This window comes from Lepidochelys kempii, chromosome 2 (genome assembly GCF_965140265.1).
Source record: "Lepidochelys kempii isolate rLepKem1 chromosome 2, rLepKem1.hap2, whole genome shotgun sequence".
Classification (NCBI taxonomy): domain Eukaryota; kingdom Metazoa; phylum Chordata; order Testudines; family Cheloniidae; genus Lepidochelys; species Lepidochelys kempii.
The window spans coordinates 216,793,707-216,924,249 of NC_133257.1; the positions used below are offsets into that span (position 1 = coordinate 216,793,707).

Below are 130,543 nucleotides of genomic sequence, written 5' to 3' on the forward strand. Positions count from 1 at the left end.
CCCCTCCAAAAAAACCCCTCTGTTCCCAGTACACATACTCACAATAGGGACCTGGCCTGGCTTTCTACCAGGGAGACCATCATGGAACCCCAGTATCTGCAGGTCAATTTGTCCATGGCATCGAAAGGCAGCCATTCAACCAGGGACCCAAGCGAGGAGGCGATTTCCCTGAACAGCCAAGGTCTCTTCCATGTGCCCAGCATTGAGCCAGTGATCCTTTGCCAACTCATCCAAAGCCACTGGTCAGCATGATTGCCAATACATCTGGAGCACCCTGTTCATAGTAATAGACAGTACTGTGGCGCTCAGCAGTGCTTTCTCCAAACTGCCTGATGGCCATTTGAAAATGACACTTACCCACTAAACCCAGATGAGTTTTGAGATGTCAGGAAAGGAATCATTAGAGTTTGTCCCAAAATACCTACCAGAACCTACTGGACTCCTACAATGCCCTGCGAGAAAAATCCCCGATTGCACTGAGCCTAAAGGTGGAACATTGCAACATAGGATACCTGCCCAGAATGCTGTGTGATTACTTTGAAAAAGCACAATGGATGCAATGACTCAGAAGAGAAGCAGCTTAAGCCAATTTAAACAAAGTGATGTGAATGCACTGTTTCTTTATAATTATAAATTGGTATAATCATAGTGGAAAAATGTATATTGGAAAAACTTTCATGTCTACAAGCCCTTAGATTTTTCTGTGCCCTTCCAGCTGAGGGAAACCTGTAAGTTATTTGCATGCATATAGCATCTTTCATTCTGTGAGGATTTGTGCACTGTCCCTTTAAAGGCAACTTTTTCCAAAGCCCCAAAAGAAGTTTGGCACCAAGTTTCAGTCTTTCACAGTATTGCCAACCTCAAACATTCAAAAATTACGAGTCAGCCCCTCCCCCCTCAAAATCATGAGATCTTTAAAATAATGAGTTTGGGGCTCTTTATTTGCCTTCTGGTTTGAGCCTTTTAGAATGCACTGTGGTCACATTGTCATACTTTTTAGCTTTTCTCTGCAGCCATGAGAACTAGAATCTTTCTTTAAAAAAAAAAAGCTGAAATTCATGTGTATTCACGTGACTCGGGGAGCTGGAGATAAAATGAAAACAGATGGCAACAATGCTTTCAGTGAGAGGTAGGCACCTAACTGCCTTTTGTCCCTTTGAAAAACTCATCCTAAATCTGTAGCAGAAAGGGATGCAGCAGTGGGCCTGGGGAAAATTCTCAGCAGAAGCTCTACAATGAAACAGAGAGATAGAGCGCTAGTCTCCACCACAAAGGCTTTGCGGCTAAAGCTAGATGGGTATAACTACAGCAGCAAAGCACCCTAGTGCAAACAGCAGATACCAGCAAAAGGAGTATAAGCTGCATCTACATGGGGCATTTTGCTGGCATAGCTATGTTGGTCAGTGTTGTGCCTTTTTCACACCCCTAACAGACATAGCTATGCCAGAAAAACTGTGTAATGTACTCCTGACCAGAATCAGAGTAGCTATAATGATCATCCCTTTTTATTTACTTTAATTAAGTTCCTTTTTCTGTCTTATGCCTTGCCTACACTGGAGGTTTTGTTGGCACACCTATGTCACCAAAAATCACTCCCCCTAACTGACATAGCTATGTATGTAAAACTTTCCAGTATAGAGTAGGTGTTAGAAGAAAGCGACTTTTGGGGGTTCTTCATCATCACTTGACTCACCCATGGTTCTCAAAGCATTTCACAAACAAGAACACTTCCCTATGAAAGAACTTCTTAAACCTGATTGAGACGCTTAGGGCTTGGCTACCCTTGCAAGTTAGAGCGCATTAAAGCAGCCCCAGATGCCCTAACTCATGACCCGTCCACACTGGCAAGGCACTTAGGGCTTGTCTACACTTACATTTTGTAGTGTTCTAACTTGCTGGCTCAGGGGGGTGAAAAAATCACCAGTGCTCGGAGCTAATCTCCTCATGGAGGTGGACTACCAGGAGCGCGACCACACTTCAAACTTCAAAGGGAGAGCACTCCCGTGGCAGCGCTTTGAAGTTTTTAGTGTAGCCATGCCCTTAGAGCGCCTGGACTCTGCAGCTGGAGCACTCCTGGTAGTCCACCTCCACAAGAAGCATAACGCTTGCTGTGCCTCGGTTGAAACGCCCCAGTGTTGGGTGTTGTATTACTGCGCTGCAGTCGGCCTCTGGAAACATCCCATAATCCCCTTAAGTCAAGTGGCCACTCTTGTAATTGTTTTGAACTCACTGTAGGAATGCGGATATGCCATTTCAAAGCTCCATTTCTGACAGCTGGCTGCTTATCTGCTCCAGGACAAAGGAACCATTAGTGTGGAATGTTGCTGCTGTGAGTGTGTGTGAGAGAGAGAGAGGCAGAGGGGAAGAGGGTCTGCTGCTGTTTGAACTTACAAGACAGCATGCTGACATGCGCTCAGCCCCCCAAAAACCCACTCCCTCTCCCCCCACATACACACAACACACTCCCTGTCACACTCCCCCCCATTTGAAAAGCACATTACAGCCACTTGCATGCTGGGATAGCTACCACAATGCACTGCTCTCTGTGGCGTTGCAAGAGCTGCTAATGTGGCCACGCCAGTGGGCTCGAATCTGACAGTGTGGACACACTGCAGCGCTTTCCCTACTGCGCTTTCCGAGGGCTGGTTTAACTCACAGCGCTCTACATCTGCAAGTGTAGCCATACCCTAAGAAGAAGGGATTGTATAACTGCAAAGCATTATGAATGACTATAGTACAGGTGATTAAACTGAGGTGTAATGTCTTGTCCATGGTCACACGGTGGATCAACAGCTGAAGCTGGACAAGAAAGTAAGAGTCCTGATCCCAGTCTCTAAACTCTACATGGTACTCCCTAAATAAATTCCTTGTGTATCTGGGATGACAGATTAGCAGTGAGGGCATGATTACAGTACGTCTCCTACTATTCTGTCTATTCTACATATTATACCCAAAATTGCTCAGTTTAACATTTTCAAAAAAACACATAAAACCTAAATACAAAATAGGGGCACAAAGAGAATCTGTAGATTCCAAATACTTTCTAATAAATTGGAGACTACCTTAAACTTTGAGAAAAGCAACACCAAGAATTTGTTATTTGAAGAGATAGGCAGCCCTTTATTTTCATGTTTGACACAATCATTGTACTATTTAATAACAACCTTTCCGATTCCCATAGTTTTAATAATGATGTCACATCTATTATTTCAGCACTGAATTTGGTCTCTTGAAACATCATAGTGTTTCTAATAATGCATGTAAAAGTAAAGAAGATTTATATTCGGCCACAGAAATGTTATGCCTACAGGATGTTTATCACCAGATTAGCAAAGAGTAGTACAAATGCATTTTTCCTAGAGTGATGGAGACTTAACAGAACACACACACACACACACACACACACACACACACACACACACACAATTATATCCACCAGAGCTACATTTTAATAAGGAACTGATGTTGGCAATTCTTAGTCTTCAGCTGTTTTTGACGTCAGCATCTGTGAAACCAGAGCACAATGTAAATTGCTTACTGGGGGAAAAAAATAGAAATGCCTTTGATTTGCCCCTTTACTGATTGCATTACACAAGGAAATTGCTAATCAGTCCTTTCATTCTTGTCTTATAGCAAAATTTTAAAAAAGCATTTTAGTGTCTGAAAGATGACCTCCAACACTTAAACTGTGCAAGCAATTTCCTTCCATGATGAGGGAGACATCCCAATCTGTTTGTTCTGCATATTTTGGGTGCAAGTTGAAAAATTCTACAAATTGTGCTATCCTGCAATGAAGTAATTGGATTCTAATGGCTACCAGAATGAAATAGAAAGCTAGCTAATCCTCGTGAGGATGATTCTTAGGCCTGGTCTACACTACGAGTTTATGTTGGATTTAGCAGCATTAAATGGAATTAATCCTGCACCCGTCCACACAACAAAGCTATTTTTTTCAACATAAAGGCTCTTAAAACCGATTTCTGTACTCCTCCCCAACAAGGGGATTAGTGCTGAAATCGACGTTTCGGGTGAGGGTTAGTGTGGACGCAATTCGAAGGTATTGGCGTCCGGGAGCTATCCCACAGTGCACCATTGTGACCGCTCTGGACAGCACTCTGAACTTGGATACACTGGCCAGGTGTACAGGAAAAGCCCGGGGAACTTTTGAATCTCATTTCCCGTTTGGCCAGGCAAGCTCATCAGCACAGGTGACCATGCAGTCCCAGAATCGAAAAAGAGGTCCAGCATGGACCAAGCAGGAAGTACTGGATCTGATCGCTGTATGGGGAGAGGAATCTGTGCTATCAGAACTACGTTCCAAAAGAAGAAATGCCAAAACATTTCAAAAAATCTCCAAGGCCATGAGGGACAGAGGCTACCGCAGGGACGCAACACAGTGCTGCGTGAAACTTAAGGAGCTCAGACAAGTGTATCAGAAAACCAAAGAATCAAACAGATGCTCTGGAACAGAGCCCCAGACATGCCTCTTCTACGCTGAGCTGCATGCAATTCTAGGGGGAGCCGCCACCACTACCCCTCCCCTGTCCATGGATTCCGATGATGGGGTATTCTCCACAATGCCTTAGGATTTTGTGGATGGGGAAGATGAGGAGGAGGAGGACGAGCTTGAGGAGAGCACACAGCACACCATTCTCCCCGACAGCCAGGATCTTTTTATCACCCTGACTGAAATACCCTCTGTCAAGGTTCCTTCCCCACTCTGAACTCTAGGGTACAGATGTGGGGACCTGCATGAAAGACCCCCTAAGCTTATTCTTACCAGCTTAGGTTAAAAACCTCCCCAAGGTACAAACTTTGCCTTGTCCTTGAACAGCATGCTGTCACCACCAAGCGTTTTAAACAAAGAACACGGAAAGAGACCACTTGGAGATGTCTTCCCCCAAAATATCCCCGCCCCAAGCCCTACACCCCCTTTCCTGGGGAAGGCTTGATAATAATCCTCACCAATTGGTACAGGTGAACACAGACCCAAACCCTTGGATCTTAAGAACAATGAAAAATCAATCAGGTTCTTAAAAGAAGAATTTTAATTAAAGAAACGATAAAAGAATCACCTTTGTAAAATCAGGATGGTAAACATCTTACAAGGTAATCAGATTCAAAACACAGAGAATCCCTCTGGGCAAAACCTTAAGTTACAAAAAGACACAAAAACATGAATACACATTCCCTCCAGCACAGCTTATTTTACAAGTCATTAAACAAAAGAAAATCTAACGCATTTTCTAGCTAGATTACTTACTAACTTTACAGGAGTTGTAAGGCTTGCATTCCTGATCTGTTCCCGGCAAAAGCATCACACAGACAGACCAAACCCTTTGTTCCCCCCACTCCAGATTTGAAAGACTCTTGTCCCCTCATTGGCCATTTTGGGTCAGGTGCCAGCGGAGTTACCTTAAGCTTCTTAACCCTTTACAGGTGAAAGGATTTTGCCTCTGGCCAGGAGGGATTTTATAGCGCTGTATACAGAAAGGTGGTTACCCTTCCCTTTATATTTATGACACCCTCCCAACCCAACCAAGCTGGAGAAGGGACCTCTGGTGAGTGTACCTTTTTAAATATAATACATGTTATAAAAGCAAGTATTTTTTAATGATTAAGTAGCCCTGAGGACTTGGGATGCATTTGTGGCCAGTATAGCTACTGGCAAAGTCTGTTAACGTGTCTGGGGATGGAGCGGAAATCCTCCAGGGACATCTCCATGAAGCTCTCCTGGAGGTACTCGAAAAATCTTTGCAGAAGGTTTCTGGGGAGAGCAGCCTTATTCCGTCCTCCATGGTAGGACACTTTACCATGCCATGCTAGTAGCAAATAATTTGGTATCATTGCATGACAAAGCCTGGCAGCGTATGGTCCCGGTGTTTGCTGGCACTCAAGCAACATCCATCCTTTATCTCTCTGTGTTATCCTCAGGAGAGTGATATCGTTCATGGTAACCTGGTTGAAAAAGGGAAATTTAATTAAGGGGACATTCAGAGGTGCCCGTTCCTACTGGGTTGTTTGCCTGTGGCTGAAAAGAAATCCTCCCCGCAGTTAGCCACGCGGTGGGGGCGGGGGGGGGGCATTGGCGCTGAGCTGTTCGCATTTGGCAAGCAGGGATCTTCCCTGATACCAGCCACGCGGTGGGTAAAGCAATCATCCCAGAGAATTGGATGGGGGGGGGTTAGTTTGGTTTCTGCTGCTGCACGTTAACAGGAAAACTGCAGCACTAAATGGCCAACTCAACATGCTTTGCTTGGTATAGGAGAGGAGGGCGCTGCTGTTATCAAGGTTGCAGAAGCTGCAAGACTATCGCTTACCATGCTACCTGCAAGACAAATTCTGTTGCCCAGCACTGCATGTGTGATCTCTAACACCAAAGCTGCAGGCACTCAATATAAGATGCAAAATGCAACCATGTATCAAAATCACATGTGCTATGTAATGTGAATAGTGTTGTTCACCCTGAAAGAGTATAGCCAATGTTCTGTAAAATGTATCTTTTTAAATACTTCACTCCCCTTTTTTCCTCCAGCAGCTGCAAATGTTTCAAGCCTCCCTCCTCTGTCCCAAAGGCTATCTCAGATAAGGTGGCAAAAAAAATGCACACGTGATGAAATGTTCTCTGAGCTTATGCAGTCGTCCAGCACTGACAGAACTCAGCAGAATGTGTGGAGGGACACAATAGCAGAGTACAGGAAAGAGGCCAATGAACGTGAGGAGAGGTGACGGCAGAAGATCAGAGGAGGCATGATGCAACCCTGGGGCTACTGCGGGATCAAACGGACATGCTCTGGCGTCTGGTGGATGTTCATGAACAGCAGCAGGATCACAGACTGCTGCTGCAGCCCCTGTTTAACCGCCCTCCCTCCTCCCCAAGTTCCATAGCCTCCTCACCCAGACACCCAAGAACATGGGTTGGGGGGTGGGTGGGGAGGCTCCGGGCACCCAACCACTCCACCCCATTGGACAGCCCAAGCAACAGAAGGCTGTCATTCAACAAGTTTTGAAGTGGCCTTTTCCTTCCCTCCTACCCTCCTCCCACACCCCACCCGGACTACCTTGTGAGTTATCGCCCTATTTTTTATAATCAATTAATAAAGAATACATGTTTTTTAAATGATAGTGACTTTATTTCCTTTGCAAACAAGCTGTGATCGAAGGGGGGAGGGTGGGTGGCTTACAGGGAATTTAGAGGCAACTAAGGGAGCGGGTTTTCATCAAGGAGAAACAAACAGAAGTGTCACACAGTACCCTGGCCAGTCATGAAAGTGGTTTTCAAAGCTTCTCTGATGCACAGCGCTTCCTGCTGTGCTCTTCTAACCGCCCTGGTGTCTGGCTGCACAAATTCAGTGGCCAGGTGATTTGCCTCAACCTCCCACCCCACCATAAATGTCTCCCCCTTACTCTCACAGAGATTGTGGAGCACACAGCAAGCAGCAATAACAATGGGAATATTGGTTTTGCTGTGGTCTGAGCAAGTCAGTAAACTGCGCCAGCACGCCTTTAAACATCCAAATGCACACTCTACCGCCATTCTGTACTTGCTCAGCCTATAGTTGAACAGCTCCTGACTACTGTCCAGGGTGCCTATGTATAGCTTCATGAGCCAGGGCATAAAGGGGTAGGCTGGGTCCCCAAGGATAACTGTAGGCATTTCAACATCCCCAACAGTTATTTTCTGGTCTGGGAAGTAAATCCCTTCCTGCAGCCTTTTAAACAGACCAGAGTTCCTGAAGACACGAGTGTCATGAACCTTTCCCAGCCCTCCCACATTAATGTTGGTGAAACGTCCCTTGTGATCCACCAGTGCTTTCAGCACCACTGAAAAGTACCCCTGGCGGTTTATGTACTGGCTGCCCTGGTGGTCCGGTCCCAAGATAGGGATATGCATTCCGTCTATAGCCCCACCACAGTTAGGGAATCCCACTGCAGCAAAGCCATCTCATATGACCTGCATGTTTCCCAGAGTCACTACCTTTGATAGCAGCAGCTCAATGATTGCATTGGCTACTTGCATCACAGCAACCCCCACAGTAGATTTACCCACTCCAAATTGATTCCTGACTGACCGGTAGCTGTCCAGCATTGCAAACTTCCACAGGGCTATTGGCACTCGCTTGTGTACTGTGAGGGCTGCTCTCATCTTGGTATTCTTGCGCTTCAGGGCAGGGCAAGTCACAAAGTTCCATGAAAGCGCCCTTACGCATGCGAAAGTTTCGGAGCCACTGGGAATCATCCCAAACTTGCAACACTATGCGGTCCCACCGCTCTGTGCTTGTTTCCCGGGCCCAGAATCAGTGTTCCATGGCATGAGCCTGCCCCAGTAACACCAAGATCTCCAAATTGCCAGGGACCGTGGTTTTAGAGAAATCTGTGTTCATGCTGTGTTCACTGCACTGCCATCGCTTCCTCGCCTGGTTTTTCAGGTGCTGGTTCTGCACAAATTGCACGATAATGTGCGAGGTGTTTACAATGGTCATAACTGCTGTGGTGAGCTGAACGGGCTCCATGCTTGCTGTGCTATGGCATCTGCTCAGGCAATCCAGGGAAAAGGGCACGAAATGATTGCCTGCCGTTGCTTTCATGGAGGGAGGGTGGGTTGACTGATGACATTTACCCATAACCATCCGCAACAGATTTTTGGCCCCATCAGGCATTGGGAGCTCAGCCCAGAATTCCAATGGGCAGCGGGGACTGCAGGAACTGTGGGATAGCTACCCAGAGTGCACCACTCAGAATGTCGACGCTTGGCACGGTACTGTGGACGCACACCGCCGAATTAATGTACTTAGTGTGGACACATGCACTCCACTTTATACAATCTGTTCCCAAAAATTGACCTCTATAAAACCGGAGTACTTTCGTAATGTAGACATGGCCTTAGATTCTTCTACAGCAGAAGAAGAGAGGGTTTCTGGCTATTAAGGCCAGATCTGGAGTCTAAGGAAGAACAAGCTTGGCCTATGTTCAACTACCTGAAAGAGGATTCCAAAGAGGATGGCTCTAGACTGTTCTCAGTGGTAGCAGATGACAGAACAAGGAGTAATGGTCTCAAGTTGCAGTGGGGGAGGTTTAGGTTGGCTATTAGGAAAAACTTTTTCACTAGGAGGGTGGTGAAACACTAGAATGCATTACCTAGGGAGGTGGTGGAATCTCCTTCCTTAGAAGTTTTTAAGATGATTTAATTGGGGATCGGTCCTGCTTTGAGCAGGTGGTTGGACTAGATGACCTCCTGAGGTCCCTTCCAACCCTGATATTCTATGATTCGATGTCCTCCCAAGCTAGGATCCTTGTCCGCTCCAGCCTGTGCTTCCTATGTGACGCATCCTCCCAGCTGCTGGAATTAGTGAGTGAGAGGTAGATCACATTGAAAAATAGGATTGGTTCAATGAAGACCCAACAAGGAGCTTAGAGCAGCTCTGAACAGGAAGTGGGGCTGGTGATTAAGAAATGGGCAGGGAGGGTAAAGAAGTTGACCAATGTGGGTGGAGGTTCATGGTGTTCATGGAAGGGTGTCAGAACTTAACTTGGGCCAGGGGGAAGCAAGGCTGGTTGTGGTACTGACAAGAATGTTTCTAAGAAGAGTTGAGCCCTGAACCAGGAAGATCAGATTGAGGTCTGGATTTTAGCAAAGTTCAAAGAGGTTTAGATTACTCATTCTAAAACAAATCCATCTTTTAGGGAAAAAAGAACAAAGCTGAGACATCTGGATCTGCACTTCTCCAAAATTCAGAGAGTTCAATGGATTTTGCAGTTGATGTTCCAGTTCATGCTCATCTCTAATTCTAAACTGTGCTTTGAAATGTAATCTTTTTAAACAGGGATGGCTTTAACATTTTGCAATAGGTGAAGATTCAGGAGACAGTGGTTGAGAAAGGGTGACAAAAAGGTGATGGTCATGGTGGTGCTGGATGATGCAGTCTTAGATGGGGGTCTCAAATTCCCAACTCATAGAAGCAGTGGTTATTGTAGATAGAAACAGAAGAGAAGTCTCATTGCACCTGCCAAGGAAGGAGAACTGCGTGGGAGTCCTGCTTACCCTTGCTAGGGATAGGATGCAGGGAAGGGGCAAATTTGGAATTAAAAAAACAGGTCATAGTCCCAAGCGCCACTCAGCACCAAAGCTCTGCTTACTAGTAGTCTGAGATAATATGTTGATGAGCAGATGGCAGCATGATGGGCTCCGCATCAACACATAGGGTACGTTTACACTGTAGCTAGGAGTGTGCTTCCCAACTCGGGCAGAAAGACGTGCTAGCTCTGCTGGAGTGAGAGTGCTAAAAATAGAAGTGTAGCTGGGCCTAGCACGAGTGCCAGCTTGGCCTAGCTGTCCAAGCAGAAAACAACCTGGACCCACAGGTACTTATGTGGGCAGCTAGTCTGACACCTCTTGTGCTACCCCCAGCTACACTGCTAAATTGGGTGCACTAATTCAAGCAGAGCTAGCATATCTGCCTACCTGAGCTGGGAAGCACGCTCTTGGCTTAAGTGTAAACGTCCCCATAGACAGAATAGAATAGGTGTGAATTTCACCCATTAGAGATTGGATAGAAAACTAAAATTATCCCTCCCTTTGGGTGGTCTCAGATTCCCTGTGCTGAGGTTCCTGGGTTCAAATGCTGGGTACCCTAAGTCGTCCTCCTTAGGATGTGTAGTGGGGTCTCAGTTTCCCTGTGCTGGGGTGAACCCTTCTCTCCTTGACTGAAACGGAGCTGTGTTGATCCTGACCTGGAGTCTCTCCTTCCTGCATTACTGCTCCTCCTAAGTGGCTTTGTGTAAGTGGGGGAACAGTCCCGCTATTGTGGGGAACTTTCCTGGCTTCTGCACTTCCCTGGTGAAGTGGGCTAGCGAAAGGATCTGAGTCCTCGCTCCCACTTCCTTTACCCAGTAGCCTCCCTGCCCTTGAGGACTGCCCTTCCACTCTCCTGTCTGGCAGAGTCCTCGTAACCCCAACAAGGCTGGGCCCAGGATTCCTGGAGGGCTCGACCCCCAACCCTGCTGTGGTCACCTAGGACAGGGGCTAGGGTGTCCCCGCTCCGGGGTACTCTCTCTGCACTGGGCACTTCTCTGACCCACTGACCATTACATACAAGTTAAAGCAAATGCAAGTTATTTAATCAACAATTAATTTTAAAAAGAATAAGGAATAATGGGAAAGGTTAAAGGAAACACATCAACCCGCTGTATGGCAGGGAACATCACAAACAGTGTCTCTGGAATGTCAGGGCAGTTCACAGTCTGTTCCTTGTAAGTCCCAGGCCTTCTTCTCAGGCCTGGCTTTGCTGCAGGGATGCTGTGGGTTGGACACTCTCTCTGGTGGTGGCCACACGCTCTCAGGCTCTAAGTGGTAGGCCCCTTCTTCCCAGTGTCGCCCCCCGTCCTGTCAGGGTTACGATCCAAACCTGGCCTGCAGAGCCTCTTGGCTGAGGTGTCTCCCTCCCTGAGGTGTCTCCCGCTGCCCAGGGTCCCCCTCGCTCTCCTGAGCTGCTCACCACACCCAGCTCCAGCCCCAGCTGCACCACTCGGTCTCTGCACTGCTGCTGCTGCTCTGCCTCCAGCTCCCTGGGCTGCTTCTTTGGCCCCTCTGCCTCTGGTTGCTGCAGCTCTGCTCCCAGGACAGTCTGCTCTGCAGGCTGCTTCTATGACTCTGCTCCCAGCACTGACCTGCTTCCTGGGCTGCTTTTCTGGCCCCTCTAGCTCTGGTTGCTGCAGCTCTGCTCCCAGGGCAAGTCTGCTCTCTCTGGGCTGTGCCTCTCGCTTTGGGGCTGCGGCTCTTCTCCCAGGACAGGGTCTGCTCTCTCTGGGCTGCTTTTCTGGTCCCTCTGGATCTGGCACAGCTCTGCTCCCCAGCTTAGCTTGGACCCCTGCTTTCTCCTCAGCTCAGCCCCACTCTGTCTGACCCAGGCAAATCCAGCTCACATGGAGGACGGGACCTCTCTGGCCTCCTGACTCTCTGATTAGCCTGCCCGCCCTGTCATTCAGGCTGACCTGGAGCATTGGCCACTCCACATTGTTCCTGGGGGCTGTCAGTCTCAGGGTCCTGATTCCCCATCGACCCTTCCCCCTTTTTAGTACTGGGAGCTAGACAACCAAAACACCCCACTGAATGTTAGTAAGGGGGCAACAGTCCCCTTACATTTGTCTCCTCTCCAACTGCAAAGTCAGGGCACAGCTGCTGTGTAGCCTGCAGGCCAATGCTTCTCTTCTGGAATAGCAGTACCTTGGACCAGCTTCTGGTGACTTGGGGGCAGATCCTGTCCTGTTGCCCCAGGCTTGCATGGAGAGAAAGGACTCTAGTGGCTGTACTGCCTGCTTTCCTGCCTCAGTAGAGGTTGGGGGTCTGTGGAAGGAGGGTGTTCCTGCTGCTGGCAAATCGGATGCCTGATCTGAGGCTTTCATACTCCAGCCTTATGCAACAACACTTTTTAATTTTGGCATTTCTGGCTCTGATGGGCTAGTGGCAGAATTGACGGCAGAAAGGAAGCAGGGTAAGATGGTGGGCAGTTCAGAAAGGTGCTGGTACAGCGGATGGACACATACAGGCCCAATCCGAGCCCCAAGGAGGAGCAACAGTGCTTTTTATGGAGAAGGGACAGTTGTCACCAGTGATTCCCCCCTACATTAAGGCTATGTCTACACTACACAGCTTTTAGCAACACAGCTGTGCCACCAAAAGGTACACAGAGTAGCCACTGTTTGTCGGCAGGAGAGAGCTCTTCTGTCAACCAAAAACTTCCACCCCCAATAAGCAGTGTTAGTGTTGTTGGCAGGAGAGCACTCCTGCCGACAAAGTGCTTTTCACACTGGCGCTTGTCGACAAAACTTTTGTCTTTCTGGGTGTGTGTGGTTTTTTACACCTCTGAATGACAAAAGTTTTGTCTTTCAATTGCCAGTGTAGACAAAGCTTAACATCCAAAGGCCTCCATCTCTGGGCTTGCTGCTGAAAACCTAGATCTGTCGGCTAGAAATCTGGGTAAATCCTACATGCTGGGCTGTAGTTCAGAACCTAGCCTTCGCATTTACAGACCCAGCCCTACATCTGATCTTTCAGCTCAGTACTACTCCACAGTAAGGCTTTTAGGGGAGCAACCTTTGGACTCCCTTAACATTACTCATCTCTGATCTGCTGTTGTGAAGTGATTTGGGGTCCAGCAGTCTCGCACATGCCGTACACAACATTTCTTTGAGTGTTTCTTAATCCCTGATAGCTGAAGATTTAAACAAACAAAATTCCAGGCAATTCTAGATTCCCTAGTTCCAGTCTTTTGCTGTTACAAAACTATGTGAAACAAAAACAGCCACCAGAGCAATATTCAACAGGGAAAAGCCAGTACAAAGGCAAAAGCAAACAGCATCAAAATGAATAGGAATCTCATCAATTATATTGATCGTACTGCCTGTGGTCAGCATGAGCTCAGTGTTCCCTTCAGCTCGCACATTTTGCAAGATATAGTCCCCCCATGACACATTAGATCAATGTATTGAAACCACATAAATGTACGTTTGCCAACCCATGAAATGGAGGTGGTGAAAAAGAAGCAAAACTTATAAGGCCCTGTCAATATTAGAACCATGACAGCAGCAGTCACATTTAAACACAGTCCTTGTCTACACCAAAAAATTCAGCCCTCATTTTCCAGCAGTGGTGTGGACACTAGTGTATACAGGCAATGGAGGAAGGGGTGACATCCTGAAAGCAAGTATACTGGATCCTAAGTAGAAAAGAGTCTGAGGGTTTTCATGACCAGGTGGTCTTGTCTACTTTAGCGCTTGCTTTCACAAGTGCAGCTGCTCTTGTCAAAAAGGGGAACACCATTATCTAGTGCAGATGCACCTATGATCATTGTTAGCAAGGTTCTCTAGCAAAGTTACCCTGACTAGTCTTGCCAGGGTTTTTTTTCATTAGAACTGTATCATGTCACTAAACTGTGCTTTTGTCTACCCAGCTGACACTAGCTTCCCCCCCCACTTATAAAGTTTTCCACACTTGCTGTCACAGTGAAGCTGAACCAATGTTAGCACAGTGTAGAAAAGGCTCCATGCAGCTGCATGTGTTTTTAAATGCCAAGTTGTCTAACCCTGCTGAAAGCAGTTCTAACTTGACATGCTGCTAGCAACCCTTGCAGCAGTCTGGATAATCATTACTGTTTATATGACAGTAGAGCCTAGAGGACCTGATTGAAATCAAGGCCTCATTGTTCAACCACATTATAAAAGACAATCCCTAGCTCAGGGGTGGGCAAACTTTTTGGCCCGAGGGCCACATCAGGGTTACGAAACAGTATGGAGGGCCTGGTAGGGAAGGCTGTGCCTCCCCAAACAGCCTGGACCCTGCCCCTTAACAGCCCCCTCCCACTTTCCGCCCCCTGACTTCCCCCCGGGACCCCACCCCCTTTCCATCCCCCCCTGCTCCCTGTCCCCTGACTGCCCCTCGGGACCCCACCCTCTATCCAATCCCCCCTGCTCCCTGTCTCCTGACTGCCCCCCCCGAACCTCCGCCCCATCCAACCGCCCCCTGTTCCCTGACTGCCCCCTGGGATCTCCTGCCCCTTATCCACCCCCCCCCCCTCGCCCCCTTACCAGGCCACTCAGAGTGGTAGGACAGGCTTATTTGAAAGTCTGGAAGGTGGGTGGATGCAAGCCGCACTGCCCTCGTGGTGGCATACCTATGGGGGAGGAGGGGACAGCAGGGGAGGTGCCAGGGGTGAGCCTCCCTGGCTGGGAGCTCAGGGGCCAGGCAGGATGGTCCTGCAGGCCGGATGTGGCCCGCGGGCCGTAGTTTGCCCACCCCTGCCCTCGCTAGAGGAGCTTGCAGTCTAAACAGACAGGCAAAGGGTGGGAACAATGAATTATTATCCTCATTTTAGAGATGGGGAACTGGGGCACAGAGAGATTAAATGATCTACCTAAGGTCACACAGGGAGACTGGGGCAGATCTGCAGAGTCATCACCCAGTACTTTAACCACAAGACTTCGCACCCCTGAATGCCTTATTGCTTCCATCTTTGCTCCTACCAGTGGCGCTAAACCAGTGGCACCAATGATGGGAAATTTTATGGAAGGAAATAATTTGCATATAACCATAAACTTCATCTTACAGTGATGAAGTTACATGATACACTGGTTCCACAAAGGTGGTGGTAGGACATGGCACTGCACAAACCATGGCAGCCATGAGGCTGGGGCAGGGAAGGAAGGGGGTGGCTGGGAGGGAGGATGTTTAGGGTTAGGTTAGATGAGTGGGTGCTAGAGAGATTTTGTCAGTGAATGCTGGAGTGTCTGAGGGTGCTGGGATAGATCGGTGCTATGGTGGTGAGGTCCTGGGTGCTATCAAGCCTGAGAGAGTGCTGGGATATCCGGGAGAGGTGGGATACTTGTATGAGTGCTGAATGGTAGGGAAGCTGAGGTCTGTCTGACATCAGGCTGGGGCTGTCTGGGAAAGTGGGGTCAGTTTAAGTCCCTTCATCTGCTGTTCCCACTTGTTAGTCACTTACCACTACTGCTGACTTCTCTTGATGCTCCTCCTGCTCAGATGCGGGGGGGGGGGGGGGGGGGTGGGGACAGTGGAGAGCAGACAAGCCCGCTGGCTTCCCGAAGCCAGGCTCTGTAGTGACCTTTAGCATCAGCAGGAAAAACTACAGATGAACGCATGTGGACTCAGAGGTGCTTCAAGACAGGACTGCCAAATGTGAGTCACACAGAATGCATGAAACTTGGCAGCGCTGTAAAAATCCCTGCCCAGAGGGAAAGCCTGTTAGACACCAACTAGCAACGACCTTGTTTAAATGCAGTTGCTGCTACTATAGTTCTACTAGTAGCATGGAAATGGCCTAAAAGCACAGACCTGTTTTAGGCTTTGGGTTACATCAGCCCAGTCAGATGGCCAAATTCAGCCTCGGCATAAACAGGTGCAATTCCTGTGAAATCGCTAGGAATCATGTCTGTTGCATGATAATGTTAATGTTTCACAGACAGAGTAGCTTTCTTCCAATACCGAACAAGGAACTTCTTTAGAATAAAGAAAACAGTATTATCACTCAGGATAAGCTCAGTCATTCTGCTTCACTGTATAGCGTTTGCCTAGAGCCTCCCCCAACCTCTTGGCTTCCAGTGACACAAGTCCTCACAGAACCAGTTTGCACCAGAACTGATCTGGTTCAGAATATCATCCCAAGTGGTAGTAAATTATGAGAGGTCTGCCTATCTTTTGAATAATTGTTATGCTTGTAATTATAGCAAAGGAATAAATCTGAGGAAAAAAATTGGTTAATAGTTTCTTGCTGGAGGATCTGCCCTTTGGTGCGTTTTTTTATATGCCACGAATCCCAGATTTCATGGCACTCTGGTGAAATCTGGAATCTGTGGGGGAAAGAGGGCATCCACTTTTTTGAACTCACTGTCCCTAGTGTCTTTTTGTAGCAGGGATTGATTTATTTAATTGACAAGTAGCTTTGCATGGGATGCTTTTGTAATCCCAGCTACTTATCCTCTGAAGAATCACTGAGCTGCTAATTATTTCGGCGGAATAATAAAAGTAAATTGGAGAAGCCAGCACATTTTTAATTTAGGCTGTACAGGACAGGGTTGGAGTACTTTTCTAAAGCAGGCCTGCATGAGCATCGCATGAGAAGGATTGGGAAAGGTAGTGTAAGGGCAGCAGGGCCAAAATGGTCATCTGCTGATCCTGGGGCCTTCCAGCAACCCTACAATGGAAACATGGCTTCAAGTGAGTGTAGCATGTCACTGTCTAGTGTAAGATAAACATGTTGATAGTCACAGGAGGGCCCAGCCCAGCACCCAGAAAACTCCAGCTAGTACAGAATGCTGCAGTGCATTTGCTCAGTGACACAGGATTCTGTAAGCACTTCACATCTGTCCTCTGCTTGCTGCACTGGCTGCCCATTGAATTTCAAAGTCCTTATCTTCAAAGCACTCCATAGGCTTGGCTCAGGATAGCTAAAAACTTGTCTAATGCTCTGGGACAAAGACTGTGGTCAACAACTCGGTTCCTTTTGGCAATGAACCATCACAAACCTCACAACTTCCCACTCCGAGTCTGAGGCATAGTTCTATGACCTCGCCTTCTCTAGCAAACACACAGCAACCAGGTATATTTAAAAATAAAACAAAGCAAAAAAACGTTACCAAAAAAGAAACTTCACTGCACACACACTTCTCCCCCTGGAGAGAGGATGAAAGAACAGATGTGTAGTCACGTTTCTTAATGCACTACTAAAAGGCACTCAGAAACTATGGCGATGAGTGTGATTAACAAACCAATATAGCATAAAAAGGGGAATATGATGAGATGTTAGGTGATTGGGGAGGGCTAAGGCTCTGATCTTGCTCCCACTTAAATCGAACTCCCACTGATTTTAATGGTGTAGGGTTCACACCCCAAGAGGGGCCAACGATCACTGAGAAAAAAAAGAGAGCAAACATTTTGGAGGGGAAGACTGTGGGCCTCACATTGAGGCATGATGTGTCAAATGGAATCTGTTACAGAACAGGGGGTGTGTAAGGAAGTATGATTATTAAAATATTTTTCTAGGCTACTAGTAATTTCCATAACGTATTCTCACTTTAGGCTCAAGTCTGCCTTAAAGGCACAGCCCCACATTGGGCGTGGCAGGGAGCTGCACTGCTCCAGAGAGATCTGGGAAGTAATCAGCTTCAGGGACAGAGACTTTCTCTCAGGTATGTAGGGAGAGTACACCTCTCTGCTGCCAGCCAGAGTGCAACATACTCCCCCACTGTATGCAACCTCTCAATTCTGCTGACAGATGGCTAGAGGGCAGGGCCATGGTCACACCTCCTCTAGGCTCTCTTTGATTCTGCAGCTGGAACAAATTTTGTTGCTGTATGAGAAAGAAGAGAAGGTAGCCCCTCTCCCAGAGCTGTTTTGGCTCTTCAGGACTAAAGGAGTAACATGCTTTTTGTCACACATATAAGCACGCACAATTCTGAAACACTCCCCCATACACACACACACACTGAACAGACTGTTGAGTAAAAACCAACCCTTTTTATAGTCACCTTTCAGAGCAGAACTGCAGCTAGATATCAGAGAATGCTATAGGGAAAAGTGTATATTTAAAATATACTTATCTGATCCTGGAGGCAGGCTTCTCTGCCATGTGTAATGTTTACTGAGATTCTGATATTGGCCACATTATTATAGATCTAAATTACTAATACCATTTTGGTATTAGACCTTTTGGGCCTAATGATTTCAATTGTGATCTTTCAATTTCAATGTAGTATATGCTGATGAGTTATGATACTATATTTACCACCAGCAGCACATATGATCACTAGTGATTTAGACTGGTCTTCTAGTAAAGATAACACTACTGCAATAATTTGCTATTATAAATGGACAAAGAGTGCCCTCTCCTGTTTGGTAATAATGCAAGATGTGGCTCACCCTTGGGTGCAGTTCTGAGTGTTTCTATACCCACATTTTCCCTTTCTCACCTCTCTGCAACAAGACAGTTGTGTTTGCCGCTTGGGACCTTAAAACTAGGTACTGAAGCCCCTAAAGTAGCCTTATTTTCAGAGGTGCTGAGCACTCACAGCTCTCATTGAGAATATATACTTTGGTTACGGGACCTGCCACATTAGATGAGACTATTGGTCCATGCTATCTGGAGACCTGTCTTAGTCAGTGTCCAATATATCTGATGCTGTAGAGGAAACTGAAAATCCTATTTGTACAGCACCTAGCACATTGTGGGCATTGCCAGAGACAAATAGGCCCCAATTTCCAAATCTGGGTGCTTAGAGTTAGGCACCTAAATAGAACTGAGCACAGCTTCACCGACCAATGTGGTCAAAGATGTTTTTCTTTTTTAAGGAATTTATAACAAGATTTTTATTTCTTTATTTTGTTAAAGCCCTCACTGATCAGAGAAACGTTGTGGAGCCTTGCTAACAACCATTGTGCTTAAACACAGTTGATAGAATTGTTTCAGTCATAAGGCCCTAATGCCCATCTACCTAGCAGTAATCACTGTAAACACCATAATGCCCTGCCCAAGTTATAACACAGTTTATCTTGCATATGAGCCAAAACTTTGCTTTATCTGTGTTTTGGAATATTTTGACAGGCCCCTGTAAAGATCAGAGCTGTAACAGTGTTCTGGAACACAGTTAAAACATAGTTTGACTTTGATCCCATCTACATAAGTGAGACTAAATTCTGTTTATAATACAATTAAGGCATTATTATATTTTATAATACACTCTTCTGACATGGCAAAGATTGCTAAAATCGTGAGTGGGCAACAGGTTGCTGATTGTCCATAGGACCCTATTAACTGATCAACTGAGGTTGTAAGCTTTTCTTTTTAATATTCCTTCTGTTTAGCCTACTTGCAGTCTCTTAGAAAAGTGCAGAGGACATCCTTTTTAAAAAACATGCTGTTTCCTTTTCCATGAAATGATCTTTACACACATTACCCATCGTGTGTCCTGCCAAGAGGGCTGCAAAAAGGAAATTGATAATTGGCTGACTAATTTGATCACAATGTTATTAACTTTCCTTAAAGATGAAATAATATGCTGATAAGCATGCACTTCTTGGCTGCTAGTCAAAGCATGTTTTGTATAACTTCGTAATGTCGCTGGATGAGCTGATAATGATGGGTCAACTCTCTGTGGGTGTAAATTGACGCAGCTCTAATTTACACCAGCAGAGGATTAATTACTAGCTAATTAAATTGTCCCCCTAAGAAGGAAGTGAGTGTTTGCCATTCTTTTAAATATCAATGGGCACACAAAATAAACAAGAATGTTTCAGGAGAAAAAAAAATCAGCTTTCCACAAACTGTTATAGTGTTGTGTTTTGTCTTTTTTTTTTTACATGAAATGACACATCCAAATACAGCTAAATTGCATTAATATAGATTTAAACAAACACTTTAAGCTAACAAACTCCCAGAATTAACCCTCTTCACCCTCCCAACCCTTGAAAAATAGAATTAGATTCTTATATTTTAATATGGTGCAGTATTCCCTGGTTCTTACGCTATCAGTGACCCAGCCATGCAACTTTGTTCAATAATATTGACAAATGAAGTTGAGACTGCTTTCACTCCTTTGGCTTTACTGAGCTTCCAATTCACCATTAACCATGTAGAAAAAATATAAAAAGCCATTTTTAAAATTCCATTTTCAAACTCATTTAAAAGTACAATTAAAAAAACACAATTGGAATTCCTTATTTAAAAATTCACATTGACACGGAGTCCATTTGATTTACCGATGTACACATTGGCATTAAAATGAATGCAACGGGATAAATGTTCAAAGCATTGCTACAGGTTTGAAGCTGAATGGTCCCTGCTAACTTTACAGGGAGTTGTATGGTTAAACCACAAACACACACACTGTTTGAACATGTTTTTTTCTAAATTCACAAGAATAAAAATCATCTGCATTCTTCACACCAGAATGACTATGTGATTCTTTCAATTTTTGAGAGAGACCCCAGGCCAGATTCTACAGTGCTTACTCAGAGCTCCATCTTTCCAGGATACTCCGTGCTGCTGAAAGAAAAGTGGTTCCCCAAAGCATTGGCACAGCACATTCGAAGTCTGCTCAGCACCCGTGTGAAGAGTTTCAGTCTCCTGCACATTGAGGAAAAACACAATCTGTTTGGCCATATGAGCAAATCTCTACACTTGCACAGAACTGAGCACTGATGAGTAGGGGAAAAAACGAGACTGGTGCAGCCTGAGATAACTTGTGGCTGGGATATGCAGTGTGTGCTTACAGTCTGGTGAATGAAATGATGTGTGTTCATCCACTTTTAAAGGTGTCAGTGACTCCTGCTGCCTGTCAGGAGCAATAGCTCACTTAAGTGTGTTTAAGGGCAGCAGTTAGAGCAGGGGTCTCAAACTCAATTTACCTTAGGGCCGGTGCCAGTCCTCAGATCCTCCCAGAGGGCCAATAATGTCACTGCAGATGGTGTTCACGCCACCTCCCAGCCTGTTTCCCACCCTTTTCCCTCGCCTCCCTTGGCCTCATGCCGCCCCAGCTGACTCTGCCCGGTGACTAATGATGCTGCCTCCATGGCTGACTCTGCCCGGCCACTAGTGATGGTATCTCTGTCCCTCTCCCCCAGCCAATGGGAACTGCGGGGGGCAGTGCCTGCAGTGGACAGAGCTGGCAGCGTGGCTGCATGGGTCTGTCTTCCGTGGCTCCGCCGGGAACAGGAGGGATAGGGAACCGCTTGCAGGGAGCCAAACTGCCCGAGGCGAACGACATGTTGCCGAGTGCAACCCCTGGGAGGGTCCCAGCAGGATGGAGCAATGTTGCGGGGAGGGACATGTGAATCTCTCCTGCCCGCTCCCCTCCAGCCTCCCCCTTCAGCCAGCAGCCATGAGGGCCGGATGAAGTAACTTCTTTAAAAGTTTCCGCAGGCCACAGTGGGGAGGTTCTCGGGCCGCAGATGGCCCGTGGGCTGGGACTTTGAGACCCCCAAATTAGAGGAATCTGAGAACAGGGATAACATGCGACCATGTCTGAGGGCTCTATAGAAACAGTGTCTGTCACAGCCAACTGTGTTAGGCCTCATGATGATATATGTTCACATCACATTCATTCAAGCCTATAGTGTCTTCTCCATTCAGATTATATCCATTTCCTGGACCACGTGTAACAAAGTATCATTTTCACATTGGCTCTCTCAGAATCCTCATCCGCACCCTGCAGGACAGAGCTCCCATTCCTAATTCAGACTGCAATGGACGTTTCGTATTAGTAAGGACTGCAGGATTTTGACACTTTAGGTAAATTAGGGCTCAATCCTGCTGCTGGGATTCTTTCCCCTCAACTTCAATGGGTCCTGGGTGGGCCAAATTGTGCTCTCACTTATGCTGGGGTAAAAAGCAGAATTTGGCCCACTGATGAATGTTAGCTTGTAAATTGTATATTAATGTGCTACTGATGTACAGGTTGTGTTTGAAAAAAGGCATTTTAGAACCAAACCAATGGTATCACTCTACATAGATTTGTAAAAAACCCAACCCGCCACCAAGAAGTTATGTTACTACTTTATCATCTCATTTAACCTTTCCAAAGCTTAGACATGCTAGTTTACGCAGAGGAATATAAGAACGCTGGGGAATGGGTGACAACAGCTGCATCAATATTGTTTTACAAGCTAATGCTTAAGAATGCTAGATAATAGTTGTGCTCTGATTGCTGTTCTCTTTGTAGTGGAGGCCTTCACCGACAGATCAGTTTTTCCATTTGTTGGAATCCCAGCCCAGGAACCAGCCTGTGAATGTAGGGGGCTCGTATCCTTGCTTCACAATAACAAGTGGAGTCCCCTTATCTCTTCCAGAAGGATCTGTCTCAATGTAGCGTTTGGCTAAAGAGATAACAGTAAAACATGGAAAATATTAGTCCATTCACCAGGAGAAAAATAATTAAAATCCTCAGCAAAATAAATGAGGATATTATTACACTGATTCAGCTTAACTACATCAAATGATCAAATAGCTATTGCTTTCTCTTAGCTGCCAGTCAAATTTTCAGAATTGTCATCTCAGATGTCAGTTTAAAATAACAAGATACAGGCACAGTGGTCTTTGCCCTGGTCATTTGGGTCCTACCATATAATAGCTCTTTAGCTCTGGAACGGCTGAAGGCCTCAGGTACTGCTACTGGAATGTAGATGCTTCACTCATGGTTTTTCCAAGGAAGAGCCTTATGGTTGAATCCAATGGTTTGTCTAAGTGATGCTAGTAAATGTCTGAAAACAAGCTAGGTAACTATGTCTGAGGTGAGGGTGTGCCAGTATTTTCAATATAAATCTTGGTATGATAGCTCAGATGCGTTAATTCACATCACTGCTGGCACATGTTTTACAATAGAGGGACATTTAAAAAAAATTGGATTTCAGACTACTGTGCTCAAGTAGTTTAGGCACACAACAGATTTGCACCCATGTAAATTCTGAGAGCAGAATTTAGCCCATATGACAGAATTAGAGAAGGGCAACAATGAGCAGACTTGGAAGCTTTATCTATTTCTCTGGCTATAAATAGTTTAGGGTCAAATTCTATAGTCACTCCACATACAAAACTTCCAGGGCAGGTTCTGTACATGGAGCAGCTACAGACACGGGTCCTTTATACTTTTTAACGATATTTTGTGCCTATTAACACCATGTTGATGAATTTCATTCTTTATGGAAAGTTACATTTAAGAAGAATAGAGTTGAGTTTTTGGTGACTGTTGCATTGTTTAAAATGGTACATAAAGAGGGAATAACCTAATCATGGAATCTTCAGAGGTAATTGCTACTCAAGCTCACTAACTCTTTTAAACACCATGCTTAGTATAATTAGAGTGCTGACCATTTCACATCTCCTCTTTCATTCATTTTTAATCACCACTGAATCCATTTCATTCAGCATTTTGTCAAACACATTTCTTACCAGATTTCACAGATTCATTTCGCTCAATTTCATTAGCATCTTTACCAATCCAGACAAATACCTGTAAATAGAAGATTTAAAAGTTTAGTTGTCATATTGTTATGGGGATTGGCTCAGATTCTGATCTTATTTACACCATTGAAATCTAGAATAATTGCATTGTCTCCATTCGGAGAAAAAGCAGGCATCAATGCAGTGACTCCAGAGTTACACTAGTGTAAAGGAGATCAGAATCTTGCCCATCATACATAAAGACACAAGTTTTCTACAGACACGGTTCTATGCTTCAAAATACCTCCACATCCTGGACTTTTGCAAGTCCAATGCTAAATTCCAGGGACATTTGTTAGACCTTCTCTTTTCACAGCTTTGTCCTAGTGGTTGGCACCGCACACGTTTCCAGGTTAAGCTAAAAATGTTGGGCCTGATTTTCCTCGGCTTTGTGCCTTGTGCAGTCATGCAGGATGGGTGAAAACCACAATCAAACAGAATTCTGGGTAGCACTGTACCCTTACTTTGCACAGATGGAAGGAACAGGGGAATCAGGCTCATTATTTATAACCCATGCTGAAATCCGCTCCCCCCCCCCAGCTTGTATAGATCACAAACCAGGGCAGTGTGTTCTGCATGTGTTACTAGTAATAAGTGAGCTGTTGCTCACGAAAGCTTGTGCTCAAATAAATTTGTTAGTCTCTAAGGTGCCACAAGTACTCCTTTTCTTTTTGTGGATACAGACTAACATGGCTGCTACTCTGAAACCAGACTTTTTCAGCGTGTGATAAAAAAAATATGAGAAACATCTTTAGTGTTTATGTTTGTTGGGCCAAATCCAGCCCTGGTTCTGCAAAGCAGGCGATTCCTCACTCCCTATATACTGTGAAAAAGCCATAACAACCCTTTGTAGAGCAGTGTGGATGGGGGTTAGGGTGGAGGGGCATGATGGATCTAAAAGCCAAACCCATTTGCTTTGGATGGATGCTGCCCTTCAGCTGTAGTAATAGCTGCTGAGCAACTGTGCTGGTCTCCCACAAGCTGGGGGAAAGGAGCAAGCTTCTGTTTTCTCCAATCCCTGTGAAGTTCCCCTGAAGAAGACCAGTTTGCAAAGGTGCTCAGCAGAAGCCTATGATTTGGCCCATTCTCTACTCATGTGCTTTTTCTGCCACATACTGCTATGGTCTTCTGGAGGCTTCTGAAGTTTTGGAAAAGTTTTTGTACACAAATTGTGAAGACATTAAACAGAATTGTCCAAAACATTGTTGGGCTGACTTGCAGTGTACTGTGGTCGCTTATAATCAAGCGGCTTCCATTAGCATTAAGGGGAAATGCAACTATAATCTTGCATGATGGTTTGAAAATGTAGTGGATATTCATACTTGCATGTCAAATAGCTCTATTTTCTTCCTCAGTTATAATTTCAAGAAAGCGAAATTCCTTCTAGCCTCACAACATGGTACTTTTGGTATGTAATTATCTTCACCCCTCTCCTCTTTATGATAATTCTCTTACTGTCTTCTCGCTGGTTGTCCATCCATAAATTGTTGCTAGCAGTAAATCCTTTTTGTCACCACATAAAGCATTGTTAAGTACATAGCTTACCTGCTCCCAAGTATCTAACAACATGACATCATCTTCAGCTAAATCATCCTGAGTGAATTCTCCTGGGACCTCCTCAATCTAAAATGGATAATAAAATTGGTATTGTAGTTCCATTCAAGATTTTCCATCATGCTTGAGTTTGGACAAAGATGAGACTTTTAAAAGGGATTACTCTAAAAACAGTCATGCATTTGCTTTTTTTCTTTTCTTCTGCAGAAGCAGGTTCAAAACCTATTTTGATCTATGAGTGAAATGCAGTAGACTGGTGGGAGCAAATCAGACATCTGGCCACATCATAAACCCATCTTTCAATTTGGCACAATTGTCTGTGCTCAGGAGAGGCACAGATTTCAAATAGTAGCAGTGAGTTGTGTAAATTGGGACTGAGATGCACTGGCGGACGGGGGCAAGGAAATCCGCTTACTGCCTACCTACACTAAATGCCTGGACAGAGCCAAACTTTCAGCTCGTATGTTCATGGGCATTAACATTTACTACAACACCAATTAAGAGAAGGAAGGTGATAGTTCTGATGTGCAGTCCATGGACTCAGTCCTGAAATGGCAAAACTCCCACTGACTTAAAAAAAATGGGATCTTTGGTTTGACTAAGGAATTCAGGGTTGGGACTCAAGAGAATCAGAGGCTAACTTCTTCAGATGTGTTAAAAGCAAGTAGGAAAACAGTTCCATTCTGGTTTGTATCAAGTAGGATAGGTAATAGTTCAGCTAGTGGTCAGGCTGCCTTTGTTTGATGTGATTGCAAGGCTTGTCTGTGCTTGGCCCTGGGGCAATGCTGAGGTGAGGAGAGGGCAGAAGGTGCAAAGAACCTTCTCTCCCTCCCCTCTTTTGTGAGCATGTGCAGGAGCTGGGAATGATCAGCTCCTTGTGCTGTCCTGAGTGCAAAGACATGGGAAGGTGAGCACTAAAGTGAGGCCAGGTCCTATGGAATTTAATAGATGGTGATAACTTTGGATATAGGGGTTTTTTTAAAAACCATCTTGTAGATCTTTATAGCAAATTCTATTCCTCTGTGGATTTCCATGGGAGGGTTTGAAAAGGCTGCAGGAAAGATATACTTCTCCATTACATTTTATAAGATCTTAGTCCTTTTCTAAGAACCTTACTGGTTCCATCTCTTTTAAATTGGATGGGAGCTTTCCGCAATGGGCATGAGTAGGGAGAAGCTCCACTCCCTTCAGGCTCGTCAGCAGCGTTCGCCCAAGAGAGAGTGCCTCCTTTCCAAGTGTGGGGCAGTGCCCGTGCTCTCAGAGCTCCCTGCGTCCATGCGCCTCAGTCACATACACCAGCTCTGGAAGTGCCTGCTGGGGAAGCTTGCCTCCTCACCTCCCTCAATACTCAGCACCTTAAAGGCACAATTACAGAAAAACATCCGGCTGCTTCCGGCACTATGGGTTAATGAGGGTTCAAGGAACCTTCCCTTTCCCCACCACTACTAGCACACACTTGATGGACCCAGGGACGATATAGACCTAACATTTTCTTGAACAACTGGCTGTGGGCTCAGCTGGCATATCTGGCAATTCTCCAGGGCTCCATGAAAACATGGCTAGGAAGGTTTAGTCAAGGCCTTACCCATCAGTGCACCTTCTAGTTGCAGGTAGCAGACATTAGTAGGAGTATAGGCTACTTCCTTCAGAAGCAGGGCTCTCCCCAGAACTTCCTAAGGCATTCATGTCTGCATCTGCCCTATGTCTTCAGAGCACCGCTCATCCCCTCTAGCTTTCCAGATGCCACCACCATCAACACCTCTACAGAGAGCAGTAGTGTAGGCCATGATTTTGAATTCTTAAATAAACCTACTAATGTGCAAGTCTAATTTTGACACATTCATCTTTTCCATCAAACGTTTTTTTCTCCCACCGCATTGATCTGCATATAACAAAATGAAAATTAAATAGTCTTGAACTTTTATTTCCCTCCAGCAGTCACCGGTTTGTAACCCTACAGGACTAGCCCAGACACTCTACACCATTTTTATCTTGTGCTGCTTAATAAGTATTGGAATAGTAGACTAACAATTCACAAAGGTACCATGCTGGGTCAATGGAGGCCTCAGGTGGTGTTTCATTTAGTGTCTATTGCTGCCCAATATGTCAAAGTACAGAACTAACAGAGGGGAAAGTATCCATCATATACTTACAATAAACCTGCCAGTCTTATTGGAACAGCCATAGAGACGAGGAGGGTGGTCTTCAGACTCAGTTAGCAGCTGTGCTGAAGTCTGGTATTTCTTCTTACCTCCAAGGGCTGTCCAGAATTCCTCTGGAATATACATGATATAATCTACTTGGCATTGAGTTTTATGTTTTCTTCTTTAACTGGATGGATATTGTTTCAAAAATCCCCAAACAATATTCCCTTTGCCCAGCCCATAATGTGTATGTTTTTCTTTAATAGTTCTGTTCTTCCCAATGTTTATAAAAGCCAATGCAGATATTCATGTGATTACATGTAATCACACCTTGCTCTCTCTCTCTATTTGTTTTAGTCATTCAGTATGTGTAAAGGGCTAAATTCTGTTGCATCCACTGCAACTCAGTTGACTTCTATAGATAGCACCACTTGTAAATCAGCTCAGATCCTGGACAAATATCCTTATTGCAAAATACAGCCAGATTTTCAAAGAAAGGGGAGTGTATCCGGTTTGTCCACAAAAGTGTGTATTTTCAAAAAACCCATTTGTATGCACATTTGGGACCCAATTCTGTCTGGTATTGTGCACCCTCCATCCCACTGAGCAGCCAGATCGCCCAGAACTAACCTGGTTCCTGGCCTTCTGCAATCCTAGCGGTTTGACATTTCAGAATCCTGGCTACATATTGAGCTCCTTTTTCCTCTTCTCTGCTTGCTCCTTTTCCGACCCAGGTGTAGCTGGAGTTTGTTGGCAGTTTCAAAACAAAAACATCATTGGAGTTCAATGAAGTTGCATCAACATCAACCTAGAGCAAGAATGAGATTGTTTCATTCTTCTGATTTTTAAATAACTCACACATTCACCTGTCTGCACACTGATGTAAAGCTGTAATACTGGTGTAAATCCAAAGGAACTGCACTTTCTGCTGTGGTGTTTCTCTAGATTTACACTGCACTAGCTTGGGGCACATCTACACTGGAGCTGCAGGTGTAACTTCCATCCCAGGCAGACATAAGAACACTAGTTTTTATCCAGCTAATGCACTAAAAATAGCAGTGTAGCCACTGTGGCAAAGGCTAGCCACCCAAGTATGATCTTATCCAAGACCCTACTTTTGTACTTGGACAGCTAGCCTGACCTGCTGCAGCTGCTCTTTTTAGTGCACTTGTTTAATCAAAATTGGCACGCATATGCTACTCAAACTGAAAATTACACCTCCAGCTCCAGCGTAGACGTACTGGTAACATCTCACTTGAAACTGATAATTGGCCTGAGAGAAGAATTTTAACTAGCTGCCCAGGCTTAGGAAGACAAGGTGGATTTGGTAATATCTTTTATTGGACCAACTTCTACTGGTGAGAGAGATGAGTTTTCCAGTTTACATAGAGCTCTTCTTTAGGTCTGTGTCCTGGTTAGCAAGAAACTTTCCATATGCTCAGCTTATTCTTTAATTATCCACTATGGGGTTTCTTGCAACTTCCTCTGAAGAATCTAGTACTGGCCACTGTCAGAGACGTCATACTGGATTAGACCTGGAATGGCTTCTGATCCAATCCAGAATGTGAGCTCCTCTGTTCCTACTCATACTATAACCATCAAACAGAAGTGATTTTAACTCACGCTTGCCACTCTGGTGCTCATTCCAGCTGTACTATGTTACAGGGGGAATATTTTACTGAACAGGTGATTTTTACCTCCACAATCCTGGTGATGGAAGCCAGGTTCCTGCGAATTTGAAAGAGACGCGTGGAAGGAGGGGGTTTCTGACCTCCTTTCTTGGATGTTCCATCCTTGTAGACAATGAGTGGTTTGTCTTTGAACAAACTCAGCAAATGTGTAGGTTCTTTTCCTTGGGAGACCCGGATCTGTACAAATAAAGGAAAAGAAATTAAAGGATTTTACATTAGTTTTGGCATGACTGAAGACCAAGGTGATGATAGCTAACAGGGTAAGTAGGTTCGGAAGAATTACTAATGGCAAGCTGTCTCCGCTGAGCTGAGCGCCCATTATTTCAGAGGCACTGTAGTTGCAGCATTCATAAGCCGTTTTGTCACTCATACTAACACATACACACAGACTAATATTTCTTACAGAACATTGAGATTGGGACTTGTCCATTTAGTTTCTAAGGGATTAAAACTCTGATGGTTGCCATTTACTTTAATAAGAAAACTGTTCCTTTTTGAAAAAAACATTGCCTCTGTACAGAGGTTTTATGTAGGCATTTAATTCTCCTGGAAGACTCTAGTTCTGAAGGTTAGGGGATTTGTATTTAAACGAAGTAGCAAAAACGGGTTTTTCATCATAACCATTATTTCTAGGTCTGTATGAGGATGAAAAAGGGAGCATAAATCCACCAGGCGATAGATAACTAGGCTGACAATATAAACTGCTAGTGTATATGGGAAAAGATGGTATTTAAAACTGAACTGGCAAATGCCTCTAATTTTCAGGGCATCTTAATATAAAAATAACATACATTTATTATTGTACAGCAGAATTCTCTATTTCTTCACTCTGGAGGAAACAAAAAGATGACAACTAAAGGCTACATTCTGCCCAGAGACTTTTTTCTGTTTTCCTTCCCTCTTGCAGTATACAAGAGCAGCATACTTTAAGCATGATTTGAAGTATACCACATATATATCAAGTACTGTATGCATCAGAGGAATGAATGATGGAGGATAAATGAGAAGAAAGGTGAAAAGTAAAGGGATGGAACAGGGAATTGGCTAAAATCTTTCTTTAAAAAGGAGCACTACAGAAGAGAAGAGGGAGATGAGAGGAGAGAAAACAGCAAAGACCACCACTTGATACAGCTGGCATGGGAAAGAAAACTCATTACTTCAGATGCCAGAAACACCTACTTCTACGTGGTGTCCTGAATGTGCAAAGCAACCAGTTTAGCCAGCAGAGGGAGCTTATATGCCCATGAGCAAGTCTGACACATTTCCTCAGAGACTGCAACATACATAGAAACAGAGCTCGCTAACCTCTGTTTTTTGGCCCGAGCCTTCTGCTTTGAACCCTGGTACATCAGCCTACCAGCTGGGTCCTCTGCCTTTTGGGCCAGATGTCAGATTCCCTCTCTTCCCCCTGAAAATGGCTTTCCCTCATCCAAGAAAAGGAATAGAGGGCCAGAAAAGGGAATGTTCAACTGAGAGAGGGAAAGAGCCTCAATACCAGCCCAGCACAACCCTGATCACTGCCTCCGGCAGCAGCAAAGAAGCAAACTGCTCAGCACTGCCTGCTGGAGGAAAAGCAGATGAGGAAGAGCTGGCTGCCACCGAGGAGCCTGACACTTGCACTCTAGGAGGAGCAGAGCCTGTGAAGTGTTGGTGAGCAGCTTCTGTGAGATGGTTGCATGCTGATGCACTGTGTGGCTGAGAACTGTCTGCTGGATAGGGTGCGTGGCTGCAAGCCAGCGCAAAGGAGCAAGGGGACACCTTATTACCCTGTGTGGGCTACCCACAGCACCCGAGCTTGAGCAGGGGAGGAGCAGAGCCTCTGCCAGTGGGGAGAGGACAGGCAAGGATGGGGAATGGGAAGAGCCTTGGCATATCAGTGAGCGCATCAGAGCAGGTGCAGAGGTGGGAGTAATCAGTGCCAACAAAAGAGCTAGGAGCACGGGGAAGCAAGAAGCAGATTGTGACAGTATTCCTATCCTCCAACTGGGGCAGTGAACCCCTTACTCTGTCTGGATTGTAGGACTGCAGTCCAACCTAAGGTTGGCAGGCCAGGCATCTGGGTTTCAATTGGAATGCCCAGTCGAAAAGGGACCCTGGTAGCTCCGGTTGGCACTGCCGACTGGGCCGTTAAAAGTCCAGTCGGCCGCGTAGCAGGGGCCCAGGGCTAAGGCAGGCTCCCTGCCTGCTCTGGTTCCACATGGCTCCCGGAAGCGGCCTCCAGGTCCTTGTGGCCCCTATGTGGATGGGTGGCCAGGGAGGCTCCGCATGCTGCCCCCGCCCCGAGTGCCGGCTCCCTAGTCCAACCCAAAGCAATCATTTTAACAAACTGGAGAAACATTTTGATCACCCCAGAGATAAAGGGCTCCTTTTCAGGCCAGCCTCAGCCTGGCCTTCCATTTGCTCCCACAGTGTTGCAGGTGGCAGCAATGGTGGGCACTATCCCATTTCGATGTCTCACTGCCAGACGGGCAGGCGCAGTCAGAGAGTGAGACAACTGAATGAAATCAATTGCACGCGCCATTTGTGCAAAATCATGGCAATTATACGCAGGTGCCGAAAGAGAGGCCACACTTTAAAAATCTGCTCCAAAGATGATGAAGTGAGCTGTAGCTCACGAAAGCTCATGCTCAAATAAATTGGTTAGTCTCTAAGGTGCCACAAGTACTCCTTTTCTTTTTGCGAATACAGACTAACCTGGCTGCTACTCTGAAACCTGTTAGGAAATATGTGGCTGTAACGAAAGTTTCAGTCTCTCTCTTTGGTGTAATTTGGGTTGTAGTGCCATCTAGTGTCTAAAAAGATGGTTACACTGGAAAATGCTACAAATTATGCTAAATACCATTTTACATAATAAGATTTAGCATATATATGCTGAAAGTAATTAGCTTTTAAATATTACAGTCATTGCAATTAGATGGAACTCTTTTAGCTTAATGAAAGAAAGTTCAGTTAACTATAAAATAATTATTTAACATTTATTTAGGAAGGTTTCAACTAAGTAATTACACCAAGAGATTTTAACCTTCACTTAGTATGATGTCAATAATCAATTGCTATTGATTTAACATTTAAAACTATCCCCTGCAATCTAATTAGTTATAAACTTGATAAAAATGACAGACCTTCACACTTATACTTTAGGGATGGGAGTCAAACATTTTACTGTTCTCATCCCCTGCCTCGTAACCCCCCCTTCTTTCCCTAGCCCTCCTCCTTCTCCTCCTCCATCCCCTCTTTCAAAGGAGAGCCCTCCCACCTCCTGAGCTGCATATCACCCATATGGAAGTGAAGGCTTGTCCCAGTGGGCAGCAGGTCTAACGCTCCCATCTGCTACACCTTCCCTGTTAGCCACTTCTTCAGCACAGAACTGTTTCTGGGCTCTGTGGCAGGAAGTTGGCCCCCCAGCTACCTCTGCGGTAGGGAGTGGGACCAGTGGGTGATGGAAGGCAGGACGGAATGAGAGAAGGCCAGAGGAGCAGGAGGTATTTTTAGCAGGGGAACAGTGGGTCACATCAGAACTGGTCTTGCCCCAGCCACACCTCTTAGCAACCTTTGTCCTCTCCTGCACACCACATTCCTTCAGGTAAGGACTTGTATCTGAGATCTCATCCTGCATTTCTGCAGAAGGGAGCACTACCATAGGGCCAGATTGTGCACAAGGGAGGAAAGACATGAGTTACCTCCTGTGCAAGTGACAAGAACAAATCAGACCCTGAAGGAGAATGCTTCATGGTGCTCTGCCTGTGGTGGTAAATCTTTATCCCATCAATGCAAAACAGTACCTCAATGGCACAATTTGGCCCCTAGCATGTCATCAGGTCTGACAAAGAGCAGCTCCATAGGGTTAGCCATTCTCAGTAACTTCAAAAATGGCATGAAGGTGGCTGGGGGAAACACTCATATGCCCTTATTAAACAGCAAGGGTCAAAGTGGGCAAGGAAACCTCCAGTAGAATGGCAGGTGCCTGATGAAAAGGTTTAAAATGGCCGAAAGAGATGGACTGGCATGGGCAGGAAGGAGGAATTCTGTGACTTTATGCTGGAAAATTCTGTTGCAAAGTGATTTGTGCCATTGACAAAGCAGGTGTGAAAAACTAAAGGGCATAGAAAACAAGCCCTTTCATTAAGGACTGTGGAGAGTCTGAACTCTTTTTTACTTGTGATCTGATCACCAGTTTCCAGAGGGAAAAAATCCAATATATTAACGGAGTCCTAAAATGTGTTCCACAGCTTCCCTCTGCATGGTGAGAAAAACAATGGTGATGATTATGAGTATCATAGAATCATAGAATATTAGGATTGGAAGGGACCTCAGGAGGTCATCTAGTCCAACCCCCTACTCAAAGCAGGACCAATCCCCAACTAAATCATCCCAGCCATGGCTTTGTCAAGCCTGACCTTAAAAACTTCTAAGGAAGCAGATTCCACCACCTCCCTAGGTAACGCTTTCCAGTGTTTCACCACCCTCCTAGTGAAAAAGTTTTTCCTAATAGCCAGCCTAAACCTCCCCCACTGCAACTTGAGACCATTACTCCTTGTCCTGTCATCTTCTACCACTGAGAATAGTCTAGAACCATCCTCTTTGGAACCACCTCTCAGGTAGTTGAAAGCAGCTATCAAATCCCCCCTCATTCTTCTCTTCTGCAGACTAAACAATCCCAATTCCCTCAGCCTCTCCTCATAAGTCATGTGTTCCAGACCCCTAATCATTTTTGTTGCCCTTCGCTGGACTCTCTCCAATTTATCCACATCCTTCTTGTAGTGCGGGGCCCAAAAGTGGACACAGTACTCCAGATGAGGCCTCACCAATGTCGAATAGAGGGGAACGATCACGTCCCTCGATCTGCTGGCAATGCCCCTACTTACACAGCCCAAAATGCCATTGGCCTTCTTGGCAACAACGGCACACTGTTGACTCATATCCAGCTTCTCGTCCACTGTAACCCCTAGGACCTTTTCTGCAGAACTGCTGCCTAGCCGTTCGGTCCCTAGTCTGTAGGGGTGCCTGGGATTCTTCTGTCCTAAGTGCAGGACTCTACACTTGTCCTTGTTGAACCTCATCAGATTTCTTTTGGCCCAATCCTCTAATTTGTCTAGGTCCCTCTGTATCCTATCCCTGTCCTCTGGCGTATCTACCTCTCCTCCCAGTTTAGTGTCATCTGCAAACTTGCAGAGGGTGCAATCCACACCCATCCTCCAGATCATTTATGAAGATATTGAACAAAACAAGCCAGAGGACAGACCCTTGGGCACTCCACTTGATACCGGCTGCCAACTAGACATGGAGCCAGTGATCACTACCTGTTGAGCCTGACAATCTAGCCAACTTTCTATCCAATCTATAGTCCATTCATCCCAGCCCATCCTTCTTTAACTTCTTTAACAAGTAGCAACAACGAGAAAAAAAATACAAATCAGCCAGTTAGTGTTGTAAATGTCTATGGTGCTTTTCAAATGTAGAAGACGACAAATTCCCTGCTTCCAAAGCTTACAGGCTACGTCAAGCCATGTCACAACAAGAAAGGGAGAATATGTGGAATTACTGAGGAAGTAGGGGGGATGCCTGGAAGATGTCCGAATCAACCATTGTTATTTCTGGTGAACTCAAATGACAAGCAATTTCATTTAATCTCCAAAGTAAGCTGCAGGGGGAAGAAAATACGGTTCTGTGAGGACGTTTGTTTATGTTCACTTAGGTGCAATACAGATGTAGCCTCCATACACCAGACAAGTTGTCTGTGTGGTCCGGGGTGTTACTAAGATTGGCCACCTCTTTTAAAAGAAAACTAGGTCACATTTATTCCTTAGAGAGACACAAACCTGGACAGCCTGTCCATTTAGTGACCGATCAAGCTGAACGGTCAGGAATGCAGATGCAGTCAGCTCATCTTTTGTTGCATGTGCCCCTTGCCTGAGAGTGAAGAAGAAAGAAACAAAGCTGAAGCCCAGTTTCAAAATGATCCAGGACATATATTTCAAGCAAAGCACACAATAAGTAAGTCAGCTCCTACAGCCTTTATGCAGGTGTGGGACTGGATAGAGCCACTTTCCCCCTCCCTTCCTTTCTCCCCCCTTTCCCCCAACCAGTCCCTAGTACTCTGTGCAGACCTGTCAGGCTGGGGGCAGCACCATGCCAGACCATGGACACAAAATTAAACTGCAGACCACTGGGAGGGTTTGAGCCAAAGAGCAGATGGGGAGGGAATGGGATGGGAAACAAGCCTGGGAAGGTTAAGGGAGACAACAAAAGGAATGGCAGAGGAGAAGCAGTAGCAAGGAGCTGGGGCAGAGACTGAGACACCCCCAGAGCACAGGGCTGCAGAGTTTACACTAGTATCATCTTGCAGGGGAGCCAGCTGCTTCCAAAAGGGGACTCTTACAGGTACACAGCCTGGAGCCGACAGGACAGCTGAGACCACGCTACAAGACCCACCTGTCTGGGCTCTCAATGCAGGTGCCAGTATCAGAGTGCACGGACAGATTGGAATGACTGGGGAGGAGGAGAGAGATTTGCACTGGCTCAGGCCAGAGAGTCTGTGTGTGTCTAGCTAGGCATGGGGTGCTGTTTTACTGTATGCTGTGCCAGGGCAAGGGAGTCTCTCTAACCCCCCACTTGAGATCCTGACCTGCATCTACTCCTGGCTCTGCCTAGGTTTGATAAAAATTAAGTGTGGTGCTTACTCCACCCCTTCCCCAACCCTGGGACCCTTGTGACATGTTAGTCTTCCCACTGGTTTCAGTGGGACAACTCACATAAAGCCAGCAAATAATACAATATCCGTGGGCTGAATGCGGACCAAACATACCATGTGTAGATGATCTGTCCTTTAGGATAAGTATAAAGTATAATGTAGCAGTCACCGCCAAAAAATTCTCCATATGTCTCAGATGCCACAGGGATTCTGCCATTACTTTCAACACGCCAGACCTAGGAAACCAAAGCCATCACTGAAAAATATTGGAATTCATCAGCATTCGACTTGAAGCTGAATATCGGGGAAGTGGTCAAATGACTTACTATGTTACCTTCTTGAGCAACACCTGTTTTCTGTCTCCAAATACTATGTTAACCTAACTGCCATCAGAAAAGATCAGGTGATCCTAAATGACAGAGACTGAACCATCTTGCAGTGCACTCGGCCCAGCACTGCTAACTAAATGAATTGTAGCGGGAAGTCAATTAGAAAATATTGTGCTTTCCTCTTGACATTTTGATGTCACATCATGTAATGTCACTTACACTAATCCATTCACATTCCTTTCCTTCATGTCATAGGTAAATGGTACCACATTAATGAAATAGAATTCCACAAGGAAAAGGTATGCTGCACTCCAGACAAGTACCCACTGCTGCACACATTATCCTCCACTTGATCCTGTATATTTCAATTCTATGTCATATGATTAATGCTTGAGACCTGAGTTGCTAAAGGCTAAGACCGCTATTCAACCTGGGCTAAGCCCAGGGACCCACTGGCCACCTCAAACAGCAGGCAGTGCACAGAGTAATCCCATAAGGAACAAGAGGAATACTCCCCACAAGCTGCAGAGCTGCTCTGTTATGTCAGCCCAATGGCTAATATAATCCTGTGTTGCCCCAATGTATCCTCAACATGGGAGCAAGGACTCGAGGGTTTACAGTCATGTGTGGAACCCTGCACTGTGCGTATCATGCCATCTTGCCCTCTCTGAGTCCAGTCCCCACGGCTGGGCAATGAAACCCACTCATTCTGCTTCTGTGAAGGAGCTCTCTAGCCTTGAGTTGAAGACTGCGTTCAGAGAACAGACCTGGTGTATGAAGGACTTACAGATATAGAGTGAATGGGTAAAATTCCCATTGACTTTTGATTTCTGGGATTTCACCCATACTCTTTAACTGGAAGGCTTCTAAGTGGAGAGAAGGGAGAACTGTCACTTTAGAATAAGTGTCATATTTAAAGTATTTCTTTTAAATACATTATATAGAGGCTGGGAAGGATTTAAGGATTAGATTTGTATCGGTAAATGTCGATAACCATTGATTTCACCATATACGCACAAACTGTCAAAAAAAAAAGAAGCTGTTTTCATCAATAATACTTGACATTTACAGATAGGCAAAGTAGGGTACATGCTGCTTGAGAACTTATTACAGTTTAATTTAAAGCTATGTACGTTGTACATTTTGATATGTGGTGGTGACAATTTGTGTTTTAATAGTTTATCAAGCCATCTCAATTTCTACTGTCATTAAATGATTGTCTGACCCGCCCAATAATTTCCAGCAATTGTGACAATTTAAATAGACAAAAATTGAAAAAAAGTGCTCAAACCCCATAATTCTGTGCAACTTTAAAAATTTAAATAGATAAAAAAAATTAAAATGCTTAAAAAGAAACAGTGATATCCATTCAAATTATTAAAAAAAAAAAACAAAAACAGAAATCAAATTCTGCCAAGCCTAATTTTGTAAGAGAGGTGGCAATTCTACTTTTGTACAGAGTGACTGATATAGCATTTTTAATGGGCATCAAAGCACTTTACTGAAGAACAAACTGTACAGCACATAGATGACACGGGGATTCATTCCCTCTCCACCGAAAGGCTCTTGAGATGTAAAGCTGCAGATTTTGCAACCAAACTACTCAACAGTTTAAACCTGCAAAATAACAACTTATCCAGTAAAAGTAACACGAGAATGTACCATATATACTTGTTCATAAGCCGAATATTTTTGGTAAAAATGTGACGCATCAAAGAGCGGGGGTCGGCTTATAAACGGGTCTACACCAAAATTTGATGACTTTAAACTCTGTGAAATCATTGAATTGAATATCTAATACATTGTCATTTTGTTTACCTGGAGCATTCACAGGCATGGAGCCCCTCAGTTCTCTGTGGCCGCAGTTTTCCGTTCCCAGCCAATGGGAGCTGTGGGAAGTGGCACCACTTCCCGCAGCTCCCATTGGCTGGGAATGGCAAACTGCAGCCACTGGGAGCTGAGGGGCTCTGTGCCTGCGAACGCTCCAGGTAAACAAAAAGTCCTGACCCACCAGCTGCTTACCCTGATGGGCCAGGAGCCAAAGTTTGCCAACCCCTGAAATATAGGGTCGGCTTATGAAAGGGTCATACAGTTTTTACCATTTTTACTTATCCATCTTGGGGGGGTCAGCTTATAAATGAACCAGCTTATGATTGAGTATATATGGTAGGTAGTTGAAATTATATATGTTATATTTCAATTTTTTAAAATTACAAAATTACCTCCACTTTCCCTGAACCGTCATCAATCATATTGTGTTGGGCAGCCATTTGTGCAGATTCATGTAACTTGGTAGCATCAAATTCAATCGGCTCAATTCTAGCCACTCTCTCAGTGACATAGACTTTCCCAAAGCCTTCGCTTTGATATTTATCCTTCCAGTCTCTGAAGAACTGTTTGAAGATGGGAGTTTCCCCTCCTTCTGGAAGCACTTGAATCTGCAGGTAAAGAAGAAATGGGGGAGGGGAAAGCCGGTATGTTACTACTACTGTCCCTTTAGTGGAGCAAAGTAGAATATTTTGGGTGGCTGATGGTCCACTGGTTGCAAATTGTTCTAATTTTTGTGGCCACTTTTGAGACCCTCTCAAATGACATGTGGCCACGGTGATCCATGCCTTTCAGACCTCCAGTTTAGGATTACTGGTAATGTTCTCAATCTGCAGGTAGCCAAAGAGTCTATCCAGAAATTAAAGCTAGTACTGCATGGAGCAATCCACCTACTGATCAAGACAGAGCATTAAGAATGTATCACACCAGCTCTTAGCACTAAATATTGGCTGGCTATCCACTTCCAAACCCAATTCAAAGAGCTACTCCTAGTTTACAAAGTCCTATATGGAGTGGGCCTTGTTGCACAAATCAGGAAGATAGCTACAATAATCAACTGGGCACAGTGGCTGACAGAACCTAGGGTCCATCTTGCCAGATCCAGGGACAGAGCTCTCCGGGGAGAGATCTGGCAGCTGTGGAGCAAGCTCCTGGCGGAGATGAGGCTGACCTGAATCTGACTGCTTTTAAGGCATGCTGCATGATCTGTTTCTTCACAGAGGAGTTTTCCTAAAAGGAAGGATGAAGATGCCTGACTCCACTTCGAGTCTGATCCTTCAGGCAACAAGTTGTGATGGGGGAGAGAGTGAAGAGCAAGGATTCTATTATGAGACATTCCACATATGAGATAAATTTCTTATTGTTGTTCTTGGTAATCTAAAAAATGAGGTCTGGAACTGAAGCCAGGCATTGAATGAGTAAGGTTTGTACAAACTATCTTACTTCAAATGAATAAATCAGAAGCTTTCTACATTAGTGATCCCTTTCACTGACTCTCCAAACTTTTGGATACTTGTGTATACCAAACGTTTGGAGATTCACACATCACTATTTATAGGCAATGTTATGAGAATTATTTTGATCAATTAACCACCCCACCTTAAAAAATGATTGGCTAAACTGATTAATAGCACCACATGCACTTTAAACAATTGACCAATATTTTAAAAAAAAATCTCTTGTATTATTTATCTCACAAACGTACTGCACCTGGGTGTTGGCAGGGTAGTTCATTTGTTGTATGAATTCTTCGGCAGTCTTCATGGCTGCCTTTCTCTCATGTGGGTTAGCATCTTTGCCTGATTAAAACAAACAGGACAAGATTACGGCAGGGGAAAGGGAACATGTTCTCAGAAGGTGTAAAAGAAAAATTCCTGGGAGAAGTTGAAAATGAATGAGGTATCCTTTAACATAGTTCATTCTTACATTTTGTTTGCCTCCAGGCTGCACAGTGACAAAACTAAAGTCTGCTAACAGAGGTAGGCAAAGAGATTCGCACCAGGTCAAACTGCCAAAAATCTAAATTCTACTGATTTTGAAAATGAATAAAAATAATCTGTTCACTTTTTAAAAATGTGTCTGTTTGCATTGATAGCCTGGGTCAAAATAATTATCATGATGTGTGCTGTGTAGAAAGGCTCGACTTGCAAAAGCTCACTGGCTACCTGCATTGCTGGAAGGGGGAGGTGGGAAATTAGGTTGCTTTCCACAGCTGCCAAGCCCATTGCCTATCAACCCCTCTCTTCCATAACTTGGTTAAATGAAACTCCCTATTAGCCAGATTTTGGCATGTCACATGCCACCACTGTTCTTCACACATTGCTCCTTGTTGGGCTCCAGAGTTTTTTCGACATTCCTGAATCACTGTCTGGAACTGCACTGTGTCCTGGTTCTGTTCCCCACAGCACCATTAATAATTGCATTTTAAGGCCCAGATCTGAGCTGTTCTGCTGGAGCCTCAGTACATTTGATTTTGAATGAGACAGTTGCTGAAGCAGCCTGTGTAGCATTGCTTTAAAGCTGTCTCCTCTGAATACAGCTTTTGCAAGAGAGAAGGTGTGAAAGAGAGCATGGGGAAAGGGGTGCTATCGCTTTAAGGGCCAGGTTAGAGCCGACAGAAAGAGAGAGGAGTAGAAGCCAGGCAGGCTGCAGTGCTTGGCATTTACTCCCTGAGGCACCTGGAGACAAGCCTAACCTGATTCAGAGACTTGGGTGTGGACTGTAAGTTTGTGGGGGGCATTCTGATGAAATGATTGTGGTAATGATTCCTGGACCCAGGAACTGTTTGTTGTAAAGGCGCCTGACCTAATGAACTGTTTGCTCTAATGGTCCCTAAGTTGAAGCCTTAGTAAAAGGGACATGGTTAATGTGCATTGACATCCCCTTGCCCCTGGGCTGTTAAAATGGTAATTGCTGCCCCCAGTACAAGAGTGCGGACTGAGACAATAATAGACTCACTGGATAATAAGGAAAAAGAAAAGGAGGACTTGTGGCACCTTAGAGACTAACCAATTTATTTGAGCAAAGCTTTCGTGAGCTACAGCTGTAGCTCACGAAAGCTTTGCTCAAATAAATTGGTTAGTCCCTTTGGTGCCACAAGTCCTCCTTTTCTTTTTGCGAATACAGACTAACACAGTTGTTACTCTGAAACCTGGATAATAAGGGTTATAACCAATTGTGTTGCTAACATAAGTCACAAAAGAGAGAATGCCTGGAGCAGCACCAGTGCACCTAAGGGGACACATGGGTGCTTCCCAACTCTTCTCTATTTAAAAGATGCCTGAACATGTGCAGGTGAGATTTTACTCTGGCAAAATGTTTGCAGTACTTCCTGGATTGCTGCAGATGACTGGCAATGTATTATTTCTAATGAAGTTGCTACAAAGCAATTTTATTAAGAACTGTGCTCAGTCAGAGAACAGAACCCCCTTCATACTGGATCTAATGGGAGCTCTGAAATCTGCCCAGATGCAAGGAGTTCAGGTATTCTTGATTTTCCAGCACTGTTCTATTACAGGGAAATGTGCTTTCAACATAGCTCCAGACACTGTTGCAAGCACCTATGTTGGCACTGAGAAATGTTTAAAACAAACAAAGAAGCAATAAAGTAATGATAAACATAGGTTTTTAATGATGCATGACGTTTAGATTCTATCCAGTGCTGGCTTTACAACCTCTCATCCGTATCTAACAATATTGTGTATGTGAGAGCAAGGTACAGTTTACATTAATTATTAAGCAATCAGCCTCTGGGTTTCGTCCCTGATCATGATGATTTGCCATTCCACAAACAAGGCTCTACGTGATTTTTAATGCTTTCTTCATAACTGCTGTTCAGATCTTAGGCACCAAGCTGATAAATACCCAAGATACATAGACTGGACCCAATCCTTGCAAACCCATACTCATGTGAGCAGTCCTTATCCACAGAAAAAACTGAGAAAGGACTGCTCAGGCGAGATAGGGTTTGTAGGATGCCGTGCTCAGGCAGTATGTAGCCCTTCTATGTACCCACATGTACTGTGTGCACTCCCCAAGTTCTGGCAGCACTGGTTCCTGGGTGAACTCTCTTGTCACCGAGAAGCAGTGTGGGTCATCTCTTACCTTTCCACACAAAGATCTTTCTTGCAGCGCCATGGTCCAAAATGAAACACTCTGCAGACAACAGCATAGCCCTCGAGAAGGGGTTTTCCTCTGCAACCACTGACACCTTCATGGACCCACTTGCATCTGACACCTGAGGAAGCAGTAATTTCAGATTTAGATCAACCCAGGCTTTCACACTCAGATCACTTTCCCCTCCCCAAACTACATTAGCTTTGCTTTACTAATCCTGTATAAATGACTTCATATAATCCGTGCGTTACTGGAAAGCTGTGACAGTTAATGAGAACTTTTTAAAAAATTGTTTCATTTCACGTTACGTCCAACAGAGGGAGCTAAGCTATTAGCATTGTGATTTTTATCAGCTTCCTTTCTCACAATCTTATTAATAAATCACTTACTACTCCACCCCTGCTTAAATACATGTTCTATGAATACCTTATATAATTAAAAATATGCAGATCCTTCAAAATTGATAATTGCAGCTAAAACACCTACACTCATGAATTATTCTTATGCATTTAAAGCCTGCTCTATCTACTGATTCACACCCACAATGTGCACGCACAACTAACGGCAGGTACAATCACTTGCAGGTACAAAAAGGGAGGCTGGCTTAAAGCCCCTCCTTGGATCAGGGCCACAGTTTTGAACAGCATGGTTAAAAACATTTCCAAGACCAAATCCTTGGCTAGTATAAATTTATAGCTCTATTGAATTTAATTGAGCTTTACTGATTTACACCAGCGACTGCAAACTGATGGAAATAACAGGCATCTACAGCCCCAAAACAGAGTTTAGCATACAAGGGATATTGCATGTCTGAACGTCACTGTTTCAATATATCTAGCCACAATAGAAATAGAAAGATTTGGCGCTTACCATGTATAGTTTAGCAATTCTCCTGTTTGTGATATCAGCTGCCTCATCATCATTATCATCATCCTCATGAAGCAGTGGCTTAGTCCCTAAAACCTGTATACCAGAAGAAAAACAACTTCACTGCAAAGGCAACATGGGTTTCTTAGTAAATGTACTTACATATTTTTAATATCTGGTAACTCAGCAATTAGACTGGATCATCTCTGTATATTATTATGAAGAAATGTAAATCTCATCTGTTGGCCAGCTTGATTGCAAACATACAGGTGTGTTCAAGCAACTGTGCCAGATTTGCTGCAGTAGGGTACATTTGTATGTGCTGTCTTTCCCACACGCCAGCTCCTTGGTTGTGGGTACGTTGGGAAGGGGATTCACTGAGAGACCCAGGCCACAAGATAATTAAGAACCAACTTCATTTTTCACTTTCTTGGTGCTTTCTGTTTGTTTCCCTACATTCCAGTTTTGGTCATTCACGCATTGGCATTGCTAAACACTGAGAAGGCCATGGTGTTTGATTACTAAAGAAAAGACATCCACTTCTGGGGGGTCATGTCAGTACAGCTAGTTGAGATTTCCCCCCCCCCAAATTTTTTTTTTAATCAGAAAATGTAGATTTGTTGAAACAAAAATGTTTGTGAGAAAGGGTTGGTTTCAATGCATCTCAAAAAATTTTTGAAAAAAAAAAATTCAGAACTGTTAAAACATCCTGTTTCAACATTTTCAAAAAAAGCTTCATTTTTCAAGTTAAAATGACTTTTCAAAATTTTAGTTAATTTGTACTTTATAAAGGGTTAAAAATGTAAAAGGTCAAAACTGAAACAAAATAATTTGAAATTATCTAAACAAAATGTTCCAATTGATCCAATCCATTCCCCCACCCCAGATTATTAGTTTGTGAAAACTTTCAAGATTTCAGTTTTCTGTTCCATTTCAGGATGGGGAAAAATTTTCAAAATCTCAAATAGTCTTATGGGATGAGAAACCCATTTCCCACCCAGGTCTGTTACCTAGTTAACCACCGGCACTTTAAGTGGCCAGTTTTGTACCAGGGCTAGTTTTATACTAATTTATCATTAAAACAAACTCACAATGCTACATTAAGAGTATACATTAAGACTGAAATGTCCAGGTATTCATTGAGAGAGACAAGGCAGGTGAGGTAATTACTTTTATTTGACCAACTTCCGTCAGGGGAAGGTACGAGCTTTCAAGCTTCACAGAACTCTTCTTTGGGTCTGGGATTGTTGTAGCCATGCTGGTCCTAGGATATGAGAGAGACAAGGTGGGTGAGGTAATATCTTTTACTGGACCAACTTCTGTTGGTGGAAGGTACAAACTTTGGAAGGTCCCCAGACCTGATGAAGAGCTCTGTGAAGCTTGAAAGCTTATACCTTCCACCAACAGAAGTTGGTCCAATAAAAGATATTATCTCACCTACCTTGTCTCTCCCATATCCTGGGACCAACATGGCAACAACACTACAGGTATTAACTGGCTTTTTGACTGATTGTCAGACCTTCTTCCTAACAACCCTCATTTTAATAAGATGTTTCCTTTTTGATTCACATATGGCCAAATCCAGCAAATTTGTTCTCAGGCAAATAATTTCAGTGGGATTACTCCCATGAATCAGGGCACCAGGATATGGTTTAATATCTGATAATGAACTGTTAAAATCAAATATGTCAGTAAAAACTTTTCTGTTGACAGTAGAATTGCATAGAGCCATTCTAAAACACTGTAAATATTTGATCACAGGGATGCGGCACAAAGCACACAGTTGTAAAGAGTTCAGAGGAAAAATACCATAAATATTTAATAAAAATCATCAGCCATCTGTATGATTTTCGGTCTTGGCAATATCATGTAAGCTGGATGTGATTGTCCTAGGTTAACCTCAAGTAGTTCACTTCTAACTGGAAATAAAACAAAAACACAATGCTCTTAGCCTTTAAGAGAGATGTTCCCATTAGCTTTTCAACAGATAATAGTGTTCACTGTATGAATTTACAGTGGCTGCAAATTTAATGATATTTAAGGTAATTAGAAGTAAATTTTCACATCAGTGTACAGGCCATGTAGCTGAATGACACATTATAATCAATGGGATTATATGGCAATAACTGGAAGAATTGCTTTGAAAATACTCCCCATCATGAACTTTTACATTAAGTTATAGCTATCCAAGGTACGAAGCCTCAACAGGCTATGGCCATTCGCTTTTTTACAGAAAAGTTAGACCACAACCTGGCAGTAGGCATATTTCTTTATGTGAGCAGATATGGGATATATTTGAGGCTATGTAATATTGAAATGTCTGTGAAGATCTAGAGGATGAAGTGCTCATATTAATAAAATCTTCTTCCACCCACCTTAATACTTTCCTCCTGATTCACTGGGAGTTTGCAACAAACACAACAGATGGTCCCATTATCATACAAACTCAACTGTACAATGTGATTGCCTGTGGTATGATTAATGCAGAGTTTCATCTTGCCACGTAGATGGGAACTATTTGTAGCGCCAAAATAATGCTGCAACCGTTATTATTGTCAGTGACTCCAGGGCTAAAAAATGGTACGAAGCAGCTGCCCTTAGTTTACAGTGAGCCGCCTTCTTCTACACAGACTTTGGAAAGTATGTCAGCACCATTGCAAACACCCTATTCCAACAGGGGCTGTGCAAGAAAAGTGCAAAACAGGGGCTAATGGTGTGTAAGCAGAGTCTGAATGAGCTCTCCCCGGACATCAAATAATGAGCTGGGGGAACAGACTCCAGGAACAGACTGTTTGCATAAACATGCCGACTCTGCCTCGCTGTGCAGCATGATGGAGCTACTTTGCCAAAATGATCACTTTGGACTGGTTGGTACAAGCTCTTGAGCAAGCTTAACAAGGAAGGTTTAATTTAGGATGACCCCTTCAATCAGGGCAGGCTAAGTACAATTCTGCTGCCCATTACTCTGACAACAGGGATAACACCATTTCATTACCCCACACTCAATACAAACAGATTTAATTTTTTTTAATTAAAGCTAATGTTAAAATTAGCTAATACACAGGTTAAGGAAAGAGTGTCTATACATCTGGGTATAATGCTTAAGTTATCCAAAAGTACTATGTTTGGTTTGAAAGTCATAAAATACACATAGTACATAATCTGCAATATCCCAAATTAATGTTAATAAATTTAAGATACAGTTAAAATATTAGCATCCAAATATTTGGGTACATCACTCATAAAAAGTTATACCAAGAGTAGCTTATGGGAAGCAAGTATAGCAATGAGTGTAGATTGTCCCTCAGTAACTGAGAATTTAGGATAGGTTGTCCCTCAGTAATCACAGAATCATAGAATATCAGGGTTGGAAGGGACCTCAGGAGGTCATCTAGTCCAACCCCCTGCTCAAAGCAGGACCGATCCCCAACTAAATCATCCCAGCCAGGGCTCTGTCAAGCCTGACCTTAAAAACTTCTAAGGAAGGAGATTCCACCACCTCCCTAGGTAACGCATTCCAGTTTTCACCACCCTCCTAGTGAAAAAGTTTTTCCTAATAGCCAACCTAAATCTCCCCCACTGCAACTTGAGACTGTTTCTCCTTGTTCTGTCATCTGCTACCACTGAGAACAGTCTAGAGCCATCCTCTTTGGAACCCCCTTTCAGGTAGTTGAAAGCAGCAATCAAATCCCCCCTCATTCTTCTCTTCCGCAAACTAAACAATCCCAGTTCCCTCAGCCTCTCCTCATAAGTCATGTGTTCCAGTCCCCTAATCATTTTTGTTGCCCTCCGCTGGACGTAATAGAAATGGGATGAAATTTAATAGTGCAAAGTCATGCACTGAGGGACGAACAAGAATTTTTGCTATGAACTGGGGAGTTATCACTTGGAAGCGACAGAGGAGGAGAAAGACCTGGGTGTACTGGCTGATCACAGGATCGGTACGAGCCACCAGTGTGATGCAGCAGTGAATAAAGCTAATGCAGTCCTAAAATGCATCAGGCGAGGTATTTCCAGTAGAGATAGGGAAGTGTTATCACCATTATACAAGGCACTGGTGAGACCTCACCTGAAATACTGTGTGCAGTTCTGGTCTTCCATGTTTAAGAAGGATGAATTCAAACTGAACAGGTGCAGAGAAGGGCTACTAGGATAATCCAAGGAATGGATCCTACCTTATGAGAGGAGATTTAAGGAGCTTGACTTGTTTAACCTAACCAAATGAAGGCTGAGGGGAGATATGTTTATCCTCTATAGATAGATCCAAGGGCTAAACACCAGAGAGGCAGAGGAGTTATTTAACTTAAGGGTCTGTGTTGGCGCAAGAACAAATTGATATAAACTGGCCATCAACAAGTTTAGGCTCGAAATTAGATGAGAGGAGTGAAGTTCTGGAACAGTCTTCCAAGGGAAGCATGGGGCATGGCTGCTAAAATGAACTCAAGGAATGCAAACTTGTCACAAACTAGAATCGCAAAGGGGGATACTTGGGTGTGTGCCAGGATTTAAATAGGAAGGTAACATCTGGTCAAGATGACCAGGGGAACAGTGGAGGGCACACTGGGAAACACATAGGCTGGTCCAGGTGTGAAGTAGTGCAGTGTGGGATAGCAGAGGGAGGACTGGCTGAAGTAATATAGTCAATCATAAATAGGGATGCATCCTTGTCATAAATATAAAGGGAAGGCTAACCACCTTTAAATCCCTCCTGGCCATAGGAAAAAACCCTTTCACCTGTAAAGGGTTAAGAAACTAAAGATAACTTCGCTCGCACCTGACCAAAATGACCAATGAGGAGACAAGATACTTTCAAAGCTGGAGGGGGTGGGGGGGAAACAAAGGGTTCTCTCTGTCTGTGTGTTGCTTTTGCCGGGACCAGAGCAGGAATGCAGGCCAGAACTCCTGTAAAGGGCTAATAAGCAATCTAGTTAGATATGTGTTAGATTCTGTTTTGTTTAAATGGCTGATAAAATAAGTTGTGCTGAATGGAATGTATATTCCTGTTTTTGTGTCTTTTTGTAACTTAAGGTTTTGCCTAGAAGGATTCTCTATGTTTTGAATCTGATTACCCTGTAAGGTATTTACCATCCTGATTTTACAGAGGTGATTCTTTTACTTTTTCTTCAATTAAAATTCTTCTTTTAAGAACCTGATTGCTTTTTAATTGTTCTTAAGATCCAAGGGTTTGGGTCTGTGTTCACCTATGCAAATTGGTGAGGATTTTTATCAAGCCTTCCCCAGGAAAGGGGGTGTAGGGTTTGGGAGGATTTTGGGGGGGGGACATTTCCAAGCAGCCTCTTTCCCTGTTATATATTTGTTAGACACTTGGTGGTGGCAGCAATAAAGTCCAGGGGCAAAAGGTAAAATAGTTTGTACCTTGGGGAAATTTTAACCTAAGCTGGTAAAAATAAGCTTAGGGGGTTTTTCACGCAGGTCCCCACATCTGTACCCTAGAGTTCAGAGTGGGGAAGGAACCTTGACAATCCTCATGAACCTTCTAGTGGTATAATTTATTCCAAAATATATGTCACTTCCCACATGGATTAAAGTGGGACAAGACACCAGATAAATCAAAAGAACTTGTGTGTGTAGACACCAAGCAGTGTATGCTGAAAAAACTAGTTATACCAAAAAAACCCTCTCCCATGTAAGTAAGCCCTCATTTCATTATGGGAAGGGGAACATTGCTAAACTGGAGAGTGTTCAGAAAAGAGCCAGAAGAATGATTAAAAGATTGGATTAAAGGATTGGAAAACATGCCTAACCCTCAGTTAGTCTGACTTTGGCCAGGAGAGTTCAGATCCCTTCCAAACTTTACCTAATGTTTCCATTAGCTGTGCAAACGTGTAATCCCTTTTTGAATTCTGTTCAAGGAGCTCAATCTATTTAGTTTAACAAAGATTAAGAAGTGATTTGATCAGAGTCCATGGGTGGTGGGTGAACACCTCCTTCTGGGAGGCTAGTCTGCCGGCCCCACCCCTTCCACCTGAGGCTCTGCCCCCCCGGATGGAGAAGCCCTGAGCATTCCCCCCCCCACCAGCTGGAGGAGCCTGACTCACACATCCTGCAGCCCACCTGCCCCAGCAACCCCAACCCACCAGCCAGTCTGAGCCCGAGCCCCAGCCTCAGAGCCAGTCCACTAGCCAGCCCCAGCACCGGGCCTAGTGCCACCGGCCCAGCCCCCGAGCTGGTCAAAGCACTGCCCCAGGCCACCCTGGGCCCTGGCTGCTAGTGGGCCTGAGCTCCAGGCCGCCAGCTGTAGTTCAGCCCCCACTGGGTTAAGGAGATGGGGGAGGGAGGGCAGGGCCTCGGGGGTGGAACATGGGCAGGGCCACAGCCTGGGTTAGGGGAGGCTTAACCTGCCCTGGCCTTTGATACCTGTTGCCCATGTCAGCATCTGTAAATTCCTACCTGGGGAAGAGAAATTTGATAATAAAGGGCTCTTCAGTCCAGCAGACAAAGATCCAATGGCTGGAAGTTGATGCTAGACAAATTCAGACTAAAAATAACATGCCCATTTTAACAGTGAGATAATTAACCACTGGAACAATTTAGCAATGGTTGTGATGGATTCTCCATCATGGGCAACTTTTAAATCAAGATTGGATGTTTTTCTAAAATACATACTCTAGTTCAAACAGGAATTAATTCAGGGAAGTCATCTAGCATGTGTTATACAGGAGGTCACATTAGATGATCACAGTGGTCCCTTCTTGCTTTATAATCTATGAATAAGATATATCAGCATAAGGTCTTTATTTTAGTTATAACTATGTCCACACTATAGATTATACTACAAAATCAAAAACCACACACACACCCCTAACCAAAACAGTGATACTGATATAAAATCTATGTGGAGACCAGGCATAAATCAACTTTATAATGTTTTTCTTGATCTACAATGATTAGATGAACCATATTTATGTCAGATTCACAATACCCTGCTTCCTAACAGGGTTAGGTGCAGGCATTATATGACTCTGTCAACATCATCTCCTTTATGGCTTCTGGGAACCGAAAAGGGAAGAAAAAATCCTCTGCAAAGTCAGCTGAGCAGAAATCATTTAGTATGATGCTATAAATGTGACAATTTTATCAATAAGGTAACAAAGCCTGCACTGAATTTTGGTTTACCAGAGATAGTAGGTTTCAGAGTAGCAGCCATGTTAGTCTGTATTAGCAAAAAGAACAGGAGTACTTGTGGCACCTTAGAGACAAACAAATTTATTTGAGCATAAGTTTTCATGAGCTACAGCTCACTTCACTTCAGAGATAGTAGGTTAATTGGAATTTTGTCATATAATTATATCTGCATATGGTTGGCTAGACTGCTATTCCACATAATTCTTCACCTTTTTATAGCAGTATTCTCTGTGCTGTACATTAAAAGGAAAACTAGTCATGCCACTGTGGTTTACCAGCTGCAGGGAAAAGCTAGCTCAAGCCATTGATCTTTCAGCAGAGCTACCCAATGAAGCCATTTAGGTAAATGGGGAATTTTTTTATGGCCCTGATTTACATACATTTCCAATTTAGTAGTGAAACCTGTGATAGCTGGTCACATAGGACCTGATTCTGTAAACTCTTACACAAGCAGTCCCACTGAAGTTTGTATTCCTGTGGTTGGAATTGAAGCCCCATAATCCTTACTTACCACCACAGATACAGTGGAAGTCAATAACTCTTCACTCTTCTTGCAGTCACATAGAAGAGAATTCTAATTCCCTGAAAACATTTTAGATTGGCTGGGGAGGCTCTGAACATTCTCCAGTGAATGGGGAAGAGTAGGAATTGACCACCTGCTTCCTTCTGAAGACTGCGAAGGGACCACTGGGTCCAAGGAGGTGAAGTCGACCTGAAGCCAAACATGTTTGTGAAGGGGCAGTTTTTGAGGTAGACAACAAGTTGGCTGTCAACGGCATCAAGCCATGACTCATGATGTGTTTGTGAACCTGAGATGCTGTTTGAGATTTTAATGGAACCCTGAATTCTCCCTGATTTCTGATGGTTTCATGTTTCTTCTTTGAAATATTTGAGGTACAACTTAAATTTGCAGCAGTGTTATCTGTCCTTGTTTAATCACCCAACCTCAGTGTGCATCTGCCAGCCTTCTGGGAAAGGTGCAAAATACAAAAGTAAGGTTCACTCTTAAGCAAAACCAAACAAAGAGAAACTTTTTACCCTGTAGGAATACTAGGGTAATCCTAGCTAAACACATCTCAGCAGAAGAGAGAGTCTATTTCTTGCTGTTTTAACTACAGGAGTTTCCTGCCTTGAAATGAAGGTACACGTCCTAACAAAGCAGACACTGATTTAATGGGAACACAAAGATTATGGGGAGCTGAGAGTCTGGATGGAAATAGTACAGCTGAAGGAGAGGACAGATAAAGAAGGAAGTGTGAATCACATGAAACAGTAGGTCAGACAAAGGTTCATTTAGGCCAATCTGCAATGACCAAACCAGTTTTGTATTGTTGAATTTGGTTACACTAGTACCACAACAATATTTGTGTTTTCTCTTTATTATAGATAATCAGACTTTGGGGCTGAAGCTGAGCCATTTGTTGCGGCTGTGAGCCAAAGTATTGTATCTCAGAAAACTCCAATTTCCATCTTACATATATAAGGAGATTAATTTACTGCCCAAAGAGCAAGATAAAGAAAAGAAAGTCAGATATTTATAGAAGTCAATATTGTCTCATGGATTTGATGATATTTTACAGCTCTATGCCTTTGAAAACGAACAGGATTAGGAGAATTTGTCATTTTCTTGCTTAACTCGCTGACACAAGGAGTTACTGCCATTTCCTAACACTATGGATTTCAAGCCCTCCCAATGTGCACAGATATCTATCAACCATTTGTGTGAATGCAAGATACACACGTGCACTGGGGATCCCTCATAGTGGATGCAGAATGATTAGTGTTGAGCTACACAATCTCTGTGTGAACTCATCAGCACTCACAGGGGGTTGTGTGTTAATCTCCTAAGTAGAGAGGAGGCTGTCACAGAGAATGTGCCTCTACAATAAAAATCACCTCAAATCTCAGTTCAATTCCAGTGCTTTGCATGGAGACAAATTCTCATTCCAGTGAACCAATCCATTACAGTGAATAAAATTGCTCAGGGCTAGACTGTTCCTACCCGTAACAGGGCCACTGAGGGGAGTAAGAAATCTATCCCCTTCCATGTGTGACCACACTAAGGCTTGCCCAGCTTACAACTCAGAGCCTGGGAGCTGAGGAGAAGTAGCTTGTACCATGCTCTTTTGGCCCCCTGTAGACCAGTTGGTGACGTAAGGCTGAGCAGCCATGGCTTCACCCTGAAAAGGGATGTGGTAACTTATCTTCCCTTCTAGAGCAAAGAGGAAGCAGGTGAGGAATGGTGACCCAAAGTAACAGTTCCTTCCCGGGCCTCCTGGGTCAGCACAGCTACACTAAAGACAGCATTCATCATCTATTTGACCTCCACTTACCAATACAAAAGCAGCAGTAACTCACTCTATTTCCATGACTAAAGTGTTGCTGCCCTTTGCGCACAAAACAGGGGGAAACTGCTCTCCTCTGTTAATGGGCGAGACTGTGCCATTAGGCCCAGCCCAGAGTAAGGGATGGTGGGGAGCTGCACTGCCCCAGAAGCAGATCTGAAAAAGAATTGAGCCTCAGGGCCACAATTTTTGCTCTGTTGCCAACTTGCTCTAAGGGGTCAGCCTGTAAAGTACTTATCTCTTTCTGTGTTACTCTGGCTGGTAAGTAGGGACGCTTACCAGGGCTCCTCCCACTACCTGTCCATATTCCCTACTCTCCCCACCCCCCATCCTCCTGCTTGTAGCAGATGCAGTCTAAGAAAGAATAAAAGAAGCATGCCAGGAGCCTACCCTGCTTGGGCATGAGCTACAGTGCCCCCCACAGGTGTGGCACTATAAGGGCCAAGGTCCTAAAAATCCATAGGAAATGCCTAATGAACACAAAGTAGAACCAAGCTTTAAGAGCTGAAGGTGACAGAAGAAAGCAAGAAGCCCCTTTTTCTCCCAACTACCTCATTCCTTGTCAGGCAGCACTCTCAAATCCAGCCACTAGTGCTGCTACCATCCCTTACTGCCCAGAGGGTGACTGGATTTTGTGGCTGTAGGGCGGTGCTGCTGCAATGACTAACAGTGGGCTCACCTCAAGTCATAATCACTTTCTGTTTGTCTGGCATTAGCATAAACACAGCATTACCAGCGAAAAGCTCCTTTGACACTGCACGGCCAATTTAGGAATAGCAGAATAAATCTATTCCCCCTCCCCCCAACCCCACTCTCCTGCTGGTAATAGCTCCCCTTACCTGATCACTCTCGTTACAGTGTGTATGGTAACACCCATTGTTTCATGTTCTCTGTGTATATAAAATCTCCCCACTGTATTTTCCACTGAATGCATCCGATGAAGTGAGCTGTAGCTCACGAAAGCTTATGTGCAAATAAATTTGTTAGTCTCTAAGGTGCCACAAGTCCACCTTTTCTATTTGATTGCTTATCCACTGAGAAAGTTACAATCTTTGGGACTGCACATAGGTTCATGTCCTTGGAGAAAGGGAGGCAGGCTCAAGGTAAGGAAGCTTTGCTAAGCTGCCTCACAGACAGCAGGTTCTGACTGGAATTATGTACCTGTGGTATTCATAGCAGCAGCTGCAGCCTTCCTCATGTCTGCACCTCTCCCAGGACAGCAGGAGACCTCCCATCGACCTTAGTGGAGGTTGAGAATACGGTGGAGGAAATAATAAAAGCATTTCTAATATTTAAATTACAGGCTACAATTGAACAGGTTTCTGTTGTCTCCAGAGTTTCAAACATAAATCATAATTTGATTCCTGGTACCATGTTTGACTTCCTAAAAGTGGGGCACTGTGCTTTGGCAGCTTTCCATCAAACAGTACTTTGCAGCTTTGCAGACATATTGTACAGAGTAACTTGAATATAAACTGTTTACTATTCTGATGTGGTAAAACATGCTGTCATTAATCTGCAACACTCTAAAAACAGACCTCGGGTAACATTTTCAAAAGCACCTAAGGGCTTGGCTATGCTTGTGAGTTAGTTACCATTAAAGGAGCCCCGGGTGCCCTAGCTCACTACCCGTCCACACTGGCAAGGCATGTAGAGCGCTCTGACTCCACAGCTAGAGCGCTCCTGGTACCCCACCTCGGCGAGAAGATTAACACTTGGGTGCACCTTGGCTGAAATGCCCGGGTGTCAGTGTGAACGAGGTGTTGCATTACTGCGCTCTGATCAGCCTCCAGAAACATCCCATAATCCCCTTAAGTCAAGTGGCCACTCTTGTCATTGTTTTGAACTCGCTGTAGGAATGCGGATATGCCCTTTGAAAGCTCCGTTTCTGACAACCGGCTGCTTATCTGCTCCGAAACAAATCAAGCCATTAGTGTGGAATGTGGAGGGATAGGGGAGGGGGATCTGCTGCTGTCTTAACTTACAAGACAGCATGCTGACATGCTCTCAGCCCCCCAAAAACCCACTCTCTCTCCCCTCACATACACACTCCACACTCCCTGTTACACTCCACCCCACCTCCCCCATTTGAAAAGCACGGTGCAGCCACTTGCATGCTGGGATAGCGACTACAATGCACTGCTCTCTGTGGTCATTGCAAGAGCTACTAATGTGGCCATGCCAGTGCACTTGCAGCTGTCAGTGTGGACAGCTGGTTTAATTCAAAGCGCTCTACATCTGCAAGTGTAGCCATGCCCTAAGTGACTTAGGATCCTAAGATCCATTTTCAGAAGTGACTTTACTAAAGATTTTTAAAGGTATTTATATGCTTAAATAAGCATCTAGGCACTTTTGAAAATCCCACTAGACATCTATTTGCATCTTTAAGCACATAATATATCTTTCTCAAATCTAGTCCTAAGTTGCATTTGAAAATGGGACTTAGGCACCTTTGGAAAATTTCCCCCTAGTTATTTTTAAGTAACTTTTTCTTTATTTAGTGATATGTGGGTGCTCAGTTTTAAAGGAAAAAGCAATAATGCACAGACAATAAACTAAAGCCTTTTTTTTTTTAAGACAGCCCTAACTTTTTCTTATGTGTACCTAGCTTCCTTTGTTTCTCTCTGCTATGCAAATAATCACACTTAGGAACTCCTTTTAGATGCCTGCACACTTTTTAAGTTCTCACAGAAGAAAGTTTTATTTTGGCACTCAGATTTGCAACTTACTCTGTTCCAACTAACCACATTGCAAAACCAAATATTTATATTCAGCATTTATGCCTATGTGGGATGCTACGGTGGGTAACAGATCACAGTCTGGGTGGTACAGCAGAGCTGCTAAGAGGAGAAAGGTGAACAGCACAGGAGAGAAATGAAGACTTCTGATACCAAAACATTTTCAGTCTTCTTGGGGATTATTTGCTCAGAATTGCAAGGAAAGTTCAAAACATTTTAAACCAGAGAACAGAGCTCATGGCAATTTGCAATGGAGCAGAAAATTATCCCTCCCACCAAATGACCACAGAAGCACTGCCTTCCAGGCCTCTATAGGCCACAAGCGCTCTGTACAGGTTAGTGACAGGCACATACCAACCCCCAAACCCTCCAAGCATCCCCCTGCAGTGTCCAGCCCCTGATCCACTGGACACTAACAAAATTACCAGAAAAAAGAAAAGGAGGACTTTTGGCACCTTAGAGACTAACAAATTTATTTGAGCATAAGCTTTCGTGAGCTACAGCTCACTTCATCGGATGCATTCAATGAAATGATCTGTAGCTCACGAAAGCTTATGCTCAAATAAATTTGTTAGTCTCTAGGGTGCCACAAGTACTCCTTTTCTTTTTGCGGATACAAACTAACACAGCTGCTACTCTGAAACCAGAATTACCAGATGAGCTCTTCCCAAAGGCTCAGTACACCACAGATCACCAGTTACACCTCACCGCACTGAGATTCATTTATAGTGGAAATAAGTAGAAGTGTTTCTAACAAAAGAAAAGCGATGCAAATGATAGTAAGATGAAATATTGGAAACAAAGCGTTATGTGCTGTGATCTTCTGTGCATGAAGCAAGCCCACCATCAGTTATTTCCTAGGTGAACGATGCACTTTGCCTCTGTCTCTACAGTTAATGTCCAAAAATTCATTACTTGCAAACAGGACTCACCCCCAACCTACTTGTTTTTTCCCTTGTCAGTTTTTACAATCTTGATTAGCATTTGGCTCAGACTGTAGATAGGCTCCCATTGTGAATGGACATCACCCAATACACACATGCCCAATCAAAGAGAGATAAGCATCTCTTCCTTCTTGCCTGAGAGGTATGTGTAGATCACCTTCTGGTGACCTGCCTTAACCCACAGACCTGAAGAATATAATTTTCAATACATGTGCATGTGTATGTACATATTGTCTGTACATACATCTTGCAATAACTATAATGACCATTGAGACACTGGCTTCCATTCGAGAACTTACATGACACTCGTTGGTGAACTAGATCACCAAACCAGATCCAGGGAATCCCTGTAACCCTTATGCATCTCTGTGCCCTCTGCCAGTTGGCACCAACAGGTCCCTGGGTCAGAGGGAGAAAGATGCACTATCCTTCTATTACCTTCAGCCCTTTAAATGTGGTTCCTGTCTGTGGTTGTGCATTTTCTATGCATTATTAGCACTGGGGTACTTACATCAGTCAGGCAGGATAGGCTTAGTTCATGTCTGAGCAAGACTCCAGCCACCTTCCTTCACAACCTCTTTCTTAGACTGCATCTGTTATGGTGTTATGGGCAGCGTTGCTGTAGCCATGTCGGTCCCAGGATATTAGAGACAAGGTGGGGGTGTAGTTTTGCTTCTCATCCACTTGTGCTCTAGTATGACCATTGCAGCTGCACAGCCCAGTGAATGCCCAGCTCACTGATACTCAGACCTTAGTGGTTCAGGAGCCAAATTAGCAATCAACATTACCAAAAAAAGCCACAGCAGTGTGAATTCTTTGTTTTGTTTACTGTAGTACAATATATTGATATTTAAACAGTACGACGGGGAAATATTTAGTTTACATATATTATTCTCACAGCAAAATGACTGACCAGTATTATTATTTTAACAACTACAATTGGTTAATAACATAGTAAAAGCATCCTGATTAGTTAAGAACTTAAATTGGTTAAGAATTAAATCACACAGTGTTTTAATATGATGTGCCGCAAAGAGTCACAGGAGACACATTAAAGAACCACTTGCAGCTCACGAGCCTCAGTCTGAGTATCACTGGCCTAGCTCAAATTCAGTGGCTCAAACAACAGTGGCTTCTGGGAGATTTTGAATGGCCTTCAAAAGAGCTTTTTCTTTTTTTAAAAACCTTTGGAGGTCACCTAGCTCTTGCGCCGTTTTTAGCTTCTATATGTAGCATGAAAGAAGCCAGAAAGGGATTTTTTAAAGGTTTTTTGGGAGTAGGGCCTGCTTTTTATATTGGAAATTCATGTTGCGTCTAGTCTGAAAGACATGCATTTGTTTCCTGTGAAGCTCTGTATGATTTATGGTGGTAGGGGCTTATGCTTCTCACAATATGACCAAACCAAATCTTCAAAGAGAGTTGCATATTTCAGAACGGTTTGTTAAATACTTCAAAGCAAGCCCCAGTGGCCTGATCATGTGCTTCTTCTTCTTAGCATATGCACAACATGCCTCAGGTGGCACATGACGAGGATTCATCACCGAATTTGGTTTGCAGGTTAGATCATTAGCTTCCCCAGCCTGGACCAGATACTGATGGGGACTGCGACGTGAATGCTGATGCATGCGCTGATTGAAATCAACAGGAGTTTTCCCACTACTAGGACCAGTACTAGGCCACAAACAGTGAAATGTTATACAATATAGGGGAAATTCCCAGTTCTAGTAAGCATTTACAAACTGTATTTTAAAATATCCAGTGGGTGGGATTTTTCCAGTGCTTAGTGTTGGCCTAACTACTTCCACTCAAGTCAAGGGGAGTTTTGCTGTTGATTTCAGTGGGAGCTGAGTTAGGCCAACACTGAACGCTTTCAAAAATCCCATCTTGTTGCTCCATTATAATGCAGCGAAACTCTCTTATGACTAAGAAGGTTTGCTCACGTAAATTCATTATATCCTAGCTGGCCACCCTAACTGGATCTGGTACATCATCACGAAAGCTCATGCTCAAATAAATTGGTTAGTCTCTAAGGTGCCACAAGTACTCCTTTTCTTTTTGTGAAACAATCTGGGAATTTCATCCTGCTTCATTATACAGAAAGGGTCTGAATCTCATTTTATGTTAAAGTGAGTGGGAATGTAATTAACTCTCCCTTTCGGGCCCCTTAACACTGCCAGGCTGGTGTAAATGGGTCTTAACATACATGAGAAACAGCTCCAGAACTTCTTTATATCTGGAGTCACTATAAAGTGGCTTCAACTCTACTCTTCAGTTCATGTTATCCAATTATTGCTGATAATGCATAAAGATCTGGGAGAACACTCCCCCTAGTCTGTCTGACTGGCAAATGTTTAACTCTCTGGGATGTCTCTAGGAGGAAGGTTTCAGAGTAGCAGCCGTGTTAGTCTGTATTCGCAAAAATAAAAGGAGTACCTGTGGCACCTTAGAGACTAACCAATTTATTTGAACATAAGCTACGAAAAGCTTATGCTCAAATAAATTTGTTAGTCTCTAAGGTGCCACAAGTACTCCTTTTCTTTTTTCCAGGAGGAAGGATGGCCAGTCATAAAAGACACCTGATGGGAAAATCACACGAAGTATGCAAACACTCCAGAGCTCACTATTACAGCCACAGAAGCTGGATAATGAAAATGGGGCTGTTTACTTGCTCAGTATAATAAAGTAATTCAGTTATGCAAAGGAAGAAAGCAACCCAGCTTTCATTATGGAGCCATCTTGGATTTAATGGTTTACCCTGAATGCTTACTCGTAATGTCAATATTAGCCATACACCACACTATTTTAACCACTTTATTGCTGGTCCTCCCTCCACTCTTATTAATTTTGAATCACATTCCACTGACCAGTCCACACAAGAGATCCACTTCCTGGACACTACAGTGCTAATAAACGATGGTCACATAAACACCACCCTATACCGGAAACCTACTGACCGCTATTCCTACCTACGTGCCTCCAGCTTTCATCCAGACCACACCACACGATCCATTGTCTACAGCCTAGCTCTATGATACAATCACATTTGCTCCAACCCCTCAGACAGACACAAAGACCTACAAGATCTCTATCAAGCATTCTTACAACTACAATACCCACTTGCTGAAGTGAAGAAACAGATTGACAGAGCCAGAAGAGTACCCAGAAGTCACCTACTACAGGACAGGCCCAACAAAGAAAATAACAGAACGCCACTAGCCATCACCTTCAGCCCCCAACTAAAACCTCTCATACGCATCATCAAGGATCTACAACCTATCCTGAAGGACGACCCATCACTCTCACAGATCTTGGGAGACAGGCCAGTCCTTGCTTACAGACAGCCCCCCAACCTGAAGCAAATACTCACCAGCAACCACACAACAGAACCACTAACCCAGGAACTTATCCTTGCAACAAAGCCCGTTGCCAACTGTGCCCACATATCTATTCAGGGGACACCATCACAGGGCCTAATCACATCAGCCACACTATCAGAGGCTCATTCACCTGCACATCCACCAATGTGATATATGCCATCATGTGCCAGCAATGCCCCTCTGCCATGTACATTGGTCAAACTGGACAGTCTCTACGTAAAAGAATAAATGGACACAAATCAGATGTCAAGAATTATAACATTCACAAACCACTCGGAGAACACTTCAATCTCAGGGGTTCCAATTCCCAACTAACCACCCAGCCCACCCCCAGAGAGGACCTGCTCCTCACCCACCAACTCACTCACTGGATGACCTGCTGGGGATTCCATAGACTGCGAGCTCTTTGGGGCAGGGACCCTCGTTTCCCTCTCTGTACAGCACCCAGCACAGTGGGGTCCTGGTCCATGACTGGAGCCCACAATAAAAATAACAATCATACTGCCAGCAAAGCTTCTGGATACTCGACTGCCACCACTGTTGCTGTGAGGAAAAGTTCCCAGGAGGAACCTCCCTGAGAAAGGGGAAGCACGATAAATTGAGAGAGGGTGGGGATGGCCGAATCAATAGGTTGGGTGAAGGAGCTGGTGGGATTGAGGGATTTGGGAGAGGAAGGCTAGAGCATTCTACCTCAACTGAGGTGGACACTGTTTGAGGGACCCCTAGTTAAAATGTTTGCAGCACAGCACTGGTAAGACATAGACAGAGTTTTTAAGGCCAGAAGGGACCACCTGATCAGCTAGTCTGACATCCTGTGCATCGCAGGCCACCAACACCTCCCAGTACCCCCACACTAACCCCTACAAGCAACGATCAGAATTAGATCAAAGCATTACAGGATTACACACCTCAGGAGACTAAACGATTGAGTGCCACAGGTGGAGAACAGGAGGGACTGAGGTGCCCAAGGCCCCGGCAGTAGCAGGGACTTCATTAAGTGAGATATACTCAGATGATCCCAGCACTGCAGAGGAAGGCAACCCCCTCCACCAAGGACACTGCCAATCTGACCTGAGGGAAAAGTCCTTCCTCACCCCACATATGGTTCTCTTCTGAGGCACAATCCCTCCCAGAAGTTCTGCCAGGGTGTGTAGCTCTGCACGGCCCACAATGCAAGCCCATGGCTACAACCCAGTGTCTGATCCATACTGGACAGTATTGCTGAACAATCACTGTTGGACTGAAGGCAATGCACTCTAAATAAGCACCCTATCAATTATTTTAACGTAAGCATTTTCCCATTATGAATGTTACTTTGGCCTGAGGTCTCTGTTAGTATGCACCCTAAGGTCCCTGTATTTCGGGGAGTTGATTGGGGCAGCCAAAGATATAATGCAACAACATTTTCTACTTCTGTATTTATCAATTATTCAGACACCCAAAGCTGTGTTCAGATAGCATTAGAGATCTGCCTTTAAACACATAGAAAACAGGGAAATTCTGTGGTTGAAACTCTGGGTCAAGTTCTCAGCATGTGTAAACAGACAACTTTCCACTGAAACCAAAGGAACTGTACCTATTTGCATGAAACAAGAAATTGGCCTCCTGATATCTCTCATCACATTGGTGCTTAAGAAAAACTCGATACTTCGGTGTTACATTACATTCCTATATTTGTCTGGAAATCTGAGGTAATTGATTTTTCACATTCAGAATTTCCTGATTCTTGTAAGCTGAAATTCAGCCTATAATATTGTTTGAATGTATTTTTAATGGTTTAATTGTCCTTGGATTTTTGTTGTTAAAAGTTACGATTAAAAATAAGGCACACTCACTAATTCAACATAACCTTCCTCCGGATTATTTTATTTTCCAAGATAAGGTCAAGTTCCATTACATTTGGATCTTTTAGATCACTGAAACAAATATCTGCATGCAAGATGTTTACAAAATTGTACTGATGACTAATAAATACCGCATCTATGAGACATCATGCTGGGATTCCCTTCCTATGATGCTCTACATGTTACTACCCAACAGAAATGAAAGATGGCCCTGTTTGGTTTTTTTTTCCCTTAAGCAGCACAAATGCTGGAAACAATTTTTGTGTTCACTACTATTTACCTTGGCAGAATTTTATATATATAAAAATGTAGATGGATAATACTAATATTTATCTTAAAGCATTTTTCAATTTTTATTGATTTAAATTTTCACAGTTGTGGAAAACTGTGGGTTTTAAGCATTTTTTCCTGTTTTTAGCTATTCAAATTTTCATAATTGTGGGAAATTATGGGTGGTGGGAAGCCAGACAATTATTTAATGACAGCAGATATTGAGATTCAAAACGTTAAGTCTTTATAATATTAAAATAAAACTTGTTAACATCACATGTCAAAATATGCAAAAATAAATGTTTTTCAGTCAAAGTCCAATATGTTCTTGACAACATTTTTCTTTCTTTGTAAATTTCAATTATATGTTTCTGTTGGTTTGTGTGTTTACAGTGAAATCGACGTTACCAACATCTACCAATAAAAAAAAATGTATGGTTTGATTTATACAAGGTAAGTAGGTGTTTAGTTTTCAGAGCAGCAGCCATGTTAGTCTGTATCCGTAAAAAGTAAAGGAGTACTTGTGTACTCAAGTCATACTATTGTACTGTCACTATTTATTTTTCAAACATTTCTATATATATATATATACCACACACACGACATAGAGACAGAGCCAAAGTTGATATTGTCATATCTGTGTGTGTATGTGTATATATATGCATATATATGTGTGTATATATATATATATATTTATTTTTCAAACATTACTATATATATATATATATATATATATATATATATATATACAAACACACACACACACACACAACATAGAGACAGAGCCAAAGTTGATATTGTCATATCTGTGTGTGTATGTGTATATATGTGTGTGTGTGTGTGTGTGTGTGTCTGTGTGGTGTATATATATATATAGCAGTGTTTGAAAAATAAATAGTGACAATACAATAGTATGACTCGAGGCTTGTTTCTTGAGAAGTGTGTAACTAAACACCTAAAAAGAAAAGGAGTACTTGTGGCACCTTAGAGACTAACCAATTTTGAAAGCTTATGCTCTAATAAATTTGTTAGTCTTTAAGGTGCCACAAGTACTCCTTTTCTTTTTAGGTGTTTAGTTACACACTTCTCAAGAAACAAGCCTTGAGTCATACTATTGTATTGTCACTATTTATTTTTCAAACACTGATATATATATACACACACACACACACACCATAGAGACAGAGCCAAAGTTGGTATTGTCATATCTGTGTTTGTGTGTCTGTCTCTCTCTCTCACACAGACACACACACGACAATACCCATTTTGGCTCTATGTCACATATATTCCTTATCTTATAAAATAAACCCTTTTTTAATAAAACAAGATTCAACCAAATTAAAATTTTATAAGTCATTATAAAAACCATTTGCAGTATTCTTTCCCTGACTGTATTGACTCACAGTGTTACAAATTCTTATTTACAGCTTTAAAAATATGTAGGCCCAAATTCTGCTCTCAGTAATACTGATGTAAATTCAGAGTAACTCCACTGAAGTAAATGGAGTTATTCCAGATTTATACCAGTGTTACTAAAAGCTGAATTTGGTTTATAGGATTGAAAAGGTCTGTAATAGCCAGCAAATGTTTTGGCCAGAATTTTAAAAACTGACATGTAAATATTTATTGGATTGTTGTTTAGGGTTATCCTGATCTATGTCCTGCCACAATTTCTATTAAAATAAAACACTATGTTGAAATGTAATTCTCTGCAAAATAGAGCTTTGCACTTTTAAAATCTTTAATGGCTGTCTTCGATGACAACCATCAGTTCACTGCTCACTAGTCTGATAGATTAACAGTTTTATCGTTGGTCACAACATCTGCTGTGCTACCTTTGTAATTTATGTTAATTTAAATTAGTGGAATGTAAGAATGGGTGTGCCTGATGCATTGTGCAGCACACCAGGTGAATTCAGCTAGATATACAATACCTGGAGCAGCCAAATGATTATAGAGAGCTGAAATGCATTTTAAAATCATGAAACTGAAAATTCTTTTCCAAATTGATTTCTTACTGGGAGTTGCAGTTTTATGGAGTACACTTCAAATTAAAAAAAATGGTTTTGAATTAGTTTCTCTATCACTAACAGACAAGACCTTAGTCCAGAGTTCTACATTTCTCTTGCAACACTAGATTACAGGCACTAATGCCTGAAACCAATATGAGGCATGCAGGCAGAAACTTGACATCCTAAATTGGAATCTTGGAAAGTGAAATGGCTATCAGTTCACCTTTTATATTAGATGTGTGTGGTCTAACTGCACAGTATATCATCAAAGGTGACCACTGTAATAGTAACTCATAAGCTTTAAGTGTCTTTCAGTCCCTTTTATTGCATAATCAGCTGACAGTGGTTTTCATGCATGATAAAGTGACTTATCCTCTAAAGTCTTTTACATTCTCACGAAAGTTTAATTTCCCCTTCGTCCCTATTTGTTTATATTTGGCTGCATGTGAGTGGTCTCAAAAGGAACTGGTGTGATTTTCTTTGTTTCCATCTCTCCTACCTCTTGTTGCATAATGAGATCTCAACTCTCCTTTGCAAATGTTTGTTCTCATTGTCTCTTTGATATGGGACTTTCTGCAGAGAAGCAACTTGTTTTCAGGGTTACTTATTTCCACGTCATAATTTAATTTGGTCAAATGATTTCTCTAAATTCCTTGCTATCTGGTTTATCATGTGGGGCTATATCTATAAGTCATTCAGGGTCTCTGCCTCCTAGTGAAAGTTTTGAGGGGTCTATGATGCTATATGTTGTTCAGGAAAAGGAATGAAGTCTCTCAAGATCACTGTTTATACTCCATTTCTAGACCAGGTAATCCCCTTTTTTATATTCCTAATTAGGGTGACCAGGTATCCTGTTTTTAAAGGGACAGTCCTGTTTTTGGGGACTTTTTCTTATATAGGCACCTATTACCCCCACCCACTGTCCCGTTTTTTCGTTTTGCTATCTGGTCGCCCTATTCCTAATGGACATAAGGAATTTTATGGTATTTTAAGGGCGGTATTAGAAATTATTGCTTTCTCAGTGCTGTGAGGGTAGCAACCATCTTATTTTCCCCTATATTGAAGAAGCAAGCTCTTGATAAGCCTATGAGCCCAGGATATATGAGTTAGAGAGAGAGGCCCAGATCCACAAAGGAACCTTGGGTGTTGTGATGCTGAGCACTGCAACACCTAACTTTTAAGTGCCAGGAACAACACTGCAATCCACAAAGCCTGGGTTAGGTGCCCAGGCTCCTTATACAATGAATGGGACGAGATAGGCACCCAAGAATGTTATCCACCAAAGCCAGCACACTGAGTAGCGAGTAGTCTAAGCAGTCCAATAGGAGATGCTGACAAGATGAGTGTTTCGTAAGCCCTGCCCCCTCACAAAGATAGGCACCTAAGTCCCAGGTTCAGGAAGGCACCTATCTCTGTTTGCAATCTACAACCAGGAATCCCTCTCCTGGAATCAGACGGCTCAGGCGCTTAGGTCGCTTTTTGTGCAAATGAGTTAGGTGCCTGCCTCATTCCACACAAAACCAGAGGAGGAGCCCACCTTGTGGCCCAGTGGTTAGAGCACTTGCCCGGGATGTGAGAAACAATTACAATTCCCACCTCTGTCTAAGCATGAGATAGAAGTTGAACAGGGATCTCCCACCTCTCAGAAGAGGCATGATAACCACTCAGCTGTGGCACATCCTGAGGGCAAAGTGAGGGAGGGTGGCTCCCTCACTCGAAGCTGTTCCACTTTGTATAAATACTTAGAGTCATTGGACTAGAGAGCAAGAGAGACTATGATTCTGTAGTCTAGGGGTGGGCAAACTACGGCCCACGGGCCGCCTCCGGCCCATCAGACCTTTTAATCCGGCTCTTGAGCTCCCGCCAGCGAGCAGGGTTGGGGGCTTGCCCTGCTCCGGCGCTCCAGTCGATGAGCGGAGCCAGGGGCTTTCCCCATTCCGCCCACCTGGTGCTCCCCAGCCCCCGACTCACAATTCCTTGATGAGCACCATCTTCCTGCACGCAGAGCCACACTGCGCAGGCGTGACAGCACCACTTACCCAGACTTCATCGTGCTGTTTGCAGAATCAGAACCCCACCCCACGTGGCAGCGGGCCCAATCCCCAAAGTGCCACTCTCTTTGCACCAGCTTCCGCCCAAACTAGCCAATGATCAAGATTAGCAGCATCACAAGATACTGCCCCTAATTGAGTCCAATTAGAAACCGCAAGCTCTTTCATCGACCAATCCCTGAGGTACCGCTCTTCCAAGAGACTCGCCTCATTCCTCATCGGCCAATCACCGTGCCCAGGCCCTCCCAGTCTCCTACAGCCCCACCCTCGAGACTCTCAAAACTGCCCAGGGGCTGCACTCGTCCCAGCTAGGTTGCCTCTGCCCATGGCAGTGCATGGTACAGCCGCCTTGGTGTTACTACCAGCAGGGCCCCTAGGAGTCCCCAGTACGGTCCCTGTAGAGCACCCCCCCAAGCCACACCCCATGAGTCCCCCTCCCCCCACTTTAGCATCTCTTATAGAGCCCCCCCCCATGCTATATCCCATAGAGTCCCCCTCCCCCACATTAATCAAAGAAGGTGTGGAAAGGGGGTAAGTTTTGTTTAATTATTGTAATATGTTATAATGGTATATTTATAATAGTAAGTAAAGTTTTATGTTTATTTCCACTAAAATGTATCTTTATTAAATAGAATTTATTTGAACATTTCTAAATTGTTAATTTTGAGAGCATTCATGACCTGCAATATAATTTCCATACCCAGATGTGGCCCTCATGCCAAAAAATTTGCCCACCCCTGACCTACAGGGTTAGGTGGCAGTCGAGCAGTTTTGTGAATCACACTGGTGTCTAAAACTGGGACTTAGGCGCCTAAATCTGGTGGTGAGGTGCCTCGGTACCTTTGTGGATCTGGGCCTTCATGCTCATAGACCCTGCTCTTAGAGCCCTTCCCGGTGACCAACACGTAGTGTGACAATGCTGGAAGCTTCAGAGGTAGGGTGACCACCTTTGTCGGATGTATATACAGGAAAACTACATGAAAAATAAGGGGCACTGCTTTAATTTTAGGGACATTTTAGGGAAAAAACATTTCCCTTAACACACCATCTATTTTTCTCTCAAGTGTACATTTCTACTGCCCTCAGGTATACAATGCAATGACCATGAGCTTCAATATAATATTTAAAATGGTAGGTACTAGTTTTAATACATCTTAAAATAAGGGACAGGTGGTCCCTCTAAGGAAGGGCAAATCAATGCACTAAGGGATGGTCACCCTATTCAGAGGAAACTGCACATCCCATGTAGCTGTTTGAATACAGAAACCTGCACAGACGCATAACAGGCCAACCTCTCATGCCAGTCACACTGAACATGTAGAAAAACCTTACTGAAAATTGGAGTTGAAGTTTTTCAGCTACTTCCTACTGGTGCGTGAATAGGTCTTCAGTGGTGCATCTGCATCCTTAAAAAGTTTCTCTCTGTTAATTCTGTCACTGCGGATTATTAGCTTAAAACAATTAGTGAGATAGTTTATTTTTCCAAGAGGGGGATCTACTTGCTGTTGATATTCCCAGGCTCCACTTCACCTTTTTTTAGCCTCAGGCTTCAGCAAGCACTGAAAATGGTGTTTACAGTATTTGAGTCCCTCCGGAACTAGCCTTTATTATACCCTAGAATCTAGGTAACGCATCATTACCTTATTTGCATGACATTTGATCCAAAGCACTTTCTCGATCAACATTTAGTGTGGCTTTTACTTGACACTGCATCAGGACACTAGAGTGCCTCCAGTTCAAAAGGTTCAGCTATGGCTGGCTGTGGAGAATGATCCAATCATTTCCACACCTTCATTTCTAATATTTATTCACAGGTCAGTCAGTCAAACTTTCCTGAGGTTTATGACGCACAATGGCACTTAATTAACAAAGCTTATTTTAGAAGGTCTGGGCTTTTCAAGCTATGCTTCCTTATTAAGGTGTCTCAGAGAAAGAGGAAAAATCACCACTAATCTTTATGGGCAAGGGGTTAACAATAATGTTGCCCGTTCCTTTTATAACTAAACTCTGAAAGAAGCAAAACAAGCTAGTTCTTAAATAAGTTACATACAGCATTTCACAAGAATTGCGTTCACACACAGGAGAAAACTGAGCATCAGTGCCAGAGTTTGCTGGGAGGTTACTAGCATGCATCCGATGAAGCGAGCTGTAGCTCAAGAAAGCTTATGCTCAAATAAATTTGTTAGTCTGTAAGGTGCCACAAGTACTCCTTTTCTTTTTGTGGATACAGACTAACATGGCTGCTACTCTGAAACCTAATAAAACCAGTGACACCGATACCAACCATTCATGAATCCTGGGTAGGGCCTCCAAACATTGTGAGATTGTTGGATCATATTAAAGAACTTCTGTATTAAAATCACAAATGAGTTTGATTCCCCATAGTTTAAATTCCAGGGTATTACTAATTAAGAGGTCTCTTGGTTTTTGGTACTCTTTCTCTCCCTCTATGTGTGAAACTTGCAAGCTGCTAATTGTGTTAGTACATTCTAAGACAGAGTCTGTTCTCAAAGCAATTCACAGAGAGAGAGACTCAAAGCAATACTCTGTAACAACAGAAACAGCATCCAGAGACTCCCCGCCCTTTTGTTGTATTAACAATTGTGATTAAAATAGAGATAGAGGATGTATGTGGATGGATGCTTGGTGTGGATAATAACTGAATGACCAGGGAGGTGCCAGCCTAAGAATCCAGTGTCCATCGGCTGAAGAAGGCATCAAGTGGAAATCACCAGAGGGACCCCGCCCCCCCAGGGCAGACTGGAATCCACCCAACAGCCTCAAGAATGGGAGAACCAAAGAACAAGATAACATCTTGGAGCCATCAGGAATGTGCTATCTGCTGATTGATTCAGCAACAGCATGATGAAGCAATTCCCATAGACTGGCATAGGAAGAAATTCCTATAAAAATAGACTCTAAAAAGTGAGAACTTTGGGGTCTGATTCTGCAAACCAACTTCCAGGAGCATCAGATGAGCATCTGACAAGGCCCTGCTCCCTCCTCATGTCCAGGCCACCTGGCCAGTGGCTTGACATGAGCAACTCTAAGGCTGGTAACTATGATAACAACCTTGCAGAACCTCTGTGTGTGTGTTTGTATGAATGAATGTGTGAATAAATATGAGATTGAATGGAATGTTATAGCTATAACTAACTGCTTACTATGATTCTTTTTGTATTCACAATAAATGTGGTATTTTGCCTTTTTCCCTTTAATAAGATCCTGCTGGTTTTTATTTTATTGGTATAACAAAATTAGCCTACAAATCATGAGATTTTAAAACAATAATAAATGTGGGCTCTTTTTATTTGCCTTTTGAGTCTTGCGCAGAAAGAACAATGTTGTCATGCATTGAAGTGTGGGTGGTTTGCATCCTCCCCCACCGAGCTCTGCTGAGACATGACTGAACCCTGAAAGCATATTTATGCACACCATCTACACTACAGCTAATAATTTTAGCCACTCCACTGAGTAGAGTTTGCATGAAAGGCAGGTCAACTAGATGACTAATTTATTTATATTTGCAGTTTACAGTGCAGCCGGAATGCTGTGAAGAGATAAAGTAACAGCATATGCTTTCAGCTGCCATAAACTGAGCAATAAAGTAACTTCATTGGAGGCAGAAACTACTATACTTCAGCCAGTCAATAACCCACATGTTCATCAGTCAGACAGTTTTAATAGACAAAATATCAAAATGCCACTGAATAGAAACAGATAATTTATTATGCAATTTTTAATAACTTATTTACTTTGCCAGATAGCCCCAATTTTTTTTTCTTGAGAAATTACATGTGATATTCAACCCATGATTTTCAGAAAATGCCATATCTTAAGTGTCTGACAGTAGCTAATAAGCAGGTCCAGTGCTTTGCAACAGTGTCAGAAATGGATGGAACTAATTTATGGGAGTATAGTAGCATCGTTCTAGACGCCCTAACCAAGATCAATGGTTTGTGGGGTGAAGAGGCTGTCTCTGCCCTGAAAACCTAACAATCTAAGGCCTTGTCTCCAATGCCACTTTAAAGCACTGTGACCTTCTCGCTCTGGGGTGTGAAAGAACCCCCCTGAGCGCTGCAAGTTTCAGCGCTGTAAAGTGACAGTGTAGACAGTGCCCAGGCGCTGGGAGGTGTGCTCCCACCGCTGGTAGCTACTCCCCTTGTGGGGGTGGGGTTTTTTTTTTGTTTTTTTTTACAGCGCTGGGAGATCTACCCCAGGGCTGGTGCCACAACTACACAGCCACATTAAAGAGCTGCCATGGCAGCGCTTTAACGTTGCTAGCGAAGACGTACCCTACGTCGCCAAAGGGTGGGAGAGTTTACCCGTCAAAGAGGCTAAATAATTTGCCCAAAGTCACACAGCAAGACAGCAGCAGTGCTGCGAGTTGAACTCCTAAGTCCTAGTCCAGTTTAACCCCTTCACTTAGAAAAGCCTCCTTCAACCATCTGACTAGCCCTAATGTGATTGCACAGGAGGAAAGTTTGACCCTTAAGGAGTAGGTATTTGTAAGATTCTATGGAGTTCAGATAAAGATCCCTGTAAATACTGAACTTGCCACTCAGGCTCTGGGATTCAGAGTAGTATTTAAGAACATGAGGAATGCTATTCAGCTATTCATATGCAAGTACTCAAGTACCTTGCTAATCAGTGTCTCACTCTAAAAGGGACGTGCTTAACAGGCTCAAAGAAGAGTGAATACAGTTATTTAGGCATGATCTACATGTAAAACTTAGGTTGACCTAGTTACATTGCTCAGGGGTGTGAAAAATTCATTCCTATGAAGGACATAGTTAAGCTGGCCTAAGCCCCTGTGTAGACACCGCTAGGTCAACGGATTCTGTGGACCTAGCTACCACCTCTCAGAGGGGTGGATTTACTACAGTGATGGATAAACCCCTTCCATTGCTGTAGCAAGCATCTACACTACAGCAGGGCAGCTACAGCACTTGTAGTGCAGACGTACCCTTAATCCGTTTTACAAGAAATCTTAGGCCTTGTCTACACAGGGAAATTTCCTAGCATAGCTGTAGTGAAGCAGAGATTCTATTCCAAAATAAAATCACTTTTATTGTAGAATACCCATAGCAATGCCAGAAAATTTTCCCTAAGACGACAAGACCTTAATTTCCTATCAAGAAATTCTTAATACAAGAACAGTTTCTGACAACATAACTATGAACGTTTAATGCTTTAATGAAACTCTGTACTCTTTAAAAGTATAAAAGATGGATGACAATAAAAGCCATAATCTGATGGTCTAGGTATACTTGGTCCTGCCTCAGCACAGGGGCCTGTAATAGATGACCTCTCAGGTTATGTCTACAACACTACAGTTAGACACCTGCAGCTGGCCCATGCCAGATGACTCTGGCTCATGGGGCTCGAGCTAAGGGGCTGTTAACTGCAGTGTAGCCATTCATGCTCGGGCTGTAGCCCGAGCTCTGGGACCCTCCCACTTTGCAGGTCCCTAGAGCCTGGGCTCCAACCTGAGACCGAATGTGTACATCGCAATTAAACAGCCTTAGGCCGAGCCACACAAGTGGGTCAGCTGGCAAGGGGAGCTGCGGGTTTTTAATTGCAGTGTAGACATACCCTCAAGGTCCCTCTTTCAGCCCTACATTTCTATAATTCTGTGAAATGCATAACATGAATCAAGAGAACAGACTCACCAACTATTCCCCACAGATCCAAAAACATCAAAGCTCAAAAGAAACAGTGTGAGATTATTTAAACAGGGTTTGCTTTAAAAAACAAAAAAAACAAAAAACCTGATGTGAACAGGTTAAGAAAGAAACATGGCTGGGGAATGGCTAAAGTTTCATTCCTCATATATTTTAATGGGACAGGAAAAGATATTGTAGGTGCAAGAGACCATAAAAGAACATTTGTTGTAACTGCTCTCCTTACTGAGTTCTGGATTGTCACTGAAAGGTGACTACAGTACCATTACACTGGTGAGCACCAGATGGGATCAGTATCAGTTTATAGTGTTTACTATATATATTTATACATATTAATTTTTGACATGTGATTTTCTTTTCTAACACTGCCACTCAATAAGGATGGTAACTATTTTTTCAGCAAATTAACTGACCGGGTAATCAATTTTCCTGACATTTACAGCTGGGTGGAATCTACAGGGAAGTTACTCTGACTTGGAAAAGATGCCAACTGGCAAAATAAAGCTGTTCATTTGAAACATAAAACTCTCCTTCCAAAGACTGAAGAGTGAGGAAATAACCCATATCTATGAAAGTCTGGTTGTCTACATTAGATTCACATTATTCCCAGCCCAAAGTTAAAAAACGAGTCAAACACACCTCCCCCCAAACGATGAGATTATTAAACTAATCAATTTTGGGTTCTTTTGGTTTTTTTTTTTTTTTTTTTTTGAGTTGATAGGCTTTATGTTTCCCCCACAACCAGGGGGGCTAGAAAATTACTTCTTTTGTTTGACACTTTTAGAGTTCTTCCAGCAGAATCTCAAGAGAGTATTGCACCCCTGCTTCTGGTCACATAAGGCTACTATATTTGCTGTGTAAAACTGTCACTACAGTAGCTCTGTTGACTTCAGTGGAGTTTCTCCAATTTACAACCTCAGAGAACCTAGTTCATACAGTTACTCCTCGTGAAAGTAGCGAAAGCAGAAGGAGAATGAAACTAATAATATCAGCGTTTCTCTCTGCTGCTCCTCCCAGGGCTAGTGCTGGGAAGAGAATGCACTGTGTGACAGGTGTAATACAGCCAACAGATTAAATCATCTACTGCAGATAGAACTGCTAGAGATGAAAAAATAGGGTCTCTCTCCCTGTTCTCTGATCACCCCAGCAGCAGCTGAGAATCAGATCCAATCATAGAACTAAGTGAATAACTCACAGTGATCAATGTCGTTAATTCAGGCCACGTCTACCCTACAGGGTCTATAGCAGCATAGCTCTGGCACCGTAGCTATGCCAACGCCACCCCATTGTGTAGACGCTACCTACAATGACGGAAGGGGTTTTCCTGTCAGAGTAGGACCACCACCTACAGTCACTAGGTTGATGGAAGCATTCTACATGGTCTACACTGGAAGCTAGGTAGTGTTGTTACAACACTCAGAGTGTGGACTTTTCATACCCCTGAGCGACACAGTTTTGTTGATATAATGTTAAGTGTACATCAGGCCTTAGCCAACTTTTCCTAAGTCAATGTTCAGTATTTTTTTTACTTTGTAGATTGATCAACACAGCACAACTTTAGAATATTCATGCTTAGTTGTGATTGGTCAGCTGAGTCACATGTTCTTGTTCTTCAAGTAGAAACACAAGTTCTGCCAGCATGAAGAGTAAAATTTGCCTCCACACAAACATTAATGCTAGTAAACTCGATCACTAAGATTTTCAAAGTCTCCTAAGGGATTTAGGAGCACAAATCTCACTGAAAGCCCCTGGAAAGTTTTTCGGGTAGGGGAGAAGTTTCCCTGACAGACAACTGAAGCTGAGACTGCAGAGGTTTCTGCAAACTACAAGAAAAACTACACTTGTGCCTTAAGCCAAATGCAGGGCATGACTTTCACCAAGAGGCAAAAAACTAATTCCTACAACCCAGGCAGCAATTCCGTTGTAAATTCTTCATCTGTATTTGCATTGCAAACATGTACTTATATAGCAGCAGCCTGGCATCTTATCAGCAAGAAAAACTGCGTACCAGAATAGCATCTATTTGCGAGTGTTCACAAGCAACAGGAAGAGCCATGTGCCTGCATCCAAGGGAGAAAACCCCCTCAGGAGTTCCATTCTGGTACGGGATCATGAGAATCTCACTTTTTCCCACCTACTCATTTTATAATTTATGTTTTAGGGAAATGGGTGGCACCCTCCTCTGCCCAGGCCCATGCCACTTCTCTGACACCAAAGTGAATAAATACAATGATGCTTCCGATCTACCCAACAGCATTAGGGAAGTCTTATGAGCAGAAGCAAAGGGGCTTCATGGAGAACAAGGGCAAGCCACAAAAGATCAAACAAAAAGGCAACAACAGGGGACAGATGCTTAAAGAAGGAAAGAGGAGAGATGGCCTAGTGCAGCATTTTCAAATACGGCCACCTGGTCGCACGTGGCCACCAGGGGCTTTTCTTGTGGCCACAGCCTCCTGGGCAGTGATTGCAGGTGAGTCTGAGGGCAAAGCAGTGGTTCCTTCCCTTGGGCTGCAAGGAGGGGTTGGGCCCTGCCCCCATTTGGAGCCACAAGCGCCAGAGGAGCAGACAGCTGGTGTGAGTTCCCCACCTTCCCAGGAGAGGTGGGGCTCAGGCTTCTGGCTTCAAGCCTGGGGTGGCAGGTACCAGGTGGCCAGCTCTGACCATGGGGCTTTCAGCTCTGCAGTTTTTGCTGTGCAAAACCCCAGTCTCCGGGTTCACCCCCCCCTCACCACCCCTGGCCCACACTGCTGCCTCAGCCCCTCACTTATCTACCTCATCACCCTTGGCCCCCCACTGTCTCCCTATCCACCTCCCCGTCGGGGCTTAATTTGTCCCCCGGCTTGCCAGGGCTGAGTAAGTCTGCTGTGAAAAATGGTATGTATATGTTTGTAAATATCACTCATCACTGCTTCAGAGCTAGATAACAAATATACAAATATCACTTTTCACAGGAGCAGACTTACTAGCTAGCAAGTCTAAAAAAACCAAAAACAAAAAAACCCCCCAAAAAACAAAAAAAACCCCACCACCACCACCACAAGATAAGAACATGCAAAATACCTTATTTGTGTTTCTGTTCTGCTTAGGTCCAGTAAAGAATAGAGATAACTGTACATTAATTATTAATTATTATTATCATTGAGTGTACAAATAAAAACCCTACACAAATAACTATGATTTGGACATGTTTATGGGCATATTTATTTGTTTTTCCTAAATTAATTATTTTAGAGAAAACTGTCATAGTGGCAACCAGCAAGATTTGGTGGCCCCACTCTGGGGCCACTGAAACATTTGTGGTGAGAACTCCGGGCCTAGTAGCTATATGACAGCACATTTCCCTAAAGCTTGCAATGACTGGGCGTGCGATGGAGGCATGCAGGCGCAGCTCCATATTTCTTTATTGAGACAACACTCCCACCCCTGCCGCCTGAAGTACTGCCCGCAGAACTTCCCTGGTACTGCTGCTCACAGGAGAAGAGTTGTCACAATGGTGAGCAATCAGAGCAATAAACACTGTTCACTTAACTCACCAATAGTCTCCCACCTTAATATTTACCTTCGTAAGAAAGGAAAAGCTGAAACTTTCCCTCCATTGTTGCTGGGCAAGTAACGAAAATCATTATTCACTAATATTTTCCAAGACAGGGAAATCAAATTACAACTGTGGCATTTTCCCTGTCCTTTTAATCACCTGTGTAGGTCACTACAGGTTCCAGGAAGTTTACACGAGTTACAAGAACCACACAGCTGAATGAGGGCTTTGTGATGAGATCCGTGTCTCAGCCTGTAACATCTTCCACCCACACAACCCCATGGACTTCTTCAAAGATACCGAACACCAGAGTTACGGACTTACCAGTCAACCAGACACCCTGTGAAACCGGAAGTCCTCAATCAGGCAGCAGCGCAGACAAAAAAAAAAAGAAGCAAATACTGTATAGTCTAGTAGTTGGGATATCACAGATTTATGCATTCCTGAGCATCACAGTGGAGCAGAGAGGTGACACTTCATCAGGGCCCTCAACACCTTAATGATGAATGGGTGTAACTTTTCCTTTATAATATCTACTATGTATTAAGTCCTGAACTAGTTGAAAATGGACGTGTGTGTGTGTGTGTGTGTGCACGTGTGTGTGTGTAGGGTGGTGGTGGGGGATTGCTTAAGGGATGGGAACCCTATTAAAAAACAAAAAAAACAAATTTACTCAATTTCAACCAGCTCTAGAGTAGATTTTTTAAAGTGGGGGAGGGGCAGATTTGTAATTTTTCCTTCAGAAATGCCACGCCTCCTTCCCTCCCCCTGTTTTCTGAATCTTCAACAGTTGAAAAATGTTGACCAACATTGTGATCTGGTTACAGTTCACATACTAACCTCCTAACACACTTGGAATTTATTAATGTTTCTAAATCAATTTTTCCCATTCAGACTCTCCCCCACCCCCTCCAAAGTGGGAAAGGAACAAAACGTTGAACATAAAATAATTCTTCAGCAAAATGGAATAGGCACATTTAATTTCTGGTTTGGCGTGTCTTCTGCCCCATGTTATCTGCATGAAGCAATACTAATGGAGTGTGCATGAAGACTGTTTCTGGTGCACCACTGTTTTGTCATGCTGATTGTAAGCAATAATTGTTTAAGCAATAGAGCAGAACAGGTTCTGTGCCTTTTGCCCCTGAGGCAAATTAGACTTCAAAGTAAATTATTTTAGGGGCATGTTTTCAAAGTAGAGGAGATGTGGCCTCCCTTTCTGAAGGTGCATTGTATGTCCAAAGTATCCACATGCAATTTTGCAATTTGAAAACGAATTGAAAGTGCACATCGGGACACTTGCACCTCTCATCACCTGATCTGCACCTAGTTAGAGGGGGAAGTATAGTAGAGCCTCAGCGTTACAGACACCTCAGGCATGGAGATTGTCCGTAACTCTGAAATGGTCTGTAACGCTGAACAAGACACTATGGACTTCTGCTATGGGGGAATTGGGGCTGCAGCTGTAGGGTTGAGGGGGGTCAGGACTCCAGGTGGGGAAGGGGAGTCGCCAGGGTTCCCGACAGGGGGCTCAGGGCTTCTCCCCCTGGAAGCGCCTGGGCTCATGGCTTAAGACCTGGAGGGAGTGCTGGGGATCGGGGCTTTAGCCCTGCTGCTCTGTTCCAGCTTCAGCCCCACAAGGTGTGCCAGGGATTGGGGCTTCAGACCCACAGTTCTGCTCCCCGTGTCTGCCAGGGGTGGGGGAGGGTGTGCGCCGGGACTCTAACTATGGGACGAGTGCTGGGGCTGAAACCAGCACTCCCCCTCAGAGCTAAAGCCCTGATCCCTGGCACCCCCTGCGAGGCTGAAACTGGGAGCAGAGTCCCGGGGCTGAAGCCCCAATCCATGGTGTGTCCCCCACCAAGCTGAAGCTGGGAACGGAGCCGTAGGTTTGAAGTCCTGAGCCTCAGTGCTCCCTCTGGTCCAAAGCCCTGAGCCCTGGTGCTCCTGCAGGGCAGAAGCCCCAAACCCCTGCCTCAACCCAGAGCCCTGACCCCCCAGACACACCCTGCAGCTTTACAGCCCCAACGCCCCCCCAGGACTCTGCTGGAGCATGGAGCCAGCCTATAATGGCTGGTTAAATGAGACTGAGGCTACATCAAACCTCTGAGCAACTAACCCCAAGTGTAGAGCGTGCGAGATCAAATTCTTCCATCAATCAAACCCCTCGGGGAGGTGGATTACCTACACTAGTTAGAGACCCCCCACATTGGCAGAGGCCGTGCCTACACTGAAGCACTACAGCAGCAGCACTGCAGCTGGGGTGCTGTCACGTTTCAAGTGTAGACAGGCCCTGAAGCCTGGCCTACACTTAAAATTTAGGTCAACACAGGGACATTGCTCAGTGGTATGTAAAATCCAAACCCCAGAGTCACGTAGCTATGTCGACCTAACTCCTGGTGTAGATGCAGCTAGGCCAACAGAAGAATGCTTTCCTTAACCAAGCTACTGTCATTCAGAGAGGTGATGTTACTACACCGACAGAACAACCTCTTCCTTTGGTACAGGCTGTGTCTACACTATGGGTCATGCTAGAATAGCTCCAGTGCTGTAGATATGCCAGTACAGTCCCCCTAGTGTAGACATGACCTGACTCAGCTGATAATCTTTTTACATATGACTGTATTCAAAGTCTGTGTTATTATTTTAAATATCTCTGTGTATGAAAAATAACTTTGCCATATAGAATAAAAGGGGACTTACTCAAGTCCCCATGGACTAGCTCCATAGTACAAAGGTGTTTCTAATAGCTGTGATGTTCCAAAGCAACGCACAAGGACTTTTGTCCTCCCTCCCAAGTCCTTCAATTTGTTTGTTACACTCCCTTCACCAGTTCTCTCACAAGCTTTTCAAGGCACTCCCACCACTCATCTCTCCCCTCCATAAACTTCCCCACCACTCTATCTAGCACTGATCCTGCACTATTGAGGGAGCTTTGCCATTGACTTCAAAGACCATAGGACCAAACCCTATATGAGTATTGTTTATTTAGGAGAGGAAAGGAATAACTTTGCTAGGGAAACTGCTGGATGAATTTATGTTTGTAGAATGTAATTACTCCACTGGGATTTGTTCAAGACACAAGGGCTAACATTCTTACTTTTCCAAAAAGGGGGCCATGAAAGACAGCACATAAAGGGAGTCAATCATCTCATAGCACTAGGCTGGGGCACTAGCTCAGTCCTGACTGAGAAGGAAGAGCACCTAGCAGTGTTGTGTATACAGCACTCTTACGACAGAGCAATGAAGTTGATGGGTGTCCGGTGAGGATCTTCTCTATGTAAAGACTGGGTCCAGTCCTGCTTAGATAATGAGATCTGATGACATATCCTGAGGTGAAGTATTATGGCGGCAGGACATGCCCAGAAGTCTGGATAACAGTGTATTTGAACCAGCAATACATTTACAATACCTTTGTAAGTTGTCTTGGCTCACTTCCTTCCTCTACAACAATTAGCTGAGATCTTCCATTCCTCTCATTGTCCCGAATGCCAACAGCAACTTGAGCAGCTTTCAGACGCTCAAATTTATTGCATGTTGAGCCACACCACTGGTAAATTTCCTAGAATAAATGAGAACGGATACTTCAGTCATCAGAATCAACATAGGGCAGAATTATGAAATACTTTAGAGCTGTTACTAAAACACAAAGGGCCAGACTGTCAGGTTGTGTAAATCAGCACACCACCACTGAATTTAATAGAGTTACCTCAAATTACACCAGTTGAGGATCTGGATCAAAGACTGGTTTTGTGTCATATAGACTAGTGCTATAACTGAAGTATTCAGGTAGCCTCACTCACCATAGTGTCTATGCGCTAGGGCTTCGGTTTGGTCCAGAAGCGCAAAAATCTGGCTGTTTATCTGAAGCTTATCTAAACAAGCTGAATCCCTTGAGTTTCTTCATGAGAAATTTCTTCCCCAATCTCAGAAATGAAATTTCTGGTACTTCTTCCAATGAGGAACACTCTGAGTTCAGCCCCTCTTATGGAACTGTCAAGGCTAATTCCCCACTCTGGCACTTTGAGTGCAGAAGGTGGGGGCCCGCAAGGGTTCTAAAAATTAATACTGGCCACTCCAGGCTTGTATTAAACTCCCAGTGTTACAGCTACTTTCTCTGATCTTGGATTGGTAGATGCTGCCACCACTCAAGTGTAGAACTCCTTTGAGACCCCAGGAGGGCACACTTGGGAATTCCTTCCTGTGGGGTACCCTCAAGCCCTTTCACCCCCTCTCCAGGGACGAGCTGACAAAGAAAAAAAAAGGAAATCAGCTGTTGTCACCAGCTAATTAAGCAACATGTGCACAAACCTCTTAAGACACACAAATCCAATTCTGTTCTTAAAAAAGGTAAATTTTATTAATAAAAAAAAAGAAAATAAATACATCTGGGAACTCAGGCTATTGCTAGATTTTAAAAAAGCAACTACAAGGATTAAGCACTAAGAATAGCTTTCTTGAGGTCCAGCTTAAAGGTTACAAGCAAAACAAAAGCACCTGGGGTTAGCACAGAAGAATCCACAAGCCATAACGAAATAAAAGAAATAAACCTAATTGCATCTTCCTAGACATTTCCTGATCAACTTACATATCTGGGGTTTTAAATGAGTAGTTTCTAGGTATAATACTGACGATTTTTTCATACCTGGCCCAAGCTTCTTACAGCATAGCTGCGGCCCTGACTGCCTCTTCCTGGGAGAACAACAGACAGACAGACAAAAGGGGAGTCTTTTTTCAATTTTAAAAAGTTCTAGCCTTTCCATTGGCTCTTCTGGCCAGGTGCCCACTACTTCCTTTTACCTATGCATCACAGTGAGACTTTGTAACCTTTTACAGGTAGAGCAAGTAGAGAACAGCTATTAAGAAGGATTTTATAGCTACTGGCTGGCTGGGTGTCCATAAAAGGGAGCCCTCCCCCCCCCCCTTTCATTATCACAGGGACTTTGACAGTTCCAGTTCTGATTCCAGACAGAAACCAGAGCCAAAGAAACCTCACCCAAACATTTCAGAATTTTGAGTCTGTTTCTCAAAAATGGACAAAAGTCCTTCAATTTGGTCTGCTAATTCCTGTTTTGAGGACCATTCATTTTAGATTGCTATTCTCGTGTAGGCCCACTGCTGCTTTGACACATCACTAAAGTCTCGGTCACTCAAAGGCACTTCCAAAAGAGCAAATGCCTAATCGCCTTCAATAAAGCTCTTCTGTATGGACAGCTTGCTCACCAGTGTTCTGATCCAAAACCACATGAAGTCAATGCAAAGCCTCTCACTGAGTCTAGGTCAGGCCCTAGGCAGGCCCTTCAAGGATCTAGTTATTACTATGGGGATTCTTCAATTGAGTGTCACAATGATTAACGTTTGTTTAGAGCATCTGAAATGTTTCACAAGTCAGATAATCTATCCTAGATGCAGACTATGTGTCATAGAATTTCAGGGTTGGAAGGGACCTCAGAAGGTCATCTAGTCCAACCCCCTGCTCAAAGCAGGACCAATCCCCAACTAAATCATCCCAGCCATGGCTTTGTCAAGCCTGACCTTAAAAACTTCTAAGGAAGCAGATTCCACCACCTCCCTACGTAACGCTTTCCAGTGTTTCACCACCCTCCTAGTGAAAAAGTTTTTCCTAATATCCAACCTAAACCTCCCCCACTGCAACTTGAGACCACTACTCCTCGTTCTGTCATCTGCTACCACTGAGAACAGTCTAGATCCATCCTCTTTGGAACTCCCTTTCAGGTAGTTGAAAGCAGCTATCAAATCCCCCCTCATTCTTCTCTTCCGCAGACTAAACAATCCCAGTCCCCTCAGCCTCTCCTCATAAGTCACGTGTTCCAGTCCCCTAATCATTTTTGTTGCCCTCCGCTGGACATTTTCCAATTTTTCCACATCCTTCTTGTGGTGTGGGGCCCAAATCTGGACACAGTACTCCAGATGAGGCCTCACCAATGTCGAATAGAAGAAAATGATCACGTCCCTCGATCTGCTGGCAATGCCCCTACTTACACAGCCCAAAATGCCATTGGCCTTCTTGGCAACAATGGCACACTGCTGACTCATATCCAGTTTCTTGTCCACTGTAACCCCTAGGTCCTTTTCTGCAGAACTGCTGCCTAGCCCTTTTGTCCCTAGTCTGTAGGGGTGCCTGGGATTCTTCTGTCCTAAGTGCAGGACTCTACAGTTGTCCTTGTTGAACCTCATCAGGGATTTCTTTTGGCCCAATCCTCTAATTTATGTAGGGCCCTCTGTATCCTATCCCTACCTGCCACCGTATCTACCACTCCTCCCAGTTTAGTGTCATCTGCAAACTTGCTGAGGGTGCAATCCACACCATCCTCCAGATCATTAACGAAGATATTGAACAAAACCGGCCCGAGGACCAAGCCCTGGGGCACTCCACTTGACACCAGCTGCCAACTAGACATGGAGCCATTGATCACCACCCGTTGACCCTGACAATCTAGCCAGCTTTCTATCCATCTTATAGTCCATTCATCCAGCCCATACTTCTTTAACTTGCTGGCAAGAATACTGTAGGAGACCGTGTCAAAAGCTTTGCTAAAGTCAAGAACAACACGTCCACTGCTTTCCCCTCATCCACAGAGCCAGTTAGCCATAGAAGGCTATTAGGAGCAGCGAACAGCAGAGAGGCTAACAGAGGGAGTTTGCCTGGGATCTGTCTGAGAGGAGTAAAGAAAACAGATTTAGGTCTTTGAAGTACTTGCTGAAAACATAGGCAGAATAGAAAAAGTGAAGAAATTCTGGAGGTTGAACTGGAAGGAGCTAGTCAAAAGGGAATTAGTCAGTTAGTATTTCTAGTTATTTTTTTTCATTTCTTTTTGGACAGTGTTAATTTGAGAGAAAAAAATGTTTTCAATAATTCTGCAGAGTCTCCAATACAATAGCAATGGCAAAAGCTACACAATATACACATCACATTTTTAATAACAAGGATCATCACTAAATAATTAATATTTTCATCTTTCAAAAAGGAGGTTAAACAATTGGCTGAGCAGGCTGTTGTCTCTGGATATGGTACAAATAGTAAGAGATGACCTGTCTGTCAGTACTTTCACAGGTAAATAACTGGTTTGTAAAGTTTAGGTCAATATAATAAAAATAATGTGGCCCAATTTTTTTATCACAATTTTAAACTCTTCCTTGCAGACTGCCTCTATAACTCCCATGCACGAGTTGTAGTCACAGAAATATCAGTTTCAAATAAGTGGGTTATGAAATATTGCTTATTCATGCAAGTCAAAGCAAGTACCTTCTTGTAAATGCTAACTTGCTGTGTGTAGAACAGACAGTAGATACTCTACTCAAAGCTTATTTCAAATGTTTGGCTTTGACTGATTAAAGGAAACTAAAACACATGTGACTCACAGTCTAGACCCTAGGCCCTTCCCCACCAAGTGGTTACCCATGTTTGGAATCGGCTGCCACCAACCAGCTGTTTTAGGCTTTCATTAAGAGTAAAGGTAAGCTACAACCAGAAGCTCAAATCTGGACCTCTTCAAATTTCAGGGGGCTCATTTCTGAATCTCTATATCTTTGAACCTGCCTTAATAATTTTGATCCTAGGTCTGAGTCAAAAGCAGATGGGCCTGTTTTCCCTATTCTGGTTTGGATGTGTACTTTGTGATCTACCCACAATCTGGGACCAAAATCTTGGCTTCAAATTTGGCTAAATCTAATCTGATTTAAATAGTGCCTTCTTGACCCATCTTTAAAACAAGATTTAGTTATGAAGTATTCTAAATCTGTATCAAGAGAAGTCAGATAAAGTTATTGTTTAGAACTGTGCTACACTGAGTATAGGTAGGCTTGGAAGGATTATATTTTTATTGGTAAATTTCAGTAAACATCAATTTCACTGTACACAAAAAAACAGATGAAAAATGATAAAGATAGGAGATAAAGAAAGAAAAATGCTGGTTGACATCTTATTCAAGTTTGATTTAAGGATATTTACTTCTTATATTTTGACATGTGATGTTTACAATTTGTGTTTTAGCAGTTACAAAGCTTTAACTTTTTGAAATCAATGTCTACTGTCATTAAATAATTGACTGACCCATTCTGTTGCCTGCCTCCCATATTTTCTTGCAACTGGGCACATTTTAAAAAAATGATAAAAAGGAAAAAATGCCTTAAAAAACCCAACATTTATATCGACAGGTTTCAGAGTAACAGCCGTGTTAGTCTGTATTCGCAAAAAGAAAAGGAGTACTTGTGGCACCTTAGAGACTAACCAATTTATTTGAGCATGAGCTTTCGTGAGCTACAGCTCACTTCATCGGAACATTTATATCATCCATCAAAATTATTCAAAAAAATTGAATTCTGCCAAACCTAAGTAGAGAGTAAAAACCATTGCAAATCCAGTCTCATTTACCATATTTTTTATTCAAAAACAATCATGTATTACCACAAAACTAAGGGTGAGGTTAGGAAATCAAGGATGTCTTAGAAAGACCACGTAGCATCCACATAATTAACCCCACTCAACAAATGTAGGCAAAACATTTACCAAAGCCAAAAATATTAGAAAGATGTATTAAAAACATAAATACTGAACAAATAAGGTGTACCTAATGAACGACAGAGAAAAGACACTGGAACTTAGTAAAGCATAAGGTAATAAAAACGTAGAAAAATAAAAACTGAGAAACAAATATTTTTCCTTTGTAATCATACTGTATAAAATTAACGTTCATTGTAAACAAATATGACAACCCGTATGAAGATAGTGGGAGATCTCTAATGGAGTGGTTAGTGTTGTTTTATTGCTCATTCGCTGAATGGAGGAGAGAGAGAGAGAGGAGCCATAAACAAGATGTCTCTTCTCAGAAATCCTTCACAAACCTATAACTCCATTTACCTTTTTATTTTCTTCCGAAAATCTTATTTATTTTAGATCTTGTCTACACAGAGGAAATTGACCAGCATAGCTATTCCAATTTAACTGTTCCATGTGGGCACTCTGTTCCAAAATAAAACTGATTTTATTCAAGAATAATTACTTGGCTTTGTGAATGGAGTAATTACTGTGGAATAAAGCCACTTTTTTTTTTCAGGAATAGTGTCTGCATGGGGAGCTATTCTGAAATAGCTATTGTGGAATAGTTTATTTTGCAACAGCTATGCCAGTCAATTTGATCAGTTTGTAAATAGGGCCTTAGTGCTGGACAGATCTCAAAAGACTTAGAATTTGGTTCTGAGAAGCACCCAGAAGTTTACTTCTTTATCCAAATTTCTTAGATCTGCAGAACCCAACTGGAAATCTTGTAAGAAGTCTCACCTGCAAGATTTTTGGTACTACTATGAATTAGGAGGCAAACCCTACAAAAAAAAATAGTCTAATTATTTCAATACTTCTGGTTGTCTCACAAGAAGCAGAACAATAGAGGTCAAGATAATAAAAAGAGAGAAGTAACCAAGCTTTTGAAACTTCAGTAAAGGTTTATTTTAAGTGAAAGATAAAGGAACTATAATTTTATCCAAACTGTTTTCCCCCAATCTGTTTCTCATGTATGCTCACATTTGAATTTTTTTTCAATGGCTTCCTCAATTCTCAAAGACTTTCTGTGTGCATATATACCTTTTGTTCATATTATATTTCTGCAGAAGTGAAACACTCAAACATATGTTTCAGGCTTACTTTTCATTCTCATCTTGGCTTTTCTCTTTGTTGCTCCCAATTTAGCTGATTTCAAACATCAGTGACACATGCTGGGACCACTGAAGATGTATCAGCAATAAATAAGAGTTTTTTATTTCTCGCAAAATATAGAAGCAGTAAGGAGGAGAAACAAAATATGTTTCCACAAAATTAACTGGAGAGATTAAGGAAGTCTTGTCTTATCATGTGTGCTTTGCAAGTTGAAAGAATCTCTCTCTCCAGCACTTTCATTAAGGTTAAAGTTCATCAGGTTTCTACTATACCACACCTGAGCATTATTCTTTGCACCTTGACTCTCTCTTCTTTAAATAAATATTACCTAGCTGTGTAAAATTCAGTCTTGGAGGATGACTGCAGCTCTAGAAATATATACTACAATATTAACAATACTCACACTGGGCTGTCATTTGCATTTAAAAAAATAAGGCCAAGATTATCAAAAGTGAATAATGATTTAGGGTGCCATCTTAATGCATCTTAAGAGAGTCTGGTTTTCAGCACTTTCTGAAAACCAAGCCCCTTTAAGGCTGAAGTTAGATACCCAAAAATCAAGGTACCTTAAATCACTTTTGAAAAAAATCTTGATCCCAGTTTCCTCCACTGGGATTAACATGGCTGACTGTATTTTGGGTTTTATTTGCATTGGAATTAAACCTGACATGTACGTGGTGAGCCCAGGGAAGGTATTTTTTTCTAAAAGCAAGACACAATGATCTGATCACTCCATATGTTAAATCTGTGGGATGAGCCTCTGTGAGAGGAAATCTCCACAAAGAGATCTCCTTTAGATCCTCTCATATCATCCCATTAGGACAGGCATGATATTTGCAAACCTCCACCCAGCCCAGCCCAAACCATGGCAGATCCTGGAAAATCAGGAGGGTTATGTGTACACTGTAAATTAAACACTCACAGCTGGCCTCTGTCAGCTGACTCTGGCTCACAGGGCTCGGGCTGTATGGTAGTAAAACTGCAGGTGTAGATGTCTACTCTTAGGCTGCAGCCCAGGCTCTAGAAAATTCCCCTGCATAGGGTCCCAGAGCTTGAGTTCCAGCCCAAGTCAGAACATCTACACCAACTTCACAGCCCCGCAAGCAGCTGACACAGGCTAGCCATAAGTGTTTAATTGCAAGGTAGACATACCCTAGGATGCCGGCTCCATCTGCACAGTTTGGGGTGGGGTCAGTGTTCCACAGCAGGCCACTGAGCTACCAGGGCAGGAGACAGCTCCTGCATCTCCCAGGAACAGCCACCTCTTGGGGCTTCAAGCACCAGAACAGTTTCTAACAAGGTACAAGTGGGTGACGCAGGTGCCAAAGCTCAGGGATACACTGAACCGGACTGGCCTGTTGGGACTCGCTGATCTAAAGCGGCAAAGGAAAAATATGGAAAGAGCAGTTTGTGGAGTTGTTCCTCCTACTTTTTCTATGAGGATCTGGCTGAGGACATGGGGAAAAAAAGGAAAAGAAGGATGAAGACAAGTCCCAGGTAGCCCAGACTCTTAAGAATCGGACTGTGTCATTTCACATACATGAGAGTATAATTTGTGAGAGAAACCCTGGGAGGAGTGTGTCCTTATTTATGAGAACATAATTGCAAGGGTTAACATTACATAGGGGTGCATGGCATGGGTAAGGTACAAAAAGGAGTTTAGACCAAGAGTGGCAGAAACCAGAATTGTCATGGGGTGGGGGGGGAAAGAACTAGGATCTCTGGCTTGGCTATCATGTCCAGCTGTTTTTCCACAGCTTGTTGATTGCCAGTGCCAAAGCCACAGGTCCCAATTGTGGATATCAGTGTTAGGGATCGGGATAGAGGTGGTCTGGCCTAATAGTCAGAGCTGGTATCCAGGTAGGGGACAAAGCCAAAGGTCAGCAGCAGAGTCAACTGCCAATTACCAGATCCAGGAGTCAAGCCTGCGTCAGAACCAGGAATCAAAGCTGAGGGTTGGAGCCAGCGTCAGATACCACATCCTCAGCTGCAATAAATCAACATAACTCAGTTGACATCAGTGGAACCTGTCACTTACATCAGGTGAGGATATCGTCCACTGTTTCTACTAGGTTTCAGAGTAGCAGCTGTGTTAGTCTGTATTCGCAAAAAGAAAAGGAGTATTAGTGGCTTTCGGATGCATCCGATGAAGTGAGCTGTAGCTCACGAAAGCTTATGCTCAAATAAATTGGTGAGTCTCTAAGGTGCCACTTGTACTCCTTTTCTTGTTTCTACTAGATTAAATATAAAAATTCCATACTACTTCCCTGAAGAGAATCACCTAAACAACTGAAGTCTTGAAGCACAAAACCAAGTAAATGTTATCCAGGATAGTATACACTTGTGCTTTTAGTCTAATTAGTGTGTACAAAAAATTAAAATATAAATATTAATATAATTTTAATACTATTCCATATGAAGAGCAACTTGTGTGATCCTTTTCAATTTCCATTATTAAAAATCACTATAAGGACACAGTCCACATGATGGACTAGCAGCCTCCAACTTAATTTAAATTGATTTAGTTTAAAAAAAAATTGCAAGAAAGCAAACAAAAACACATAAGTGGGTTTTGCAACAGTCCAGTTTTACAAAAAACAATGTGATTCAATTTGAAGTTTGTGGAAGAAAACAATATGACCATAAAAAAGAGTCAGCCCTAGATTGTCGAGCTTGTCAGTCAATTTTCACATTTTAGAATGTTCTTTGTCAAGTGAGAGGCCCAGGAAGAGGTGAGGGAGTTCACACAGGAAATGAATACATTAGGGACCAAGCTAGTGCAGTAGATCCTCAGGGTTCCTGGGTCTTATTCTTAGCCTTTCAGTGGTTAGCTATGCAACCTTAAGCAAGTTAGAGGACTAAACTGAAATAGAGTGACTGTCAAATGGATGATACACACTGTGCCAATCACACAGGAGTGTTGTGAAAATTAATGTGTGTGTTTTACATTCAAAGTATTTTTTACTATCTCCATCTAAGCAGCAGAATTAGAATACACATTAAAATTTTATGCAATATAAATATTGTTTCAGGTACAGGATATATAATTTCATAGAATTTACTTAAGGCACTATTTTTAGTCTTACTTTACTAGAGTTATTCTGAATTGGAAGGCTGACAAATTAAATATCTATTAGAGTGAAAATAGCCTTCAAATGCTCACTCTTCTCAAAACAGCAACTTAATTCATGAGTAATTCCTATGCTATACCCTGTTTATTTTTCAGAAGTCCCTTTCTGAAATTATATAAACAGTCAGCTTGAGAGGAATCAAAGTGACTATGTATGTTACAGAGCTATGTTATGTTACTGGTATGTACAGTGCTTTATATCCATCTCTATTTTCTTTCAGTGTCCCTGTAGGACAAATTATCTCCTTCCTCACATTGGTAAGCAGCTACTCACATGAGCAATTTCATTGAATTCAAGTCTATGGGACTACTTGTGTGCGTAACTGGTCACCAATGCGTGTATGGAGGTCATATGCTAAAAAATCATGACTGACTTTAAAATCACAATTTGAAAAAAAATAATTGTTGAATTTTTTGTTATTTGCCTTCTGGTTTTCAAGCCTCTAAGGTGAAGTTGGGTTACAGTTTCCATCTTTTCTCCAAAAAGAAAAGGAGTACTTGTGGCACCTTAGAGACTAACCAATTTATTAGAGCATAAGCTTTCGTGAGCTACAGCTCACTTCATCAGATGCATATCGTGGAAACTGCAGCAGACTTTATATATACACAGAGAATATGAACCAATACCTCCTCCCACCCCACTGTCCTGCTGGTAATAGCTTATCTAAAGTGATCATCAGGTGGGCCATGGGGGTGGGGGGGATGTGAGAAAACCTGGATTTGTGCAGGAAATAGCCCAACTTGATTGTCATGCACATTGTGTAAAGAGTTGTCACTTTGGATGGGCTATCACCAGCAGGAGAGTGAATTTGTGTGGGGGGGTGGAGGGTGAGAAAACCTGGATTTGTGCTGGAAATGGCCCACCTGATGATCACTTTAGATAAGCTATTACCAGCAGGACAGTGGGGTGGGAGGAGGTATTGGTTCATATTCTCTGTGTATATATAAAGTCTGCTGCAGTTTCCACAATATGCATCTGATGAAGTGAGCTGTAGCTCACGAAAGCTTATGCTCTAATAAATTGGTTAGTCTCTAAGGTGCCACAAGTACTCCTTTTCTTTTTGCGAATACAGACTAACACGGCTGTTACTCTGAAACCATCTTTTCTCCATAACCATGCGCTGTTCCCTGCACTGTATGTACTGACTGATGGGTGTCTGGACACAAATACTTGCCAACAGACCTTTTCCCCCTTGGAGCTGCAGTGTACAAACTGGCATAGTAACATGTCCACATTTCTAGTGCTCTCTCTGTCCTGCTGCTTGTGTGTGAAGGAAGCATCTAGCGCCTCAGGATAAAACAGTTATTCACCTGTATTGTACCTGTTGTTCTTTCAGATGTGATGCTCACAGAGGTGATGCATGGGAGGGGAGGGGGTAATGCGTGGTCACATGCTCTCGCTGCTGCCCTCACACTGCCCCCCACTACCGGCAGGTACAGGATGCATACATGTATTCCATGTATGTGTGTGTGCCCCCAGTGTCCTGAAGCCAGAGAACTTTGCCTAGCAGTACCTGTAGGGGCAGCACTCATGCCCTATGGCCCTAGCCCCTCTTCTGCGTGTATAAGGGCAGCACTGCCCACATTCCCCTCAGTTCCTCCGCACCAAGAGTAAGGCCCTCAGTGCAGAGGGGATGGAGGGTGGGTTGCAGAATACATGTCAGCATCCCATCTCAAAGAACAAACACGTAAGTAGCCATGTTTTCTTCTTCGAGTAGATGCAGTCATGTATTCCATGTAGAAGACTCACAAGCAGTACTCGCAGGAGGGGCTCAGAGTCTATTTAAACACAGACTGCAGGACTGCCTTCCCAAAGTTTGCATCTGAGCTGGATGTAGTAGTAATAGACAATGGTTTGTAAACATGTGCAGAGGACCAAGTGGCAGCCCTGTAAAATGTCCAATATAGGAACATCATTTAGAGCAGTGGTTTCCAAACTTTTTTTCTGGCAACCCAGTTGAAGAAAGTTCTTGATGCTGGTGACCCAATGGAGCTGGGAATGAGGGGTTTGGGGTGTGGGAGGGGCTCAGGGCTGGGGCAGAGAGTTGGTGTGCGGGGGTGAGGGCTGTGGGGTGGGGCTGAGAATGAGGGGTTTAAGGTGTGGGAGAGGACTCTGGGCTCGGGCCAGGGATGAAGGGTTTGGGGTACAGGAGGGGGCTCTGGGTTTGGGGGGAGCTCAGGGCTGGGGCAGGGGATTGGGGCGTGAGGTTGGGGCCCAGGCTTACCTCGGGCAGCTCCCAGTCAGTGGCGCAGCTGGGGTGCTATGGCAGGCTTCCTACCTGCCCTGCACCGTGGACTGGAAGCGGCCAGCAGCAGGTCTGGGTCCTAGGTGGAGGTGCGCAAGTGGCTCAGCGTGGCTCTTGCCCACAGGCACTGCCCCCCAGCCAATGGAAGTGCAGAGCTGGTGCTTGGGGCAGGGGCAGGGCACGGAGCCCCGTGGCCCCTCCACCTAGGAACTGGACCGGCTGCTACCCACTTCCAGGGCACAAAGCAGTGTCAGAACAGGTAGGCACTAGCCTGCCTTAGCCGGGCAGCACCGCCAACAGGACTTTTAAAGGCCCGGTCTGACCAGAGCCGCTACAACCCAGTGCCTTACATTCTGTGACCCAATACTGTGTCATGATCCACAGTTTGAAAACCACTGATTTAGACAATATTGCCAGGGCCCTTGTAGAAAGAGTTTATGCCCTTTGGGCAGATGCAATCTGAGCTATTTTGTATGCTGTCACAATATAGCACAGAAGGTGCCGAGGACACAATGGAGGATGAAGTGCTAGAAATTCCTGGAAACACCAGAAAATACTGGAAAACTCCTGAACTACTGGAGACTCAGGGACTGAGAGGCAAAGCAGGACTGAAGCCACCTCCTATGCCACTGATGTGGAAACAGTCGGTGCGGGTCCCGATGTCATCACTACTGGACTCAACAGACCCCCCCAAGGCCGAAACGAGAGTCGATGATATGGGCTCTCACTGATCTCAGCAAGGTACTGGTAAGTGTTTAGATGGCCCTGCTCCAACTGCATGTAGGAAGGAGTATGTTGCTGTCAGTACTCCCCATAGAAGATGAGGAAGAGCTACCCGAACCAGGGATTAGTCCTGATTAGTCTTACAGGACTTCTTCCTCACCGCATCAGAGAGAGAATGAATCCTCTTCCTCTTGGGGGAAATAGCAGGGTCCAAATGTGGTGCAGCATCACTTGCCAGTTCCACAGGCGACCGCCAATCACATGAGGGCCTCAGTGCCAAAGCCGGCCGCATGGCCTGCTTCGGAAGGTGCTGCTTCAGCCGTAAGACTCTCAACACTTGTGTCCTCTTTTTGAATGACTTACAGATGGAGCACTATTCCTTAATGTGCCAATCACTGAGACACAACAAGCACCTCTTGTGGGGATCACTACTGGGAATGGCTCCCCCACACGATGGACAATGCTTGAACCCTGGTGAGGACATCACACAAGGCAGCCAACGACTCCAACACTATATGAACACTAAACTAAACCTAAGGTTCTACTAACCAACTATTATCTAGGGGGGCGGGGGGGGGGGAATCTCTCAGAAACCTGAGGCTGAAAACATGAGGTGAAAACACCACACTAAACACCAGATTCGAGCCCTGGGCAGTGAAAAGGAACTGAGGAGGGGGTTGGGGCAGCACTGCTCTTATATAGCCAAAGTAGGGGCTAGAGCCACATGACGTAACCACCTCCCGTACGTGGACGCTAGGCAAAGTTCCCTAGCTTCAGTGAGCTGTGTATGTGTGCACACACCTCCATGAAATACACAGCTGCATCAGCTCAAAGAAGAATTCTCCCTTTTCAACGTATTAGTGTAGAAGGGACAATATAGCGTGGTCTACTGGGTACAATGTGCAACTAGGAATCAGTAGTCCTGGGCTCTTCTTCCGACTGCTAGGGGCATGCTAAGTGACATGAGTTCTCTGCGCCATTTGAAAGAATGATACAACAATACTTACCTGCTCAACAAAAGTGTTCTGAGGATTGATTACTTACAGTTTGCAAAGAACTCTGAGATCTTAAAATGAATGGTGCAAGCAATTATTACTGGAGAGAAATTATAAAAGCACATCCCAGTGCATCCATTTCTGGCTCTGAACTGGGTGAGGAGTTATTAATAACAGTGCAGGCAAAAACACTTGCTCCATTCAGAGGAGGTTTGGTATGAAATTCCGCCCCCACACACACACCCTTCTCCACATACAGTGCACTTTATATTCAATTGGCACCCTGTCCTGATTGAAGGCAAATGAAAATATGTGTCCTGTCCATGTACTATAAAACCCTAGCTGGCCCAAAAAGAGAAAAGCTAAGAAAGCCAAAAACAAGTGCCATAAAAATTCTAATAACTAAAATAATTTCACAGGAAGGGCATTCATGGACTGGTGTACAAAGATTTTGTTCCATAATCTGTTTCTCCAAGTACCTAGTATCTATTGAGCCTATGTTTTACTCTTGATACTGCGCTGATCCCATGCTAATCAGTGATGGATACTTTTTCTCCCCTACAAATGACAGACCACTGAGCACATTACACTCCCCATTTCAGAAGTTTCAGCAGCTGCATGACAACTCGTAGCAAAACAGATACACTGTACTGCATAGAAAAAAACCCATATTGGACACTATCTTTCATGGCTTCTTTAAACTACGCCTTTGAGATTAGAGTTTAAATAAAACAAGCTGTGGAGTATTTGGAGTAAAAACCTGTGTTCATGAAATAAGCAGAATTAACTACTGTGAGAAGTTGATATGGAGGAACTGAATACATTGACTAAATAGTTTTCACTAGCTGCCTTTCCATATAGTCTCTCTGTGGTAAGTACTAGTCCCACATGTCTTGTTCCTTAAATTATAGATTATTCGGAAACCATATGCTAGGCAACTCAGAATTCACATGTTCTGACCACTTAAATAGAAAAGAGAACATTAATGTCTGGCCCTTGTCTTCGAAGTCAGATGCGGTAGTAGAAACAGGCACAAAAAAAAGCCCCAGATACAGACAGCCCCAGACTTTGGGGAAGTTTGGATCCAGATCACATACATACGAAACTGCTGTTCATTCACTTAAGTACAGCAAATTTGGTTTAAATTTTGTTTTCTGTTACACCAATAAAATCCACATTGACTTCAAAGCCCAGGTAATAAAACAAATCACATAAGATTAAGCTAGATGTTGGGTTTTTGGGGGGGTGGGGAGCGGGGTTGGGCAATCAAGGTATGTCTATACTGCAATTAGACATCCATGGAGGGCCTGTGGGACTCAGGCTAAGGGGCTGTTTAACTGCAGTGTAAATTTTTGGGCTCCAGCTGCAGCGCGAGCTCTGGGACCCTTCCACCTCATAGTGTCCTGGAGCCCAGACTCCAGCCCGAGCCCGAACATCTATATTGCAATTAAACAGCTCCTTAGCCTGAGCCTCTTAGCCCAAGTCAGCTGGCATGGGCCAGCCATGGGTTTTTAATTGCTGTGTAGACTTTACTCTCAATTACATGAAGGTTACTGAGGGTAGACTATGTTGCCCTTTGTTTGGGCAAAAGGGCAAGCAAAATATATAAACACAGTTTCAGTCTGTGGAGGGTCTTTTTAAAAACGAGTTTGAAGGAAATTGAAGTGCCTGGATTAGATTATACTGGTACACCGGGAAGAATAATCACAATAAGATATGTAATGGAAGATCACATAAACTGGACCAAGAGGGCATCAACACTATCAGATTTTTGATTATCAAATAAAATGACACTCAGTAACCTGGTATAAAGTGTCATTTGCTGCCTGGTATAAAGCAGGGTTCCTTTCAAAAACTTGAAAGGAAGAAAGAAAGTGTAGAATATTTACATTAATTTTGCAATGTGTTCCACTCCTTCCACCCCCACCTCATCTCACTTCTCTTCATTAGGAAAACAGCTGTGTTCTTACCACATGTTGGCTAGTTTCAGTTAACTAACATGAAGTAAAATTCCAGTGAAGACAAGGTGCTCTGCAGTTTTCACATTTGTCAGCAGGTCAAGGTACACCCCAGACTCCCCCATAGTAACTTGTGTGAAAGCTACAAACTGCCTGGTCTTCTCTTAGGATTTTACCTCAGGCTAACTACAATTCACTAATCTGGTATGGACACAGGGTTTTTTCCCCTCCAAGTGAAAACATACCCTTTTAGTTTGACTGGCTTTTCTCTATTTTCCTCCGGTGTTATTTCCATTTTCTGAGACTCCCCTTCAAGTTGTCTTTTAAAAAAAATTGGTTTAATTCCCCAATCCTTTCTCCTCCCCACCTCCAGTATTTTCTACATTGTTAAATTTAAGCAGGTCAGAGTCCAGGGAGAAATAGCCACATCTCAAAAACCATCACTGCAATTCCCCTCTTGTTGGTAAATCTGCAGCGAAGCCAAAGACTGAATGGGCATGAAACAGAAAAGAACAAAAACTGTAGAGAACTGAAAGTGTGATAAAGAAGGTGGCCAGACAGAAGCCAGGGAGAACATCTGGGGTGAAATCCTGACCCTAAAAAATAAAATGGGAGTCTTGCTATTGACTTCAGTGGATCAGGATTACACTTTTGAGAGGATTGGCCAGGTCTATTGATGTTACAGCCAGTTGGAATATATATGAAGGCTCTGCAGACCTCGACACATGACTCTCAGAGCGTCCGACAAAACACATCCCCCTGTTTGGGACTTCACAGATTCTCTTCTTGTTCATGTAGGCTATGACTTATTAAAAAGTTGAGTTACTTTTTTTGTGTGTGAAAGGGTTCCTAATTTTTAATGTTTTTTGTTTTGTTTTTAAGGTAATGGGAAAGGAAAGTATAGATTTAAGGGGCAATGGCAATTCAAATTGAGCCTCAAGTTTAGGTTTTCTAAAAGCTTGTTTTTACAGAAGTAGAGACCAATAGAAATGGTTCCATATTTTTTTAAGTTTCAATAGAATTAGTTTTAAACCAAAATTCCAGTACCTCACGAAGCATCCAACTCAAACACTGCAACCTCTGGAAATGGAAAGTGAAGATGACTAAATACAAAAGCATAAATTATGTCATTGTTTTTCACTGTCCCAAAGGAGAAAGTGCAAAACCAAACAATCAGCACAAACAGTGAAGAATAATTTGGATTTTACCATTTTGTTATGTCATGTCCTTACACCAGCTTTCCACTAGCTCATCTACACTCTGTCTAGAGAAGGTAAGTATAAATAAATATACTGATACCGCAGAATGCTCTGATTTAGTATGGTTAGTGAGGACTGTTTCGGAAGATTTTCCCCATTTAAATTACTTATTTATTCAGTTAAGCAGTTGAATTGTCAATGCTTATTTTTGTCTAAACTGTTTAATTCTGGGCACTGAGAGAGAAAAATCCTGTCACAAAAAATAGTTAAATCACCTTTTTAAATTCCTTTGAGACCATGATACAACAAACCTTGGAATGATCAAAACTCTGCAAGTTTCAAAGCAAACTCCGTATTCAGTCGGTCAGAATAATGTCTGAGGGACCTAGAGTCCTGTCTATGCTACAATTACAATTGTATGTCTTTTTAACCCATTTATGATACTGCCATCTGATACAGCTGGAACAAATACAGCTGTTAGGAAAAACACGGAATGGAACAATGTGCAAAGTAATGCACATTAGAAAACATAATCCCAACTATCCATACAAAATGATGAGGTCTAAATTAGTTGGTACCACTCAAGAAAGAGATCTTGGAATCATCATGCATAGTTCTCTGAAAACATCTGCTTAATGTGCAGCAACAGAAAAATAGAAAGCTCCTCAAAAAAGCTGACAACGTTAGGAACCATTAGGAAAGAGAGATAATAAGACAGGAAATATCATAATGCTTCTATATAAATCTATGACATGCCTACACCTTGAATATGGTGTGCAGTTCTGGTCACACCATTTTAAAAAAAGATAGAATTGGAAAAAATACAGAGAAGGGCAACAGAAGTGATTAGGGGTATGGAACAGCTTCCACATTAAGAGAGATTAAAAGGACAAACTATTCATCTTAGAAAAATGATACTGAGGGTGGGATATGCTAGAGGTCTATAAAGTCATGAATAGTGTGGAGAAAAAATGTTATTTACCCCTTCACATAATACAAGAACCAGGGATCACTCAATGGAAATTAATAGGCAGCAGGTTTCAAACAAACATAAGGAATTACTTTTTCACCCAAAGCACAGGATGTTGTAAAGGCCTAAAGTATAACTGGGTTTAAAAAAAGAATTAGATAAGTTCATGGAGGATAGGCCCATCAATGGCTATTCTCCAAGATGGTCAAGGATGCAACCCCATGTTCTGGGTGTCCCTAAACCTCTGACTGCTGAGACTGGACGACAAGGGATGGATCACCCAGTAATTGTCCTGTTCTGTTCAGTCCCTCAGAAGCATCTGGCCCTGGCCATTGATGGAAGACAAGATATTGGGCTAGATGGACCATTGGTATGAGCCAGTATGGTCATTCTTATATTCTGGAAATGGCAGTCATGTGTCTCCCATGTGTGTGTTTCTCACAAACAATGCTGCCTAACTATTGTATTTGTGCATTCTGGGAATATCTGTGCCACTATCACTTACTGCTCAGCAAAGGATAAAATACTTGAAGGACATGCCCTCAGAGTGGCACCAGCAGCATGAGAAGCAATGCACTCTTGGATGTCTGACTGCATATAGAGCGGCAGGAAGACAGGCCAACCTAACTGGATACTCTAGCACAGCTAGCAGGTCTGTCTACCCTGCATAACGATCATCAGCTCTGACAATTTTATTGCAACTCACACTATTGGGTGTTTTTTCTTAAAACCCTACCTCCAGGAATCAGGCATTTACATGAGAATCGAAGCTTTCATTAAAAACAAAACAAAACAAAAAGAAACAGTAGGTTTTCTAGATCTCCTGGTATGGAGAAAAGCTGGAACACCTGAGCTCTAATGTGTCAAAAAACTGGAGTGCAAATAAAAGGTTCTCAAAATTTATTATTTTTAATCTCAAGATTTTGTAAAACTGACTCTGAATTTTGAATGCTTGGAGCTAGCCATATTGACACTGCAACAACAAAGTTCTAGGAAACCCAGCCTACGTGACCGACAAGGGAAAACGCTATTAGCTGGCACACTTGCTAAGCAGGTGTTAACTATCATGTAGGGATACAAACCAGGTCTCAGAGTCCGTTAAAATTATGTGGACAGGGCCCAATTTCTTCTCCTGGATTTTTAACCCAAGAACTGCTCTAGCAAGGTCATCTAGACAAATTGAGAGTCGGTGACAAATTGTGGAGAACAAGAACCGTAGGAGAAAAAGGCATGTGGTGAAGGAAATGAGGCTTTTTTTTCTTTTCTTTTTTTGATTACTGGTAGTGTAGTAGGGAATAGAATGAGAGAAGCAGAAGTAGCCCACCATATAAGAAACAGATTTATAAAGGTGAACTCCCATGTGGCAAGATAGGAGGCTGGAAAGCCAGATTTGAGTGTATTTATTCCCACAGCATGGCTAAAAAATAAGTGACTAATATACTGACAGGAACAAGTGGTCCCTTAAATGGTACAAAACATCCTAGAAAAAATAACCCACTCCAACAGGAAGAGAGAGCACAGAAGTAAATAAAATGACGGCACCCAATGCAAAAGTGTGATGGTGAATCATAACTATTAGTGTGGAGCCACTGTCACGCTCTCCCGTCTACTTAATTATTCCAGCCCCGTGAACGGTGGTAGGTATTTTGGCAGGAGAAGCTCTCCCACTGACATAGTACTGTCCACGCCAGCCCTTAGGTCGGTGGAACTTATGTCACACAGGGGGGTGGCTTATTCACACCCCAGAATGACATAACGTATACCAATTTAAGATGTAGCGTGTATATAGCCTTAACTAGGTCTCTGTGCTCTTGATTTTATCATCGTCATGAAGAAGAAATGCAAGAAGCTGAATTTGTGTCTACAATGCAGACGAAAAATCAGCTGATGGCAAAAATAGCAATTGTTATAAAGAAAACAGATTTAAGTAAACAAACAGATAATCCAGATGGATTCTACGGCCCTTTGGAAAAATGGGCAGTCTCTGTTCCCCTTTCAAATAATGCTGGGGTTCATGCTGAGTGTACAAGCAGGAACATAGAGAGGCTTGTGTGGTCACACAGGGTAATAGCTTTATTCAAGATAACCCAGAAGAGACCCACATTGTGGTCCTCTAGCAACTAGAACTTTTACATCTTGCCCTAACTTAATTCTCCACTGGGCAACATATCTTGCCCATCCTATTGATTTCTTAACACTAGGCATTGGTATCAATTTATAGAGGCCTATGCGCAGAGAAAAAATTATCATTCCATGAAGTTATTAGTTCTGACTCAGGGATGGATTATGACATTCTGAGGCCCTAAGCTATGTCAAGTATAAGAGGCCATACCTTTAATAAACTCTTCTCCCCCCCCGCCACAGAAAGGGCATTGAATATATAAACACGAAAGCTTTATATTTGCATATATACACAAAGGCAAAGTTGTAAAAATAGAATAATAATCTTCATTTTCAGCAGCCCTCTCTGGAACAATCACATCATGACAAATAAATTTTAAACAAATTCTTTGAATTGCAAAAGTAAGTAAAGTAGAAGTAAACAATACACTATAAAAAATACAGTAAATAGTACAACGTACTAGAAGAGTTCTCAGGAAATTTTTCTTCTCTGTTGGGCATCTAAATTGTGGAATTCCTTGTCTGAATAGGCAAAGAGACTTTTAGAGGATATCAGATGGCAATAGAGGATACAAGAGGCAATAGAGGATATAGGATGCACATAACCCACAGGCATAAAGCTCAAATATTATGGTAGTTCTACTGATACGAATTATACCCAGATTATAAGCAAACCATCAGAAAATTGTATGCAGGTTGTATTTTTCCAATCAGTTGATTTGTTTTGTTTTTATAGAAGGTTATGCTGAATTACCTAGTATTGGTAATAAAATTAGTAGCAGAAAATTTTTATTGAAACCAGTAAAAAAAAATAATTTTTATATTATATAAATAAAATATAATGTGTTATTTTACCAGGATACCTCTGTGAAAGTTAGTGCTACGTTCTCACAGGGAAACAAGAAAGGATATATAATTTTTTTTACACCATGAATAAAGAAAATTATTCTTCTTTTCATATGAATAAATAAATAAAAAAAACATTTGATTGATTTTGTTAGGGAAATATAAAGTTTATGCAGACTATATAGAAAATATATTTACAAATGTTTATTCTGATTTAATTTTCACTATGAAACAATGAATTGTTGGGATTTTTCTTTTGCCATACTATAAAAATACAATTATGCATATGATATGTGATTTATAAATATATATAAGAATTTTTACATAGCATACTACCTATAATAAAATATTATCTTGCATGCTCCAAACCCGCCAAGCTGAAAATCCCAATCTTTTTCTAGGCAAACATCTCTCTTCATGTTGGCTTCTCTATCCTCTGTCTCTCACAGGACCACTAATTAATCTCAAGTAAACACCTCAGACACAGTGACAATAAGCTATATGCGCAAAAGAGAAAGGAGGAATTTGCCAGTCTTTTTTCTGCTAATCTCTAGACAGGCATTGAGAAAGTGAGAAAAACTATCTTATATTTAAAGCAAATATAATGAATATTATAGCCTTTAATAGCCTATAAATTATATATGCACATGGTGAGCAAGTTATTTCAAACTAAGTACTCAGGATATTTTGATATATATGTATATATTCCTTCACTTATCTCAAAACCCTCTATTTATCCTTTCATCAAAACTCTCTGATATTTACTGTGAAGGTTCCCAAAACTGACAGAGGGAAGCCAACACAAATTTATTCTCCTCAAGATCCACTGGACCCAAGTCCATAAGATGATCACCAGCAAACTCAATCATGTGAAGCATGAATAGTGCATGAAGCAGAAAGCGGCGTACACACTACAATACACAGTTGTACGTTTTTACAGATCAAAAGAAGAACACACTAACATATGAGTGTGAGCTTGGCAGGATTGTTTCACAACACTGCTGTCTCTGACCTCACATTTTTCCCAATTTTATCAGCAGTGAGATTTATTTATTTAAATAAGTTATGAGGGCACGGTCAGAATTTTACCAGTAGCAGCTGGCCAACGAAATGCTGCTTTAGGAGACTGATAGCAGACTTACTCAAAGAAATACGAATTTTACAAGTGCAATTATCATTTCTTCCTCAGCCCTGGCCTCTCGCCAATTAGTGAAGGGTAAGGGTATTTGTGTAGCCAGATGTGCATATTTTTGTCATATTTGAATGAAAATATCTACATTTAGAGCGAATCTTCTTTTTCCCCCACATGTCTCCTTTATTTATCAACAGATTTTGATAAAATTTGAAGTGGAGTCAGTTTTTTAGAGGTCACTCATGTTGAAAGGCCCTAAGATGTCGCTTAGTTCGCTTATACCTTAATCCGGCACTGTTCTGACTGCTAGTTACCTGAAAGTGTGCAGGAGTCTTCTGCATAGTCTTCTAGCAGTCTTCTAGTCTTCTAGATATTTGCTGGAACTTCACGTCTCCTTAGTTTATGTTTCACTGTAATACTGTCCCTTGTTCCAACTAACTTTTTTTGGTAAGCTTTGCTTTCCCTAGAGTTGAGTGTGAAAGATGCAGTACACTCACTGTACACTGTCACAGTATCCCTCATCGTCTGCCTTCTGGCTATCATGATTATATTGGAGAGTATGTTTTACAAAAGCAATAGAAAATGAGCTAGGATGCGATCATTGCATATTTTTTTTTTTTGGTCGCTGGAAATAGCTTTTCTAGCCCTATAATGCACCTGAAGAATCTGGAGGCCAGAAGTCAATAGGAGTTGCCAAGGGCAAGTACCTCACGGGAGGATCAGGCCCTGAGATGACACAGCTATACATACAGCATTTTCCATTCATGTTTATTTGCTCCAATATTCTAATCTGTCAATGGATTATTTTTGGAGGGGGGATTTGGCTCTTCCTGGTGTCTTTTGTCCAATCCCAAGATGCCATTTCCAGATAATAGTGTGGACACTTAACAGTTGGTTGTTTCTTCCATGGCTGGAGGGCACCATCTTGGCAGGAGTGGGAAGCTGTAAAGGCATCACAACCAAAGGCCTCTGGACACTTTCAAATACAAGACAACCAATAAAGACAGCAACATGCCCCAATATCTTCCCCGAGTAAGAAACGGAGGAAACCATACCAAACATAAACCAAACAAGCCCCCCAGATCAGGGCCTATGCTAGCCTCCCCAAAAGGGTCATGTCTATATTACCTAACCCAAGTTGCATACCTGGCAGAGGTATAGGATTCTCTTTCAGAGTAAAGAATCAGTCAGGTTTATAATGCAAGTTTAGACTCAAGAGCAGCTGCTAAGAGGAGAGTCCAGTTATTTTCTTTCATGTGTTCTCATACCTTAACTATGACAGTGTCAGTTATGCGAATAAATTTAAACTGATGACAACTGACGTAGTGTTTAACTAGTATGGATTACATCCCAGGAATTTGTTTTAATATAAAAACATTAAACTACAATTCAGACATTAATTCCATGAAGGCAACATTGTACTAGTGTTTCCAAATCTTATCTGCACAAGCAGACTTCTGTATGGGTATGCAATTATGTAATATAAAGAGAAAGACATCTGCTGTAAATCAGTCTTTTTTTTCACTTGAAAGTCTCAAGATAGAGGACGGTTTCTCATAATTCCCTTCTCCTGTCTCTTCAAAGGATCATGTTTAAAGGTTTAAGAGTAACAGCCGTGTTAGTCTGTATTCACAAAAAGAAAAGGAGTACTTGTGGCACCTTAGCGACTAACCAATTTATTTGAGCATAAGCTTTCGTGAGCTACAGCTTCCGATGCATCCGATGAAATGAGCTGTAGCCCACGAAAGCTTATGCTCAAATAAATTGGTTAGTCTCTAAGGTGCCACAAGTACTCCTTTTCTTTTTGTTTAAAGGTTTAAATATTCTCAACCCTAAATGAACATTGTTTACAAGTGTCTTCTGAATTATAATTGGTCTCAGATTACCTAAACAATTCTACAGCAAGCCTATCATTGTTTAATATATATTGTAAGCTTGTTATGATAGTTATTTTTCAAGTGCATTGTTTGTAGAGGGTAAATGTTAAGGGATAATGAATATTAAGAATTGCATTCAAGGCAAAAACGGTTTCATCATTCCACACAGTGGATTTCAACTCCAATATTTTGCCTCTGATATCAATAGGCATCGTGCACACAGGGAGAGCAGAATACAGGAGACCAAATCCACCATACAGTTTGGAGAATGCCACTTTAAATGTATAACCCTGGCAAGACAGGCAACTCAGAAAGGGACCTGGGTGTCATTGTAGACAACTCAATAAAGACTTAAGTAAAATCCTGCTCACACTGACATCAAGGTCTATACAGCCAAGGTCAGCCTTCCCTGACTGGGTCCTAAATCAGAATCTGCTTATACAAGACTCCGATATCGGTAAAGAAAATAAAACTAATTTTCTAAAGTTAGCCTTTGTGAGTCATTTATCATAGGATCTTCAAATCCTCATGTGACACTACATCAGCTTGGGTCTTTCATTCAGTTCATGGGACTGTGACAAGATTAGTTATACAGTTCATTCTATCATTCAGACCTTAGTAGGGATGTTGCTGTTATTTTTCAAAGCCTTAGTTCTATAAAAACTTACAGTTCCGAGATCAACAATGAAACAGTCTCCTTTGTTGAAACTGGCCCAGCTGAGAGGAACTTCTGTAGCTCTCACTACCCTCCGGCCCTTAATATGCAGAAGCCTCTGTGCACTCAAGTCATTAGTGACTACGTGTTTAAATCCAGATGCAACGCCACCAGCCTAAATATAAAAACAAATATGGAAACTTTGATTAAGTTTGGTTTTCTTTCTACAGCAGTATTGAGAAACCAGACCTCGGACATGTACGAAATGAGAGCTATGTGGCATGCTGCTTGGGATTACCAACACTGACCACAGCCCAGAAGGACAGAGACAGTGGGTCAGATCAACACCTGCACTTCTGTGAACCGGGGGGAATACAGCTGTAATTCAGATACACCAGTGTATGGAACTACCACAGAAGGGATGGGTGTCAACATCATTACACCCCTTCCCCTGTTCCTATGGGGACCCTCTGAATGAGGGAAGCAGAGAATGGCACTGGCTGCTCTCTCCATCGCTATTTCCCACAACCATGTGCGGAAACCCAGCATAAGGTAATGCTGACCAAGACTGTCTGGGCAGAACCCAAGAGGGGAGCCCATAGGGACTAGGAGGAAGTATGGAGGCATATGGCCTCTGCACAGATGACTAGAGATGGGCAACACTCCCTCCTAGCAGGTGAAAAAAATGCAGATTTGGAAACACTGAAATGATCTGAGAGTTCATGTTGGTTTTGCTCAATTGTTTCAAAAGACATCTACAATAATTTTTTTAAAACAAAACATTTGAATTTTTTTATTCAAAATGAGTTTGTTTCAAAATTCCTTTAATTTCATTTTTAAAAAAATCCAGTTAAAAAATGGTCAAAATCGGCTGTTCCGATTTTGTCAAAACAAAACATTTTGTTTGACACAGAACAACCCAACCAGCCATATTTTATTTGAAAAAATTCATTTTCAGTTTGACCGAAATGATTCCCGCCGCCAATTTTCCAGAATTGCCAGCACACCAAAAAATCCATTACTGACACTGCTCTACAAATGACCCTACCCTCCTCCGTTCTCAAGAGATCTCCTGGTTTCAAGATGCTGTTCTGTATGGGAAGGAGAGAATTCCAAGGTAATTCTGTGAGTAATCTCCCTGTCCCTGAAGTGGATGTTTGCCACCTAGGAAGCAATCTGACCCAGGGTGCTGCCCACACAGGGAAAATCCAAAACACTGGTTTGAGCTTTCGTGAATTTAAACGTATTCCCTTGGGATTAAACGGACTTGGCCTATGTGCCTGCACAGGGAAATAAGCACTTGAGACCTCTAACAAGGTGGCCCAGACCCTGGGCTTCAGCACCCATCTACTCCCTTCCTCAAGCAAAATGGTCAAAGAAGGAGGAAGCAAAGGAAGAATTATGACTGAGTTTCGAGCTGTGGAGCTACTCCTGGAGCTGTGTAGTTCACACAACATCCCTTGCTTAGGGTTGTGCCTCAAGGCACAGACTATTTATTTCTCAGCAAGCAGCAGTTGAATTAACAAAACAATATTTTAATCCTTCCAAATGACTAATTAGCTACTGCTGCCCAAGAGAATTTCAGAAGCAGCTGGTATGACAACCTACTGCCGGCAACACCACAGATAATAAGTTATTGCTGTTGGGAAGTAGGCACTAGTACTGGTTGGAATTTTCAACTTTTTGAAATTTCAATGAAAGTTTCATGAAAAATGCATGCTGTTTTTCAGCCAGCTCTACTACACGTACAAAACTCCAATGTAACAGGAGTGGGCAAACCCCTCCATACGGGATGGAAACCAAACTTTTTGAAGCAAAAACCAAAGGAGGTTCCGGGTATCTTCCCCATTTTCTTTTTTACACACTTCCAAACACTGGGTTCTGTATGAGGCCAAAAGCAGAGGTGCCCCAAACCAGTGAGGCAGAGGTCATTCGTCTGGTATTGACAGCTTACCCAGAAGCAGAAAGTACCAAGAATCGCAAGACTGCAGGCTCACATGCGGTTTTACAGCCCCGTTTTGCAATCTTAAGAAATTGAGAGCTTATTTGAACAGAACTGTTGGATCCCATATCACAAGCAGGCATGGGAGGGAGGCACCCTTTTTGTGAGCTTAGACAGAGACCTTCAAATCTTGTCATGTACTCCATGAAACATTTTTTCATGCCTACTTTTTAATTGGGCAGATTCTGCCATTCTTATGTCAAACAATACCTTACACTGAGAATATTCCCACTGAAATAAATGCTACTTGCAGAGAAAGGTACTAGTCTATATGAGTAACCATGATAGAATGTAATCCTATATAGTTATTACAATAGGGAAAGATGGTTCTTTTGAATACCAATAAAAGGTGTCAAGAAATTGTGTTTCTGATTTTTCAAACATTCTAAGTCATTAATTGTGTAAATATGGTTACTTTGTATTAAAGCTAGGTAGAAAGCAGAACATTTTCCAGAATCCAACAAAGATATGTTTTGACCTTTTAGGTGGTGTGAGGGGGAGGGGGAGTTGTGTTTGTTCTGGAGAAACATTTTCATAGCTGACTGTTTACCTTGTACTTAATCCCTCCTTTGAAATATCCAACAAAGTCAGTAGACTCGTATCCTTGAATTTCTCTACTCTGCACAGGTTTCCCACCTAGGTAGTCATCCATCTGAACAGTGAAGATTGCTGCAGCTGTGCTTTCATCCTGGGTGCATTCTTTTCCTGAAAAAAGATAAAATATTACCCTTATGAGCAAGTCATTCTAGTGTAACAAGATGGGTAGCCTGGATTTTTGTTTTCCAAATAGTTTTCCCGGACCCAGTAATCAGATGCGTGATGATATCCTGATGCAACATTCAGCAGAATAACAGTCTATGTTTCGCGAAAATGCACCCAGCCCTTTCGCCTTTTGACCCTTTCAGCAAAAACACAGACACCCTTCAGGACTATTTCGTAGCCACTTGCAGTACTGGCTTTCTACAGAAAACAGGAAGGAGGAGCGTCAAAACAGAACCTCTCTCAATCTTCTTGAGTAACATTCTAGTTTAGTGAGACAAATTCAAGCCTGAAAAATGGCTCTGAAAGCTACTTTTGGCTTTCCAAAATGACTTGTTTTGAGTGTGAGCATGGAAAACGCTTGGGAGGGCCAGGGAGCAGAAAGTAGTTACCTGGGGCAATATTTGAGGTGGGAGGAGGATACCAAGTTTAGCTAAACGTGCTGGTTCCATTTACACTGAATTTGGTGTAAAAAAAAAAAAAGAGTACTTGTGGCACCTTAAAGTACTCCTTTTCTTTTTGCGGATACAGACTAACACGGCTGCTACTCTGAAACCTGACTGGTGTGTTATCTTTTCAGAGAATAGCACACAACAATTCTTACCAAGAAAGTATGACCACATTTATGGTCAAGGCTCATCTTAGTCTACTATAGCATGCTCTGTAAAAAACCCTTTCTAGCATGATTAGACTCTCTCTACAGTCCAAGAAACCTATATTGCACATGTTTAGTAAGATAGATGTTTAAGATTAATTCTCTGGAAAGGCACCAGTAGTCTCCGGTCTCACCAGAGAGGGCTTTTATTCCATCATCTGCAGTGCCTGTGCCTGGTTTCTGGCACTGAGGTGAAGCAGGGTTCAGAAATTCTGAAGCAATCACATAAGGGGCAAGGTTGCTGTTTTTTTGCAAATGGAAAAAGTTGTGTGCTTTCAGCTGAGTCATCAATAGAAGAGGACCACTGAACTGGGCTGTTGCCTTTCCGGTAGATGACTGAGGAACGCCTGGTCAAAGAGAGACCCTGGTGGCTCCAGTCAGCACTGCTGACCAGGCCACTAAAAGTCCAGTTGGCCGCAGTGGCCGGCTCTGCACGGCTCCCGGAAGTGGCTGGCATGTCCCTATGAGCAGGGCAGCCAGGAGGGCTCCACGTGCTGCCCCTGCCCCGAGCGCCAGCTCCTCAGCTCCCCAGCTCCCAACCCTATGTACCCAGCCTGGAGCCCCCTCCCACACCCTGAACCCCTCATGTCTGGCCCCACTCCAGAGCCCATACCCCCTCCCACACCCCAACTCCCTGCTCCAGCCTGGAGCCCCCTACTGCACCCCAAATTCTCATCCCCACCTCCACTCCAGAGCTTGCACCCCCAGCCGGAGCCCTCACCCCCTCCCGCACTCCAACCCTCTGCCCCAGCCTGCTGAAAATGAGCGAGTCAGGGTGGGGGAGATCAAGCAAAGGAGGGAGGGGGGATGCAATGAGCGAGGGCAGGGCCTTGGTGAAGGGGCAGGGCAGGCCAAGGGTGTTTGGTTTTCTGCAATCAGAAAGTTGGCAACCCTAGATGGGTGAGAAGTGACAAAACTAAGAAATTACTTCCAGCATCAGGCTCCAGGCAGTCTATGCCAAGCCCAGGAGACCTTTCAGGGGTTGCACGGAGGGAAAAAGATGGAGGAAGAGATGAAACTCCAGCCAAATGTCATATTACAGGAGGCCAGACAACTGTCTTCCCCACCTGCATGTACTGGGAAAGGGCAAGGAGAGGCAGAGAGCGGGGACTACATTTCCTAAGGATGGCCACTTAACTAGCCCCTCACATTAATATGCATCCTGAGTTGCTTTGCAGTTTTAGAGAATGCTTGTACAACTCACGTGGGAGAGAAGAACTGCTGGAGCTGCTTTTGAAATGGAGGAAACCCTGGTTCTCAGGGAATCAAAGGGAGGAGTAACAACAGTTTATGCAGAATCCTCTGGAGGGTGGAATCATACAGCTGCCTGACTTTATAGAAGCAGCTTTAGATCAGACGAAGCCAGCAAGCAGACAGTTAAAAGCCTTGAAGGAGCCATGCCAGCCCTTAGAAAAAGAGAGAACTCTTCAATGGAGTACCCCACTTTTTGAGATTAGGACAGACCAGCGGAAACCTAGAATTCTGACAATTTGATCCCAACGAGCAGAGCTCCATTAATTTCCAGGTACTAGACCAGCAAGTGGAAGCTTGTAAACTGGGTGCCCCAGCACAAAAGCCAAGGCCAGGACTATTAACTCCATAAGCAGTATAGGCACAGACAGACTGGTGTTGAAACACTTTCATATAAACACAGAGCAACTGTTAAAAATTGGTTTAAAAATTAATTTATGGACATTCATTTCCGTAAGGCACATACTTTAAATTTATAGCATGTAATTATACCACAGGGACCAAGGAAATAGGCCCTGAAATATTGTTATAGATAAGAGTCAATTTCTATACCAAGTCTTGCAATAAAAATTTAATATTGTTTAAAATATCAGGTAAATTCAGCCTGGCGTACACAGCTCAAACTCAACTGGAGCTAGAGGGCCTGAATCCACACTCATACACACACATGTATGCCAGGAATGGCTCCACTAAAGCAAGTGCGAGTGAGAAGACAATCAGGCCCAGTGGCTCAGGGCTGATTGCAGCTCGTCCATTTTTGTGTAGATAATTCATTTCTGGGTATACAAAATGGCCTAGAACTAAACCTTGAAAACCCAGAGGCCATGGCAATCTAGGTAAAGATGGTCTCAAGGAGAGTGCCATCCTGGTAAGAGATGACTAGTATTCCACAGAACTAAGAACCCAGAATATTAGAACTATAAAGTCATAAAATCCTCTCATTAGCATTGCTAGCAGGCAACGTGGGGAAAGCCACAAAAACCACATACAAACAGAAAGTCTCATTATCTCAACAACCAGTAGAGATTTTCCAGGAGATAGAAGGGTGAACTTAGAGATATGCCTGGCTAGCATGCAAGGGCTTTAACTATGTCCTAATGGGGCATGGTTTGATGGCTAATCCCTAAAACAGATGTCAAGGTTCCTTCCCCACTCTGAACTCTAGGGTACAGATGTGGGGACCTGCATGAAAACCTCCTAAGCTTACTTTTACCAGCTTAGGTTAAAACTTCCCCAAAGTACAAACTATTTTACTTTTTGCCCTTGGACTTATCGCTGCCACCACCAAATGTCTAACAGGGATATAATTTGGAAAGAGTCCGTTTGGAAACGTCTTTCCCCCCAAAATCCTCCCAAACATTACACCCACTTTCCTGGGGAAGGTTTGATAAAAATCCTCACCAATTTGTATAGGTGACCAGAGACCCAAACCCTTGGATCTTAAGAATAATGAAAAAGCATTCAGTTTCTTAAAAGAAGAATTTTAATAGAAGAAAAAGTAAAAAGAATCACCTCTGTAAAATCAGGATGGTAAATACCTTACAGGGTAATTAGATTAAAAACAGAGAATCCCTCTAGGCAAAACCTTAAATTATAAAAAGACACAAAAACAGGAATCTACATTCCATTCAGCACAGTTTATTTTCTCACCCATTTAAAGAAATCAGAATCTAACGCATATCTAGCTAGATTACTTACTAAGTTCTACGACTCCATTCCTGTTCTGTCCCTGGCAAAAGCATCACACTGACAGAGAGAGAGGCTTTGTTTCTCCCTCCCCCCAGCTTTTGAAAGTATCTTGTCTCCTCATGGGTCATTTTGGTCAGGTGCTAGCGAGGTTATCCTAGCTTTTTAACCCTTTACAGGTGAAAGGGTTTTTCCTCTGGCCAGGAGGGATTTTAAAGGTGTTTACCCTTCCCTTTATATTTATGACACAGACTCTGCCTAGTCTGCCCATAGTAGCAAGCACAAGCTGTAACCACGACTACAAGCCAACTGGTGCTTGCTGAAAGGAGTACTAAGTTGGGCAACATCCTACCCAGAACAAAAAAATATTCTTTATACTCTGGACACACTGGCAAGCATCTTTGCTCCACTTTTCCATTGGTTCACAGGCTCTTGGGTGAACAGACTGGAATTGATCTTTTACTGCTACACTGGCTTCAAGTCTTCACAACTGCAGAGCAAAGACAGCTAGGAAAAGGTAAGAAAAAAAAAACAAATGCCAAAAGCAAACTAGAAGTTTGTGGTGGTCAGTTAAGACTCATAGGGAACCCAAGAATAAACCATGTTAACATGGTGCAGCCATAGTCACATTTTCCTAAGGCACAAGAGGCAGAGGGTAGGGTTAGGTTATTTACATAATGCTGGAAGTTTCCTCTCCTAGAATTGTATTGTGACAGCAATACCACGTCTCTAAATTGGATTACACTTTTGTTTAGACAGAGTATTTGAATGGTGGAGAGAAGATCCTTTCAGAACATTGTAGTCAACCCAAAACCTATTTGATGCCAGAATTAGGATCAGTCTTGTGGATTCCAAGGTATCAAATCTTTAGGGACCTTTATGGCCAGAGACATTTAGCGTGTTCACTGAGCAGAGCCTGTATACTGTAAATCCTTAGTAGAAACCACAAAGTTATTATTTAGTTCCCTATTTCTGAAAGCTTACTCTTTTGTAAGAATACATCAGACATTGGTGAAAAGAGAACAAAGCACAATCTTGTTAATAGCCCGAGGGATGGAAAAGTTATGAACTAAACACCATGCTTAAAAAAACCCAGAAACACTCATACAAATAAGCCAAGGTGTTTTTTTGTCTGTTTGTTTGTTTTTTTGCTTTGTTTTTTTAGGTAGAACCTAGAGGCCTCAGCGGATCCAGACCCTTTGTGAACTGTACAAAGATAACAAAGTGACAGTCCCTGTCCCAAAGCACTTTTAATCTAGACCAGGGGACAGCAACCTTTCAGAAGTGCTGTGCCCAGTCTTTATGTATTCACTTTAATGTAAGGTTTCGCGTTTCAGTAATACATTTTAACATTTTTTAGAAGGTCTCTCTCTATAAGTCTATATATTATATAACTAAACTATTGTCGTATGTAAAATAAACAAGGTTTTCAAAATGTTTAAGAAGCTTCATTTAATGCTGATCTTACGCCGCCAGCCCGCTCAGCCCGCTGCCAGCCTGGGGTTCCGTTCACCTACGCCAGCAGCGGGCTGAGCGGGGCCTGTGGCCGGGACCTTGGCTGGCAAGAGGCTGGCAGCCAGAACCCCAGACCGCCAGTGGGCTGAGCAGGGCCAGCGGCTGGGACCCCAGACTGGCAGTGGGCTGAGCGGCTCAGCCCGCTGCCACTCAGCCCACTGCCGGTCTGGGGTCAGTCCGCCGGCTACTGCCAGCCAAGGTCCCGGCTGCTGGCCCCACTCAGCCCACTGCCGGTCTTGGATCCCAGCCCTGCCCACGTAGAGTGGGTACCTACCTCCTCCCTGGTTCTAGCCCATTCTCTTCCTCTCTCTCTGCACTGAGCTGAGGGTGGGAGTGCACTGACAACAGGGCTGGGGGTGAAGGAGCAGGCTGGGGGTTGGGATGCAGGGTCTGGCCAGGAGCTAGAATGAGGGAGGGGGCTCAGGGTTGGGGCAAGAGGTTTGGTTGTGGAGTGCTTACCTGGGCAGCTCCCATTTGGTGCGAGGGGTGCAGGTAGGAATGTGGGAGGGTGCAGGAGCTCGTGTTTGGCGCTCAGGGTGGGGGTGGGAATGTGGGGGTGCAAGACTCAGGACATGGGGGGGCTCGGTATGTGTGGGGGTACTGGAGTCAGGGCTGGGGTCGTGGGGGGTGCAGGAGTGAGGGCACAGGGCTGGCTGTGTGTGAGGGGAGTGCACGGGTCAGGGCAGGGGGCTGGGGGATGTAAGGTGCAGGGATCAGGGCAGAGGGCTGGGGTGTGTGAGGGGGGTGCAGTGGTCAGGGCAGAAGGCTGGGGGTGTGGGCTAGGGTCCTGGGGGCACTCCCAGCCCCCTGCTCAGAGCGGCTCACAGCAGGGGGCTGGAGGGCATATGCCCTGATTCTAGGCTCCATCCCCACCTCTTCCCCAGAGCGGTGAGCACACTATGGCTGGCTTCTCCCCCTCCCTTGCAAGGGCCATCAGCTGATCTGCGGCAGGGAGGGAGAGGAGGAGGGGCAGGAACCCAGCAAGCTGGGGGAAGAGGCAGGGGGAGGGGAGAGCTTGCCTTCCATGCAGCAGCAGCCAGGCAGGACCAAGCTTCTTCATCCTGCCGGTGGGGTGGGGGAGGGCGGAGAAGAGCTGGCTGGGGCGGGCAGGATTTTTAATGGCACGCTGCTGCCTGCCGGGGTCCCTTTTGTGTCCATTTATTCTTTTACGTAGAAACTGTCCAGTTTGGCCAATGGACATGGCAGAGGGGCATTGCTGGCACATGATGGCATATATCACATTGGTAGAGGTTCAGGTGAACGAGTCTCTGATAGTGTGGCTGATGTGATTAGGCTCCTGTGATGGTGTCCCCTGAATAGATATGTGGACAAGGTTGGCAACAGGCTTTGTTGCAAGGATAGGTTCCTGGGTTAGTGTTTTTGCTGTGTGGTTGCTGGTGAGTATTTGCTTCCTTGCACCACAACTGAGATTAACACACCGAACAACACGTAGGGCTGGGAAGACGAAAATGTCCATTCTCTAAGGAGAAACAATTATTACTGTGAGGGAATTTATTTCCACGTTTTTATTATTATTTCTGGTTTTGTGTTTGTGGGGGGGATTTTTTTAAAAATCCTTAATTATAAAAGGACCAGATAATATTTATTCTGGACTGTCCTGCACACCCCAGTTGTGACAAAGTCAAGCTGGATAGTTGCAAGAGAGTGGTCTTATTGTGTTCCTGGAAGAGGGCAGGTATGTTAACCCTAGAATGATAAAGGTCCTTTTTCCTAGAAGCTCAGAAAGAGCTACACCAGGTCAATTAGGGACACCTTGTCCAATTAAGGGCTGCCCCAGACCTTTAAAAACCCCTCCTCTGGAGAGAGAAGCTGCTGCCAGGTTCGTGGCAGAAGGAAGATAGGCTACTCTAGGGTTAGAAGCTGCTCTCCTCCCTACAGGGCCAACAACCAAGTCTGACAGGTTTCAGAGTGGTAGCCCTGTTAGTCTGTATCAGCAAAAACAACGAGGGACAAGCCTTGTCAACTGTTGAGAATAGGCCACTTCCACCTTAATTGAATTGGCTCGTTAGCACTGACCCCTCCACTTGGTAAGACAACTCCCATCTTTTCATGCGCTGTGTATTTATACCTGCCTACTGTATTTTCCACTCCATGCATCTGATGAAGTGGGTTTTGGCTTATGCCCAAATAAATTTGTTAGTCTCTAAGGTGCCACAAGGACTCCTCATTGTTTTAACCAAAACTGAGTGCCTGTTTAGGGAAGGACTGACACCCTGGCCAACCACAGGACAACACTCCCGCCGTGAGGAGGCAGGGAAAGGTATCCCCCTTTGTTTTGCGTTTGTAAATTGGTTTCTTTTGTTTGGAGGAAGAGCAGCAGCACTCCTTGGGCCAGTAAATACAGAGTGAGACTGATTTACCCCAGGCCCTGCCACTGCCAGAGGGCGAAGTGCTAAGTGTAGCCACACAGTTTAGTAGCCTGAGAGGAGCAAACCCCTCTTTCCATTGACAATGGAAACCCCGGAGAAGATGGTTTCAATTTAATTGACTGTTCCTTAAGCACTGAAGACAGAGGCTCCAGTCCTGCTCTCCTCGAAGTCAAAGAGAGTTTTGATGCTGACTTTAATGAGAGGTGACATAGGGCCCAAACTGCCTTACATTTTCAAATACATTTTGGGGTTTTAGCAGTATCCCTTCCATTGGTGTGAAGGGGAGCTGCACAGCTGAAACCTTGTTCACTGTTCTGAAAAGATATACATACACAAATGTTTTTGTTTAAGGCTTTGACCAATAAAGCAGAGAAAGTTCAGTGCATCACAGGCCATTTCAGCTCTAGCATATTATTTCTTTGGCTTTGCCGGAGCACAAAGGTAATTTTACAAGTGCAGAGACCTTATTCATAACCACCTCTAGAAACATTTTTACCAACCACCAACTAAAGCACTCTAGTGGAAACTCCTCAGACACTTGAAAACCAAGAATATTAAACATTAAATATTAAAGGTTGGCTTTTAATCAAACAGCTGATCAAGGGAGCTATTTGCTCATTAACTGTATAAGCCCACAATTTTACAATAAGTGTCATGATTAACCAGGTTATTTTTGTTTCTTTATTACACTGACATAGTCTATTAGATTTATTAAGCAAGCGTAACGTGCATATTTACTACATGGGTAGCATATTTTTTAGAAGGGAACGTGAATTTAATGGGAGATATTTTACTGAACACCACCATCCACTCCAGCACAGCTTGAAAGATGCAGCTCAAGTAACTCACATATAGTTATTTCTGTCTGCTTCCTCTATATGCATCCATCCTTTTGTACACTACAGTAGTAGCCTTTTCTACTTGAAATATCCCATTAATTTGCTTATAATATGGGGGGATTCTCAAAGGCAAAAAATGGCAATAAGTGCCAAACTCCCATTGAAAGTCAAGGAATTTAAGCACTTCTTACTGTTTGGGCCTTTGAAGATCTCCCTCAGGGTCTTCTGTTGCTACTAAAACAGACTTTGTTTAGTTATACCTCAAGAGAACATTTCCTGTTGTCAAGAAACTCAAAATAGCTAACTGGGGGTGGGGGAAGGGGGAGATTAAAACCTAACTACACACTGCTGTCCAATGTTCATTTGCATAAATGAAGTAGACCTACACCATTTGAAGTCATCTAGCATATGGGTTTCAGCACACTTGTTAGGAGCATGGCGATCTTTTACAAGAAGAACTGCAACATGTATTTGTGTTAAGTGTTCATTTGTTTTCCATTTTAATCAAAAATATTTCTCCACGCTCTTGTGACAGCATCATCACAATGCAGACAGTATTTGTGTCCTACATTTGTTGGAAGTTTGACAAGTTTTTAGAATGTCAATTCTTATTTAGATTGTAAGCCCTAAGGCGGAAAGAACTTTTTCTGCATCTTTAACCATAAAGTGCCTACTACACTTTGGCCACCCTATCAATGATAAAGTAATACAAAATACAGAGTTAACTGGTAAAGGTGCTAATTACCACACCCTGCTAACAACCTCTAGTACCTGAAGCCAAGTGAATATCTGCCAAAATGCACTCCCATCTAACTAGAGCAGGGTAAAAAAAATTTGGCAAATAGTATGTTTTCCAAAAAGTGCATTGGGGGGACATAATACTATTGGTGAATTTGGGTCAAATTCAGAAAATAGTTACAGCCCCCCCCCCCCAAAAAAAAAACCTGATTTTTTTTTTATTGGCGATGTTGAAACATTGTTTGACCCAAATAACATTTTTTCACTGTGGTGAGATAAACAAAACAAAAACAGAAAAAACAGACAATTCAGATTTGATTCAGAACAAACCAATTTTTTTTACTGTTTTTTACTGTTTTTACTTATTAATTCAGCTCTTCTAACACTTCTGGTACTGACATCTGTTGTCCAATACCTCATGCAGACAACATTTCTCATTTCTGATTGGATAAGAGCTAACCAGGGTGAGCCCAGTATGATCTCCACAAACATCTGAAGGTGAATAGCCCAAGCTCCACTTTGCTCTGGAATTTCCTCCCAAGGAGTCACACAGATCCAACATACTAGTTATGTGTCTTATATGCAATCATTGCATTTAGAATCCATGAGAAACAAAGCTTCAAACACACTAAATTGTTATTAAGTCTTGGTAATATTAATAATAGTATTAAAATGGATTTTACTTGTCTGCATTTAGCTGTGTGTGTATGTGAATTCAGAGAAAACTTGTGGGAAACACTGCAAAACTTTTCCTTCACCTGCACTAGTAACTGGAAAAGCTAGATGACCTCTTAGTAGCTAAGATGGGAAAGTCTCAATATCCTGGACACACAAAAACATGTCTTCATCCCAGCATCCTCATGTTAGGCTCCTATTTTCATTCTAAACACTTTATGGGAAGAGAATGTAAATGGAGTTGACAGACATGAATCCCAGCCGTTCCACTTGCTGCAGGAAGAAATGGTGCTTGGATTGCAGATATGCTAAAATAGAGAGTGGGAAGAGTCTGGGTAAGAGATAGATCTAGTCACATCCTGTTGATTTTGCACCCAAGCTTCGCCAAATTGTACCATTAAAATAGAAACCAAGTCTAGTGGCTCTACTACAAACAATTCTAGACCCCCACACATCCCAGTGCAGCACCACTGCAAAGCCCCAGATCCCGCACCTGGGATGAAAACTTGTCCACGCTGAAGTTGAAGGCAAAACTCCCATTGACTTCAATGGGGCCAATATTTCACTCCTGGATACTGCTAGATCCAACCAACTTTTGACAGCATCATCCCTCTTCTCCTCTCCCACATCCCAAATTATACTCCATGAATAGTAAGCTCATCTTTCACTAAAGCAACCTGGATGCCAACGTATGCAGGTCCAGCAGCCCCATAACAAGCCAGAGTTGGCACTAGCTGGATCCTGCTTGTTTTTGGTCCCAGTTCCATCGCTTAAGTAGAGAACATGCTTAGCTTCTCCAGCTCCAGCTCCACCTTCACAATTTAGGCTCTGTTGTGCTCCAACACAACCGCCTTCGATCATCTGGCATGTCGAGCCTGCCAAATTTTGGCTGCAAACTTAGAAAGTGTATTATCGAAATAGCCAGCAAGTGCTGCTTCCCCAACACAAAAAGCTGCACCCCAAGACATCCTGGCACAAGAACGCTGCAAAGCCCCTCGTTTGGCACCTGTTTCCTGCTGGATCCAGCTAGTTTTTGGCAGCACACCCCGCACTTCCAGGATCTAAGCGAAGTACAAATGCCACTCCTCCCCCCCGTCCACTTTTTGCAAGCATCTTCCTTGGCGTCTCTGGGAGGCTTCACAACTGAGCGCTCCCGGGGCATTTAAATGCCCGGCAGCTCTCAGATCCTGGGCGAGACTGACAGGAAAGGCGGTCCGCGTACCACCAGAGGACCGGGACGAGCCCTCTCCCTCTGCCTGATCTCCCCCACCTCCTTACCTAGCCAGAAGTGCAGCTTGTAGAAGGTGGCGTCGCTCTTCTTCAGGGTGTGGAGCACCAGGTACGCATCCCCCACGTAGAAATTGCCGTGCAAGTTCTCAGGCACCGGCCCCAGGTCCATCTTCTCGATCCTCCAGATCTGCAGGCCACTCTTCAGGCCAGCGTTGGCAAACTCCTTGTGGTACAGCTCGGGGGCCATGGTCCGGCAGGCAGAGCCAGGGGGGCGGGCGGGCGGGCGAGAGAGAGAGAGAGAGAGAGAGGTAGAAGCGACGCCGCGCTGGACCCAAGCGACCCAGGGAAAGTCCAAGTCTGGCTCCGGCTCTCAGCCCCCGCCGCCGGGCCAGGCAGCTTTATCAAGCGAACCCGATTGGCCCAGAGGCGCTCAAGGGGCGGGGCCTAGGACTCCGATGGCTGCCTCCGCGCTGGGGCGGGGAGCCGCTCGGCCGCCGGCCCGGGGAGTTCCCGAGCGGCGCCTGCCGAGCTCGCGGCCACTCGCCCCCGCCCGCGGTTAGTGCTGGTCAAAGGCTGCTTGTGCTGGAGAACAGGAGAGACTTTGAGGAGCGAGGCTGCGGCCGGTCTCCAGGGGCTGAGCCTGCCCTCGCTCGCAGCCTAATCAAAGCCCTAGCGGGAGACTGAACGCACCTTCGGTCAACGCTCAGCCGGTCCTTTTGCACCTGGCATCTCTGTCAAATCATGACTCTACCCCGCGGAAACCAGTGGGGGTGTCACAGTGTTCAGGAGCCCGGCCATGAGTCCTCCAGGCCTTTTGCTCCTATTACACGGCGCAATAAAGACTTGGTTTTTCTCAGGAGTGCCTAGTTAGGGGCAAAGAAAGGACCATGAGGGCACAGGTTTCAGAGCAGCAGCCGTGTTAGTCTGTATTCGCACAAAGACAAGGAGGACTTGGGGCACCTTAGAGACTAACCACTTTGTTTGAGCATAAGCTTTTGTGAGCTACAGCCCACTTCATCAGATGCAGTGAGCTGTAGCTCACGAAAGCTTATGCTCAAATAAATATGTTAGTTTCTAAGGTGCCACAAGTCCTCCTTGTCTTTCATGAAGGCACAGTAACCCACTGAGTTACAAAGCCCAGATGTAAAAGGCAGGTAGTTGGCATAGCGCTCAGAGCTGTGTATGGGCACTTCTTTATTCTAAATGGAAAGAAAAATAAAAGAAGGCAGGAAAGCAAAATACAACTGAGGCATCAATCATAGGTGTCACGCGGCTCTGTTTGCCTACATAATTGTATCACATCAGGCTTGGTTTTCTGAGCAACTCTCATGAGTTCATAGAGTTCTTATAGCTTTCGCTTGCTGCAGGGCTGTATTTACTCAGGATGTGTACGTGCGTCCCTGGAAGGCAGCGCACACTTATCGCATCGCCTCCCCCGCCCCCCCCTTCCATAATTTTACTTTCTTTGTTCTGGGGCAAAGGTTTCTCAAAGAAATCCAAGGAAAAAAATTGACTCCTCCGTGTCCAGGACGGTTCCTATACCGTACCTTTTCTTCCTTCAGAGGGTTACGAGGGTTGTATTTGTGTGAGGAGGAAGCCACGTAATCACAATATAGGCAGTAGTGACAATGAACTCTTCTTTTTTTTCCAGGGGTGGAGGGAGAGAACAGGAAAACCACAGACGACTGCCCGCTAGCGTGGAAGAGATGCCCCTGGAGTGAATTTTTTTTTCTTTCCTCCAGACAACTCATAGGAGTACTAATAGCAGCCTCCTCGGTGAGCACAGTTACCCCCACAAAAAAATACAGTACTCCGCAACCCCTCCCCCACCCCGCAGGCAACATAATCCCTCAGCCATCCTGGGTGCTCTCACCTGTGCTGCGGTGAACCTCGGCATGGCAGGTGTCTTTGGTGACTGATTCAACATGAAGCCCTGCTGAGACAGAAGCACTGTCCCCTCCAAAGATCAAGCTTTGTGAGCTGGGGGTGTCGGAGACTAGAGGCAGTATTGATGAGGAATCAGTGGTTGGCTCGAGAGTAGGCGCATCTGAAGTCTCCTCTGGAGCAAGGTTGCTTGATGGTGACGGTCTCAGCTGGTCAACGTGGCAACACCAAACTACTCCTTTGGCAGTCTGGACCTTTATATGAGATGAGTCCAGTGACCACAGTGATGGTTGAAGGAACCCACCTTGGTCTAGCTCTGTAACTTTTAGCGAATACACGTCCTTATGGTGTGAAGGAACGCACTGTAAATGATGACTGGGAGGAATCCAAAGCCTGTTCCTGTTTGTGTTGCAATTCCTCAAACAGCTTGGTGTTAAGACGGCCCAGGCATGTCTTAAGCCATTGTCCCTGCTGGGCTAACTCTGGTAGTCAGACAGGGAGTGACATGGTGAGTGAAGAGGAACCTGGCAAGCCTTGTTGTCAGGCTCTGCCTCTGCTATTCAGGTCTAGTGGTTGAAGCGTGGATCACAGCTAGGCGTAGGATTGGTCCTGGGCCAGCAGTAGTCCTGGAACTGAGATCCAGGGACAGACCAGGGTCAAAACTGAGATCCGAGTCTGTAGCCAAACCAGAATCAGAACGGTACCAGGGTCCAGGTGCAGGCCAGAGGTCGAAGCCAGGTGGTCATGTGGGAGCAGGATTTTATAATTGTACTATAAGAATAGAGGTACTAATGTATGTCTTGATTTCATTTTACCAGCCACCCCATTTGAATAACAGAAAGGAATGACCCACTGGGACATTGGTAGAAATACATCTGACAGACTGCCAGTGTCTGTACTGATGTTAAGGCAGGGACAGACCAGAACAATCCACATTGGTCAAACTGGACAGTCTCTACGTAAAAGAATAAATGGACACAAATCAGATGTCAAGAATTATAACATTCATAAACCAGTCGGAGAACACTTCAATCTCTCTGGTCACGCAATCACAGACATGAAGGTCGCTATCTTAAAACAAAAAAACTTCAAATCCAGACTCCAGCGAGAAACTGCTGAATTGGAATTCATTTGCAAATTGGATACTATTAATTTAGGCTTAAATAGAGACTGGGAGTGGCTAAGTCATTATGCAAGGTAGCCTGTTTCCTCTTGTTTTTTCCTACCCCCCCCCCCCAGATGTTCTGGTTTAACTTGGATTTAAACCTGGAGAATGGTCAGTTTAGATGAGCTATTACCAGCAGGAGAGTGAGTTTGTGTGTGTATGGGGGTGGGGGGGATGTGAGAAAACCTTGATCTATGCAGGAAATAGCCCGACTTGATTATGTAAAGAGTTGTCACTTTGGATGGGCTAGCACCAGCAGGAGAGTGAATTTGTGTGGGGGGATGGAGGGTGAGAAAACCTGGATTTGTGCTGGAAATGGCCCACCTGTTGATCACTTTAGATAAGCTATTACCAGCAGGACAGTGGGGTGGGAGGAGGTATTGTTTCATGATTTCTGTGTGTATATAAAGTCTGCTGCAGTTTCCACGGTAAACATCTGATGAAGTGAGCTGTAGCTCACGAAAGCTCATGCTCAAATAAATTGGTTAGTCTCTAAGGTGCCACAAGTACTCCTTTTCTTTTTGCGAATACAGACTAACACGGCTGTTCCTCTGAAACCGGTCATCTTTTTGTTTTAGGATAAGTTATAATGTTAACTATGGTTTCCTATATGTATTACAAATTAGGCACTCTAGTTAAATATACATTTCTTTGTTTTAAGGTTTAGTAAGTAAAAGACAGGATCTTGTATTGTGTCTATGTTAAGGAGATTCAAAATAAACTGACACTATTTGTATTCTCAAAGGTCTCTGTAAAAGACTGTTTGTGTGAATGAGGAATGTATGCATCAGGAAAAGATAAGGTGTGAAGGCCATTGTTATAGCCAGATGGTCAAGGAAGAAGGAGTGAAGAGACTTAAAGAGAATCATCAACGTGCATCCATAATGAAGGAAGGGCAGATTGACGACCCTGACGTGAAGGCTGGCACCCCTAAATACAGGACAATTGATTAAATCAGAACCAGGACAGGATGACCCTCTTGGAGGTGTATAGGAATGTTTACATCAAAAGATACACCAATTAAGAAGTAACCCGGTCACAAACTGACACAGCAAAATCCATACACTTCAGCAGAGAAAAAAAAACTATAAGAACAGGGTGCTTGGCCATGGGACTTTGGGTTCGTCTTGCCACACTCCAGGAGCATCGGATCGCGACCAGCAGAGCACTGCTCCCCTATTCCCAGGGGAATACTACCAGGGTGACTGCAGGGTGGTCCCCAGGCTCCCCTACCCTGTCTTAATTGGTAGGGACTTCCCCAGGTTTGAGAGCTTACTCCCCCCAGTAGAGCCCGGGGAGGATAGCAACCCCCGGGTTGAGATGGAGGCACCTACAGATAGCCTTTCCCCAATGTTTGCCGAATTTGACCCAGAGTTATTCTCATCCCCTGGAAAACCCCGAAAGTCTAGGCGCGAAAGGAGGGCAGATAAAAGATTGGGGACCAGGATTCTAGCAGAGAACCAGAAAACCTCCTTTGTTGGTAGGCAAACCCATTCAGGAGGCCAGGAGATAATTCAGGCCAGTGAGGACTTGGAGGCAATTCCTAGCCCAAGTAGGGGCAACCCAGGGAGTGGAGGAGAAACAGGCCCCCTGGAATTAGGTCAGTTTGGTACCGCACATGAGAATTTCGGGCAGGACCAAGCCAATGACCCGCTATATGCAAATATAAGGGAGATAGGTAGTGGAAGTAAATGGCGTACCCGTGGAAGGAAAGACCAAAGGCCCAAGGCCATATTATGTGCTCAAATGCGATCTGTTGTACAGGATAGCGCAAACGTGAGGGGAAGAAATAGAGCAACTCTTAGTCCCATGGAAACACACAAGGGCAGTACTAGAGTTAGCTCACAGTCATCTATTTGGGGGACATCTAGGAGTAGACAAGACACTGGATAGAGTCCTAAGAAGATTTTATTGGCCAGGAATACGTGCAGAGGTCCAGCGCTATTGTGCCTCCTATCCTTAATGCCAGTTGCATAGCTCCTGACCTCACTTGTGGGCCCCATTAGCTCCTTTGCCTATTATTGAAGTCCCTTTCGAGAGGACAGCCATGGACATAGTGGGCCCACTGGAAAGATCGGCTCGGGGCCACCAAAATGTACTAGTCATCCTTGACTATGCCACGCGGTATCCAGAAGCCCTTTCTTTAAGAAACCCCACATCCAAGGCAAAAGAACTACTCCAGGTTTTTGCTAGAGTGGGCATCCCTAAGAAGATCCTGACTGACCAACGAACCCCTTTCATGTCAAAATTAATGAAAAACTTATGTACCCTACTCTGCATCCAGATCATACGGACCTCAGTCTACCATCCACAAACAGATGAACTGGTCGAGCGGTTTAACCGTACCCTTAAAAGTATGATCTGGAAGGTGGTAGCTCAGGACGGAAAAGGCTTGGATACCCTTCTACAGTATCTAATGTTTGCTATACGGAAAGTCCCCCAGGCGTCCAGTGGTTTCTCTCCCTTTGAACTACAATACGGACGCCAACCACGTGGAATATTAGATATTGCCAAGGAAGATTGGGAAGAACAACCCAACTCAGAAAAGAATGTCATTGACCATATGACACAGATGAGAGAGCGAATAACTCGAGTAACCTCTATAGTACGAGAACATTTGGAAAAAGCACAAGAGGCCCAGCAGACATATTTCAACCGTCAGGCAAAAGTATGGAGATTTCAGCCGGGGGAATGTGTGATGGTCTAGTGCCAACAGCAGAAAGCAAACTCCTAGCCAGCTGGCATGGACCATATGAGATAGTGGAAGCCACTGGGGAGGTGGACTATAAGGTCAGACAACCAGACCGCCGAAGGCCAGAGCAAATCTACCACATCAACTTACTGAAGCCCTGGCGTGACCGAGAGATGTGCCTGGTCATTCAGGGAGCTCTACCCCAGACAGACGACCCACAGGGGCTGGTGAAGATATCTCCTGAGTTAACTCCAGAACAACAAACAGAGGTCACTGATATGATCCAATGGAACCAGGACGTGTTCTGTACACAGCCGGGCCGTACGACACTGGTCCAACATCATATTGTCACGAGGCCCAGAGTAAGGGGGATGATAAAACCATACCGGATACCGGAAGCTAAAAGGAAAGAAATTAGGACAGAAGTGAAGAAGATGCTGGAACTCGGGGTTATTGAAGAATCCCACAGCCAATGGTCCAGCCCTATCGTCCTAGTCCCCAAGTCTGACAGCACCCTGAGGTTTTGCAACGACTTCCGGAAGTTGAATGAAGTATCCCAATTCGATGCCTATCCGATACCACGCATTGATGAGCTAGTTGATCAGTTCATAGAATCATAGAATATCAGGGTTGGAAGGGACCTCAGGAGGTCATCTAGTCCAACCCCCTGCTCAAAGCAGGACCAATCCCCAATTAAATCATCCCAGCCAGGGCTTTATCAAGCCTGAGCTTAAAAACTTCTAAGGAAGGAGATTCTACCACCTCCCTAGAAACACTGGAATGTGTTACCACCACCTTCCTAGTGAAAAAGTTTTTCCTAATATCCAACCTAAACCTCCCCCACTGCAACTTGAGACCATTACTCCTTGTCCTGTCGTCTTCTACCACTGAGAATAGTCTAGAACCATCCTCTTTGGAACCACCTCTCAGGTAGTTGAAAGCAGCTATCAAATCCCCCCTCATTCTTCTCTTCTGCAGACTAAACAATCCCAGTTCCCTCAGCCTCTCCTCATAACTCATGTGTTCCAGACCCCTAATCATTTTTGTTGCCCTTTGCTGGACTCTCTCCAATTTATCCACATGCTTCTTGTAGTGTGGGGCCCAAAACTGGACACAGTACTCCAGATGAGGCCTCACCAATGTCGAATAGAGGGGAACGATCACGTCCCTCGATCTGCTCGCTATGCCCCTACTTATACATCCCAAAATGCCATTGGCCTTCTTGGCAACAAGGGCACACTGCTGACTCATATCCAGCTTCTCGTCCACTGTCACCCCTAGGTCCTTTTCCGCAGAACTGCTGCCTAGCCATTCGGTCCCTAGTCTGTAGCGGTGCATTGGATTCTTCCGTCCTAAGTGCAGGACCCTCCACTTATCCTTGTTGAACCTCATCACATTTCTTTTGGCCCAATCCTCCAATTTGTCTAGGTCCCTCTGTATCCTATCCCTACCTGCCACCGTATCTACCACTCCTCCTAGTTTAGTATCATCTACAAATTTGCTGAGAGTGCAATCTACACCATCCTCCAGATCATTTATGAAGATATTGAACAAAACCAGCCGCAGGACCGACCCTTGGGGCACTCCACTTGATACCGGCTGCCATCTAGACATGGAGCCATTGATCACTACCCGTTGAGCCCGACAATCTAGCCAACTTTCTACCCACCTTATAGTGCATTCATCCAGCCCATACTTCTTTAACTTGCTGACAAGAATACTGTGGGAGACAGTGTCAAAAGCTTTGCTAAAGTCAAGAAACAATAAATCCACTGCTTTCCCTTCATCCACAGAACCAGTAATCTCATCATAGAAGGCGATTAGATTAGTCAGGCATGACCTTCCCTTGGTGAATCCATGCTGACTGTTCCTGATCACTTTCCTCTCGTGTAAGTGCTTCAGGATTGATTCCTTGAGGACCTGCTCCATGATTTTTCCAGGGACTGAGGTGAGGCTGACTGGCCTGTAGTTCCCAGGATCCTCCTTCTTCCCTTTTTTAAAGATGGGCACTACATTAGCCTTTTTCCAGTCGTCTGGGACTTCCCCCGATCTCCATGAGTTTTCAAAGATAATGGCCAATGGCTCTGCAACACAGTCACCAACTGTTTTACCACTCTTGGATGCAACACATCCGGCCCCATGGACTTGTGCACGTCCAGCTTTTCTAAATAGTCCCTAATCACTTCTTCCTCCACAGAGGGCTGGCCACCTAGTCCCCATGCTGTGTTGCCCAGCGCAGCAGTCTGGGAGCTGACCTTGTTAGTGAAGACAGAGGCAAAAAAAGCATTGAGTACATTAGCTTTTTCCACATCCTCTGTCACTAGGTTGCCTCTCTCATTCATTAAGGGGCCCACACTTTCCTTGGCTTTCTTCTTGTTGCCAACATACCTGAAGAAACCCTTCTTGTTACTCTTAACATCCCTCACTAGCTGCAGCTCCAGGTGCGATTTGGCCCTCCTGATTTCATTCCTACATGCCCGAGCAACATTTTTATACTCTTCCCTGGTCATTTGTCCAATCTTCCACTTCTTATAAGCTTCTTTTTTATGTTTAAGATCCGCAATCAAGGATTTCACTGTTAAGATAAGCTGGTCGCCTGCCATATTTACTATTCTTTCGACACATCGGGATGGTTTGTCCCTGTAACCTCAAAAGGGATTCTTTGAAATGCAGCCAGCTCTCCTGGACTCCTTAGATAAGGTAAGTTAGGTAAGGCCCGATACCTAACCACCCTGGACCTGACCAAAGGATATTGACAAATTCCCCTGGCCAAGAATGCCAAGGAAAAGACTGCCTGCTCTACACCCGATGGCCTGTTCCAACACACTGTCCTCCCTTTCAGACTTCATGGGGCTCCTGCAACATTCCAACGACTTATGGACAAATTGCTGCGACCCCATGCCAAGTATGCCGCCGCCTATCTAGACGACATAGGTATCCATAGCCCTGACTGGGAAACGCACCTAGGAAAAGTAGAAGTGGTACTAGACGCTCTGCGGAAGGCCGGCTTCACTGCCAACCTTCTCAAGTGCGTGATAGAACTAGCTGAGGCCAGATACCTCGGGTATGTAGTAGGGAGAGGTTTGGTTAAACCCCAAAGGAATAAAGTGGAGGCAATGTAAGGTTGGCCTCGACCAGTCTGCAAAAAGCAGGTCAGAGCATTTCTAGGAATAGTAGGATACTATCAGAGATTCATCCCTCATTTCACCACAAGAGCAGGGCCACTGACGGATTTGATAAAGGCTCGGGGCCCCGAGATATTAAAGTGGACTGACACAGCAGAAGGAGCATTTACAGATTTAAGGACAGCCCTTTGCTGCCATCCAGTACTCATAGCCCCAGACTTCGAGAAGGAATTCATCCTACAAACAGATGCCTCTGAGGTAGGGCTAGGAGCCATCCTTTCGCAGATGGTAGGGGAGGAGGAACACCCGATCTTGTACCTCAGCCGGAAACTCCTCCCCAGGGAACAAAAGTACACTACTGTTGAAAAGGAATGTCTGGCGGTAAAATGAGCTATGAAGACTCTCCGCTGCTACCTACTGGGGCAGCGGTTTACCCTCGTGACAGACCATACCCCACTCCAGTGGATGCAGAGAAACAAGGAGAAGAACGCAAGAGTGACTAGGTGGTTCCTATCCCTGCAGCCCTTTCATTTCCGGGTACAGCATAGGGCCGGAAGCCAACACAGCAACGCTGATGGCCTATCATGACAGCACTGCCTCTCATCCCAAGTAGCCCAACCTCATGGTGTTGAGCGGGGGGGGGGGGAAAGGTTGGGGAGATATGTCATACAGCATGGCCAGAGGGCAGCAGGAGAGTGTTAGAAGCGAGCCTTATTCCCTGCAGAGGGAAGAAAGTTTGCTATAAATTAATTAAAGCACCTGAAGCCAGTCACATGATAAAAACCCCCTGCTCCAATCAGACAAGAGGAGGAGTTGAAGCAGAGTGGATTGGTGTTGGAGCAGAGAGCAGTTTGGAGGAAAGCAGAGGAGAGTTTGGAGAAGTGCTGCGGTGGGCTAAGAAGACCAAGACCCTAGGTAGAGGGACATCTGGTTTGTGCAGAGGGAGGGCAGGAAGCCCCACAAGCTGAAGGGCAGGAGAAGGAAGTAGCCCAGGGGAAGGAACCACCAGTTCTAGTGGTTTACTACTATCCCTAGGGCCCCTGGGCTGGGACCCGGAGTAGAGGGCAGGCCTGGGTCCCTCCCTCTCCACTTCCCTCCTCTAGGACACTAGTGGGGCAGTTAATACCCCAGTTCAGGGGCAAGAAATGATGCCCTGAAACCCGCCCCCCAGAAGAGAAAGCGAGAGACCCATCATAGTAGTGCCGGAAATTTGCCACAATAGATACCCCTCCACTCCCCCAGGAAGTGAATTTTCTAGGTAGAGCCCTGCGCAGATACAAAATTTGTATCTACATCCAATCCATGATCTGGAAACATGCTCCGTGGATATCCACATCCATGGATACAAAGCAGATATTTGCAGATTTGCATGGCTCTATTTCTAGGGTCATCCTGAGGGTTGGGGGTTACTCACCACCTCTTCCTCTGCTGGCACCATTACCTCAGGAATAAACACTTGATCCCTTGTTCTGCCCGTGACTTGGACTGGCAGGATCGTCTCTAGTCCCCTCTTCCTCAATTGTCTTGTACAGACAGTGCAGATCTTGTGTCTGACCCCTTATTGAGCGATTCAGATTGGCCCAATGCACCACACTGGACAGTCTCTCTAACAATACAAGGCATTGGTTACTTTCAGGTGCACCTCTCTTTCTCTTTGGTGAGTAAACCCGCACCATGACTCAGAGTAAAGCGTTCTCCTCTTGGCCATATATCTTTTCACCATTTCCTTCACTGTGCAGTTCCCCAGGGACATCAAACCATTTGAAATAAGGTAGAAATAGAAAAGTTTTAGGACTCTTAGGCCAACAGATTCAACCAAGTCCAGTTTCAGTATTACATCCTATGACATTTTTAACAATGCTTCATGCTTATCTAGCTCCCGCTTAGATTGTCCACGTCCTGTCTATATCAACTCTTCCTTGCACTTCCACTGATTTGCCTATGCTAAGGAGGTTAGCAAAGCACTTTCTTCATATTAGTTAGCCTGTGCCAGCATCAGCATTCTCCACATCTAAATGAATTGAAAATTGATTTCTTGGCTGCCATTACACTGGAAGTGTCTTTGCCCAGAGATGAAAAGCAAAGCAGTCTACTCTAGTACAGTCCCATCTCTCTTCTACCTGGTTCTGCATATAGAGATAAAGGTGTTTATACTCACATCGATTTTCTGGCTCAGTAGACTTCCCTAACATAGTGGAAATCAAATCTTACATCTTTCTATTCCAACTGATCTATTTATTTAAAATTTTCAAGTGATTGGTCAAATTCTGCTCTGAGTTGCATGTGTGTAGCAATAACGATGTGTGTGTTTTGGTGAACATTGACAATGTGCTTGTTCCTCCTGCAACAATATACATAAACAAGGTTAAATCCACTGGTACAATTTTAACTGATTGATTTAAGACTGAAGTCAATGGGACTACTCACACAGTAAGGTATTGCTAAGTGTGAGTAAGGATGGCAGAATGTGACCTTTAGTTAATTTACACAAGTTTGCCTCAGCAGGTTTAAGTACTAGGTAATTAGTTATCTATTAGTTTATTAGTAAAGGAACCATTAGTACTTTTAGCACAATTGCCATGTACATTTATTTGATTACTTGCATCACGGTCTAAATTCTATATCTGCCATTATTTTCAGTACTTCTGGCTGATCTTTTGCGATCTACCTCTATCATATATACCTGTCATTTGATTATAGTCTTAGGCCCAGGTCCCGAAAGGTGTCTAACTCCCATCGATTTCAATCTGAGGTAAGCATCTAAATCTGGATCTTCGTGCTACTTCTCTTTGCTCATTTAAATCTAATTCACACAGTCTTGAGCACTGGCTTTGCTAAAATTAGTTGTAATTCATGCCACCAGCAATATGAGAGGTCATATAATTTATATCATCAGCTTTTGTTTTCCAGAAACTATGGGTCACATCATGCTCACTTTACTCATTAGCAATTGCATTACTGTTTTCGAAACTACCTAAGAAAGTCCATTCAGGCTTGTTGGAGATAAGCCAGGTTTACACTTAAAAATTAGATTGACCTAGTTATGTTGCTCAGGGACATGAAAAATGTCATGCCCTGAGCACTGCAGTTATGTCGATCTAACCCCCGCTGTAAACACGGCTAGGCTGACAAAAGAATTCTTCCATCACAGCACCTCAAGCTTTGCTTTGATAGGTAGATTGTTTGTTTTTCACTGAACAAGGAAAAACAATTCATTGGATTAATCAAGAAGGTGAAAGGAAATAATATTTGAAGGTAAGAAAAAGAGGAACTAAGACAGAGGTTACACAAGGGTCTGCAGAGGCCTGTTCTACAGGGCTCATTCCCACTTCACTCTGCTCCACATTCCAAATTTGAACTGTGGGATTACATGAGCTTCCTCTCTTTTCTTCCCATTTTGAGCGCTGATTACACTTTACAATTTGCTTCACACTGAGTAAATATGAAAAAGGTGTGAACTTGGCCAAATACCAACACACAGGCCAATTTCTGCTCTTGGTTACACTGCAGTAGATCAAAGGTAAATCCCTGTAAATCAATGGAGTTATTCTGGATTTATACCCGTATAAAAGAGCAAACCCTCCTCTCCAGTGCAATGCTCAAAGACTTCAGTGACATGCACTAGGGGTACTGCAGCCCAGCAGACAGCGTGCTGGAGTGGGACTGAGGAGACCTAGGTGCTCGTCCCAGCTCTGCCGCTGGCCTAAGTGACCTTTGGCAAGTCACTTTCCTTTCTTCAGCCTCAATTTCATAATCTGTAAAATGGAAATGATACTGACCTCTTTTGTAAAGCATTTTGAGATCAACTTATGAAAAGTCTTATATAAGAGCTACATAGTATTTAATGATAAGTGAATTTGGTCCTTAATCTGTATATACAATTATTTAAAGTTTAAAAAACAGAATTGTCCATAATCAGATCTTAAACTACATCTAATCTGAACAATGTCAATTGCCACAAATGTGAACTATTTGACAGGTTTAATCTAAGTCTAGACATCTTGGTAAAACATTTTGAATGCTGTATCCGGGAGACGTGAAGTGCCAGGAACTGAATACGGTATAGCAACACCGTTTTTAATCAGTTTTCTCCTGTTCCAAGGAATTGTTTTGGTGTGGGTTGGTTTTACCCCGGAAGTATTTTATACCTACATTAACAGTTTGATTAATAAATTACAACACAACCCATAAAAACAAGTTGAATTGCAAGTTAATACCAATATTTAAAACCACAAGAGGTCAGAGATAAGGAAGCAGAGACAACTGTCTTGGTCACTGTTCTCCTCCCAGCATATCTGCCTCCCTTGCTTTTATGTGTTATGATAGAGTATTTCATTACATGGTCCCAAGACATTAGACAACAAATATTCTTGGACAAACTGTTGACAAGTATGGGGTACTGAGATGAAGGCAGAGAAATATGGTTATGTTCCCTCTAGTAAGTTATCAGACCATACAGGTTTCCAGCTCAGTTGTCCTATCCTGATACTAAATAGAGAATGAAGATATGGTGATAACTGCAGTTAGTTTGAAAAGTTTTTACCAAAATCATCATCCCAGCAGGACTGGAGTTTGCTTACCTGCATTTGGACACCACTGTCAGGAGTTCTATGGGGAAAGACTGGAGATCTTTGCCACAGGGAAGATCAAGCGTACAATAAGATAGTGTTTCTTAACATGAAGCTTGGAGAAAAGGCAGGAAATAGAGAAAAATGGAAAATTAAGTGGTCTGATTTGAGAAAGATTCAGGGCACTGGCCAGATCCTCATATGGTGTTAGTCAGTATATTTGCATTGAAGTCAGTGGAGCTAAAACAATTTACATCTGCTGAGGATTTGGCCCATTATCAGAGGCCTTCCCTTCCCCTTCATTTGTTGACCAAAGGGTCACCTGGGGCCTTATTTTCCACTGACTTGAGTAATAAGGGTGCAACAGACAAGAGAGCAAGTAAGAGACTGATCTTTAGTGACTGATTCCAGTCACAGGACATGGATCAGGATTATATGTCAGGGGCCAGTATCCATTGGCTCCACTGGCTACTGATCTACTTTGCTCAGGTGTAAGAGACAATTCAAGGTGTGGGTTACATTACCAAATCAGATAGACAAGGGAAGTGGGGTAACATCTTCTATTGAATGAACCAATAAGAGAGAGTCCAGCTTTCGAGCTCTTCTTCAAAGCTCTCTGTAGCTTGAAAGCTGGTCTCTCTCATCAACAGAAGCTGGTCCTGTAAAAGATGTTACCTCACCCACCTGGTCTCTTATATCCTGGAATCAACACCGTTACAACACTGCAAATTCCAAATCAGATTGGCAGTATTTTATGTACTCGAGGCAAAGGAAAAAATTAGTTTTCTGGATGTTATTTTTAGAGCCAAGAAGTGCTGATGTGCTGCTGACAGAGATTTGGTTATTTCTCTTTCTACTGGTCTGAGTCTTTAGAAAATAGAGAAGGGGAAATTCTCACATTGCTGTGCTTTTAGCAATGTGAAAATTAAAATAAATAAATGTAAATAAAAATAACATCCAGAAAACTCACTTTTTAGAATTAGATTGAACCACCACAAAAACCCTTCGAAATCAATTGAAGTTCTAGCAAACACACTACACTGCAATCAACAACAATTTACAAAAAGCACCATCTTCTTCCAGCCCCATTCAATGCAGCATTCATCATACTCATAAATCAACTGTCCACTAAGCTTTACCTTTCCTTTACTCTGTCCTGGTAATGATGCAATATGAAA

The 130,543-nt window shown here is 43.7% G+C and overlaps 1 protein-coding gene across 1 annotated transcript; it reads right to left on the reverse strand.

Annotated features, from left to right (window-relative positions):
• Positions 1 to 19,866: 19,866 nt before the first annotated feature.
• Positions 19,867 to 116,331, reverse strand: SCIN (scinderin). The gene is made up of 16 exons (XM_073333825.1): positions 115,980 to 116,331; positions 104,744 to 104,898; positions 102,205 to 102,366; positions 78,079 to 78,228; positions 42,727 to 42,819; positions 41,845 to 41,977; positions 39,451 to 39,539; positions 38,136 to 38,351; positions 35,699 to 35,820; positions 34,713 to 34,803; positions 28,900 to 29,070; positions 27,833 to 28,010; positions 27,212 to 27,333; positions 25,050 to 25,127; positions 23,454 to 23,514; positions 19,867 to 22,381 (listed from the first exon to the last, which is right to left on the reverse strand). Exons 1-16 carry the CDS (start codon positions 116,176 to 116,178, stop codon positions 22,248 to 22,250), a joined length of 2,154 nt encoding a protein of 717 aa, XP_073189926.1. The 5' UTR covers positions 116,179 to 116,331; the 3' UTR covers positions 19,867 to 22,247.
• Positions 116,332 to 130,543: the final 14,212 nt, after the last annotated feature.

Bases quoted from the DNA above. Each gene is read 5' to 3' on its own strand.
- SCIN (XM_073333825.1), bottom strand. From the start codon at position 116,178: ATGGCCCCCGAGCTGTACCACAAGGAGTTTGCCAACGCTGGCCTGAAG. The intron at 42,820-78,078 runs GTATTGTAAATG...TCTGGTATACAG, and splicing joins AGCCAAGACAACTTACAAAG to GTTTTAGGGACTAAGCCACT. The intron at 41,978-42,726 runs GTAAGCGCCAAA...CTGCTTCCTCAG, and splicing joins GAATTGCTAAACTATACATG to GTGTCAGATGCAAGTGGGTC.